The sequence below is a fragment of the Patella vulgata genome, chromosome 7 (genome assembly GCF_932274485.2).
Source record: "Patella vulgata chromosome 7, xgPatVulg1.2, whole genome shotgun sequence".
Lineage (NCBI taxonomy): Eukaryota > Metazoa > Mollusca > Gastropoda > Patellidae > Patella > Patella vulgata.
Genome location: NC_065885.2, coordinates 50,499,154 through 50,633,534, shown reverse-complemented (window position 1 = coordinate 50,633,534; position 134,381 = coordinate 50,499,154). Strand labels below are relative to the sequence as shown.

Genomic DNA, 134,381 nt, shown 5'->3' with positions numbered 1-134,381 from the left:
AGAAGGCAGTTGTTGGGAAGACAAGCGCGAGAGCTGGTGTGTTTAGCGCGTGAGGCGAGAGTAAAATTGAAATGTCATCTAGGAAAGTGAAATGTAGAAGAAGCTTGGATGTTCAGACGCTGACTCCTGGCGCCATCCAATCTCAGATACCGGCACAAAATTAGACTTCCTGCGGACACGAATTCCAACGGTTATTTTCTCTGATTTATACCGACTAGCCGAACTACAGAGACCTAGTCACTCAACATAAACAATTCGGCAGGAAAGCGCCGTTTTTCTCCGCACGACCTCAGTCACCCACAAGGCTAATTTTTTTCCTACAATAAACGAAAGAATATTACTTAAGACAACAGAACTACTGATGTAGCCAGAAGTCGCGACAAGAGGAAATAGAATAACCATAGCTCACGATGAAACTGTAAGCATAAATCAATTTATACCGCACATCCTTTTTAAAGCCATTTCAGGTAAGCTCATTCAGACAAAACAAAGTTTGTAAATAAAGTAAGAAAGAAAAACGAACCCCCTTTAACACAAAGAATAACAAGGAGAGAAAAACACTGTTGTTTTCATTTTATTTTATCGTTAAAGCTGGAAGTTTTGATGATATGATAACTTTATGGGAAGGAATGTGGGTATGTTTTAAACTAATTCTAAAATAATATGTACGAAGGATTTATTTCAGTTACATAGATTAACAGTGGTTTAGCTTTGAATAGAAACTCTTTAAAATCGTTTATACCTATCGTGCATCTTTCGGACATTATCAGTTTTTTTACGGCTTAATTCACACTAAAATATACTGAAATAGATTATTTAACATTTGATTTTTTTTTTTTTTTAAAAAAAAGAACCAAAATGTCGGTTTCTTAAAAATTATAGTTCCATACTGTATAGGCGGCGTTTGCAGAGGATGTTCAATTCATGATATATTTGTAAATACTGAACTGAATGGAATTTAGAGATTTACCTTACACAATATTGTTATTTGCAAGAGATTAACCAAGCATCAAATGGCTATTAACGACTTCAATTGTTTGAATCATAAAATGAAGTTAACGAATATACACTTGATATTTACAACATCTGTAGATGAATTAACAATGTTAATCTGTCCCATTATTTTTCACAGTTCCGCCAATTATCGAAACCGCGTAATGAAACTAATGCGATACGTCACACATAACGCATTCATCTCTTGTTTGCATTGATTTATTTCCGCACTACTATACCAAGTCTATATACGTGTAGCTTGTAACAGAAAACGTTTCTTTATGGAATAATAATAAACGGTACGTACCTAAGGGACAATCGAGTACAACAATCAATTAGCAGAAACCGATTACTCTACGGTATATGATATAAATAATCTGAGTTCACTTTTTCAAAACAAAAAAACAGTCACGGATATGATTTTTAATCTGTATGATAAAACAATTGAGGAAAGGTGAGGAAATCGTTCCCTGGTTGCTAGTGATATCAGTCATACTGTATAGTGTATTGCCACCTAATAAGATGACAGTGATGAAAACAAAACATACAGGTATTTAATACAGAGAATATATTTATTTTCTGTTCATAAAACTATTTCCATATCCCGGGGCTCTAGAATATTTGAGATTTAAGCCCAGAACTTTCTTTTCTTTATTCTTGTGATAAAACTTTAAAATTTCTTTCATTTTGTTTTTCTTAATTATTCTTTTTTTAGATTCATTATACTTGGTGTTTGGTGGAGTTTCTTCAAAGAATAATAAGATCGAGTTTAGGGTATAGCCTGGCTATAGATTGTTATGTTTATGAATAAAATTTGCTAATTGAATAAAAAAAAAACAGTACGTATCTTTATAAAATATGCAATGCTAACAGCAATCAACTGTGCTGACATTATATATATATTTTGTAATGCATTTGGGTGATATGTCTTAAAATGTTGGGTGGTTTTTATCACAATAAAATACTATAACTATTCACGATAACTTTATATATTTATGAGAAAAATGTATCATGTAATAATAGCTGATCTTTTAATTTATGAAATATAGCGTAATAATTGATGTTCAATTAGGATTTATATCAGCTATTGTGATCGAACTTTTTACAGAAACAATACACCCGCTTAATGATGCTAGAAAGAGACTGGGGTAATTACGTCATTTGGAATCGTCAATTTTTCATGAAATTGCATAGGACTACAAGAATAGTAGATGGCTGAAAACACGGAAGCTAACCTCAAATTGCAGGTGTAGCCAACAAACACTATGAATTATTTAGTTAGCTATTCATCATGGGTGTTAGAAAATGTGTCTGTGAGAGACAGCTTGTAGCTTTCTTGCCATTGATCTATAATAAAGAAATATGGTTGCAGATTTCTACTGATTGAATACTCTAATTATTAATAAATATGTAATTATAACTATTTGTTATTACATTATATACGCAGATCTTTACTTACATAGCATGGACCAAACAATCAATTATATTGTGTCTTGTTCAGATTTTAATCATCATTGCAACACAAATCTGAAATTTACTCAATTTTGTTTGTCTGAAATTCATCATCTCTTGGACAATAACACCCCTCAAATTTTAGGCGGTACATAGGAAACTAATATAATTCATTAGCATATAAACAGTATATTTCAAAACTTTTTCATGAAAATGTATGGGAAATCTGAGAGAGAGAGAGAGAGAGAGGGAGAGGGAGAGTTTAACTTCCACAAACCAATAATTCTCTTGCGCGTAGGGGTTATTGGCAGTGGGAGGAAACCGAAGGACCCGAAGAAAACCCAGAGATTAAATATGTGACCGTACTCGTAATGGCAGCCCTTACGATTCAACGCGCATGCATTAACCATTGGGCCATCCAACCCTCTCAATGGTGAAAGAGTCTTGGGTCCCAATGGTTTCAGAACACCCCTATAAATATCAAAATACTGTATACTAATAAATATAATGGTGTTTTATAATGGACACTAGTCGCGTTTTCATGGTACAAGTACTCTTCAAATTGTTAGACTTTTACACCGCTTTGCCCCACTGTGTAATAGCATACAGTATGAAGAAAATATCCATATGTTTAGCAAAATATGAGACAATGACAAAAACTATTAATGTTTTGAAAGACTTTATATAAGATTATTGTCAATGAAAGAAAATCATCTAAATCTCTATTTATCCCCCCCCCCCTTCCAAAGTTTCATCAAATCACTTGAAAAGACAATATGCCATTATTTTAATCAAGGTGATAGCAAAGATGTCTGCTTAAAATGATTGTCAAGCATAGAAATACTACAGAACCATGTCGTTAAGTTAAGATACACCTTGTTATCAATATATTATTAGCAAAGTTAAACTGTAGAGCTATCAAAGTCTTGTATTGTGCCCACATTTTACTCCGTTACCGGTACAGATAAAATAAAAACATGTTACATTTCCAAAGTTTTAAAGTTACCCGTTGCATCTGCAGGGTGTATGTAGATATAATGAAATTTGCACCAGTATAGATATAGATAAAAATTTAATATCGCCATTATGCCCAGCACATATTTGTCTTTTTCAGAGTTTTTATTAATATCTTTCAGCACATGTCGTATTCAAAGTTTAAAATTCCAGGTACAAGGTCACTAGAGCCTAACAGTTTGGCAAGTAAAACCAAAATCATTATTTTCTGGTTTGCAATATAGGTAAAATGTAGACATGCACTTCTTACATGCGAACCTGTCTGGTCGGAAAGGCAGTTGTTTTGTTTCAAAATTATTATCTTAATCTTCTTATGTTGTAATCTTAAATGGTTTTGGTTGGGGCTAATTACTTTAGGATAGGGTTTTCCTGTAATCAAATGTATCCGTTAGGGAAAAGAGACTTGCTCAAGACCTGGCCCAATAATATAGGTCAATATCTTTACAAAAAAAACAAGGAAATGTTAAGTTGATTGCTTCTGTGACCTAGTCTTAGTATATACTAATGATATACCTAAGTACCGCACACAGATAGATGTCTTTAACAGTCTTAAACCAAACACGTCTATTTTTCTAACTACAAATAAATCGATTGTTTTGTTGTTTGAACAAGCAAATTTCTTTTTTCTTTTCGACTTCTGTCGCCAAATCAAATGACATGTTATGTCTCGGTGTGGGGCTTCTTCTTTTGCAACCATTGTTTGTGCAAATTATTATTATTATTATTGTTCTTTTGGTACCGGGTATTAAGTTCCCAAGTAGTTTGCCAGACCCACTTCAAATATCATTTTACGTGTGAAGAATGGGGCGAGAAAAAGACAAAATGTCAGCGACGCTTCATCGAGTTATTTTCAGTCATAAAATTCCAATTTAAAGGTGATACTACGTTTATTTGCTTATCCCTGTCACTTTTTATGGCAATAAAACCAGTCAAATCATCGTCTAGGGGGCGTTTAAATTCTTGCCGCGAGACTTGTGTACAACTCGCAAGGTAATTACAAAGGGTCCTCGTAAAAATACGACTAGAATTACAAAAGAAACTAAAAACCACCGAGTTTGAAATAAGGATTTTTTTTCTCCCTTATTTTCAAACTAGATCTTTGTCGCACATCCCTGGAATTAATTTTTATATCGCAAAGCTAAGTCGATAAACTCTACTAAATATTAAATGTCATGGGTACTGAAAAATACCCGCATATTTCGTATAACTGGTTACGATTTACTTTAATTCCTATTTGGCCGAGGTTGTCCAGCTGCATAAGAATTTGTATACTTCATGCTATAAACATTGATATATTTGAACGTGGGGGATGGGGGTAGAAAAGTATCTACGACTTGAACACAGACCTTTTCGTTAATTACAGGTTTAACTCTTTTTTTTATCAAAGATAGGTTGCCACAGCAACTAAATCGTCCGGCGGAACAAGGGTTGTTGCATATTTAATCTTTTGTAGGTAATGAGGGGGGGTGGGGCATTTGCAGGACAATTTCATACAGATCAGATTATAATTTTCGTCCTTTGAGGGTTCACAAGATGCTACAGACTTAAACAAGGACCTTAACTCTGGAAGTAATATTCAAAAATTGTTGAAATTCGACAGTATTTTTCGTTTTAGATAATGCATATAAATTCCATACAGATTAGACGATGACTTGTTGAAATTCGACAGTATTTTTCATTTTACTAATTTAAATAATGCATATAAATTTCATACAGATCAGACGATGACTTGTCGTTCGAGCATTCCACATTGTTCAAAAAAGTAAAACAAGGTCCATAACTCGAGAAATAATTATTGGAAATTGCTTGAATTCAAAAGACTTCTTTCACTAATTTAAATGATGCATATAAATTTCATACAGATCGTATGATACCTTTCATCATTCGAACGTTCACAAGGTTCAACAAAGTTGAACAAGGGCGATAACTCTACTGTTTTTGTGTAAGAATTTCATACAGATCGGATGACTGTTGTCGTTGTAATGTTCACGAAGTGCAACAGTATGAAACACGGGTCATAACTCTAGGCCTAATTAACGGAAATTGCTGAAATTCCACAGGATTCTTCATTTCACTTATCTAAATAATGCATATAAATATCATAAAGATCGGATAATAACTTTTTTTGTTAGAGCGTTCACAGTGTTGGACAAAATGAAACAAGGGCCATAACTCTAGAACTAATGGACGGAAATTGATGAAAATCAATAGGCTTCTTCGTTTCACTAATTTAAAGGATGCACATAAATTTCATATCATACAGATCGGATAATAATTTTTGTTGTTACAGCATTCACAAGGTGCAATAAAGTGAAACAATGGTCATAACTCCAGAAGAAATTAACGGAAATTATTGAAATCAATTGGGCTTCTTTATCTCACTGATGTAAACAACATATATCATTTTCAAAACAATCAGATGATCAATGTAGTCTGTAGAGTGTTCACAAGAAATTGTGGACGACAGACCGACGGACGGACGGGCGGACCGATGGGCCGAGCGACGACAATATACGACCACATTTCCATGTGGGCGTATAATAAAATCAAAGAACGGATTCCTGGAATTGTTGTGTGTAATTAAGCTATAACTAAACACCAAATAAATATTTCTACTGTATTATTCCATAAAGTAAAATTGACTAAGATTGTTACATTTCTAAATAATATAAAATAACATTTGTCCAAAAATGGAAGTATGTTTTTAGATTTTATAAATGTTTTCTTTTTCTTAATACTTATTGCTTCTAAATATATACATGTATTAACATAAGGGGTATTTCTTAATTTATTTTATGAATAATTCGATAATTTATAAAATGCTTCGAGGAAAATTTTGGATTTGCATTTTTCAATATTCAATAGATAATATGGTCTAGGAAAATTTCTTTTTATAACCCCAGGAAGGAAAGTTGATTTAAATAGAATGATTAATAAGTTTACCTATCGTACTATAATACGTAGGTAAAATTCTCTAGTGGGGACGCCATATATGATTATTAGATTAGCATATTATATATGTTCGCTGATCTCTTCAAACAATGAAAATTTATAATTCATAAATTGTCCCCTTCAGTAGAAATATGTAATTAATGATATGATTTTGTTTATATCTTGTCAATCTTAGTGCAAAATGTAAACGAAATATTTTTGGGGAATATTTTATAGGCCATAATTTAATTTGGTTTATTATTTCCCGCTAAAGGAATCTTGTGCTTTTTGTTTTTTTCTCTTAATCCATCATAAAATCGGAAATGTAAAAGAAAATATAAATATTTTGTCGAGAAGTAAAATCTAAAGTGTTTAAATTTGATGAGATCGAATGTTAAATTTAATGTGTATTCAAATCAACAAAAACGATCCTCATAAATAATTCTGAAGAGAAACAGTGAAACTTTTTGTTGGTCAATGTAATGAAATGAAATGAAATGGGGTTTAACGTCCTACTGTTCTGCTCCTAACCTGGGCTAATGAAGACGGGCTTGGTCAATGTAATAGATGTATATAAGTATACATGTATATTAAATTATCATGAAATTATGCATGTACTGAAAGCTAACATTTTGTTTCTATACTTGGTGCGTGTTTCTTAGTTTATGTAAATTGGGATTATAGTTGAAGCAGAGTTATAACTTAGATGTTTTTCCGGTTAGTGAAATCGCCACTTTCTTATCTATGTCATGAGAGGAAGCCTTCATATACATATCAGTAGCTAAGCGACACAAGAGTCAACAAATTTTGGCCTTTGATTTCCATATTCAGTCGATAAGAAGCCTGATCTGATACAGATTATGTGGAATCCGTTACAAATATGACAATATCAGGATACATACTGCACGTAGTCGCCGTTTTCAAAGAAATATCTCATCCGCCTTCCGAAATCATTTCTTGAATATTCCCGGTTGATAAAACTTTCTGATTCCTGTGAAAATCCGGATTTCTAACTCTAAATATTGCATATAATTCAAATGATGAACAAGAAACATCAAGATGCCATTCACTGTTTTATTGCCGATATGTTTAATATCTGTACATAAAATTTGAGCAGAAATAATAATACAATGTATAATATATACAAAATACATTTTATTTGACAGAAACGTCTAAGTGTTCGTCTTTCATCATCTCTAACGACTTTCACTAATGCCTTAAGATACTAGCAGCCTTGACAATCGAGAGATTAAAATCGACACACTTATAACGCTCGTCCTTCCATTTCTAAAAACAATAATGGATTGATTTATAATAAATATTTACAAAAGACGTCCGTAAAGTTAAATATCTATATATTCTATATTTATTCTCTTTGCACCAACCAAGCCATACCCAAGAGGGTAATGGTATCTAAAATTGTATCTTTGTACTTGAGTAAAGTAAACAGTTTCGCGTGATGTATTGCCAAAGTGTTCTCTGTCTGTTTACAAGTATTTGTAAAACAGAAAATATTCTTACAAACCCAAAAGCAATCCACTTTTTTCTGTGTTTTCTATGTGTGTGTTTTTTGTTGGGTTTTATTTTTTTGCTGACAGCTATGAAAAAAAGTTCACTACTTCATATTATATTCGTTTCGTGACCTTAATGAATCCGGTTTTTACATTTTACAAAGGCAGTTACAAAATTCACCTCCCGTTTGTTTTCCGAGACGAATGTAATTATTAATAATTATACAGTTTTATTTTATCATAGAACTAGTATAATGTTACATTTAAAATGTCAACATTTAATTTTAGTGATTATATTTCATTTCAAACATTATATGAAAAACATTTCATTTATTGCGTAGAGATTTCGACCCCATCGTATGGCCATTACAATTATCTCAATGTATGTTATAAGATTATTTATGTTATTAGATTAAATTGTTTAAATTTATTCCATTCAAATAAAAGGAAACGTCACATAAATATTATAGATAATTATAATAATGCTTTTTACGTCAATAGACTAGAATTATATTGAGGGAAAAAAGAAATATACATTTAAAATATACCCTTGTGTCATTTCATTTGAAAAAAAAAACAAAACAATGTACAACCGTATAAATAATGATAATATTAATATATAAACAAACTCCAGGAAGGAGAAAAATTTACAACAATCTGACAATGACCAGCGAGCGTATCTTGAAGGTGGGTATTCTTTAACAATGATATTTTCAATCTCATCAGGATTAATGAGGTACGTTAATATTTCATACCCTGTGGAGACAAGCCAAGTCCTGCAACACCTTTATATATATATGATTATAATGAGAATTTTATTATAATTCAAAGTCATTGCTTTATTTAGTCTTCTTTCCCAAAAATATTTTGGAAAATATAAACTGAAATCTTCAATGTACACATTAACAGTCTTTGACTGTATACTAGTATACATTATATATTAATAATATGATATTCAAGATGTGACATTCATAAAGGTGCACTATATCAACATTGTTCATCACATTTAAATACTTATAGGATCATTTCGAGTATTATTTTTATTTTATTTTACTTCAAAATACACAAGTGACATAGAATAGAAGAGAGGAAATAAACCTCAGCACATTCCAAGCCCCCAGTTCCTTTTACGCACTGTTTCAAAATCCCTCATATTTATATACACAAGTTTAGGTTTGTAATGCCCACAGTGTCTATGGTAGTTTATTAGAAATAGTGTCACTGATGTCATTCCATAATAAATATTTCATTTAGCACAAACATGTATGCCGTGCTACAATATTTTAGATCATAGAAAACATGTACAACTTTTTTTTATACGTATTAACAACAATCTGTAAACACACTCGTATTGTGCGTTCACTTGCACTTTGCGCTTCAAATGTAAATTGTACACATTTCCTTCTAACTGCTGTGTGACTGTCACACATTTACAGTCAGTGCTCACGTTGGCGAAATTTTTGGCGACAGGCGAAAATCAAAATTTTTAGCACGAAGCCCAGACCAATTCACTTGAGTGAAATGAAAACTTGTAGCACAGTCGGGTATACCGTGATCCCGAGTCTCCTTGAGTTTACTTGTCTTGAAGAGTTTCAAGTAGCTCACTTGCTTCCTGTAGTACGATGATAAGGTCTGATTGAAGAGCACTCACCAAGGATAGGACCTTGTGCATGTTTTTGTAGATACCAAAACAAAACATTCTAATCGCCACAGTTCAACACTGCGTTTCGTTTGAGGTTTTTGATTGTGTTTTTGACCTGGTTTGAATAATATGACGTCACTCATTATGCCATGGCGGCTCCCACCATATTAGTTGCTGTGGATAGGTTAAGACCTGACGATGGTATGCTCGGTATACTGCTGAAGGAGGAACTAAATGAGCCTGATGTAGGGAAATTGTTGAAACCTGAAGACAAGCTTCCCATCATCTGTCCAGGATGCCCGCCAGACGACATAAACCCTCCACCAAAAGAACCTCCGCCTGTCATGTAATTATATGCGGGCATGGGCGCATGCATCGCGTGGTTGAAGTTAGGTGATCCAAATCCACCGAATTGTTTGTCTAATGGTTTCAAGAAATCAGACATACAGTTCATTCCTTTCTTGCCTTTCTTTGATTTAGTCGACATCTTGCGATTTCTGGTTTGGATGCCATCTTTCTTCATGGTGAGGGGACGATTAATCTGAAATATACAAAAAATTAAAGATGTTTAATTAAAATTACATTTCTTTCCAAATAAAAAATATTCATATTATGTTTTACCAACATCTAGATTAAGTCATAAATTAGATAAATCTAAAGTGTGATATACGTTATGTGTGATGAAAGTAAATGCGCCCCCTGGTGGGTCAACAGCTGCTCGAATCTTCAACAGAGCATCCATAACATAAACTCGTTTTTAACGTGGTCATAATTTTTATTTAATGTTCGACAAATTGACTTCTCCGCAGTCAAATCAGTCAGCAAGAAAAGGGTTCGACCGAGATTAGTCTGTCTATCTAACGGTCTGCCTTCTATTGGGTTCTGATCAGATGGAAAACGCTCTTATCGAAGCATGAACTAATCTTTTGTAGTTTAAGAAGACAAACCAAAACTAAACAAAGGTTGGATTGACTCGCTACATTAACTATAATAGACAAAGAAGAGCACATGTTGCGGACTTTTTAAAAAAAAAATATTAAAATACGGCGAATACGAAAAATCAAGATTGCTAGGAAAAAACCGGTCGACGAGCAATGTGCTATTAACTGTTCATTTGACAGAAAAATCATTATATTAACCCAAATTAAAATTGAACAAATAAAAAATGTTTTTTGGTGAGCCGCCCTGGTTATTTTAATTTTTGTTTTTGTCTTCTTTAACGTTTGGACAAAATATCATTTTATACATTGATTGGACTTTGAGTAAAAGACAAAGAGTGGGTGGCTTTTAATAGACTATAATTTATGACAAGAATGAGTTTGAACGCCACCTGCTAATAAATTTCTCAAATTTGTCGATGATCAACCTGCCCTTACTGCTTTCAGCTAAACCATTTCTATGAACCTCTCTAGCTAAATTTTATATTTTCGCAGATGCTCCTAATTTTTAAAGACCTATTTTACCTTCTCAGAAGGTAATATTGAATTATTAATTAAATTATTTAAAATAGGTAATAAACAATTAGTTTCCTAACGCTTTTCCAAACGCGTTTTGCAAAGAGTGGAATTCCAAAGATGGATAATTTGAAATTTGTGTTTTCCACCACGAACGATAACAATTATAGCAGATCTCCGTGTCGCAAATATCCATCATATAAATGGAGCGATTTATTAGCAATATGCGTCTTAAATTATGAAATATGTCGTCAACTTGCACATTAAGCGGGGTGTAAATAAACTAACTCACGTGACAATCACTTATTGTAAAAGAGGGTGAAATTTCTTTAGTTTTATTTGAACAAATATTTGAAATCAATATAGCGTTACATTATTAATAATCGTTATAAAAAAACCGCTGACAAAGCACACTATATTATTTATATAACTAGTTTCCATGTAGGTAATAAATGAGAAACAAAGCATTGATTTACGAGACTTAAAGGTGTTATTTGAGAAGGTTGTTGTGGTCAAGGAAATGCGGGCAATTGAATGTCTGATCCGCTTAGCCATTTGTTTACACGGACCGTCCCCATACTTCCTACCCTTACAGACAGAGGTGGATATCTACTATAAGTATCTTATATAACCTTACACATTTAATACGATAATTACTAGTATTTATTTCGTAATTTTTCCGTGCAGGGATTTTACACTCCCTTGGTAATTGTTAATAATTTTACTGGGGTATCCACAGAAACATGCCATAGCGAGGAAAGTAACTCAACCGTTACGCCTATTTTCTTCGGTAAGAAGTTGAAACGAATACGTGCGTGACAAGAAGTAGGATCGCTTGTCCTACCTCGTGGGTTCTTTCTAGGGCCTTCGGTTTCCTCCCACTGCTAAAGATCCCTACGTGCAAGCGAATTATTGAAATAAAATTAAACACCATATTTGTGTTGAATGGCTCTATAAACGAATCGTTTTTAGGTCTATATATCTAAATATATTCACAAATATCAAAAAATTCCGACTACCAGGATCAGAAGGTTGTAAAAAATGTTAAAGAAAATAGGCTGTCGCTGTGATTTATAAGTAAATGTTTTGAAAGGCAATAATTACCAATGGCAGTATAAGGCTAATCACAAGTTATTGTTTGTGTCCCTTTACCCATGACAGTTACACAAATAATGTCTCGACTCTCTCCGTCATTAGCCGCACTTAGCAGACGGCTTGCTCGGTTTTAAAACATAGTTCGAATCTGAAAACAGTTTTCATTCATGCGATCAGATATAGTTTGTCACCAAGAGTCGTCCATTGTATATCTTCATTCGACTGGCGTGTCGCGACTCCCAAAATTACCCTCCTCCGAGCTACGGAAAAACTCTTGACAATGGTGATTACAACTCGTTTACGCCGTTTCATTGTGCATACCATTGTAAGTATTATTTGGCCCTATCCTTGTTTTCTCCTCCCCTAATTATGCCAAATGAACATCCCCCTGTTTAAAAATCCCCCACCACAGACGATGAGAGTAACAGTGGAGCTTCACACGCTGTGTTAATGACTCGTCTTGTCAAACGGTGTTTAGAAGGTGATTTCAACGTGGGAATTAACCTGACATTAGATGTTTAGCTAATGAGATATTTGGAGAGTGAAAAGAGCAACCGTCGTAAAAGTTTCGAATGTTGGATGCAGTAGGTGCTATCACCATCTTTATCAGGCGTGGAGTGGCGACAGCTGGAACGTGACATCCGCACAACAACAGCACAGTTCCTCATAAAAAAGAACCCTTTTCACGAGTCTTTCAAAATTCACCACAGAAATAAAATTGAGAAAATTAAGTAAAGCTACAGATACCGGACGCAACCTTCGCGAACTGAGAATCCGAATATTATGGTTGTCGGTATGTGGTGATTACATTGATGCTTAGGAGTGTCAAGTCTCAGATGTTTGGCAAATAAATTTCAAATTACCCATTTACTTCTACCCCAAAACTTTAACGAGAATTCTTTCTGGTCAGCAAGCTTTGTTTATGATCTTAGAATTCTTAGTTGATTTATGGTAGAAGAGAAGGTAAGCAACTCGATGCTACTAATGAATGAGTCCAATTACTGATCACATCCGACAACAAAAAATTAAATTACAAAACGAACCAGTGATCTCCTTGATATGACAACATTTCTTTTTTTTTTAAATTGACTTCTTCGTGTTAATTAGGACTTGCGTAGAAAGTAACGCATTATATAAGCCTATGATCTGTGCTGACGGGAGGCACTGGTGTAAATCCAGTCTCTTTACAAGCAGTTAATTATGTGACTTCAAGAAAATTGTTAAATTTAGCAAACTAGCACCGATCTTTCGCCCCGGATAATTACCCGAAACGAAATAATAAAGACACCCACTGACAGGCTATACAGAGTTGCATTCAATCAAACAAAAAGAGCATCGACCCCCGTTCAATTTGACCAATTATCCGACGCCAGAGGAGCTGGGATGCTCTTTTCGGTCGCAGATATTGTGTGTCCTTCAATAATGTGAATACTTCAGGGTGGTAAAGCCCCCGGGGTGAAGGTAATTAAGCATTCCGACTACCAGGTATTCTGAGAGGATTAGCATACGCCTTTGAAGTAAAACTAAAGTAATTTTCTCCTGCTTACAGTCTTAGAACGTTTTTCCGTATGAATTACCCTCCTCTAAAAAGACAATAAAGAAGTTTTCGTAACTTCCTTTCACTTTCATATTCAGGCGCAAACTATCCACAAGAGCTTTTAATGAGTGCAACAGTACTAAACTAGCTTTTTAAATAATGAATAATATTCCGGTAACATCTTTTGTTTTTACAATTTCTTGAAATATAAATGCATTCGAAGCAAATTATATTCAACCTTTATTTTGGCATGTTGGGGCTTTAAATGTCTCTAAAAACGTTAATGTCTTGTAGATATGTAGTGTCTATATCTATAAATGAAATAAATATATGTAGCAGATAATATAATTTCCCATTTACTTAAAAACAGCCAAACAACGCAGCATATTGTGATTCTTGAAATAATTCCAAGCAGCAAGAAGAAACTCGCTTTTCATACAAATTTCTTTTTTTTTTCTTTTGGTGTTCCAAAAAATATAATTTAACAGAATTTTACAACAAAAACATCTTGAACAACCCACTCTTTGTGAAAATGTGATGTAGGACAACACAACCATTATATTATATATATTTAAGTAATCATCTTTGGATTGTAAATAGGTTCTATATATATTAACAGTCTAATGCGAGCTTCGCAGAGACGTGAAGTATTTGTACCAGGAGCAAAGAGTTTCAAAATCTTTAATAACAACGCTCTGACCCTGTGCGAAATAATGAAAGTCAACCATGCGAGGCGACTGTTCTCAAGTCGACTCCATACTGTCTAGCTAGTGAGACTCGGCTCTCATCGAATAGCCCTGGCTTTGATCTTAACAATTTATATATTACTAGCTATGGAATCTGATACGCTAACGTCGGCGAAAATAAACCCGGCAATGGGTAGGCGCCTATATTATGGCGTTCTATTTCGTCACGCGAGCACCATGTCCGCAGCGCGCGAGCACACACCACGCTGTATGCTCTCAAATTTGACGATAACTTATGACAAGGTGGAAAAACTAGAGACAGGTGGATTGGTCTGATAACCAACTCCAGTTGGCTAAATAACCTTTGACATATAAATATATATAACTGTATACCAATCTACAACCAAAACAATCACCGCCATTCATTAATACCCAGAGTTTCAACTTCTTTAATTTCTGATTAGCATAAATGTTATTGTGTTTAACGTATGATAACTTGTGTCTTTTCTTTATCACGACCATCTCTTGAAATTAGAAAAAAAAAATTTATTCCGATGGAAAAAAATGTCGATACTTTCAATTGCAGCAGGTAACTTTGAGTCAAATTAATCAAAAAAAACCTTTTGTGGTTATCAATTATCCACTTTCAGACTTGCTGCATCGCGCTAACCTTCAAGTCCGGATCGAATTTATAGCAATTATAAGATGGTCTTTTTGATAACTTGTCGTCATTTCAATTTTTTAATCCAAAATAACAAGAGAAAAGAGAAACTTTCAGCCATGCTCATCACTCATTGGCTGGCGTTTTCCGTACAAAATATGTTTCTTTAATACGAAATTAAAGTCAATTTAATTTCCCCGGAGAGATGTCGAGTAAATGTCAATTATAAATCGTTTCTTTTACCTGGTCATTTTCACATTTTTTTCTTTCTAGATAAGAGTCAATATTTACACGTGTAATTTCATATCAGGAGAATTACATTCAGATAATTTCCAGGTAAAGTACATGAAAAACGAGCGATTTTACTTTGAACAATGGCTCATTAAACACAATATATTTCTAACTAGGTTTAGAATAAATAAACAACCGTCTAATCTCTTCCAAAAATCACATTTTCACTTAGAAATTAATTAATTACCAAATCAGAAAATTACAGCCAACAAATTAGTTATAAATTGTTTACATAAAAAAGTGAGCTTAACAACATGCCCTGTACTTAAAGCTGGTTGATAATCGAAATAATCGATTTATTAAGTCTAATAAACAAGGAATAATATTCAAGATAAGTTTCAAAGAATAAGGAGAACCTAATTTAGGAGAATGGGGACATTTCTGAAACGGAAATAATAGATATATTATACATTTGGAAATTATAATTCCTGAAACTATTATTATATATTGCTAGGACCAAATTTTTGAAACGCAAAACCGAGTCATAAATAAATCTGGAGGACTTATTTAAGAGATTGGGATCATTTCAAAAACGGCATTAATAGATAAATAAATTTGCAAATTAGCATTCCAAAATCTAGTGTATATATCGCCCGGACCAAATTCGTGAAACGCAAAAGTCGAGTCATAAATAAATTCAAGACCATTCGTTCTGATTCCATGGGTCAAAAACATTAAACTGCAAGCCATACTTTCCGTGGAGACAAAAGTCTACAAGATGAGAAGGCACTGTCGTCGTTTACGCCACGGCAGTGAATTCGATCACCATAAACTAAACAATGTATTTTGTTTTTCTAGCCAGAAGACAGAAAAATAATCGAGAAACTAAACTATGTCCCGGAGTTTATTTGTGTTGATAATTCTAGAAGTTGAAACGACTGAACCGGCTTCCACTTTCATTCACACGAACGATAGTGACGCCTTTCATTGGCTGGCATCTTTAACACGCAGAACAGGAACGTAACGAAACTTTCTCCCATTTATTAGAATGCGCTCTGTTGCTAAAGAATTTACATTCGCTGCTTTTCTTCAGGGCATTTCAACTCACATTAGTCAAGATGCCATTTTGAGATGTTTAAGGGCAGTGTGCTAGATTTCTTTTAACACCTCGATAACTAATATTGACAACAACATTTTGGGAAAGTGGCAATCGTTCTTGATTGACAACCGAAAGAGTTTAGAGAGTTCGTTATTTTCGACATGAGGCGTCGAGTTTTTTCAAGCCGAGATCTATTCGGACGCCTATTTAAATTCCTTTATAACAGAAACTATTTAAAAATGGCTCGAGAAGATAAAAAATATATATATATAAATTTACTTACATTATGTAGTTTGTAGTATAACCCACAAGCGTTACAAACGGGATCGCCATTATGATTACGTCTCCATAACGTAGTTGTTGATGTACCGCAGTTAGAACAGCTCGTACCTGCTCGTCTTGCCGCCGACTGAAAATAGATTGAATTTTGAGCATAAAACATCAGTTGATAACTTACTATAAGATATTTGTTTTGTATGCGATCTTTAATTGTCAGAGTTTGAGATAGAGGTTAACGTGATGCCATCAACATGTACACAATTATGTCTTTTAAAGAAGCATTAGAGCTTTAGGATCTTCTCCGGTTGGTAAAAAGTAAAAAAGAATATCTGCCTTGATTTAAATATGGTATATATATATTTGGATGATTTTCAAGTAATTTAATGACGCTCCCCCAAAGTAGGCCTACCTTACTCTAAGTAGGTCATTGATTGGATTGTCGATACCCAGGTGTGTCTCGAGTTATTTAAAATATAAATTACATGTATTGCCTTGTTAAAGTGTCTCTTTAAAGAAAAGGAAGGTTATATCAAATAACCCACATCAATAAATGGCGTCATTTTATTACTATTTTACCGCGCTTTACACATTTGAATCTCGCGCCTTATATTTTTAAAATTTTGAAGAGCAGCAAGACAGTTTTCTCTCATAAAAAATAAATAGATATCATTTCACACGCCTCCCTGTAGCCATAACTCAATCCGAGTAACTGATATAAACCATTAAAGAAAACTTGAACAATCTCTTTAAAAAAGAGCTACGTCAATTATGTGGTCGAATGCCGTAAAGGGAAGTTCTATTTGACAGAATGACGCGTACTCGGCATTGTCAATGGTGACCCTAAGAGCTTCTCATATATATACAGGGTATTTCTAGACTATATTATGACGGTCATATGATATGACTAAATGTTCAAATCTCCATACGTTTACTTAAAGCTTTATGAAGTGTTTAAGTCTACCAGAATCAACATAGTGATCTCCACGACAATATTAGGAGTGATCAATGAATAATTTGACTTTATTTACACATTATAAAGCTAAGACCCTTTCAGATCTGAAATAAGCTTTGCTCAGCATTCATGAGCTAACTTAATTATTTTTACAGGTACACACTAACCGCTTCTATATTATCAAAAAAAATAAATTAGAATCACCTTTTGTAGGTCTGCACAATCATAACATTGTTTGTTTAAAAATATAAATTGTTATATTTGTTTTGAATTTGTTAAATCATACATACACCGATTCAGCGCATGGATATATTAAGAACGACTTATTACCGTAGCTCATATAAGAACATATGATATAAATATGGCCTGTGTCATTATAATCGCATCTTTTAATGCGCCTTTCATAATATTCCATTTACTAATATCTTTAAATGACTGGTGTTTTGGTCAATATGTTACTACTCTATGGGGTTTCCGATCTGTAAATATATACACACTTTTATTTCAGAAGGTTTTTGTTCTCTTTTCATCATTGTTTTACACCATTGTTAGCTGCGGTGTCAAATCAACACCTATATATAATTATACATAGGTAACATATTGCGTTTATTCTATATACTATATTAACATATACGAGCAATAATTATCATAATTTAAAACAAGTAAGCCTGAGGATATAAATTCTGTCTGTGTAATGAATCTGAAGCGTTGAGTTTTTCTGTATTAACGAGAAAGTTTTTAGTCTTATTTGGCTATGAGTCCCAAAGCAATATCCATTATCTCAAAACATCATAAACAAAACCACAAGACCTGTATTCGTGTATGCCTTTTGCCTAAATGATAGGAATCGCTAGCATTTATTGGTGGCTATATGTCTTGCATTATCAAGACAAACGTTACACCAAGTTTCATTCGCTTTGTATTCATGATGGTGTTTCTATTTAAACGGAATTTATGCAAAATTTGAATACAATTAACCAACCAACTAATTAATCAAATCATACATTTAATAAATCGATTTTTTGATTTATTGATCCTAACAACGCGTGATCACTCTTTAAACAAGTGTAGCGGCAAACGCTGCATGTCTTTATTGGACTAGCATCTGTTGCAGTACTTCCCACGAAGATGTGAGGAAAATTCAACACAAAATTGACCGGAGTGCGACGAATGATTCCAGTTGACCGTGTTTACAAACTGTGAACAAACGAAGCGAAGGAAGAATACAGACTCTACAACTATAACGTATGTTTACGAGCTATTCACATCATATTCATGTCTACGCTTCGTTGAATAAATAAATGAGTAGAAAAGGAGCCAAATGTTACCCAGCCGAACGCAAGGTGATACATCCATTCGCATCCATTAAAGTTATAATTTAGAGAAACTTAACCCAATCTAATGAATACCTACATTAATTAATAGACCATTTTTTTAAAAACCTAAGCGGAAATCTAAATAAGCGTTGGTCATACTTTTATGAAATTTAAAGGAGCTAAATCGCTAACATCTGGGACCTAGAAATTCACAAAAGTGGGTCGCAACGCATATAATACTGTAATATGAATGTATATAAACTGATTTACATTTAATGGTTTCCGTTTTTACTCCAATTTCAAATCAGTTATGTTCAGCGAAATAAGTCAGCAATCTCAATCGAGTGCAAATTTCTAGCGTCTAGTTATTCTAGTCTATATAACTCCATTTGATTTGGTGCAATGTGTCTAGCCTCGTCCCTCGAGTCTCTCAATACAACTGGGGCTGAAGCGCATTATGGTACACGATTCGTGTACCAATGTTAAAAAAATTATTTTATCTTAAATATCGGATATCAGAAGCTCATCTTTTCCCGGTAAGTTTACATCATCAATGTTGATTTAAATTGACCAATAATTCGTGTTTTCGATGTCGAAGATTTTGGAGGATTTTGAGTTACGGACTTAGGTCCTTTAATAAGGTGTCAAAATAACAGATTGAAACACGAATATCATTTTGTGGGATTTTAACATAAAATTTTGTTCAATACTTAAATGCATTCTGGAGAACAGATATCGTTTATCTAAAGCGAGTCGATCAAACGCTTCCGTCTCTTTATTTATACGTATTTATACGTTGCCTTTAGCTAATTTAATTAAGACCTATTCATGCTCCTGTTAAAACACGAGTTCCAAGTTCACAGAAAAATTACTAACTTACATGAGAATAATCAGACATGCATTCGAGAACATAAAATTATTACTTAACACGCTGTTAAAGTTTTGACGCGAAAGTCAGTTTTAAGTAAAAAATATTTTTTACCAGTTAAAAAGATTTCAAACCTTGTGAGAACATAAATAAACAAGAGCGTATTGTATTGGTCACAGAAACATATACAAAGAATTTTAGTAAAATTATCCCATGCCCTCAACGCAATATTCAAAACAGTTTAAAAACATGTGACCTTCAATGCGAGTTATTTTGTTTATGAATTGAAATTGAAAAGCGCCAAAGAGACGATCACCATATTTAACCAAGGGTTCCAAATTTGTTTATAATTCTTGAACACAAATTACAAGTATTATGTAACAACTAACATATCTCGTTTATCTAATGACGGTCTGTCTAAGATTGTATTAAAGGCAACATAAGTTGAAATCCTTCCCTTCAAAAAGTTTAATAATGGTTGAGATATTTCTCATTTATAGCAATATCTGATGAATGAAGGGAGGTTATGGGAACAATTCTCATTTATAGCAATATCTGACGATTTAAAGGGTGCTGTGAAGACAAATCTCATTTATAGCAATATATCTGATTATTTAGCAGGTGTTTGGTTACAATTCAAGGTTAATAACATTATCTAAAATTGCTTCAACTGATTTCAGTCACATATTTACGTTGTACACGAACTGTCTCTTTAAAATGGCCACCCAAAATAGCTGATGATTTTTTAAGCAATCCCAAGCATGTAGCTGTCGTGTCGGATTCAGAGGGTGTTATCATACGAAACAACGGCGGAATACCAGGGAATTATTTTGATACCTTCAGCATTTCTGAGTATATAAAGTAAAAGGTTACAACAAGGGGGATTGAAATGGGCCATTAAAAATATGCCTCGGAGAGTATCATAGTTGGAATTATTACGCTTGTATCTAAATTTCCCCTTCTACTGGAGTTTGCCACTGAAGACACCAAAGGAAATAATGGCTGTTTACAGAGAAAACACGACGGTTATCGGAGAAACTTGACGATATACATCTGTCGTGTTTTCTGGTTTCGTGAAGAAATGGAACAATATAGTTTTTCTTGTTAGGTCTTGTCGACTGATTCTCCTTCCAACACTTCAAAGTCTTGAACTTTAGATTGTTGGTGTTGTATCAAATTGTCCGTGTTCTGTTCATGCACTCTTGCCAATAAAAGAGTTCCGCGCGCCATATATTAAAACAAACGAATATCACAAGAACGAATTCATCAATCCTATATTGGGAATGTCGGAAATAGAACCTCTTTTCGACCTTTCGTTTCGTCTTTTTTAAAATCCAAGATTCGAAATTTATTAAAATCGTAATGCTACTTTCCCATATCTTGCAAAATTGATATCAGAGGCATTCAAGTGCTGTAGTAACACGAAATTTATGATAGTGTAATATAATAAATCAAGTTAACTGGCTATTTCTTTGTTTTCTTTCTTAAAAACTCCAAATTATATCCCGCCCTGGTCCGATAATAGTATACAAAGATCTATATGTTGACAGAAGTATGAGTATTTCAACCTGATTTAACCCCTATATGATAGGAACTAGGTAAACCAAACACTACAAAATCATCAAATCTTTCAACTATTAGTCGTAACCCGTTAAAATCGACCTCCACTAAAAACCTGCTGGATTTCATTTCTATTTCTACCGACTCTACTAGCCAACAGCCCTGGCTTTCTTTACATATTGTTTGAGTGTGGTCTGGGTTAACACTACTTCCTTTGCTTGCAAATGGTGTCAAATGCAGCCTAAGCGCCGCTTTTCCCGTCGCCGGCAATCTTCTATAAATGCTGTTTACATTAAGTGGAATTCAACACGAGATTCTGCAAACATAACCTGAAGACCCTCGCTACTTCAGCGCGATTTCGTGCGGCCCTACTAAATGATGTTTAAACATGACTCCCACAAAAGAAACGAGCCCGGCATGAGTTTACAATTTGAAAATCCAGCCCTGAGCAAACAAAAATGTTTTCACCTATTGGAAAAAGCTCGCCTAATGTCCCGCCCCTTCAATCAGCCATAAGCAGTGTTTAAAGGGTGGATTATAGATTTTCTCAACCTGAGTCTAATCCTTAAGTGTGGCGGAAGAGACGAGGAGAGTAAAGGGGATATGAATATGACGAGTCAATCAACAGCTGTCTTTAGTTCATGACTGCCATCACGACTCCTTTTTTTTACTATTTTGTACCAGCTAGTCACCTGCCCCATTCAACTTTTAACATTTGAAAGCTAAGTCGATCTTGGTTAGAATTAAAATGGCTAAACTTCTTTGATTTGAATCCAGAATGCTTTTTTGAATTTGAATGAATTTTATATGTAGATTTGTTATGACAATATGCCTTTGTTGATAACAGTACGTCTATAGATAATAACACATCCGATCACCCCACACAATTCATCAGATCTTTATTTTGACCTAAAATCAAAGAAATTTTATAACAGGGATCTTACGTCATTTAATACTCTAAGAAAATCGAATTTTTAAAACCTGGATCTAGACATTTCAATCAACAAAAGTCTAGATTCGGAATGTATTCAAGCGAATTTTCGTTTTCTTATTCAAATATGCCAAACCTTTTAAATTAAATACTCAATCTGTTTATTATTTTATATAAGTTCTATTCTAATTGTTGTTATGGTCTTCACTAGATTACTAAGTTGATATTTATCATAGTTAGCAAGTGGCCATCATCTAATAAAGCGCTTCATTAACTGGTTGGAACTTGTGGTCAAGTGGTGATTGACGGCTGGCAGGTCAGTTTCTATCTCAATTACCCACACTTTAATTACCAATTACCATCAACACCAGGCCAGTTAAAACAAGGAAACATTTCATAGATATCTCTAATTTAAAGAGACATTCTCTGATGGAATCTCAATAGTGCAATCATTTCAGATAAATTTGGAAAATGGACCTTAGTTTCGGTTTTAAGAATTATTTGAATACAATGGAATAAATTTATGAATACTTCATGTATACACACAACCATGTAATGATTTTATGCATTAAGGTTTCTTCTATAAACCAGTTACAATACTCGTACAGTATATTTGATTATGTGGTGACGTGACGTGACTCTCTTTAACTTTATGTATATTTAGGGTTTTAGAGATTGACGCGTCCATTTTTAATCTACATCATTATATTCAAATTTTATAAGCAACTCTAATATAACCGAACTAATTACAGATATTATCTTATTGTAATTAAGTCAATTTTTGCTTCAGGAAATACCAACTTTTAATATTCCTTAGTCTATAATTTAACATAATAAGAATTCCACAGATGGATTTGAAGCCTTGGTGGTTTAAATTACAATAAACTTTGTACCTATGTTTTAAATACAGTAAATGCAAACAATCAAATATTGTTATAACTATTCTCTTCCCTTTCAGCATCATTAATACGCTATATTAATTAATGGCGCTTATAAAAACGTATAAATTTGAAACGTGTATAAACATAAAAGGGAAATATACATATGTGCATAGCATAACTGTTATCTTTACAGATGATAAATTCTGAATATTTTTCATTATGGTTTTATTAATTGTGTGGCGTGTAATAATAGGTAAAGATAATATTGTCACGCCCTACGCCCGCAGTTAAAATATGGCTCTATTACTGCTTGGTATATGAAATTCTAAAACCGAACAATTAAAATAAATAGTCTTAGTTTAAAGGGCGTATACAATGACGTTCACGATTTGATGAACGTGTATTGTTTTCAGCTAAAATTCTCTGAAATTTCTACGAACAAATTAAAACCAAATTGTCCGAAGCCTTCCCGTTAGTTTCAAATTTGGACAAGGGACCTAATGAGGCAGTAATATCAATCCATCAATAGTTCAAGCTAATTTACAAATAACTATTAAATCTTCATGTTTGTTTGGTTTTTTTTTAACGTTTCTCGGGGGTCTTTAATAAAAAGAATCCGTGATTGCTATTCAGGTATACTATGACACCTTGAAATCTGTGGGTTTAAAAGAAAGATAAATAGGTGTATGTATGTCCAATGTAGATCTTAATAAAGAATTTATATATAAATCAGAGTACATAGTTAATAATACCTAGTGTGTGTACTGAACTTTATAAGTGTTCGGTTACATATCAAAAATCCAGTGGTCTATAACCACTTAGAGCCTGCCTTTAATTACAATATCACGTTCAAGTACGTTTTGTCGACTTGATAAATTTAGAATCTCTGTGTATCGTTGTTTGGTTTTGTCATTCATTGGTGTATGATGTACACGTAGAGAAGGGTTTGGATAAGAGATCTATTTAATTTGGACAATATTTCATTTGAAATAGTAAAACCAAAAGAGCAATATACAAGAATAAATGTTGAATACAAAGTGTATACAATCGGACACATATTTTATTTTTTTTTAAATGTTTTGCCCCCAAAAATCGTTCAATTGTAAAGTATGTCCATATAGGTTTCTAGATAAATCAATCAATAATAACTTGTACAGGCCATTATATTCTTTTATACTCTGGAGTGCTTAATTGCATTAGAATATATTTTTGACTTTTGAAATATTTGTGAATCTCTGTCTTCTTGTGATAGTAGTAGCTTACAAAGTCCAGGAAATATAATAATTATTTGCTCTTATTGTTCTGGTTAGTTATTGTGAAATATCTAATAATTTGGTTCATTGGGATTGGCTGGCATGTCTGTATTTCAGATAATATTGAAAGAGACAGACCAAAACATAATGTTGGGCCTCGGTGAAATCATGACGAACGATCATACCTTCGATAAACAGAAAACAAGTGGGTTGTGATTTTATGCAAGCGTGTGTAGAATATCCAAAAATATCTTTGATGGGAGTTGTCTTGAGTAAGGGAAATGATCTTGTCTGTGGTGACTATTTCATCCTTTCAGGCGATTATCTTCAGAAGCATGTATGACAATCTAGATCAAATTCTAACGAATAACTCGCTTGTTCGTGATGGTCTATTTCCCCCCAAAGAAGGATCTGATTTTAAGAGTTACCGAGAAAATCATGCACCAGGAAACATTGATCCGTTTCATAAGAAGTGATAGATATTAATCTTAGGGTTGTGCAATATTATCGTGATAATTTGTGCATGTATCTTAATAAGTCAAATTTTGAATACTTGGGCAGAAAATCGTCGCTTGATGTCAAATTATTGTCGCTAACGTCGGTAGACGCCATGATGGATCAGCTGGTACTTATAATGCTATTTTTACAAATGGATATAATTCTATCAATAGATTGTCATACAAGTTAGTCCAAGTAAAATATTAATAACGATAATATGTAAACATAAATAGAGGTGTGCTAAAATATACTTTTTTGATATTTATAAGCCAGTAAATACTGTCCAACCTTGACCTTGAAAAACAAGTATTCCTCGATTACATCAATCGTGACCTGCCATTTGGACTTCGTACCGTGCACTACGGCTGCACTTGTCTTAAGAAGGTGACAATATAGCTTATGTATTACCATCAGTATTGGGATACGATAATAATCATATCGCGATAAGTTTGGTTGTCACGATATACCGGTTTTTCGCTATTTTAAAATAAATCCCATGTGATCGCATAACCCTAGATATTATTAAATTATTACCGTATAGTTACTAATAGATTTCTCTACGGCCTGTAAATACACATCCATTGTTTCATTGAGAGGAATATTAAACGTCCCGAGGCATACTTTCTTTATTTGACTTTCAGATAATGGCGATAACCTTCATTTGTGATCATGGCGGCGGTGAGACAAACTACTGTTTAACTGGGATGACATCACAGTTAACCCACTGACCTTCTCTGACATAAGCAAAAACTCGCCATTACTAATTTGCTACCGGCAACAACATTAAATTTGGGGAGATAACAGTTCAGTAAGAGAGGCCACATCATCCTTCCGTGAGCGTATCACAACATTCGTCTCACCAAAATATCATGGGAAATTCAAGCAAAGAGACCAAGATTTACATTAATGGTTAAAACCGCAGAGTGATTCTTCAAAATTGTAGTTATATGATCTTTCTCGTTTTCAAGTTAAGGGATTTGTGGATATTGCCTGCTTCATAATGTAATGGTGAGAACTACAGTATTAATAACATAAAAGTGAACTTACCAGTCTTCGTTTGGGTTTGATAAGAGGTCTATTAGAGCCGTTCATTTTATGGTAAAGACCGCATGCATTACATAGATAATGACCAGTTCCATCCCGACGCCATAATGGCGTGGAAGTCGCCCCACAGTTTACACACTCTCTTCCTTCTAAAAATAAATACAGAGAAAAATCTTTATATTTTATATATTTAACCAAGTATAAACAATATCCAATTCTATAATCCGTATATACACACTTTTTCTTTGTCTAAGAGAACTCACTTTCGATAATAATATTAATATACACATAATGCAAAAGCACATTGCAAGTTTTTAAGTTATGTGAACGCCCCAAACGAGAATTATATATTGGAGCATCTGATGCACTGGTCGGGTTTTTAGTAAAGATATTTCAACGGTTCTTTATAATTTATTTCAAACACTCGATTCAGATTTTAATACAAACTACATACATTTATATCAAACATCAGATTGAGATTTTAGAATACACTCATTCCAAACACTCGATTCGGGTTTTATAGCGTATATATACTTCATTATTATTTCAAACACTCGACTTAAGTTTTAGTGTAGTCTTAACCACAATTTAGGTTTTTAGTCCATTCGCCATACATCTATTACAAAGACCCGAAAAGCTTAAACATTATCAAACCGGCTTGTGGTAAGGTATTGAATAACAAGTAAGACGGTGTTTTTATGGTGTCATGAAATGTTGATTGCCACCGGAGATGATACTCGAGCCATTCGATGACTTTTATGGCGTAAAAACAGTCATTTTGCCACAATAAGTCGCTATAGTGAGTCTGCTCACATTTCGCCTCACAGACACTAGGGGCCGCTACGGGAAATTGTGAAAGTGCTGCGCAAACTGTTGTTTGTATTTGAAATACGTTATTTCTTAATCCTAAGACTGACATAAAAGGTCTTGATAAGAGTGGAGACGTGGATAAGTCGACTGTTATGTTGGACAGACGTGGAGTGCCCCGTTCAACGTTGGACATCTAGCCCTTTTCATTAATACTCTCTAAGGGGGGTCGACCACTTACACCCGTATACATAATGCTCGTTTAAGTCACGTATAATGAGCGAGGTTGGGGATAAAACTAAACGAATAGCCTCAAAGAGATATGCCACCAGCTCATGCATTTTACATGGAGTTTCGATTTCTTCTGATTAGTTTAGGATTAAAAATCCAAAGTTAGCATAAGCAAATAATTGAGGCTAAGCGACCATTGTGTTAGAGGATAACAATTACGTGTTACGTATTCTCATTCTCTTTAGGGGATTCGCTAAGAAGAAGTAACAAAAAAGAGCAAAGAAAATTGGTATGTCTGACTGACTTCGATGGAAGTTAATATAACGATTGTGATGTCACACGATTTCATTCATTCATTCATAAAATCAGCGAACGAAAACCACGCAGCTAATCAAAGCATCAAATTGTTAAAACTAGAGGCAGAAAAATGGCACTTTGACTCATGTTAAGACTGGCGATCGATAAAAATAATAATAATTACCATAGAATTGGTATCGATATTACATAGATAAATATTGAAAACAAAATACGATAGAACAATATTATCTTATTCGTTCGTGTGTGACGATACAATAACGAAAGATTTTCATAATGCTAACGATTACAGTATAAAAACGTGCAAATAACCCGAGTTTGGCTTTAATTAATGTAAATAAATTTACGTGAAATCGATGGATGTTTATATGTAAATGTGGTAATTATAACGATGGCATTATTTGCTAGTTTTGTTTTTTCCTAGTCAAGTGTAACATTTATATTGCCTGGAGAAAGTTGTATATCAAATTTTCAATCAAATTAAAAAGCAAATAAATTTCTAGACCTGACAACCCTGAATTGAATTTTATAAATTTGAAAACATTTATACGTGACAAAAACATCATTTGAAATCGTAGCCGGGGTATTTTTGACACCCAATCAAACAACATGAATGCAACAACTGATAAATTATAGGACCGTGAAGTATAGAGAATGTATTTTCAATAATTGACTTGAAACGCACTTTAAGAGTGAATATGAAAATAATAGAACTGGCGTGCTAAGAGTTTGGAATATTAAAGGAAGTACTTTAAGAACATTTTACACCACGTGGAAGATTCCGGTGTTTTGGGGTTGGGACTTTTGTTTTCAAGACTATCTAAATAAGAATTCTTTATATATTCAGGTTTTCTAAACGACATGCACTTTTTGGTCGATTAACCAGATTCAAATTTTCTTAACATTTATTTTTGGTTTCTTGGCAATATACTATTGTTCCAGCTTTAAAGGGGAATTGCCGTTTTACGGTTTGTTGGGATTTTTTTCGATCGATGTTAAAAATAAAATTCGTTTAATGTGCTTTGACTACAAATATTGTATGCAGACTTGGAAACAGATTAAAAGCCACAGCTAAGATATACATTCAATTTACGGATTTACGTTCAATTTACGAGTCGCTTAAATTTTCAGCAGGATTTAAAGTAGTTTTAACGACCGCTCGTGACAAATACCTTACTCTGGTTATGCCAGTTCTTTGGATTTTGGATAATTGTAAATGTTGGGCTATTATTAAAATATTATTCACAGTTAATTACATTGTTTTGTCTTGGTGAAAAAGACAAACATCTTTAAGCCTTAGAATATGTCTTAAGGTTGGTTAAATATTTTGATGTACTAAATAAATAAAACGTAATATTATTGTGCTGTAATTGCTGTCTGAACAATAGAATGTTAAATTGATATTTCTATACTAAAGTGTTACGACTTCATCCAAATCGTCTGAAATCAATATATAATTGTCTTTAACTGATGTATGTAGCCTGAATTAGCGCTAGCTTAGTTCTGGTGATAGCCAAATTAAAACCATTTCTCCTCTGTTATAAAATATTCAAAAACATTATCCAGCATCTTAAAAAAAATTCAATTTTTCCTGAATAAACATGACTAATATCTGTTTTGTTCGCAGTTTGCATCAACGCATCCGTAATTATATATGTATATATAACAAAGAGAAATAATTCCATTAAAAACTTCTTGATTAAGGTGTCGAAACCTGAAGTGTAACATAGCCTATTCAAGTTCGATACCTTATTTTTGCCCAATTCAACAACTTTAGGTAGCACAATTGTTACACAATCTTTTAAAACTTTTTTAAAATAACAAATCAGCTCATTTTAAATGTTAATTATTATTTCTAATTATACAAATAAATTATTGCTATCCTAGTCGGAAACAAACTCGGCTCTCTTTAATAAAAAAATAATAATGAAAGTCGTAAAAACCCAAATGAATTATTACCCATCTACCATATAAATCATACTTTGGAAGACAGTGATAAATTTTAAAAGGAGAAATATTTCCGCTAAGAAAACTAGAAGGTATGCGCGTTAATTTGTATTGTTAGAAACTGAATCTTGAGTCAGTATGAGTTTACTTGTGAAGTTTGTTTCCGGACCAGACTTTAAGAGAGTTTCCTCTTCTTCACATCCTTCCTATATACTTAGTTTCAACTATTAGTGTATATTGTATAATTCAAGATAATATTGAATAGTAGCTACGTGATATGGCATATATAGATTACACTTGTGATTAAATATATAAGAAATGAAATCATATAAATATAGTAAAATTGACCTTCGATTGTAATATATTATTTAATCTATGTATGCGTATGGTTCGGGGTGGGGGCGTGCCTTTCAAGACCCCCCAAAAATGCGGTGAAAGTAAAAAAAATAAATGTAATTTATTCTAAACATTAAATATTCAGTTGTTTGTTCAATTGTACTAAAGATTTGCATGTGTGAAAACCAAGGAAGATAAAACTGTATTTGAGAATATTAAATGAAAATCAGAATTAGATGAAATGAATAAATAAACACACACTTTGTTTTAGTTTCCATTTTTTTCAAATTTTATTCAAACTGAAGATTGTGTGAGATAGGAAATGTGGTAGATTAGAAAATTAGAAATTATTGTTTTAATATTAACAAAAATAGAAAAAAAGAAAATCATTTCTAGACTCTACACGCAACTGAGCACGAAATTCAAACGTTATCTTGTAAATCCAACTCATACATGCAATTGGTACATTTAAATATTATAACCTTCGTGTATTTTTTCCATTACAAGAACTAATATTCATTTAGCTGCACCCAACATCTAAAACTTTTATGAAAATGTTATCGGTATTAAGTGCGTGACATGCTACAAAGTACCGAGCATTGAAAATTTACTAAAAGCTTGCGAAATGCTTTTTAAAAAATAACATCTAATCTAAACAATTTCAACTGAGGTTAAGAAGATAACAGAGTCGGACTGATAAAATAAAATTATTCAGAGAGATAACAAAAATACGAATTTCAAAGACAAAAATAGTTCAGGTAAAATCGGAAAAAAATAATTCTAAAACGTAATGTTGTTGATAACTGTAGCCACAATAGGAAAATGATTTAAAAGAAATGAGGGACGCCTTCTCTATTAGAAATTATCTAACATGTGTTTCGATTCACATGATTCTGTCTAAGATTCCATTTCTTGTTAGTAAATACGAATCACTTAATAATCAGGTTATAGATCCGTTGTTTGTTCGTTTTGTAATCGAATCAATATACTGGTAAAGGGTTTTATGTAACTAAAGTCCTTGTGCCACTTGCATACTTTAAGCTAAAGCCTTTTCTTTTATTTATATTTTAAGCAAACGGTGTAATTTGTGTTCAAATTTATGTAACTAAGGTTTTTAGCCCACTTTCACTGCTAAGGCATTTTCTATATTTTTAAATTTTAGGCTCACACAGTAATTTGTGTTTATTCTTTTTTTTTTAAATTTTAAGCTCACGGTTTTGAAAATTAAAAATAATTATTAAGAAGTAACTATTGTTAATCTTTTAATTTATTTATGACTAAGCTAAATCTTGAGTGTGAATAATTGTTGTAAAGATTAAAACCTCTAACATAAAACCATAATAAATGAAAACAGAAATTTAAATTACTGGACCCCGCTGTGTAGAATGTGATATCGACACATTTTAATTGACAATGTCAATATTGAAATCGAGATTGAGTTTCCTTTAAATTTTCCGTAAATCTGGTTATGATCAATCTAAACGGCTAACTGGTTTTATGCCGAGATGTCGTGATAACCAGGTTTCATGACAAGAAGAATTAAATATTTTGTAATAGTTAAATGTCTTACCTGTACTAGACCTTGTCTTTGTTCGTGCACGTGATGACAAAGATGATGATGCTCGATACACACCAGCTGGGTGGAACCCTAGTGCTCCTCCTGAATAGTCAGATCCGGTCATATACGGGGGGTAGGAAGAGAAGGGGTGTGATGATGGTGCACTGGGGTAGGAGGATAGAAGAGAGAGTCCATCTTCATTGGATTTAAACTGGGCTGATGATGAGATAGGATACGATGTTAATAATGTGTTGTCCTCGCTTGTTTTGGCCGGTTTGTTTTCGGGAGAGAATTCAGAGTTTGCCGTTGCTGCAGCTGTTGCATCAGGGGTACCATCTTTGGGAGGTGTTGGTGGGAAACTAAAACTGTTGGTAGTGCCGACTGAGGATGAAGGGTGAACTGTAAGAGGAGCTGTTGGACTAGGGTGACTGAGGGATTTGCTGTTAAAATGGTTTATCCAACTCGAGTGAGCATGGGGTACAACTGGCTTAGCTTCTGAGATCCACGGGTGAAGAGGAGAGGGGAAATGTGGTCGACAAACTTGTGAACTGCCTGAAAGTAAAAATAATTAAAAACGATAAGGCTATTGAGCTTTATGAGCCTGTTTTCCCACACAAAAAGTTTCCTTTAATTTTATTGTTTATTTAATATATAACAGTTATGCTTATAATACTTCTGTTTGTTTTTGGTTTTTATTAATTTCTGGTGTTTTGTTTTTAAAAAATTGGTAGGTTTCCCACAAAGATGAGTTCTCACGCAATTTGGCCAATTAAATCAATATTGTAATAATTGTAAGAAATTCTAAACTTTTTCTGATCCTGAAACCGATCTTCTAAACAGCGCTTTGAAATGCGAAAATATGTCTAATTTTCTACATGCCATATTTAATAATTTAGGCTGTTTGAAATACTATGTTTACAGTCAGTGGTTTAAATTCCCACAGAAAGCGAAGAAAAAATCCAGCCTTCAAGTTTTGGGTGTTAAGACAACGGCGATATTTGCTGGGTTCTAATAATTAACTGGTATAAGATAAAAGAAAGCCTGTTGCATGCAGCTACTCATCATGTAGAGAATTTATGTATATACCGTGGCCAGATCATATTTACAGATATTTAGGTGCTTGGTTACTGCCCTATCATCACTGTGCGCTCTTCAGTTTCAGACCCATGGGGTTGCTGGCAAGCCTAAATACCATTACGCATTGATCGCGCCCCGACTTTTAATAAGCTCTTTGGTGAAATACAACGCCGGGAACTAAGAGCACATTTCAATCTAAAGCTTTTACGATCGAGACGCTATTAAGAAAGTTTTGACTTCATAAGATGGATGGCTTCAAAGCAATAGCAGTCTAGTTTTCTAAGTGCCTTCCGTATAACTTCGACGGACTTGCTTTGCCGTGGTTAAATTGAGGCAAATTGCTTCAACAGTAAATTAATCAGCAGCTAATTGCTGTGACGATCTTGGTCCGAAATCTGTTTTCCATAAAACCAGAGACTGCAATGGTGCTTATGACGGGTTTACTAAACAAACTGTTATTGCCAGCGCCCAAAGGCTGCGAGGTTAGCGTAATTTTAAAACAGAAAATATACATTTGGTACATTTCTACCGTGATTATAGAAATAGTTGAGCTCTGTTTAGCCCTAACCCAACTCGTTTATACGGCTTTTCTCTCATCATTTTCATTGCGAATGGCGTCGGAGTTTGACATAAGTATTAAACTCTTTTGCCCCGTTCCCAGATGTTTTGTAAATTTCACATGATATATGGCATCGGTGAAAAGAAAAGAGAACGGGTAGCTAGAGAACTTTTGTAGCTCCCGTGTTTGTATAGTTTCGGTAGATTGTTGGTAAAAGCGGCAGTTAAAGCACGGCACCACACAAGTCATAAGGAGGGGAATCAGATGCGCCGTGTGGAATTTACAAAGCAAACAATATTCTTTGTAATGGATCAAATCTGTGTGTTCTTTGTTTGTTTATAAATAAATAATTTATGAAGCGAAAAACTTCAAGTGAGGTTAAATTACGCTGATGTATTTTACGGGTGTTGATATTATCAATTACAATATATTAAAAATATATTTATATCAAAATATACATTAAGTATTTCTAAATGTAACATCTTTATCTAGTATTTTGACAAATTTTCTAAATCAACCAGACCCCATTAATTTGCGACCTAAATGGCCAACCCCCGGTTTACATCGATTCGTTTTCCCTTTTATTTAACTGCCGCCGCAATTATTACTTGAATAAAGCAATCCATATTTTTAACAAGAGAAATTATTACCACCACATGTCCATAATGGTGGAATAAAATCTAAACGTCGGTTATAAACCCGTATAAGTCATTGATTTAAGTGGCAATATGTGTATATACCAAGAGAGCTCTTAAAATACCATAACTATTTCATCTGTTTACAAGTGCGAAACCTAATTATATAATGTTTTGTTATTTAACATTTAATTGTCAAAGAGGTGCATACACATACATTATTAAATCTACACCAGATTTTTTTTGTGTGTGAAGATTTCAAGGGAATATAATTCAGATGTATTTATTTACATTTAGCGTTTTCAATGCCTACATACCGACGTCAATTGTTGAATCCGGTCGGAAATAAATTGTTATAGTCTCCACAAGGGCGACATACATGAAATCCAAAACCGTGTTTATTAAGAAATGTTCGTCTCGTTAAATTGTTCATTATCTTCCAGAAATTAGGCCAACATGCCTGTTCTCAGAAACTGACTATATATATTTCCATTCACGGCGAATTGCACAATGTGGGTTATGATTTTATAAAAGCCGGGAATGTTAGAAGGATGTAATGTACTTCATGCACATATATATAATAACTGCTTCAAAAGTTCAAATGTGTATATAGTCAAACTAAATAAGATTTAAACGTTTAAACGAGCTCGTAAAATTAAGACGCGGATTTTATTTGAATTATACACAGTCGTAAAATTAAAAAGTGTAAATTATACACACACTAGCAATTAAAACACTTAGAGGTAGTGAGATCCAATTAACCATCTCGCGAAGAACGCGCGGTATAACAACGTTTCGGGTTAACATTTTAACAAGCGGCCTTTGTATATGCGAATTTCTGTGTACATCATTAACAATAAATAACCGGATTTTACACATTTCTTACTATTTAATAACCTAGGCCTATTATATTTCATTATAGATGACACAATTTATATAATGGTGTATCATCCGGATTTTATTCTGACCTATTTTCAAATAGAATAATATATCTCCCGATCTATTCATAGCTAGAAATATAATATTTATTATGATATAATTTCTCTACGGGTTAATATTACTTTAAATTCTATACAGCATCAATTGTTCGATAATTTCCTCCTGCCTATAACAGTGTAATAGATAAAAGAGAATATATAATAAGTCACAACAATTGCTTGTAGTTAACGTGAGCGATTTCTTGATATAGTCACTGACTGAACATGTATTAACAACTACATGTAATGTATGATAAAACGCTGCAATATTTTTTTTATACAAATATGGCAGAAAATGGGTGAAGATAAAATATGAAAAATTAAATTTTTGAAGCGATGTTAACGGAATCATAATTCAACATTTTGCTTACTTATATTTTTTTATTTTTGTTAATGTGCTATTTTGTAATGAATGCAGCTCTATAAATTTGTAATAACGTTGAAAATAATGAGGTAATCCCGTCGGATTGTTTGTGAAAGCAGAGTATTGATATTACATCATGCCGAGTCGATGATTTACTATAAAGTTAAAGCTCTTATCATTTATATTTTATAATAACTTTGTTGTCTCGTTTTGCAAAAGAAGCAGTATTAACTATGAGTATTACTATCATGGTCTTATATATATTAACTCATGCAATTTCTCACTTCCAAATGCGACGCGCTGATAATTTTATGATAATTACACATTCATTAAATGATTCAGGAACTGAATATTCAAAAAATATAATATTATGCATTGTATCTGTTATGTTATTATCTTAACTAATTGTTTAATAAAATATATATACATATATATATATAATGCAATTAAATGATAAGTAAAATATATATGAATACTGTTGATATATACATACCATGAGAACCTCTATAACTGTGCATAGCTCGACTCTGAGATGAATAATAACTGGCTGGATTCATATGACTTGTATTACTGTCCAAACTATGAGGAAAAAACATGTCACTAATGTCTTCAGAGGGCAGCATCCCCGGTGTAGCGGAGTCAAAGCCATTGCCCAATCTGGAAGGGTCGGGACGGAGCCATGCGCCGCCATGTTGTTGCTCCGCAGGTAATTCCATATTTAATTCTTGAAGATGCGAATGTCACAAGTTAAAATAATTTCTACTTCAGGAAACTCCGTTTGATCTGTCTCTCGACGAGAAGATCTTTACGCAAACACAGTAATTAATGTATCAATCTATTTTCATAAACAGAACAATCTTGATTCACTGTAAATATGAAAACATAAGTCTTATGTAAAAGGTCACTAACATCGGTTAGGTAAATAGTTAATGATTAATGACCATAATCATATCTGTAGTAGTAGTTGTAGTACACAGCATCACCAGTAATAGTAGTTGTTATTGCAGCATCCACTAAATAGAAGGATCAGTTGTTTCTGGTAGCACAACACCATCGAGTAAAAAGATAAACTGGATGGCACTAGCAAATCTTACATCAAGTAGCCCAAAAATTTCTTACGTCTGATAACAGTAGTTGAAATGTATTATCTGACTTAAGTAGATCGGTGTGTTGTGTGGTTTGCTGATGAAGATAATCTGGTCTATGGATGAGGATAGCTGGTTATCTGAAATATATCAGCACCACTCGTCAATTTCACTTGACTTGTCTAATATACGAAGCCCCTCCCCCAATCAATTTATCTCCCGCTAAGCCACATTGAATCAAATGATTGACTTGATAGGAGAAAACAACCTTATCAATCTAGTTTAATAAAAAGCTTTTCACCCATCTTATCTACAGAAACAAATGAGTGAAGAATACTTATTTGCAAATTGATAAAACTAAATATAATAGAGTGTTTTGATAATTTATCAGACATTAGAAGGTGTAGAAAACAGGATTAGTACCACGTGCCGTAAGTTTACATCAATAATCTAAGGTGATAAAATGAAATAAATAAAACAAACCTTCTTTAAAACAATGTAAGATCAACAACGTTCAAATTATTCCAAATGTACACAAAAGTCGATTGTAATGCTGAGTGTTAGGAGAGAACTGTTAACTGTTGAATACCAAGTGTACATACTAAACAAGCATGCGTTTGTTACGGTTGTCTTTTCGCCACATTCCTATTTTCCGTGGCGCCAGTGGGCTAGCTTTACCAGACACCTATGACGCGACAAAAGTATTAATGACCAATCATGGTGCAGATTACCAGGGTGCACATTACCCAGCGATCTGTCTCCTGATTGGTCTAATATTATACACCAGACGATTCAACAATAGCCCGGCTGTCAATCATATCGGTGGGGCTAAAATAACAATACGGAGCTGCTGCTATACTGACTTCGGTGCTTGGAATAATTGTTCTTCAGTCTGTAATGATTGGTTGATGGACTTCACACGGGCGGGATTTATTGGATGTCAAAATTGAATAAATGAACCAATCGTTTTAAAGTGTTTGGTAAATCCTTCCTACAGTTTATCGTTCTGCATGATTTGAAAAGCGGTATTATTTACGTGCAGTGAAGCGAGCGGGCTGTCTGCTCGCTTTTGTACTTATGACGAGAGGGGTCGTGCTCTCGCCGATAGGAACATAAAAAGAAAAAGCTATCGAGCACAAATATACCGTGGACCATGACAAAAGCATATTTACTTAGCGTTGTTAACTTGTCTTATGAACATCAAGAAAGGGAAAAATACCTACTTATCATAAACGATATACACCACACACTTTTCAAGTAGATATATCAAAAGAAAATCAAAACAGACTTTTGGCTGCCGCCATCAGTAAAATAGACTTGCAAGTTAGGCACCTAATTCGATTTGTTCTAGATAAAATAAGTTGTAGTAACAAATATTGGACTAATACTGCGAAAACACGGATATAATTTTAAGATGCTCTGATATAGCATATGATAGATAAATAAATTGTTGTTGATTTCTGATAAGTTTATTTGGTAATCAAAACTGAATATCAGATCTTTAACTCTAGGATTTAGGATTACCAAGTTTATCCGTTATCTAAAAGGTGGCTTTGATTTTGTTCCAGATATCTTCAAATCATTTAGAACAACTAAAGACCCAGTTCCAATTTCTAATTGCTGTTGCAAAAGTTTAAACAATATATTTTCGTTTTATTGAGTCGAATATGTCCAATGATAGCTTTTACATATATGAAATAAAATTTAATAGAGAGTCAGCTATCTCTTCATAATCTTCATTAAAACTTTGGAGCAACTTCTACGCTAGCTTGCAAAATTTAAACGTCTTACTTCAAGGTGGTTATCTTTCACATCTAGTATCTTTAGCTCAATTCTTTTTTAACACCCTCCCGTGAAGAAAATGATCTAGGTCTATAAAACTCTGCCCTACCTCTATTGATATTTATAATATGTAAATATTTCTGAACAAAAACATCAAAAGAAAAGACTTTCAGTACAAAACGTTACCACAATAAAAAAAAAGAAGAAGACATGGCGCCTCCCTGTAGGTTACACTTATTTTTTTTGTCAAGATTCCGATCAAATACGAAAATAATGAATTACACAAATATAATATATTTTATTTTTTTTGGGGGGGGGGGGGGGGGGGGGTCGAACCAAAATATGAGTTCTCTGCATATTATTTGTACGTATTTATTTCGTCTGCGAATCAAGAATATTGACATGATAAATATAGAACGCGGGGAATTACCTTTTGATTTAACAGAGACGAAGAAAATATGTCATCAAATATAATATTTAAATACTGGATCTTGAACTCCTCCAAATCAAACAACTTTTGTGAAATATATTGTTCTCACGGTGCTTATAACTTCTCGACTAGAACGTTTTCAAAGTCAACCTAAATGGTGACAGTCAACAGAGTATGATACGCCCAGCAGTTCCCTTTTTCGTAAACGAGGCGGAACATGCTTCTAACTTCCCTTTCTGGAACACTTTGTTAGCGTAACACATCCCTATTCCAGGGTTGGCCGCTTCAATATAGATAGTATTTCTATTTAGGAAATCGACCTAACCATAATTCTACTTCGAATTTACGTGTTTTGACCCACTCCCCCCTTTTAGATCCTCACGGCATATTTTTTTATTAAATTTCCTACTGCTCCCCAAGAATGTTATTATATACAGATTCAGTTGTGGTGGTCCTATCTGGTTTAAATGTTTACCCAATTCGAATTATTGAATAACTGCAGATTGTTTCATATTTTTTTGTCATTTTCACATTTAATTCATTATCGACATTTTAATAGAACATCTGATACCACTTTTCATTTGAGGATTTCACATAGCTAACAATATTCTAATAGAAGACCTAATATTTATCTTTTGTTGAACTTTTATATTATAGGCGTTATGTGCGAAACAGTTTTCCGTAAGAAATATTTTGATATCTGAAATTGACTTTTTTTTTTGATTGGGTGAATTGGAAATACATCGAAACGTTGAAAGAATATATTTCGGATGTAGGCATATGAAATATATCGAAAGTAGTAATTTGAATTCACCGCTTCAGTTCCTACTTTTCGGAATGTGTATTTTCACACCATTTAGATAACCATGTGTATTCGACTTGAAGAGAAATGAGTATAACCGCGTGAGTTTATGTAATTTGGGTCTAAACATGAATTTGATGGACACGTTTGGTGCCAGAAGTTCTGTGTATAAGATGGATATCAGTAAAGTGTTTATTTGATGAGTTTTGTAAATTACATAGTCGATGATTATTCACTAATTGTATAATCGATGTTGATGACTTGACGTTCTGGCATTCTTTTGAATAATGACTCGCGTTAAAATTTATTAACTGTATCCAAAGAAATTATTTTGAACTGTGTTTTTGGTGTTTTTATTACTGTTTTGGAGGCATTAAAATGTACTCTACCGCCTTTACCATTCATTTAGTTTGTATTATTACTTTGAATAAAGTTGAGGATACACGGCCCTAGCAGTTATGAAGAATATACTATGAGAGGTGTCCTAGGCAAATTACTAAAGGCAGATTTTATCAAATAAAGAACCCCGTATTTCACTTTCTTTTCTTCAGATTCCAGAAACTCTTCCTCAGCAACACAGAGCGTCACTGATCCTGTCAAATAGGGTTTTTTTTTTTGTTGGTGGCTTTAATTATGTCATAAAGTATAAAGACTTTTGTTTTTCTTAGATACTTACTTGTTTTTGTCTTTGTTTGAGAATTACTTAAACATACATTATGCAAGAGCTAAATCTGCCTATTGCAGGTCTTTCTTTAGGCCTGAAATGTTATCTAAATTATTAATTAGACATTAATTAACTTATCCAGACCATAATAAACTCTCGATACCATCGTTAGCCTGCGATATTTAGTGGATTTGAATATATTTTGTGATAATTTTACGTCGAAATGGATATACTAGACTTTGTTTATTATCTTGCCAACGTTAGTAATGATGATCGAGACTGGCCTAAAATTGAATAGTGGATATCTTGGTTCAGAATGAAGCAATTTAGCTGAAATTTTCAACATATTCTGTTTTCATTATCTATTTTTTAACTATTATAGCGAAAAGCGTCCGGGCCTTTATCTAATGTTACCCAATGCCCCATTAATATTATGTAATGCATTTGTTTCTACTAATAGATATATTTTATTTATTGACATAAAATAGAAAATTTGAAGGCATTTGTTTTTACTAATAGATATATTTTATTTATTGACATAGAATAGAAAATTTGAAGGCATTTGTTTTTCTGGATAAAACTGGGATGTTTATAGGATAGTTGGACTTTTTGTGAATTACATAATATTAAGTCATAGATGTCCGTTTAGAAATATGTTTATCAAAAAATATCTAAAAACAATTGTATTGTGTAATCATGAATATCAAAATGATACGTGGACTAACGATCACCCAAAAAGTTATCAACCGCGAATCAGTACTGAAAATGTTTCCGTCAAAGAACTTTACGGTAATTTCCGCCTAAAGCCGTGTTTATCCAGAGGCGTTAAGACAATAACTTAATCCAGACTCCTAATTAAACGAGCACTCCTCTAACAAGAGATTATCAAATCTCACCATGGCTGTAAAAAATAACCATTCGGCGTAATTAACCAACACCTTTTTCGCCTTTTTACTTCTTTTGATGTTCTACCGTCTCTAAAGAGGGGCAATAACGAGTTCATTCCCATGGGTGCATTTTCAAAAGAAATTAGAAAAATATACATGCATATTATCGTCATATATATTGGTGCACGGTACAAGATGGTGCAATAGTTTACGACAACAATAGGCATTTATAATTGGATTTTAAGAGATTTTTACCCATGATTTTTGATTTGATGTGGATAAAACTAATCTTGTTATAATATCGTACCTAAAAGGGGATTAAGGTGAACAAGTTCGTCCACTGTCAATACAGTAAGATAGATCTGAACCAAGTCATTTCGGGACTAATATATACGCACCATATTATTTCATTTTAATAATTCACTTGCGCACGTGGGACTTTAAAAGTGGGCTGGAAAAGTGATCAGACTCCTTATCACGAACAAACCCGGGATTGGACTGGACATTATAAAGTTAACAAAACAGAGATGGGTCGAAACGAATATCTAGACATTTATTTTTCCTAATTTCTATTAGTAAACATAATATAACAAATTACCATAGATAAATACATATTTATTATGCAGTATATTTATTTATTATGCAATATATGTTACCGGTATATATAAACATCTCGCTGTTTTTAACATTAGTTACAGATTCCAATATAAGTTAGCTATGATAAATAGCTGAGTTATCTCACCAATATTTATATTTAGACCCACTATGAGTCTTTGTTGACGAGAGTATATTTTGAATTCTGATATCACCGACAGAAGATGCGCCCTTGGAGATGCAAAGTCATTAAGATAATTACAAAATTTTGATTTGGTGCTAACGTGCAATAACTCCCAAAGTCTGATAAATGTTTTTGTTTTTTTTTCAATTTTGGATAAAACCAAGAGCTAAAACTTTTTTTTTAAAATTTAAATAAAAGAAAATAAGAGAAAAAGCCTTTTCACTCTTTAACAGTTTATATATTTTCGTTTGTTCAGCATGTAATTTAATATGTATGACTTGAGCGGCTAAATAGACAGTAGAGTCGATGTTTGACACGAACATCATGAGAAATTTGTTAAGAATGGTAAATATTTGTTATTTTTTCTCCGTTTGTTTAGTATAAACCAAAAGCTCGTACAAAATACACCACTGTTTAAGAGTTTGGAACATTTTATCTTAACTAACATTCAGTGATATGTTTATATATTTGGATTGTGTGGACAGAATCCGACTTCTAATTTATTCCTGTGATAAGAGAAATAAATATATAGAATAAAAAATGATGGTCGACCATGTGGGCGTCAACCCAGTGCTCCCTAGGAATCTATCTCATAATTTACTTTCAGACGTCAAATCATTTTAAACAAATAGAAATTCCTCTTAAAGTCTTATCGTCTATATATTTATCGTTGAAAAAAATTAGTAAAAGTTTTTTCCACCATCTTTGCGCCGAATATAATATGCAAGATAACAACAAAAGGCGGCAATTCCCCCCAACAGACGTCTTCGTTTATTTTTCTCCGCGAATACGTCGATCATTGAGTTTTAAAACAAAGACTTATTATGGAATATTAAATGGAGTTATCATAAATAAAGCCAGCTTATTTATATCTAGCCTCGCGCGGTTAAAGACATATACAGTATATATAAACACAACGAGATCAACGCCACCCTTAGTCACCCGAATATTATAAATCTGTTGCCAAAATTTCTCTATCATTTTCCAATTATAAAATACATCCAATAACCCACTGTCGGGATTCGACTCCGTCCGGTTTACTATTTTTACTTTATGCGACCCACGACATGGCATTTTTGGAAGTTAAAAGATAGCTAAACAACATATGGTACTCAATATAAGTAAAACCTATAATAACCAGTAAACAAGAAAAAACATGTAAATAAAGAGGAAATACACCAACAAAAAAATATACTAATAATACACGGGATGACAATGAAATACATAATGAAACAACGTGATAAATCAATTCTCAGCTGTTACATAAATAAGATTCCAAGAGAAAACTGACACGCAATAGATGTGTACATGATGCGCTTTCACTCGAACCGACCCAAACCGGGTACCGAGTCAAACCACCAGTATTAAATCTAAACGCAAACATCAAGACAATCCAAGAAAGACGAAAGGGGGAGGGGGGATAAAAAGAAGCTATAAGAGAAATCATGTAACGATGCCTGAGGTCGAATTCTCTTGAGAATCAAACAATTAGGGGAGGAGTAGCACCGCCTAACCCTTTAACCGCTTTCATTACCTAATTATCTTCATATACATGAAACCAGCAAACTATTCTGGTCAAAAACTAAAAACACGTAAAAGCACTACATTGTCTCCGGTGTGCATAAATTGGAAGCAGACGCTTGTATTAATTTTGCTAGAGGCGTAAATTGGGAACTTTATGATCAGTAACTTAGATAAATTTGTCTGAATAATAGTAATAATTATTGCCATTAACATAATTTCAACCAAAAAGTTTCACTGTTGAGATAAACTACAAATCATTAACAATTGTTTAATGTTAGATTATTTTGAGCTCCCACGAGGTTTTTCACTTTAAAATGGTTATATTGAGTGAGGATGGTTAACTTAGCGATAATTGTCACTAAATAATATACAAATTCAAAAGTCGAGAAAATCTCCGAATATCCATCTTTATTATTTCATCTGGTGACAATAATACCCAAGGCTATCAAATTATCAACAAACCTTCCGTTAAAATTCGAAGATAGTTAAGCACGAATATATTAATAAAACAATTCTAGGTAGGTAATCATAGATACCGATATTTAATACGCAAATCCTGGTGATTAATCTAATTGTTTGTTAATCCTCGGATCAGTATAAAACTTTTACGATCTGGGTTGATTTTTATCCTGCAGTCCCAGCACTTAATGTGTAATGTAGTCGACACCTCCTTGTAATGAAAGTAGCTTTTTATTTCAAGAACGGTTGTGATTTACCATGCTGAGAAAACAAATAACTACAAATATTAGCCTGGATGTTTTGATTATAAAAAAAACATTATCGTCACAAAAATATTATATTTAGCGATGTCTACCGAACTGTTATGTTAAAATTTAATTTTAACCGTTGAATATACAAACTCCTGAAATAATACCAAAGTTTGACAATTTTAGACAACGAGAGAAGGGGTTGGTGTCTGACTACTGGAAAATACTTTTGACAGATCGTACATAAATATTAAACATGTAAAAGACATATACATATAATATGTTCACGGCTAACAAGGTTTTTACTCTTATTAACAAGTATGTCATTATATATGTTTATTATTTAGTTAGTTAGTTACTCGTTGATTGAATGTTTAAATGCAAGTAAGGAAGAGTTATTTCCCTTATCTGTTTGTAAATCAATTCTTCACAAATGGTGATCTTTTTAATGTGTAGATCGGTATTGACTCGATTAACACAGAATGGATAATTTAAAATGTAAGGTACTAAAACTTTGTAAATGTCGTTGCTGTCCATTCCCAGAAACCGCAACAAGCGCAAAAGTACAGCTGTACACATTATTTTAAGGATTATATTGTATTTCTAGCAATACACCGTCTTTACTGAGAATATGACCTATTACCCCACAGCCTATGAAACGCCAGTCACCAATAGGTCGACAATCAAAACCACCACAATCATATTAGTCAATCCATGCAACTTCATCTATGTAATGTACATTACATTTGTTCATTTATGTGATGTACATTACACTGCATCTGCGTTCATTCACAATTAGTGGAGGGTTGTAAACATGAAAATCAAAATTTTCGAAAGACTCAATACTCTATCGTGTATGGAATTTGGACATTTTAGATGAAATGCGAATGGGAATACGAGGTGTTCGAATTTTCACATCCGAAGTTCTTTCTCGTTCGATATGGATATTGTTAGAAATCCATATAATATAACTAACCATGAGTCGTGCTTATAGACAATAGACTAGGAAACGTTCAATACTATTTTAACAAAATGTCTTGTCAACGTCTTTAAGTCACAACTCTTAAGATATTTTACGCCTTTAAGATTTATTTTAATCCTTGAACTATTGAAACAATAATGGATGGATTGGCGGCGAGTCAATACGGGTACTTACGTATCCTCGTGGTTTATGACGAGTAGTTGTGCCCGGGGTGAGATATAGAATGCGGGTACTGACTCACTAATTACACATTAACAAGCTGTAAAACCCCAAACTGTCTGCTTACCAACCAACTTTTTTATCAGCAGCCATGATTTATTTCGTGTTGATATCAAACTTGAATGTTTTGACGAAACGAAACAAAATCACAACTGTTCAAGTTTTATCCCATTGATTGTTAATTTATGTGTGTTCCTTTTTTTCTGTCGATATGATGGTATTCATATACATGTATCATTAGACAAGGGTGTACAACAGCATGGTCTTATGCGGAGTAATTGTAGGCTGCATGATATTGCTTCATTTGCAAAATCCCATTATATTTATCATGAGTTGCAAAATCTGTATTGTCCATAGTGGGTCACTGTATGCATTTCCACAATACTGATTGAAAGCCAAGTCGAGACGTCACAAGATTTCAAATTGCTGTACGTAATTAATTAATTAGAAGCCCCACCGCCCTTCCCCACCTCTCCCCAACCACGCAATATATTAATAGTTTGCCTCCATTCTAACGTTAAATTAAATTACGATTTTGAATAGAATAAATTAAGACCAAATCTACCACTGCAAGACAAGGGAAAGACAGATAGGGTTATAACGTCCATCAGAACAAACTAGGTTATATTTCAGGACTACTTTTCAGACGAAATATGACATAAACAAGTGGAAGCCATCGTGTAAGTAAAAACATTGGAAGAGTGGAAATCCCAAAGCGATAAATCATATCCAGCAATCTGTGTACCAGAATTTAAGACTTGCAGTTGTCGTACGTGGAGACTTCAAATTGGGGCGTGAAGCAGAAAATCTCCTTCTCAGTTTTCCAAGGTTGGTTTCCACCTATACTCTCAATGGTTGCCCCCTTGGGACTGGCAAGAATGGTCGTCTCGTCGTTCCCGATACACGTACATAAATCTTTAGATGGAATTCAGAAAATGGAATGAAGCGTTTTACACAGTCACCACAACCATGTCATGTATGATATTACCATTTTAAAAAAATTTAAGGCAAGGGTTGAGCCTTGGGGTTATGTTTTGGTTAACAATTATATCATTTAGATCTGATTTATATAAAAAAGGTCAAACTAGTAATAATATTTTAACAGGTCTTGTTATTTGTTTTAGAAGGTTAAATCATATCCAATATCAGCTGTCCGTCAAACAGCCAGCTAAATATCTTACATCTTATAAAATATATAAATATTTGTATTAATGCGATTTAATACTCAATTTCCTATACGATGATATCTTAAAAGACTTTCAAAATCTTTTCTTATAACATACGATTTAAGGTTGCCCTCCGAATAAAAACAATCTTTCGGCATTGAAGTCGGTCGGCAATTCACATTGAGACTACGGCACGGATTAGCTTAGAAAACTGCATCATAGGACCCATGAGTAACCCGATAACGTATACTGGAATAAACATTGGAGTGGGCTTATTAATTTCTACAACAGAACATGCTACTAAAAGTAATTCTCATACACAACATACGCGTCTTCAAATTTCTTGTAGCTGATCTTTGTCTGTTTTTTTTGCGTTATTTTCCTAGCACCACATTTGTACCAAATTTCCATTCCATAGTCTCAAAAGTGCAATACTAACAATCGAGATTGGGTGGTCAAGTGGTTAACGCGTGCTCGTTAGATCAAAAGGTCTGTAATTGTGTCAAATGGCGTGGTTTTCACTCCACCACGTGTTTCTCGGGGTACTCTGGTTTCCCTCTGTAAATTATTGAAATAATATAGCACATTGGAGTCCCCCAAAACCGTAGTTTCTCTCCTATAACAACCTATCATAATATGTGTGTTCAGCTATCTGTAGTGACAGGTGTCGTGCAACGGACAGCTTATGCTTACCCTTTGAACCTCACTGGTTCATTTATCTGAGAATTCACAGAATGTTGTAGAGGACTGCAGCTGGCTATTCGCCTACAGTCGGTGTTGGCTTCGATTATTAGGCTTCATCTACCTGTACGTAATGACCGATATCGTTCTCATTCTATGACGCATAATACTCCTTGACGACATTCCCTGCAATGCCGACCACAAGAACTATTCCAAACTTATATGGTGTTTTTCTTTCTAAATTAAAACGACTATTTGGGTAACAAATAAAACTGTCGATTTCACTGAACTTTATATTATGTTGACCCCTTCTGTGTGTTGACGATCTTTAGACAAAACCAGTTTTTAGTAAGCCAAAAAATATTAAAATAACATTAGTAAACAAGCCGTCTAGCGCCTTACCTTTTGAGAAAAAAAGAATCTAATCATATAGAGCTAATCGCATCAATAATCGAAATACCACATCATATCAAACTAATTTTGATCTGAAGCAAAGAGATTTAGATCCTTTACCTGTTAATTCTAACTTGAATTATCAAGGTTTCTTAGCTTCAGAATTGTGCCAGTGAATATGATAGTTTCGGTTGCTTATTTACGAAATAACAAGCTTAATATATTAGTTCTAATAGTAGGAAATAAATTTACTTATCCGATAAAAAAAGCGGATAATCGAAATTACCCTCTTAATTCTTCAATTACACATTCATAATTATATATGATTTGGTGTCGCTGGCTTCTTTAATATAAAATGAAACACTATAAAAGTTCAAAGCGGCTTAGTACGACCCGAATTATACCAAGTCTAACAGCAAGAAATAAAAAAATAGTAGCCCTACACGTGTAGCTCAGGGGGTACTTACCGTTCTCAATTGTAGTTATTTTGTAACTACGTAGTTTGAAGAAGCATTAGCAATCTCACCGAGAGGAAAAAAATATGATTATCTTTTTAAATAGTGTCAGATTCGAAATAATCCTAGACTCCCCTAATGGCAGAGAAAATAAGCAGTGACCCATTTGAGACTTAAACTCCACTCAAACCACTAAACACATTGTGCGACTCGTAAATTTAGTACAGTTTATTGGAATATTCCCGATATAACTGTTAAGACAAACCACCTCAAATCTAAAATTATTCTTTGCCAACGGGCAGACTTGCAAAGCGTTAATGCTGCTTTAAAAACGAATGCACATCTAAACTGGTATTTCTGTTGATGTATAATCTTATTTAATGTGATGTTCCTTAAACCCTTTTAAATACTAACACATTTAAGACAAATATTTTCTTCTTGGTGGATTTCGTAGTTGATTAATATCTAAGTTTAAGCCATTGCAGCCACTTCAGTCAGTCCTTCATAGTGTAAAAGCTGGAACCTGTGACGATTCATCGTCTTTATTATAGATTATCTGATGATACTTTCCATGGTAATATGAATTCCCAAAATTTAAAACTTCAACATTGTTCAGTATTACACTATTTTGGGTAAAGTACAGCATTAATTTGTTTATAAAAATTCTGGCAATGCACCTGATTCAGATTACTGTGAAATGGCAGTTCATACAAATTACATTAATAATGTCATTCTGTGAAATGTGGCATTTCCTCTTATTGTTGACTGTGTCACGTGAAGCAGCTATATTATGCCCACTAACAGGACATTCGGACGGACTATTATTATTCTTTGCATATGATTAGGACTATTAGATGAGTGTTATTCCTGTAGAGTTATACATATCAAAAAGTCTGTCATGATTAATGTAGAAATAAACGCCTAAATCTGACAGTGCTCCTCGTAGCTCAAACCCATAAGAATACAAACTCAATTCTTGCAGATTCGAGCAAATCAACACGATTTCCGCTTACTTCATGAAGATGATGGGATTTTGTATTGCGCGCGCTTCAGACAGATTTACCGAAGGAGAAGAGTCGCGTGCTCCGCCATTGTGATGCACGTGGCGGACAACAATGGAGGCGTGATGTTTGTTTATGTGCAAATGGTTGCACGCCTGGAAAAGATAAGGATTGTATCAAGAAAATTAAGTAGGGCTGCATAAATATCATCTCGTTTATTCTAATGAAGTCGTTCAGACGCTCGGCTTGCAATACTATTTTCCCCGTCTTAACCTTTTCTCTACCAGAAGAATTAATCTTGTCCATGTCTTAGTTGCCATGGTAATTATCTTCCCGTTTTCTGAAAATCGTTCAGTACGGATATTACAAGTCATAGAAAGTGTTAGTCGATCTCTTCGTTGACGGACACGCTATTTCTCATCAAATCGTTTCTAGCCCATTTCCAATTCTAGGTTCGCACACCCTTGATCTAACGATCGCTCTCTATTTCAGTCCGGTACGCCAACCAATAACCTTTCAATCGCTTTATCAGCCAGCAAAATTGGTTAATTTGGAAGATGCATGTATTCCCTGTCTATTGCCGCTAGTGGATTTATATTACTCCTACTGTAATAAGGAGATTGGGTCAAGATAGAAGGATAGAAAATTGTGAAAATCAAAATGTCATACTTCGGCATATGTACGATTGGTTTAGAGCAATAGACGCCATTGCTAGAACACATAATTCACATTTCACTTGACTTCAAATTATTTCTAATCACCATTTTTATTTGTTTCTTTCCGAGGCTAAATCAGCTTTATTCCATTGCCTCGACGTAATAACGGAAACCTAACTTTTGATAGATAATGAAAGATTGATTAATAATTATTGGTCGTTTCCAAATAAAGTGATATATAAAATAAATAGAATGAGGATACGGGTAATTTGTTTTCCTGTCATAATATTTCTTTTGTGAGTTCGGAATTACCCCCAACCAGGACTTATCTCACAAGGAAATAAAGAAAATTAGTTGGGGGTTAAGATCTTACTTTTCTGCACCAACCGGGGTAATGAAGAGGGGCATAGGTGTGAATTTTGTCACGGTCTACTCTCATTACGATTTCCAACTGGCAGGGATGTTGCTGCAATGGTATACAAGGGACGTCGGGTTTTCCTACCATCCGAACAACTAGACCCTCCGTCATGTATCGAAATGAAATAGGGTTTAAAGTCTTAATTTTCTGCACCAACCGGGACAGGAATAGTGTGTTATGTGGACAGTTTTGCCTGGATATGGCCTAGTCTTATTTCGATTTTCGAGCCTTCCTCCGCCATGTACCACTAACAAGGGGTAATCACGTTGAGCCAGAGACATAATCATCGAGCCACCATGGCTTCCCACAACGAAATACAAACAATTTCGAAACTTCTGATCAAGTAGGCCATCGAGTCCTGTTTTTTTCTCTTTCGGATTGTTGTGCATGTTTCATCTTACTGATAAAACACATCGAGGCTCCCTATTTCAATAGTTTTGAATCTTGTTATCACAGTAGGAGCTCTTTATAGATTATGTGAACTATGACCCGAAACCACGTCATGTTGTTTGCTCACTTGGTTCATATTCTGTTAAGGCAACGAACTGCAAACTATCAATTGTCCATCAAAATATCATGATATTGTCATTTAAAAGTTTGCCATGATCTCGTAGTTTAAGTTGATTTTGAGTAACAAAACGCGCTGTTGATTTATCGCTGATTAACCGTCTTTACCGTGTGTTAATCTAAGAGGGTTAGCTTTGTTCTTCGTAACGCCCGATAAACACTCCACGTGCATTCGTATTTCCGGATCAACACGTTCTTTATTTGCACGTGCAAATCTATCTCGTTTTCGCTTACACTGGCGACAAAAGCGCCCCTGTACTCTCAAAGCTATGCCGGTCGCTAGAAGCATGTCGGGACAAGAAACCGGATGGGACTTGATCAAGACTCTGGACAAAGTGCCCCCTATTTGGACCAAGTATTTACCGAGAAATAATGTCAAGATGAAAACTCATAATTAATACAAATATGTTTGAGCTGGAAATAAACATAGGCCTAAGGCATTTTATACGTCTATCAAACAATAAATGAGTCACTTTGTTAAAAGCCTGGTTATATTACTTTAAATGAAGCCAATTTAATTTAGATATGATTTTAATTACTCATATCGGGTAGTTATAAGATTTGGGTGGGTTGTCGATTGACATTCATAGAATACTGAACGAGATTTTTAAAGGTGGAGTTTTAAGTGAAGAATGTATTAAGCCTATTCTAAATAGCTCGATTCTTTACAGGTCTCCATCAAATGTCTAAAAAACCTCCGTGGTTTAGTTTTCTTATCGTAAATTTAACAGCCTATTCCTGGTTTCAGAACACCCGCTGTGATTATTATGTTATTTGAGTTTTTCTATTTTGATTTTTAAAGATTATTATGTCTATTCTGTTTTGTCGACTCCTGTGTCTTCTATGGTCTGCTGTGCTCGAAGTTTTATTTTCAATACCACTAATAATACAGGCTGTATACAATCAATTATTCAGAAATAATTAATTTTTGCATATATATTGATACTTCACAATATTTATTTTAAATTCCGTTTGTTTTTTTTAAATCGCGAATATTTGGGGGGGGTTTTATAATCCGAATATTTAACTTTTTCTGATTCGCATAAAACGGTATGTGACAACACTTCAAGTGGTTGGTTCATTGATGAATCGTTTCGTTCTATCATTTATCAAGGCAAAGGGTTTGAAGACAAGAAAAGAAAATTGAGCGAGCAGTGTGCCAAGTAGATAAGGGGAATAAAGACGACGGCTTCGCGTCTTATCTCGGCTCACTGCTAGCTTCTGGCCTACTACCGGTCTCTGCCCCGTTGCTTTGCGTCTCTTTATCTCCAAGATGGTCTTTACTGTTACAATATAGCCCGAGATACCCCTTACCCTTATCAAGGTTTTCTGTAATAAATTCTTATAATGAATAACTATCGCCTTATGAACAAAATTGAATTCACAAATGTAGCGTTAGTAGTAGTAGATAGAGGCTGTTCGAAGTCAGATGTTTCAAAACATAGCAGAAAACTCGGAAATATTCAAACTCATAGCTAAAGTGATGATTTTGTAATGTGGTGCTCTCAGATTTACTCTCGCAGAGGAATAATTTTGAGAATTTATTGTGGATAATTATTAGAGTATTAAAGAAGGTGATGTGGTGATATTTATTATTTTGCCTAACTTACACATATTTTATGAATTGCCGAACTTATGGCAACGTGTGGCGCTATCGCTATAATTTTTATAAAATCATAAACTTGTTTCAGATACCCTCGAACACCGATCTTGTGTAGACTTGTTCACCCCTGCAATCTTGTTTACAGTCGCCACTAAATCTGTGATTGTCTGATATTTTATTTCTTCATATTTTTTATTTTAAAAATGAATTAGTGTGTTGTCTGTCTAGCTTGATAGATATATAGACCTAGATGACAAGTTGTTTACGATAAATACGATATAATCTATAAAACCTTAAAATATGGCGAATATAAAATATTGACGCCCTCGTTGGACAATCTGTGCAAAACAAATAATTTTAATGTCTTTAGTTTAAGAGAATTAGCGCGAATAAAGGCTTTTTTTCTGAGCAGCTCGCCGTTTTTCTTCAGTCCAATAGCCCTTTCAATTATACTTATGCAATTGTTATGAAGTCGTAAATGAAGAAATCTAATCGTGGTTAATTAACAATTAATGTATTTTAATTTGAAAGGGTGGGTTGTGGATAAACAGAAGATGCATTGTAAGATTCATCTCCAAGTATAGCAGTATCTTCATTAGTTTCAAAACGAGCTTCAACTTGAAACTTTTCGCAATAGGGAACAGCCCGATTTATTAACAATTGTACCCTAAATTTGCTGGCATTTAAAATACTATTAACCATAGTAGTCGGTTAGCAAACCAATTTAAGCAAGAATCGTATCAAGAAGTGTCAAACCGTAGTATATAAACATTTAATGTAGAAGTTTTAGTTAAATAGATAACATTGACAATTCTGTGTGAGTGGCATTTAGATAATATCCAATGTTATCTTTGATGTGAAATGATATAATAAATATAGTCTAACTTATTTTCTACTGAAAGACTTAATGGGTTTTTTTTTTTTAAAAAAATAAAAGAAGAAACTCGTCAAATGAGTATTTTAAAAAAGAAGAAGAAGAATCATCTTTTTTTAAAAATTCGCAATTATCATGTATGAATTTGATATTTGCAGTGAGGTTTATATTTTCTGAAACATCTGTTATCACTTCTTGCATATTTAGTAACACTAGTTTACTTAACAACCTTTACGTACTTTTATGCACTGTTCCATGATTCTGTAGGACAATGAACAGAGAGAGAGAAATGGGGCTTAACGTCCACTCGACACAAACTATGTCATTTCGGGACTAAAATATTGTTTTTAATTTTTATTTCAATAATTCGCTTGCGCATAGGGGTCTTTTAGCAGTGGGGGGAAACCGGAGGACCCGGAGAAAACCCACGAAGTTGGACACGCGACCCTACTCCTTGTCACGTGCTATCGGGGATTCGAAACCACCCAGTTGACTCAATGACAGGCCTTATGCTAACCATTCGGCCATCCAACCCCCCAGGACAATGAAAAGCTAAAATGATAATAATACTGCATAAAAGTTGATGGTTTGTTTTGTTTGTTTAAATTAAATGCTTTGTATGTTTTTATTTTTACCGTTACAGTTCTAAATAAGATGCCGCTGTTTAATTTTTAGACTTATAAGATGCTTATTATGTTTTGTATTAGATGGTAAAATGCTTAATATGTTTTATGTTTTGTATTAGATGGTAAAATGTTTTGTATTAGACGATAAAAAGCTTTGTAAAAAAGATTGTAAAATGCTTTGTATTAGATATATAACATGTTTTGTATTAGATGCTAAAATGTTTTATATTAGATGGCAAAATGCTTTGTATTAGATACTAACATGTTTTGTATTAGATGCTAACATGTTTTGTATTGTATTTGTATTACTAAGACCCGCATGTATATATTTCATATTTATGTTATTTGTCTATAGATGTTTTATAATGGATGTTTAATATTTAACAGTTTATATCAAAAGCTGTACATGTTTCACATCGGCTTCTGTATGTATATTTTGATATTTTGATATTTTTATGAGACGGTAGACCTATATAAAACAGGTATGTTTCATATTTAACAAAGTACATGTACTTATTTAAGTTTGATCAGATATGTTTTTCGATTATTGATGGGATAAAATCTATACCTGTATAATTACATTTTCTTTTCCATATAATAAACGGAAGTATCTTTGTTTAATAAATTAAGTTTAGATTAGGCTTAAACACAAAGTAAGAAAACACAATGTAATTTGAATCTTACAATTTTCCATCTAGACAGACACTCAACAGACAAATCAACACATCATATTTAATAAAATCAACACTTTTATTATTTTATTTTTTCTATTTTATTTCCTTAAAATCTAATTTTGTTTTATCTCTTTTCGTTTGTTTTGGGAATTTCCTTTGGGTTTTTTTAAATGACTATTGATATATTTTCCGTATTATTTAATTCAGATCTTACTACAGAGATATTTATACATGTAGTTGTTTAGACCTCCATATTCATTCTTATGTTTGCCCAATTCTCAAAACCTTATCTTAGCCATTGCAACAGTGAGTGAGGTTTGTATTTCAGCGTTCGGCTTAAAAGTGTAGTTCCAGATATTTCAGTGAACCAAACTGGTTAATTTGGGACGAAAGACTCTTACAATCCTTCATTCCGGTCGTATGTAACTATCTGAAGCAACGTGTTATTTATTTAAAGAAATAAAATATTTTATTTTCCATGGAGCCCAAATTCCATGCTATGTAATTGTCTGGATAACCATGTTCATATTCTTACCGATTTTATAGTGGTAAGTGATCATCGCGATTATCAAGCCACTCATACCATTCTAGAAAGGGATTTCTGAAATGATTTACATAACCCCGTTGATGAAATCTGGCGATCATTTCCGAAATATTTAGGACCAGAGCAGGTTACATCATGATATTGTTGCGTTTATTTTACAAAGTTAAACATACCTTTATCCATTTTAATTAAATATTGGAACGATTTTAGAATCTGTTCGCCCATTTTATGTAACGCTTTAAACGGTCAAATTCTGAAGCTTAGTCAAATCCTCTTGTTCTGAAATAAAATTACTTTTATGCCGCGGACATAAACCACACTGTCAAGTGTGCTATGGAGACGGGTATAAATTTGCTATACGTTTGTAAATTTGCTAGAATTTCATGTGCCCATGGAGCACGACAATGTGTACACCGGACCTAGGCTTTGGTACCATCGGAACGGCTGGCTGCTTTTCTTGCCAGACCCCCCGTTCTACACCACTGACAAGTGGGAACGGGAAACCAGACTGGAACAATCGAAGGAACTTTATCGGCCAACGATGGGTTCAAACAGTGTAGTTTACCAGCGCCATACTCACGTGGCCCCGTAAGCAATTCATGTATCTTTTGTTTGAATAAACCATATTACACTATTTCGGCAGCAGAAATCATGAAGATACAGATCAGTCATGTTTTGATTTGTTATCTTAGAGTTAGAGGGGATGATGGGGACGGGGAACCGTGTACCATTTAATTTGAAGTACTCTTAATTTAAGTTTTGTATTCAAACACGTAGGTGTGCATAATAACGCTACAACCAATGCTTGTGTGTGTATGTATTCTTAAATGTAACTCTGATCGCTCTATTTATACATACGAGATAAGCATATCATTGGATTATCCCAGACAGTTTCTAATGTGTTTTCAAGCATTGCAATAATTGTCTAGAGACCCATCATCATTATACATTAATAGTCTGTTTTAATATACATTAGAGACGGTGAGCAGAATGCGCATAGTTTTTGTTCAAATGTAAAGAAGATAGAAATTTCGAGTTCTCTTCTTCATTGCTGGGTTTAATTTCTCGTCTTGTTGACGTTTCTAACTAGTTATTGATCTAGACTGCTATCTCTTCCCGCCACATGGACAGATAATCTAGCAGCGCTACTTGAAAACACCACCTTTTGATCCGACTATTTGAATTCTCATCTTAATTACTAGGCTCTCTGTGTCTTCAGTAGAGATGATATCAAAACTTGCCAAGATACACTGCTTGATCACAATAAACACCACGGAATTACAGTTTCCTTTCTATTCGCTAATAACCTACCTTATCTTTCTTCACACCATCAACTTAAAAGAACCATGAAAGAAATTAATCATAAAAAATAAATCCATTTCTGCTACGAGTTATAGTCCTCTATAACATTTTACCAGTCTAATGCAAAGAAAGTTAATTCGCAACTTTCCTTCCGTTGTACATGCAATTAATGCATGACTAATAGGCTAACATATATTACTGTGTGTTATTGAAATTATTCAAAGAATCCACTTTCACATTCTTTCTGATATTCCACAACACATTCAACGCTCTTCGGGGGTTTGTTTTTGTTTTGGGATTTATGTTCTGATTTGTATTTTGCAATGAATAAATTTTTGCTTTGTCTATCAGAAGTACCGATACCAATTGTAGAACAGTTTAGATTACATAATAATAGTTATCCACTGGTAGAGGATGGACGTGTATTTGTTTTATTTTCAGATACTCTTTTATATGCTTAGTAAAATTCGACACCTTTATCATGTATTTACGGAGATCATTGATTACATACATATAAATGGATAAAGTTTTGTTTCAATGTGTTTTGGGGGGGTTTTGTTTTTGTTCAGCTTCCATTTTTGTGTTTGTTTTAATTATTCTTATCTTGAGCCGTCCCTTATATATAATTTTTTCTGTAAAGCTAAGAGAGGGGGGATAATTAAATGAACAATAACTGTCATTAATTTGGATATTTTCTTAAATAATGCGAGTAAACAATATGGCTGTCATTACCGCACGTGGCAAGCACACGACAATTCTTGCTGACTACATTTATTTTAAGAAGCCGATTTACACAGTGAATTTTAGATCAGTTTTAACGGAATTCTTCAGTTAAAAATGTGAAGAGTAACGGATATTGGCAATGACATCATATGGCTGAATTCGTGATAGGAATATTTTATTTCAGGAATTCTTTCCTTTACAGGTGTACTCTCAACTATGCATTATGTATTTTGTATAATGGCCTTGCTTTTGTTTCTTTTGTTTATAATGTAGGCCTGTGTTATATTAATATATTAAAATAAACCATCTGGGAAATTAAAGAATTTATTTATAGATTTCAAAACCGGGATGCATAATATGTGTTAAGCTGCGTAAATTTATCAAACTTTGCGTTTGCTATATATGTTAACTTATATGTGATTTTTAAAAGCGGTTTCTAAATATATAACATCGGTTAATAACAGTTATGTTTTCTATTAATAAAACTTATAAAATTTGTCAAAATCTCGCCATAGAGGTCTTTCTAAATGCTTATTTTTGATTTTCGTGTGCAATATGATTCTGTACACCGTTGATTCAGAGTTAATTGCGATATATCACTTGTAATTATAAAGACATGTCCAGTTATCTAACAGATAAGAGTCAAGCTCCATTCTTTTCTATCCCGTACCCTTTTAACTTCTTTCTCTAGGGGGTTCGCCTTGTCCAAAGAGATTTGGTCGAGATTAGAAGATTTCTTATCAGTCGAAGGAAAACTAGTCGATAAAACAACAAACGATCCCGAGGGACCATTACAATATAGAAAATATTACTTCTTTATACGTTCAATAATAGTATTTGTCTCATTTGCGGTAAAATTGCCCAACGCAGGTCAACTTATAAAGCGCGCATGCCGAAAACTCTACTCAAAGAATGGATTTGGAAATGAAGAAGGCTGCGAAACGAATTTAAACTGAAAGTTATCTTGAAACGATCTGATTTGGAAGGCCTATGTCAATTTCCACGCTATCCCCGAGAGCACGATTTGATTTCCCTCCAATGTCAGTTTTAGACCCAGAAAAGATTAATGAGACGGATTCTAGTTCTTATCAGTCCAACAGGAATCGAGTGAGCTCATGAAAATTGTAGAATATTTTTATATGAAGCCGAGAAAAAAGAAATGTTTCATTTCTTGCTGTTTAATTAGTGCGATGGATTTATAGCGTGTTGAGAAAATGGAAAATATCGAGAGCATTTCATATTAATGTACCACGTGTGATTTTTCTATTTTTAATAAATATGACAATACTTATTAACCATAATATTTAGTATAAAAGTATCTATATTTGCAGATAACGTGTTGGTCTTATTTCTAATTTTAATTGTATTTCAGATATAGCTATATAACAATGTCAAATGTCATGGTATTTCGTAAATCATCAATACTATAATAATACAATATATTTTTAATTATTTCTGGTGTTATTTAAATTAAGAATTTTATGTCAGAATAGAATCGTTTGACGCATTAATAGATTATCGTATAGATATCTAAATGTCACAAAAGTTGCTTTTATTGCGTTATATTTTATATTTTTCGTTCCACTTTTTAATGTCAGTATATTTTTAGATTAAACAAAACAATTAATCTATGCTAGTGTGTGTATGGCGTGGGAGGTTGTTTATGACAAATTCACAAAATTTTATTTACAGATTCAGTCTCCCCATACTCTGTTTATCTGAATTATTAACAAGAAAACAATTGAACTTCTTGAACTTTTATTTAGAATTATTTTAAAGACCACGAAACTTCCTCGCCATAAGAAAAAGTAGATACACGTAAAACACACCGAGAAGTTATGTTTGAGATTACGTTAGATATATGGTACAAAAGGTACTGTTTCCAGAAAGTTGCAGTCGACGAACAATGTTTATACTGCTACATATTCTGGCTTCACATTAAACTCATTATGAGAGTACCATCACGGATTTTATAACTGTTTCCTTTTCAAAAAGGTTATTGCTATGAATTGTAAAATCCGACGTTGCTATTGTTAAAGTTAAAGTTGTGCCCGTAAGCATAATTATACTTTAAAACAACCATGTCTATCTAGTACGTTACAGAATTCAATAACACTCCAACAACACCCTCCAGACAGGAATAAAATAAAAACCCAAAACATTTTTTTAGCGTAAAGTGTCAGTTGTCTATATGGTGTATAGTTTTCGTAGCTGTCATCCTAAGTAATCTTCCAGATTCAACAACTGGTCAGTATAGCATTATTCCTGTTAATTCAGTCAACTGAAACGGTCCCATGTTGTTGTTCTGTGTGTGTTATCTAGTGAACCGTGCAAATACTGTGATTGTGGTACTGACAGATTTATACTCATGTGTGACTAAATTCAGTTGACATGTATGTATATAGTTGAACGTGGCTATCTACTGCATATTAAAATCAAGAGATATATTCTCTATTCGGCTTCAAGTTAAAACAAAAGCTAAGTCAAGTAAGTGGTAGCAAGCAAAATCATTTTACTTTTACTTAAATACTAAACACATAAGGACTGATTGTACCAGTCCTCTATTGACAAAATCAAGGCCGCGTTATTTTATTCTACACTATGGCTGAATCTTTGATGATCGTACGAAATGATCTTATTGTGTTCCATCAATTTATCTCCATACTAATGATTTGATGAACAATTTAAGTAACATTAGAAAGCAGATATTTAAATCTGTGTTTCGACTTTAAAGATATGTAACAGATAGACCATCATTGCACACAAATAGATATTCATCAAAACGCCTTGAATATGATAACTTTTACATCTGTACTCGTTATAACGCGTATTAACTTCCTCCGTAACGTGCAAACTCTCCGATTTTAAAGGTAGAAAATGAATATGTCGTGTGAAAATGTCAATAGGGCAGATTGATTAAATGGAGATAAGACGCGTAGAAAAAGGGTCTAAAGCATTGGTTTGTTGGTATTTATCTCAATGTACGTGGTATTTATCATCTTTTGATAAGCCAGTTTTTCCTCTGATTGATTTGCCTTATCTACTTCCAAATTATCACATGCATTTCTTCCTTTTGTGTAGGTTTTAATAACTGGTTGGTAACAGTTGGCGAAGCCATTTTTGTCATCAGCTATGCAGGCTAATGGCTTTGTAAATTAATAAAATGGCGACTGGCATTTGTTTATAATGACGTTTATATCACCACTACCATCTAGATTATTCATGTATATATATATATATATTTCACATTTTCAACATGCATTGTGGTTTTACCTACAATAATTTAACTTTTAAATCCATAATAATTACTGCCATTGACAGACTAATACCAAAACTCCCGGAACGCCCATTACTCTTTCCTTATCTGTATTATATCCTGAAATTTGAATGGAAAGGTTTTATAAAAGGTTAAGATAATAATTCGAATTTTTACCGTTATACCAATACAATCCCCTATATCAACAAAGCTTAATATACTGATTATGAAGGCGGTTGTGTTGTTTTTTGTGTTATGCTATTATTTGTCATGATATAACTTCAGATATATTTCTTGCAGCGAGATGTAAATATTGTTAAACATAAAATCAATGTTTTTGTTTCAAAATGGTCATCCTTTAAATGTTGTTGTTACATGTAGAATGAAGCGACCAGAAACTGCTTTATAACCATTCTATTCATTTACTTCCCGTTTTAAGTCACTAAATTCCCAGCCTTAAAACATCTTCTAGATTGTGTTTAGAACCACGAATTAATATATTTAGTATTTTTTTAAAATGGCAATAAAATTTAGATCAAAGTGAAATAAATATTAACCGACAACCCCAATTCGGTCGTATAGCAAATTGTACTATGTTCTTTTGATTTTTGGGTTGGTAATTTTTTTAAACAAGACCCAAAACATATACTGATTTGTATTCTTCAAATAATTCTTGTTTTACAATTAAAGCAAATCATCAAGATTTTGGTAACCACGATAATGAAGAAAGAGTTTGTTGTGGCTAAAAACCTCAATTGCTAACCAGTTTGACTAACAGTAAGAATTGAACTGACAAGTTAATTGCCACAGATATTTCCGTTTGAATTTTTATATTCGGGAAATTTTTTAACAGCTTAAGATTAATATCTTCTGTGGGAATATTCATGCATCGTTTGTTCTGTATATGTATTGTTGTGCAGATCATTTTATTTATAAAAGATTAGGTTATTTTTAGAACTACGAACCTAATCAGAAAACAATGATTAATTCAGCGACTCCGACAACTGGTCATTGATGGTTACTCCTACCAGAAACATCATTTTGTGACGTTTGACTCGTTAATGGCATAATGTGCCTTTCATAATAAGGGCTAGACCGACGATTAGAATTTAAATGGACAATAGATTGGTTTATGTTGGTAAATATCGGTGTACACAGGTTGAGAGCAAAGCCGTAAAACTTTATTGAACATTTGTGACATGTTGCTTACGGCCATGATAATTACAGTTTTTATCATTGGCGATATCACTGACCTTGGGGGAAGTGGCCTCTGCGCATGACTGAACATGGTACGAGGAGGCTCAACAGTGATTGGTATCTATGGACAAGGGCAGATTGAGAGCAGAAGACAACCCCATCTTTTCAGTCAAATATCCAATGTCTATCTGATCATCATGACATAGCGACATATTGATGAACTACGACTCATTTCATCCAATTTCCTTTAAAGTTTTTGACATGCTTTAGATGATAAGAATTTTGTGCACAGATGCGACATCTGTATGGACGACAATTCTACCTGGTATTAATGTTCTCTTGTGGACAGAGATTTTATTATTCAATCTAAGCTAGATGTTAATCTAAGTTAGTGTTTTTGGTTGACAATAGAATGTCGTAACCAAGTATATACCTTTGTCCTGAAATTCGTGCTTGAATGAGACGAACCATGTCTGTTCCCTTTAGAATCCCGATATTAGGAATTTGCGGCAAAACAATGCCGTGAATCCAGATTCATAATTTTCTTTAATTAAAAAATAAAGTTTTAGACTTCGTTTATTGTGCATATGCGCTCCAATTGTTTATATCGAATGATACATTACATATCATTTTGTGTAATTACTGAATTACACTCATCATTTTGTTTACTTACTACTTTATACACATCATTTTGTTTACTTACTGCTTTATACACATCATTTTGTTTACTTACTGCTTTATACACATCATTTTGTTTACTTACTGCTTTATACACATCATTTTGTTTACTTACTGCTTTATGCACATCATTTTGTTTACTTACTGCTTTATGCACATCATTTTGTTTACTTACTGCTTTATACACATCATTTTGTTTACTTTTAACTTTATACACATCTTTTTACGCACCTAGCTACGACTACATACCAACCATTTTCCGCGCGCACCTAGCTGCGGCCAGATACCTTTCGAAATGATGAGGGACGAATTTGAATTTATTTGACCATTCTGGTAACTTTATAATAGACAGTAGTATGATATAGACCTCTATTAACTGTGTGTTTTAACGGAATTAAATTTCAATGACAAATGTAATTAACGCTGAATGAACACCTGTATCATGACATTAATACCAAGTTTACGGCTTAGTTAATTGAACGGAAGTAGCTAATATTTAATTATTCCAACACATTAACGTGAGCTAAGTAAATAGACATTAACAAGTCGGGATGTATTGAAATGATTTGATATCCGTACAACAGCGAAAAACGTAAACATTCGCAAAAGACAGGAATACAAATAATTGACCAGTGGTATAAGGTGTTCGAGAACATTTCAAACATACAATATTTGTCATTTCTTATAAAGCCCTTAGTTTTACTTGGATGTTACGTTTAAGTGGATAGAAGAAAACTTCAGCGTATTGGCTAACTTATGTTTCAGTGAAGGGACACGGCAGAATCTAGTGTCCTTGAGATATTTCACCATTGATAGCCAACAGACGTACTGCAAAAACCGATGCGTACTCGTCGCAAAGATATATAAATATTATAGCTAGAACTATATTATAGATCTGGTAGAGAGAATAAAAGATAGTGTATACTCAACAAGACATTTAGTTATTTCGGAGTTAAAGCATGGCAATTTACCATCTGGTAGAAGTTTACCAAGGCCGTGACTGAATGAAACGTTTCTAGAAACTGGACCTGTAATGTCCTAAAGAGTTCCTCGACCCACGAAAGGATGAACTAAACGGAGAAACTAATAGTAGCATTTCTTGTTTAAAGTCATCCTTAATTAGAACAGTTATTCTCTTCTCAACGAATATCTCATACTTGATGGAAATGTATTATATTTAAAGGGACATTCATCTTTGGGGGGGAGGGGATTGGGGGGGGGATGCAAGTATGGTGTGTGTGTGTGCGCGGTTAACAAAATCCTTTCAATTTCTATGATGAAGGTTTAACTAAGGTCATTGTGGAATGTGCATTATATTCACTTCTTTAAATGCTCGTTCCTCGACAGAAAACGACTAGTTTTCTTCCAACAATAAGGATGTTAGAGCTTTAAAAAAATCAAAATAATTCCTTTTGTCAACGTGCATCTTTACGACTAGCCATTTAAGCTTTCATATTGGATGATTTATTAATTCAGTACATTGCTACACTTGTTTCTCATCCCCTTCCTATACAATTTAGCAGAATGGGTGGTATTAATACAAGAATGTGAGATTACGGGATTTTTGGGTTGAGAATGTTAGATTATCATTTGAAAATAGGCAAGGACTAAGTATCAAGCAATAACCATTATATATATGTGTATAGATACCTATCACTACTGGGGGTTATTATGATTTGATGCTATCGTATTCTATATACTCAGTACAGTGTATAACCCGTTTCTAAGTGCTCGTAAATTTCAACTAATTTACTCTACGAACCAAGGAGGTAGACATAAATGTGCGACTTCCTTAAAAATTGTCCACGGACGAATATCAAAGGGGTAATATCACTTGCAACACAGCCTAGAATTACCCAGTTATCAATAGGAAAGCATTTGGCATGAGTGTTCGTTTCAATCTGGAGCCACGCTGACTTACCAACCAGGAGGTGTGGGGTTATATCTTAGCTTTGGTGTTCCCTTGTCCATGGTGTTGGACGGGGGCCTGGTTCATTGATGTATACGTATAAAACCCATTGTAGATTACAGAAGGGTATGCGGAAGCACCGCTTCCTGCGCAAACATTCCTTTATAGCACACTGCATGACGCATGTCCGTTTTCTTTAGCCCCGTCAGTGCAGAAAAAAAGGACCTGAAACTCCATTTAAATTCTTGAAATCTTTCAACACCACATAGGCATAGCCTGTTCCCCAATCCGAATTCAGATATTTACTGAATAAAAATATTGTTTATGAAAACGAAACACCACTTATTATAAACTACTCCTAGTGAATCTTAAAACATCTAAATGGCAGGAATGACAGATCCCTATCAAATTTTATCTGAATTTCATCCCACCCCATCCCTATGTAACTTTACACTTAAATCAAGATCAATACAAAAATTAATTTTGTTTGGACCGACAGAAACCTTCAAAGGATAATGCTCCTTTAACGTAGATAAACTATTTGGCACTGTTGGATTATATTTGAATTGGCATATCAATGGTTCATATTAATGTTGTTGGCGTATCTTCACAACAAACAAAAAATACAAACGAAGAACCGTCAAAATACCAACAAACAGAAGAGACTTTATTTGCTATAAGTAAAGCTGACGTTGAGACTTATGGGCTTTGAAATGACCAACACCTCACAAATTATCCAACAAAAATAAACTATCTACCGTGTGTAGAATAACATCTGTCTCTTTCTGTATTTACTGGGCTAATTCTATTCTCTCTTTGCTGGCGGGCGCCAAATCTCGAGACTCGAGACGAGGCACTAAAAAGCGCCTGCTACTATATATTTCAAGAGAACTGAAGACAAATAGAGAATCTCATGTTACCCAAGAAAATTTACTCGGTGCATTTGGCATAACGGGTGGTCTGTGGAATTCTAGGATGTATCTGTAGTTACTGACAAGAGGCTATTTAGTCAGTCAACCGTGAATAACCACCTATTCTAACTCATAAACTTTGCTCTGGATCGCATCATTTGTTACCTTCTGTAGCATCGGTTAAATTAGTTTACGTTAAAAAGAAAACTCTCTTAATTGATTCCAGATTGGCACATTTAATGTTTGTAATATATTAATCTGTCACCTTCCTCTACTCGTCTCAATCGTCTTCTTGGAACGCCATATTATATCGTTCTGGAAAGGCAATGTTTAATGTGGTTCATAAGAATATCAACCATAGTGCATAAATCTTAAGATATTGGAATGAACTGTATCTATTTCAGTAGTGCATGATTATTTAAGGCGCAACGGTGACTCAGTGAGTATATCGCTGGATCATTAATCCAGGAGGTCCCGGTTTCGATCTAAGAAAGTCACCGAGAATTGCCAGTGGTGTAGGGCCGGTGGTCTGGCAATGTAAACTTTCCCTCATAGGCCACTGAATGGCGTATGCCTGTTTTTATTAACCCAGTTGGGACATAACAGTAGGACGTTAAACCCCATTTTATTTTATTTCCATGTATTTTAATGTCAGATCAATCAACACGTTTTTACATTGAAAACCTTCGATGATCAACTTTTGTAAGCAACACCATACTGTGTCGAAACGAACATTAAATCCAATCTCAACAGCAGCTCCATGAACATGAGTACACACGGTTCAAATTAGCAACGTGAACTCTCTGTTCTAAAAGTGTTGATAAATGAATTCTATGATGGACGTGGTCTTCCTGTAGCACAGGTGACAATGCGTCGCATTGATATATTGTTAGGTTTCGAAGTTGATTTTAAATGAACTACATTAGTATAATAATGATTGATGCGAAACAACATGGTTGGGCAGCCATGCCGCAAATTAAACTTTTAGTTAATGAATTGTTGGCAGTGATGTGGTCACATATTGTCATTTAATGGTTTGTTGTTAAAAGCTGTTAACTATTTGCATAATATACGCACTGATGGGAGATGAACGTAATATCTTTTCCCGGCGAAGCTTTAAGGCTGTGAATGTTATTTTTTAAATATTCTGACCTATCTTATATATTATTAATTAAATAGAAATCTAGAGTGTTAATAAAATACTTCTATTCACTGATTCAAGTCAATAGTTGTTGTTTTTTTCTCTCTTGAACAATAATGTCGTGATTCACCCGAGCTGTATGTTTGACATTTAGTTTTTATCGATCTTTGCTTTTAGAAATTATGATTTATGAATAAAATGTTAACCATGATTGGTTGTTTATCATTGGTACTAATAGATTTTTTACTGACAGCTTTATAGTTTTTATAGTGTTTAAAGAGAGACTGCGTGTGCTTTATTACGCTTTGTCGGTGGAAACTCGTTTTTAAGTGTAGGTAAAATGATATGCTTGTAATCCGTGCTCTTAAAGACTGGGGTCTGCGACAAGGTTCGCCACTTTCACAAAGATTCTTTTGACTACATTAAGATATAATAAAATAGGAATAAAATATGAATAAGATAGTTCTCTAATTACAAACCCGGTATTAAAAAGGACTCACAAATAATATGGCCAGCATCTGATAACTGCATTAATGCTATTTTATCTATGAACAGAATTAACTCGGTTTTATAAAAGCATTCTTTTATGTATAACATTTATTGTCAGAAAGAACTGTAAATATAGGTACAATTAAATTTGAATTTCACTACTTTTATGTTGTTGAATTCAGTAGGTACAAAAATTGTATGTATCTTGATCCGTTTTGACTCTACATTTACTTTGTCGATAAATTAGGTTATTTCCCAAGATATCCCTTATTAGTGTTCTAGGTTCTAATTAACTAATTAATGTATGTATCATTACACATCTGTTATACTGTGGTGTCAGTAATAAAGACCCATGATGTAAAATAAAACAAATGAGTGTGTTAGTCCCTTGTGTTAGTCCTAGTCCTACTGTGAAGTCGCAGTTGTCGGGTAAGTAAGAAGCTGGCTCACTAACCAGGGGGTCCTCGGTTCGCTCCCCGTATTGACCGAGAAAGTTCCTCTGAGTTCCGCCATGTGATTGGTGCAAGGCGGAGGGCCTGGCAACGAATAGTGTCTAGTCATTTAGACGGAACGAAAAACAGACGTCACGTGTACAAATTGGCATGGGTATAAAATAACCCTTAACACTTTGGAGTTCGGAATAAGAGTAGCACGTAGCGCCAATGTCCGGGCAAAATTTCCATCATAGCACACTGCATATGCCCGTTTTCATTATCCCAGTTGGTGTAGAAAAGTAAGAGGTTAAACCAAATGTAATCCTTGATTACTCTCAGTGATTATCAATAACTTTGAATTTACTATTTAATTCTAATATCACCATTTCTTTTCTTTATGACACCGTCCGTCTTTTATTAGAACAGTCGGGGCAGAACCGTAGGACGTTAAACCCCATTTCATTTTATATGGCACTGATAGCTAAATGCTCTTTTAAGAAACTGTATTAAGCATTATCCCCATGAAAAGAAGCCACAGCACGTCTGATACTGCCAAAGGGGCCGAACAACTGTCATAAATTGTTTCTAATGAAATCGGATCTATAGCCTGTACACCATGGATTACAATTTTGCCTAATAAATACTTCAAAAGCAATGATTGTACGGTCTTAGGCTGAAAACTAGCCGCACGTTACAGATCCCCTGATTTCCCCGTACCCCGTAGCTCGATTGGTGCAGAGATTTGGAACGTTAAACATTATTTGGTTTCATTTCATTTAAAAGGTTTTTTTGGTTATGAATGTGATGTTCCTATGCATTGTCCTTTATCGGTTCTGACTTTTATGGTAAAGTCAATGACCAGGTTTGACTTGGTACCCAGTTTGATTTGGCTCCTATTATTAGATTTATTTAAGGAATATGAAAATATTTTGGATTGTAGTGCCGAATACCACTCTGTGTCTCTATCTAAAGAATTATTTGTATTCCTTGTGTTCAGTAATAGGTCTGATTTCCATCAATAAATATAAATATAGAGGACAATGATAGAAGACGGGAACGTTAAATCTTTCCACATCTGCCATGTATCGATTTTATACAAATATGTCGTCTGGTATTGTCAAGTACTGAAAATCACTTCCAAAACCTTAGTTGACTTTCAGAACGTTTCAAATTGCTAGAAATCTATGCTTTGATCCGATTCTTTTCTGAATACAAATTTCTGGACATGTTAAAAGAAGTATATTCGTTAAGCGCAAATATCGATGTAAAATGCTTCCAGTAGAGTCTGGCCAACTGCTGCCATCGTCGCCATTCTGTTACCCAGTCTGTAAGTTTATTAGATGAACATTAGAACAAAACAAATATAAAAACATGATTGTCAGTGAAAACTAACAGGATGATAGTTCTGCATACATATAGTGATATGAAGATCGGAACTGTGTAAGATGCTGTAATTGCATAGCACTAAGAAGATTAGACAAAAAAAGTCATTATGTTACCCAATCACAACTGAGACAGCAGTTGGTCAGACTCTGTGTATATATATATATATATATATATATATATATATATATATATATATATATATATATATATGACCATGGTGTTCGTTTCGTAGCATATTAGCCGTTTTATATTTCTTTGTGATTCAGCCAGAGCAATTTAATTCCGAATCTCCAGTCTCTTTCCATTGCTAGTACCATGGATGCAGTTAAATCGAATTATCAACAAATAAAAGTGATACTATGTGGATACTTCTTATATTGCTATATTTTTAATTTTAAAAATTGAGTATGCACATACTTACTTCGTCGCCATACCTTGTCGTTGGTTTGGTTATGTGGTATGTTTTAATATCGTCTGTAAGATTAATTTTCTCAGCTCTAGTCGTGTTTAATCAGTTTGTGATGAGATCAATCTGAAGTCTATGAAGTGTTTAAGAGTCTTAGCAGGGAGGCTTATAGACGACAACTTTAAGCTCACTAATTTTTTGTTAATGTTCTTGCTTTATTTAGAACCGTGTAAAATGTGTAATTCACCTTTCAGACGAGCACAGTCATTTGATTGTTTCTTTATTTCTGTCTCAAATTTTACAAGATTTATTCAGATTTTATCCTAATTTGCATAGATAAGATTAAAAGAGGGATTTATTCGTTATGTTACATAGAAAAACATCGTTAATATTGGCCACTTTGATTTACAGAGCGAGATTTAAAACTTATAAACAATATGAAGAAAAAGACAAGCAATTTATTGATAACATCTCAAGCGTGTTAATCGCCAATAATACGACTTCTTTCTTCGGCAAAATGGCTACAGAAATATCAAAAAGTGAAAGCATGTTTCTCAAAAATTTCACGAATCGCCAAACACAAATAGAGCGAAAAATCCCGAAGGAGTTAAACGAAGCGGTTTGCTCAAATCACTCTCCCCTCTGGATTTGTACAAAATGTTGAATAAACTCCGTGTGTCGATTTGGCATTAAATAACCATTATAATTTTCATTTCTAAGCCATCTGTGCCCCCAATAAGAAGACTGCGTGGGTTACTCTAGTCGACAGGCGACTACAACCAAGACTTGAACCTTACGGTGTCATACTCCGTGACATAACGGACGGTTAATTTCACTGTTAACGTAACTTGTGATGAGTTTTACACAAATTATACTCGACTCGCTCATTTTCACCTTCAGTACTGTTACTTTTATATAAATACTACATTACTTTTTTGCTTTCACGGAACATTTAATTAACATATCTACCTATGACCTTGCAGATTGAATTAACTATTTTGAGCTTGGTCATTATTTTTTTTTTTTTGGGGGGGGGGGGTATTAAAAGTTGTATTTCTATCAGAAATGACGGGGTTACACATGTGAGTGCTGTGATATTTCTTAATGCACTAATACAATTATAAAAAATATATATTTTAACTTTTACTTACAGTTACGTGTACAGTTTATTAATTATATATGTGTTTGTTTTTGTTTCTATGTACATTTATTTTAGAATCTTTTAAAAAAAACTAATAGGCTCGAATTTTGTTCGCCAAATGTTTATCTCAACATTTTGTTTGGCAATAAATGACATCTGTTAATATTCCACTGTCTCCTTATACAATAGGGATAATGGCAGTGGTCATATTAACTTATTATTCCATCTGAATACCCCTACCAGTGATGTATACCGCACTATACCGTTATATTATATGGTAAATGTCCTGACTAAGAAGAATTGTAAAGTCTTGTTGCTTGAACAATAGAAGATATTGTATTGTAGTACCCTTAACCAGAAACTGTCACACTAACTGAACAGATTGTTTACATTATTTTGATTAAGAGGTTTTTAATTAATCCCACCATGTCCAATACTCTTCGCTTTCCTTCATCCTAATTACCCCACACTTAAAGATTTATGCGTTTTGTTGTCTGTTGGATACGGTATTCAAATAATGGAGATTTCAGAATAAAATGTGACAAACATTACATTACTCTATAAGGACATTTAGTACACGAATTAGATTTTAAAGACCTCTAGAAGAACAATTATTTAGTACATAGCATGAATCGGGATAAATTTTAATAAAAAAGATATTATACGCGAAGATTTAAATTTGCCGTTTTCTTACATTTCGAAGAGGTTTTTCATATTCAATATTAATAATTTTTCATTTTACGAAATAAATATATTTTCCTATTAATTTATCCCAGCTGTTGATAAAGTATTTGAATTATGTATTTAGTGTCATAATTAATTAATTGTTGAAGACTTGTTATTGAATGGATTTTATACTTGTATAAATTAACCAAAACAGTGAGTGTATCTTGTTCTAAAACGAAAAAGGTTTCTATAGAAAGTGAATTAAGATGAAAGCAATGTATTTAAATCAAAAAAGAGACGTTTGGATAAATCAAATTAAAAAATGAATTTCTAAAAAGGGAATAATTTAACGTGAGAATTTATCAGAAGTTACGCATGAATCCGTGATTTTAAAAAGTGTATGAAGTAGAAAAAGAAACGGTAGCGCGGAAATAATGTTAAATAGTCTTTTGTCGAATCGATCTTAAATTTCTATAGTATGTTATTCAGGCCATAACATTATTTTTTACAGTGACGCCGTTAATGCACTACATCGCCTGTACCTTTCTTTTCTTTCACACAATTATATGTTCTTTGTTTTGTTCTTTTTGACTTTGTAAGTTATTGAAGAATACCTTTTCAGATAATTATCTTATTTGATACTTATAAATTAATGATTAAATGTTTAACTGTAGATATTGTCAAATCTATTGTTTTAATAATAATTTTTTTATATGATACGTGATGAAAACAATTGTATGAAGTGTTTGTGTTTTTGTTTTTTGTTTTATGTGTTTCGCTGTCTGGAGACAGATTCATTTCTATCCATGCTTCACACAATACATCACTTTTATTTTCTATCGGTGGTTTGATTTTTAAGGTCTTGATAAATAATCGAGTAATCCTAATAAAAAACAAAAGTTAAGAATTTGTATGTATAGTATCTATGTTATTGTTTTTTTGTATTTGTTTCGCTGTCTGAAGATAGATTCATATCTATGTATATTTCACAATTTGCAGTGTTTTTATATTTCTTCGGTGTTATGATTTTCAATACTTGAATACACTGATAAATGAGGATTTTTTTTCTAACCAAGAACAAAATTGCTGAAAGAACATTTGTGTGCGGGCTGCTTTTTTTTCTTTTTTTTTATGGACAGGGGGAATTAAATTCATACCAATAGAGAAAGTATCTTTGTTCGTTCTAGAACATCTGATACCACATCTGAATTATGGGAGTTAACATAGCTAAGGCATATTTATGTGGTATTTTATTTTAAACCTGATTTTGAACGTGACTTACACGGCTGGTTTAAACATTTTCTGAAGACGATCATCATTTATAGGTCAATTGAATTCACTGTAACGTATAGCCTATAATATTTAGCTGAATCCAGGTTTTCTGTATCCAGTTTGCCTGAAAAGTTCATAAACAACCCGTTCATTGACCCCTATTGGAAATAGTGTTCCGCATATTGTTCTCTTACATTATACAGTCCCTCCATACATTATACTTTAGTAGTAGTAACATGAGTAGTTTTCTATCATTTTCAACATAGATTCTAATGACGTGTGGCGGGGGGGGGGGGGGTACTCTTTCTGGAACATCTGACAATGAAACCTTTCAGATAACTTTTTCAGTCTAGTTCAAGTAATAATACCAATGTTGAATTTAATTTAGTGGATTATTTCGACTCGAATTATTGGACTTTCTACCCGGTTCTGTGATGACATTTACAGGAAACATTTAACATTCATAGTTTGAGCACATATTAGTAGTAGAAACATTAGCAGTTTTCTATCAATTTCAACATAGATTCTAATGACGTGTGTGTGGGGGGGGGGGAGGGGGTACACTTTCTGGAATATATGACAATGAAACCTTTCAGAGAACTTTTTCAATCGAGTTCAAGTAATTATCAATGATGAATTTGATTTAGTGGAATATTTCGACTCGAATTATTGTACTTTCTACCCGGTTCTCTGTTCTCAAATCTTGTGATGACATTTACAGGAAACATTTAACATTCATAGTTTGAGCACATTTTATTCTTATAACGTGTATATTTGTATGTATTTATCTCCCAGTCACCCAACAAATTAACATTATATATAGTGGAATTCACATTTGTAACTGTGTGTTTAATTATCTAATGGAAATGCAACATTTAATATAAAACATTTAGAATCTGTTATCAGTTATCTGCGCATTTAGTTATCACTAGTGATAATTGTTATGGGACGAATCGGTTGAGGGTGATATAGTAAAATAATGAAAATAAATCTCTTCACGCCTGTTCAACAATTGAAATTGTAAGAGAAATTATATTGATAGGACTTCCGCGTCACTAAAAGTTTTGGTTTATGAGTTACATTGTTCTACCAGATTCTTCTGATTAATGTCCAATATTAATCTTTCAATAATTATTTGTAAATTTATAGTTTTGCCTATTTTCAAAGTTGTTCATAATAAAATCATTGTAAAGTAAACGATGATAAATTCTGAGCTTTTAAGAACCTTCTAACTAACTCAACCGTGGCAAAAAATTAGAAGAAAAATGTACTCGACTTACAAAAAAAACAACTTTTCTAAAATTATTGTCAACAACGGTGTCTTCCCTTCTTCATTTTCCCAGTCGGTGTAGAATAGTAGGACGTTAAATCCCATTTCATTTCATTTCTCAAACAGAGAGAGCGAGAGAAATGGGATTTAACGTCCACTCGACACAAACTAGGTCATTTCGGGACTAACATATGGTTTTTCAATTTTATTTCAATAATTCGCTTGCGCGTAGGGGTCTTTAGCAGTGGGAGGAAACCGGAGAACCCGGAGAAAACCCACGAGGTTGGACAGGCGACCCTACTCCTTGTCACGTACAACCGGGGATTCGAAACCACGCCAGTCGACTCAATGACAGACTCTATGATACAGCCATCAAACCCCCCTCATTTCTCAAACAATTCAGGTAATTATATGTTACTAGACGTGAATACATGTCTGTTATGTTTCATTTGTATTTCTATGTCCCGTTACAAAATGCTAGCACAATTCTAGATGTTTAGTTATCATGAATTATCGGGTATGTAAATCTTAAGATAAATTATTTAGTATTTGGTATTAGTATGATTAACCCCAGCCATCACCACACCCAAAACCGCCCGAAATCGTTATAATTTGAAAATAATTAAAAGACAGCCCTAACCTGTTTACAAAATAAATTTTCAGTATTGTTACAAAACTAACACAGTTATATGGGAAATGAAAATGAAATGGGGTTTAACGTAATACTGATCTGCTCCGACTGGGCTATTAAACGAAGACGGGCATACGCCATACAGTGTTCTATGGGGGAAATTTTGCCCGAGCAGCGGCGCTACGCCCTACTCTTATATCGAATTTCAACTGCCACTAGATCTTTTAAGTGCACGCCAATGTGTACACGGGACCCCGGTTTTTCGTCACATCTGGACGATTAGACATATGTCCTTGTCAGGTCCTCCGTCCTGCACCACTGACAAGGGGAAACTCAGTTATATGGGACTATAATCGTTGGTTTATTATACACAAGCACAACGTTTCGATAAGTATCCTCTTACCGTTATCAAGTACTGGTTTGTTATGCGTTCATCATCAGAAAACCAGTGATTTGTTTTATGTTCCTATCTTTTTTGCAGATATATGTTAACCCTGGGTTTATGAAGATATAACCCTTTAAAATAATCTTTATTTATTCGTACGTTGCATATGGCATACAATGCTGCGGTTTAAGCATAAACAAATTATGGAAAGCTACTGTAGATTCTAATTGTTGGTGTGGTTTCAGATTTGCTGAAGACATTCTGCCCGAAAGAACTAGAAGACTATAAGTCCATGTAAAAATATTATGACGCGAGTTCTCTTTATATTTATATAAAATTTTGATTTCTTGATATATTTCATTAATGGCTTATTACTTTTAGATAACATAGCGTTATTTATAATTATATAGAGCGTGAAGAGACAAGATGTTTTTCCTTTGAATATCGATTCAATATAACTCTCTTTTTTTTTTACTACGAGCACCCTTCATTTTTCCCTTTTAGTGACGCGTACACGTGTAGATATTGATTAGAGTTACTACAACACTTTTCAGTTGCTAAAGTTAAATCATTTCCTGGTGGCTAATGAAATTGTGTGTTTTATGGTTTTAGTCTCACCCCACATTATGAATGTTACTAGTTTTTATTCATAGAGAGAAGCTGTGGGGGTAATGGATTATGCAGACTATTAATTGGAGAACAACAGCTTATGTCTTCGTGTCTGGTTAAAGTCCGTTCCACGTCAAAATATGAACAAACCTTTATAAACTAATGATTTTATTTAACAATAATATTTAATAAAATTAAGATATTAATATACGATATGAACATACTTTTATATGATCGGTGGTATTGATAAAAACAAAACCAATTAACGATGTTTGAGAAGGATAGGCTATTTACATAACTCTTACATCCCCTATCTCCTTGTGTTATTACTATTTTAAAGTAGCTACGTCTCTAACTCAATATCATCCAAAGTCTTCGCCATTCAAAAAACACGAATTTTTTGTCAATTTAAATTAACATTGATGTTGTGATCTCACTGGGAAAAGATGGACTTCTGATATCCAATATTTAAGACAAAATAAACATTTTACCATTGGTACACGAATCGTGTACCATAATGCGTTTTAGCGCCATTTGTAACATTCATATTACATTATTATATGCGCTGCGACCCATTTGTGTCAATTTCTAGGTCCCAAATATTAGCGATTTAGCCCTTTAAACAAAAATTAATGATCATTTTTAGTCCGTCAAGTTTTTAACCACAAATATTCCACAAGATACGGTACTTTACAAAAGAATGCCTCTAGAAACTCTTATAGATGTATCTCTCTGCATAGTACTGTACGTACACTCCACAAGATATTCAGCTCAACATTATTTTCGAGTTTTCTGCTGCAGGATTTCCACAAATTATCGGACTTCGAAGAAAAAAATATATAGAAAATTTAAAAAATTCTTTTTTGGGACACAGTCATTATTTCTAAGACTGTCGAATGAAAATTATCTTTAATGATAATAATACACTTTGTCATGTGGAGTTTTCTATAATTATAGTTATACAAGATATGAGACTTCGAAACAGAAAGTTGAATTTACATTTGAAAAGATAAGCTAAAATTACAATCAAATGCATCTAATAATTAAGTCATTATGTAGAAATCTGTCGTAAAAAAAACTATTGTTGTAAAATCATTCTGGTATATAAAATGTAGGGTAGACAACATCTTTAGCACTAAATTAAAATTAAATTTCAACAGTTTCCTATTATTCGCTGTTTAATCACCTTGGAGACATCAGAGGAAAAGTTCAACGACATTTAATTATTGTCAACAAATCTTTAATCTGGTTTATTAAAAATATAAGATAAACATCCTGACTGGGCTGATTTAATCAAGCCCGACACCATTTTATAAAATATATTTTAAATAGGAACAAAAACATTGTGGAATCCTATAAATAATCATAACTTAACACAAATTCGTGTTGCTTTTTAATGGGAACAAACACAATTTTTTTTATAGTTTAATGTTATAGTGGGAATATTGAGTCATATTATCATTATCCAAATTAATTAGGTTTAGAACAATCCCTGTTAAATCTGTCTTATATTATTAGATGAGTGCACTGGGAGGTATTGAGGACCGGCAACAGGGAGATATCGGGTTGTCAGATAAATGTGTGAGTTAATAATATAGTAAATGACACGAGCAGCTTGTTTAACAAATTTGACATGTTTCAAACCAACTCGAAAACTTACAACCACATTGCCTGGCCATATGGGAGAAAGTATAAACCCCTCATTTAGAGAAACCCGAGTCGCTTATGTGGATAATTAATGTGGATTTGTGTCGCTTAATGTTCCCATTCAGTAATCCCAGCAATGAAGGAAATTCTGCATATGAAATTCATCATGTAATTCAAAGGTCAAAGTTGTATGCCCTGCGCATTTGTTAAAAGGTCTATTATAGCGGTGGTAACTTCGCCATTTTGGTATGACCACGCTTTTCTAAAGAAGAGGTCGCATGACCTGATGTCATTAGTCGGTAGGAGAAGTGATAAAATGGGTGCTTGTCCATTTGGGGTCGGCGACATGTTGTACGAGAACAAATCAAAGTAGGGAACGGCGATGGCGACGCAGACCCATTAATCATAATGTTGATTTTAAGATAAAAATAAAGACCAGTCCGGGTAAAGTCTCCAATTCCCTGAATAAATTTCAACATAGGAAACCTAATTGTGTCTGGCCATCTAAATTATTCTTTAATAAACCTAATTATCTCCATGGTGTCAACAAAAAGCTAAATTCGTTTCTTCTTTACTTTTTTTTTAAAGGTGTGACATAAATGAAAGTTCGAAATAATCAAAGTGCGGTGTAATATATGGATTTATTTAAAGGTTGTTGGGTGAATGAAGGGTATATAATGTCATAATTATATACGTATAATACACTACTCTTTTGTAATATTCAACATCCAGAATCAGCAGTATCTAAAGAGCATAATTATAGAATTTTAAAGTGCTTTTATATATCGTTGATGAACCAAACACTGTAGTCATAGAAAAACGCCACAAATAGCTTGAGTAAAACAAAATGCGTGTCTGTGTATGAAAGACTTTTTATTTTAAAATATTTCAGAGCTGTTTCAAAAATGCATACTGACGTGAATAGAATTTTTTTTTTTTAAATTGAAAAAGATAAATCCTTATTTTATTAATGGATTTTATCTTTTAAAAAAAAAACATGTTTAATGCTTTACACTATTTTTAAGAGCTAAACCCCTTTGATTTAGGTCAAAATAAAGTATTGAAACGGGTTGATTTGATCAGAGATGAGTCAATCTCTATGCATAAATTTTTGTTTCGATTGATTAATTGGAAGTCGGTTGTTTACTAATTTTAGTTTAATTCCTGGCTTACTGATATTTCTTTATATACGTAAACAAAACCAATAAAATCGGACGGATTCGACAATTATTGTATTCTCGACCTAAGAAGCCCGGCCATTTTAAGTCGAGTCACGATTCGAAGCGTCTACATTTCCTCTACATTTTAATTCATGTTATGCCGATCTTAAGGAAATTTGCATTTTTTCGGTAAAATGTCTGATTTCTACGGGTTAAACCACGCTAAAACAACTCATATGGATTACTTAACATTTAATGTACAAAGCAAAATCAAAATATCGATGGTTGATAATCTTCCGGTTTGGATTCAATTGGATTAAACATTTTTGCAAAGATTATAGGTGACGCTGGCTTGTTTTGACCATTTCCCGTTTATATAGTCGACAGTGGATGCCGAATGTTCACAAATTTTTAATTTTTCATATCTTTGTAAATACTGAAGGACTTGAGCCATTTTTGGACGGATATTTAGTGTAGTTTGCAAGAGATTTAACATCCACCAAATGCCAACCGCAGAGACATTAATAAATAAGTTGTAAAAAGTAAATATAAAATCAACTATTTTTACCTATTAGTATAATACAGGTACTCATTTTGTTTTTAAGGTATATTTTACCAGACCTTAAGTGCAAATGTATCCGGGTATATAACCGCTCGGTGATTGGGTGAAAATACATTTATTTTTTCTTAAGAAAGGAGCTTTTGTATACCAATTGCCTATATCTTTGTGTTCGCATAGCTATGTTTGTTTCATGTACAGTCTATATAACCTTGTAAGGTTTATAATAAAGTTTCTTCGTCTTTAGTATCATAAATATACACAAGATTCAAGTAAAAGATAAGAAATTATGAAGAGGCGATATTTGAGAATTTTGGCAGGCTATTGTCTTAACTTTATTGTCTGTCATAAATGATTCCAAACTGGGAGAATTCTCAACTGAGGGAGAAAAAGTCAGTATTTACCCCAGGGTCAGAAATACAGAAATAATTGATGTATATTTAGAACACATTATAATTAGAATGACTACAGTCTTATAATGAAATAAGTATGATCAAAGAGTATACAGAGTAAGTATTGATAGGTATTTTTAAGTAGCTTATTATAAAGTTGTCAAATGTCAATATTAGTATATACTATTGTTTTTCCTAGTGTAGGTTACAGGGGACTAACAATAGCCTCAAACAACAAATGTAATCCGACATCGTGCCCCAGGTACTTTACAACCAGGGTACGACACGATAGTATTGCTTTTATCCAGTGACCGCCGTGCGAGAAAAATTGTTAGACACCTCTGATAGTGTCACTTATTGCTTCGGGGCAAAATATACCGGAGAGTAAAAGCCAAATCACCGGTAGAACAATAACCTGCTTTGAGATGACGTCGACTAGTTAGCAAGAGATAAGATGAACGTGACATAATCAAAGTAGTGTTTAACATGGTGTTTTTAGTGTCATGTCTACATCAGATGAGATGTTTAGTACTACAGCGACAAATAAAAACAAAATGAAAAATAAATCTTCGGGCGTTTATTAATTGCGTGTCAATATCAATTTTATAATTCAAATAGGCCAAACTCCTGCAAAATTCGCAACTTTTGCCTCATTAATAAATACGCTAATTTCAATACCAGCGTGTGTGTTTCCTATCCAGGAGCCACGGTGGCTAAGTGGGTAAGACGCTGGCTCACGGGCATGGAGGTCGCGTGTTCGATCCCTGCATTGGCCGAGAAAGTTCATCAGGATTTTCCGACGTGGGTTCCCCTTGTCAGTGGTGCAGGACGGAGGACCTGACAATGACAGCTGCCGTGTCGTTCGGATGGGACGAATAACCGAGGTCCCGTATACATTAGGGTACACGTAAAAGATCCCTTGGCAGTTGGAATTCGAAATAAGTGTAGGCCATAGTGCTGCTGACATCATAGCACACTGTATGGCGTATGCCCGTCTTCATTATCCCAGTCGGAGCAGAACAGTAGGACGTTAAACCCCATTTCATTCCATTTCGTTTCGTTCCATATCCAGTAAATGGAGATTTGCAATAATTTTGCATTGATCTGCGCAGGTATAAAAACAGATTTAAAATAGACTTATTTTTTTTTATTTATTAAAATTCAAACATTTAATACAGTCACTGTGCGGTAGTTCATAAAATTTTATTAGTTCTGGTATAAGGGAGGTAATCCCAAATTTACGAGTCATCGTTAATGTTATGGGGAGAGACCACCAACAATGAAATTAGAAGGGTGTTAACGTCCTACTTTTCTGCACAAGCCGGTTTTTCGAAGACTGGTATATGCCATGTAGTATATAATATATATATATGAGGTAAAATTTGCCAAGATAGTGGCTCTCTTTTACGTGCATGTCAACGTGTAAACCGGACCTCCGCTTTTTAGCCCTTTCTGAACGACTAGAATCTGTTCCTTGCTAAGAGGAAACCATGCTGCAAACACCCACGAAACTTTCTCGGCTAGTGCCGCGATTCTGGGTAGTGAGCCACGACCCTACTCAATGAGCCAGAGTTGCCCCGCCAGCCAAAATTGTCCCTTGTTGATTCTTCTTGTCTCGTTGACCATGTCTTACTTTCACCTGTATAGATCCACAACTTCTATATCATATATGCACATCAAATATTTTCACAATTGTTATTAAATTTGTACCCGTGTCTTCGATTCTAGACTTAAAGATCAACAAAAAAGGACAAGCAAAAGGGGTTGGGTATAGGTTACGTATATATTTCACGTTGTATTCTATTACTCTCGATTTACAGTTTTGAATGAATGAGAATTAGGAGATATATTAATAACGGAAATGAAATGAAATAAGATTTAACGCCAAGCTTTCATTGCTAACCGCGGTGATGTGGACGAACATAATCCCTATGCCCTGGAGTGTGATATAGGGGGGAGTTTGTAGCTGTGCTATGGTCTACTCTTATTTGGATTTCCAACTATCAGCGAATCTTTAACGTGATGCCAACGATATACCATGGTTGTTTGTCCGTCCCGAACGACTAGACAATTTTCCTTAACAGACACCTAGTCCTGCACATTTGACATAACGAAACCAGACTGGAAAATCCGGGAACTTTCTCGGTCAACAACGGGATCGAACCTAGGATCTAGCAAGCGCCAAATTCACCAAGCTGCAGCTGAAAGACTCTACGGAATATCCTGTTCTAAAATATTCTTCATATCGAGTTCAAATAAGTTTTAAAATTCATTAAAAAATTATACAACGCAACGAAATGTAACAGTTTATTTTTCCATTAATTTAGTGTTGGATTATTCTGTCACGCAAAAGTCTATGATCCGATTTTTGATGGTCATTCTAGAAATCTACTATTAAATCAAAATAACTTTAGAGGTAAAAAGAGGTGACCCTATTATGCCAAAAAGGTTATATCGTTAAACGAACCAGCGTAAAGACATCCTTCTATATCTATTTGGTAATGTTGACTACGGATGCTATGTTTCTTTGTTTTGTGATCAAGGGGAGACAACTACGAAAACCAACACGGAGGCAGACCACCATTAATTTCCCTAATGGCTTCAATGTTAATTCTGGGCTGAATGCTTTTCGCTACAGACAGATAAACAAATGGTCATGTTTTTGCACCAGATTTTGTATAAACAACTTTGAAGTAGCATACTAAAACATGTAACTATTCGCCGTACATATCACCGTAACCAACCTGTTAACTCTGTTATGCGTCCGCCTCTAAATCATGGATATTTACCCAAAACTAGCAGAAAATGTTAATTCAAACCCTCTCCGTCCATTCTAGACCAAAAAATCAACAAAAATGGGCGTTCTAAAAGGGGGGAAAAGAGACAACCTGCAATTTTTGGGTACCGAGAGTTATCCACTCCCATGGGTGTTGACAATCTCGATTTTTTGCTACGACCGGTCAAAGGAATATGTATAGGCGCCATTTTTCCCCCAATCAATGTCTGTTTATTTTCCTGATGCTTCCGCCTAAAAATTACGATTATAGTAGTCAGCGAAGTCTGACAGAACATGTACATTCAAACACTCTTCATGAATTCTAGATCAAGAAGTCAAGAAAAATACAAAAGGGAGGAAAAGAGAGAATTTCTATATATAGGCACACTACATCATGAGATCAGGAGACGCAAATTATAGTAGTCTTCATCCATACACGGGTAACCAAATGCAAGATATCAATTTACGCAATTTTAGCATACAAAATACTGTTCAATTGTCAATCGAAGCTTAATAAATACAAATGAAAGCTTATTATTTAACAAATGATGGGTGGGGGGGGGCTCTCAAATTGTATCTTTTCTACTAGTATCCATCGACAAGTAGCAGTACTGGAATACACACAGGATTAATTCATTCCAGTTATTAAATTTTCCGTATAGAGTAGACCTCGAAAATTTACACCGAATGTGTCGGTTATTTACTTACATGTCTCTTTCAAGTTAGAAGATCAAAGAAAACAGCAACACCTCTTGAGGGAATAAACACGCCTATGGGTTTTTGTTGCAGTAATTAACCACCCTACTGAGTGAACACAATTAAAGATCATAATGGTCATCGTTATTTTTCGCTTGGTGGCTCACACCTCAGTAATATCATTTTAAACTTGTGGGCAATAAGAAAGAAGTCGTAGATTAAGATAAGTATCGTTGTAAGTATTGAAGTAGGTACAATAAAATAAAAGTATATCACAGTCTACCAAACAATCAGAGGAGATACGTAATCCAGATAAGATGTCGAGATCAAGGCACTTATCTACCATCACGCTTCCAAGTACCCGACTTCGTTTCAATTTGCTACGACCCACTTGTCTAACCATTCAATATATTCTATATTCTAATAAAAATAAGACACCTTTCAATGAAGACTTGAATAGTGTCGCTGTGTATTTATTTTTTGCTTATAAAATCAAAATTTCAAGATGAATTTCATTTACAGATCACCGTGGCCATCTTTATTTTTCGGTTGGTATGTCAAACCTTGGTAACATTATTTTCTCTTGTGAGCAATAACAACGCACCTATTTTGATCTGATGTTAATTGACCACACAAAGGTTGTCTTTGGAATAAGCATTTCGTTTTTAATTCTTCTACTTTTTTCTACATGGGCGTATAGCTCTATACACATATTAATGTAAAAAGAGTATATATAAAGTGATTTATATTCAATTTTAAAATTTTAATGTAATATCTAATCGATAAGGTTCGGTGAATTACGTCAACAAAACCAATTGAACGGCAGTCAATTTCACAAACTTTGTCCTTTCTACACGTGGTATTTTATTATTATTTTGTGAAACAGCCATTTTTAATTACATTTGAAATGTCTTGTGGGATATCATTTTTCTTTATTCATTACAAATGGCGCTCGAAACCATAAAATACACGAGTCGTGTACTGATTCTAAAATGTTCATTGTTAGGCTTGCAGCCAGAATTTCTAGCGTGAAATTAACCTACATGGTTCTCGTAGCTAAACAAACTAAACAAGCTTTAGAAATCTTACAACATCAGGAACACAAATCCGAGAGTTCCAAGAAAAATGTTTGCAATAACTCGATTTACGGCCTGAAGTTATGGCATAAAATTAAATATTGGCGAAAACACCCGATGGTTTCATCCTTGGCAAATAGTATGATACTGGTTCAATTTTGATTTAAACAAAAATGGTGAAAACATAAAGGGCATGGGAATATTTTGGAAACCCATTTTGTTTATTAATAGGATTTAACAACAGACATGGGCCTATATAAGTTCTTCCCAAACAATTTCTTCTACTATAATATCTGTAAACCCTTTTTCAGATAGGATTTGAAGCTAAATCACCTACAGTTTTCGACATTTTAAACACGTTGTTGTTGTTGCTTATTGTAGATGTAACGTCCAATACAGTAAACACACGATTTTTTTGATCAATATCTAATATTTAAGACAAAATGAACATTTTGCAACCTATTTGTGTCCATTTCTAGTTGCCAACGAATAAAGATTTAGCTCCTTTAAACTGTAACAAACCATCTATAAATATTTAATTTTCCCACTAAAATAGATATATGGCGAAAACTAAATAATACTGTAAGGGAGTGAGACTATTGTAATGAAGAGAAAATAAATCAAATAGGATTTATTGTCTTACTGTTCTGCACCGTCCCGTACAATGAAGATGAGCATACGCCATGCATTGTAATTGGGGGGTGGGGGATTTTGCAATATACATGTACAGCTAGTATTTCCCTTTCCATGCAAGTGTCATCAGTGCAAGGGAGCCGCGGTGACTCAGTAAGAGGTTGGCTCACTTACCGGGAGATCCGGGGTTTGATTCTGTTCCGGCATGGTTTCCACTTGTCAGTGGTGCAGGACGTAGGGCTCAGTGAGTATGACGCTAGCTCTCACTAATCAGGAGGTCTGGGGTTTGATCCCCATGTTGGCCTGGAAAGTTCCCCCGAATTTTCCAGCGCTGTTTCCCCTTGTCAGTGGTACAGGTCTGGACGAGGGGCTGTCATTGGGCAGCGGCTAGTTATTCGGATGAGATATAAAACTGAGGTCCCGTTTACGCGTTGGCGTGCACGTAAAAGACCTCTTGACAGTTCGAATTTGAAATATAGAGTAGACCTTACCGTCGCTGTATCGGCCAAATTCCCATTATAGCATAATGCATGGCGTATGCATATCTTCATTATACCGGTTGATACTGAACAGTAAGTTATTAAACGCCATTTGATTTTTTTTCTCTTCATTACAACTGACACTCCCTTACAGTATTATTTAGTTTTTGCCATATATATTTTTTAGTGTGAAAATTACATATTAATAGATGTTTTGTTTCAAATATATGTGGAATTAATTTAGCCTTAAATCCTATTTGAAGTAAATGTTTACAGATATACTAGTAGAAATACTATCTTGGGAAAACTTATACAGCCCCTTGCCTGTTGTTTAATCCGATTCAGTTTGTTGAATCATATTGTTTAAACTATTGTTTTCCGTCCTGTCCTTTCCATGAAGTCCATCCCTCCCGTACCACTGGCAAGGGGAAACCGCACTGAAACAGATCTCTGTAAGTGTAATCAATGTCAAAATCCGTGACACAAGACTTTGGTGCCATGATCAAGATTTTGACCTTGGAGAAGAAGGTTCCCGAAAGCTCCGGTCACCCAGAAACCCCCAGTCTTCAACGTACGTGGGCAATCTGTTTCACAGAGAATTACGAAAGTTTTCTGATATCCCTGTAAAAGATGACTACATTCAACACGTGACATCTCGTCACGCGGCGTCAATCATTGGCTCAATGGCGCGTGCCTTGTTTACATAAGACTTTACTGGTTCGGGCGGAATGGAGTCTTTTACCCATTTTAAATTTTAATACCCATTTACATAGGAAATAAGTTTTACCTACAAATACGTCAAACGTCTATATTTATTTTTCTAATACATAAAAAAAATGTTTTAGAATTTAATTTGTCTGATGAAAAAAGTTAATATTTGTGGCTCATTCAGTCGCATCGATGTCATCCTTATCAGTGATTATCGCATACTGCACGCAGCGACCCATCTACGTCATACTTCCCAGAATGTGACACTGCCCCGATTAGCCGCCATTTAAAACGCCCACGTGACCATTTTGGGGCGGGACTTATCGACTAAACACCGATTTGTTTAGACAACAGAGTAAAAATAACACACGCACGTGTGTTTTATGTCAACACGCCATGTCGCTGACACTCTCGTAAAAGCGATATATAATATGTGCTATGGGTAATATTGCAATAAATTTTTTACCATTGTAAACTGTTTTTAGAGTTTCAATCTGTTTATCTTTCAAAACAAGGTTAGATACTCCTAAATTTGTTTTCGCAAACAAAACCGCCTCTGTGAAATTATGTTTCATGGGCACCGCCATATTGAATAATTAGAGGACTATTTTGTGATTCGGCTTTGATTAGTTTGACATCTTTCATACACACAGCGGCTAAATAAACATATTTAATTTCATTCAATATGACAATAGAAGAGAAATAAATACTTTTAAAAATTTCTAAAAGCATACTCAGTGTTTTCGACTAAAATCGTCGATGTAGGAATTAAAATGTCGGTTAATTAGCTTAGGGCCTATTCTCAGCCGGAGCTAGCTGTAGATAGGCAGCCTAAGTTTGGGATGTGATTATCGCGGCCTCGCGAATATTTACTGCTGATCAGTGTGGTACGTAGGGTCTGGGATATTTGTTAATATTGGCGAAAAATCCATTGCCCATGCGTAACCGGGAAATTGGTCTTTAATGTGGTTGAATATCCAGTATCTTCTAGCCAAGTCAAATAAGAGTTGTGACTCTTCCCGCAATAAATGCTGTAATTCTTGCATTAATATAAACAAACAAGAACCGTGACTACGAATTAGGAATAATTTTAAAAAACATAGATATGGCCCGAAAGAGAAATTTTACAACAAAAAAGGGTGTTGGATATTGAACTGGCATGCAAACATATAGATCTTTTGAAATGGCATTCTTAAATTAATTTTACGGGCGTCAACATCTTGTTTTAGGACTAGTTACCTCCCTTAGACTTTGTTTATAAAATGTAAAAGATCGGATAATTTAGCCAATGACCTATTATTCTCAAATGTTGACAACGCATCCAGACTAATATTCGTATAATTATTTTTCTGGATGATAGAGACTAGGTTCCCGAGGGAAAATCCTTGGGAATTTTCGTGAAGGGTTAAGTGCCGTAGAAGTTACTAGAAGAATGGCAGAGAATGGTTCAGTCATTCGTTTAGAGAATCTCAGTCAATCCTTTAGTGGGACTCTTGTCAGCCTTCTATTCTGACACTGTCATTATCTGTCAATTGTCTAATGAACCTATGCATTCTCGTTATCTTTCGTCTAGTGAACCCCTGTTATTATATTTGGCATTCATCTAGTGCGACTGTCATTCTATTCGTCATTTTCCTTCTGAACCTCTGGTTTTCCTTTTGTCATTCATTTCTTTGCCATTCGAGTCTAGTGAATTCTCGTTGACCTAATAAACCCGTCTTTATTTCTATCATTCTCCTAGTCGCACACCTAGTGAGCCCCTGTCATATTTTTCATTCCTATTAGGAGTATGCCATTCCTCTATTGAGACTCATCGAAATGCATTTGAAGCGCTGTCACTTTTTTGTCATTCCTACTATGAGTGTCATTTTCTCTGGCATTCCCCAACCGATGTTCTATGATTTTATAGGTCATTTATCTAATGACACTAGACATTCTCTTTGTCATTAATCTAATGAACCTGTCATTGGTTGTCATTTCTTAGTTGTATCATAAGGTCTGTCATTGAGTCAACTGGCGTGGTTTCGATACCCCGGTTGTACGTGACAAGGAGTAGGTTCGCCTGTCCAACCTTGTGGGATTTCTCCGGGTCCTCCGGTTTCTCCCACTGCTAAAGACTTCTACGCGCAATCGGATTATTGAAATAAAATTAAACCATGTCCCCGAAATGACCTAGTTTGTCTCGAGTGGACGTTAAACCCCAACCCTCTCTCTCTCTCTCTCTCTTATAGCTTAAATATATGTCAGTCTTGTTATTACTCAAGAGAGGAATTACAGCGATCAGATTCCGATGGCGGAAGAAATAAAGCGGGGACCAACTCCATATTAAACAAATCTGTGTATGTTTGACATTTTTTTTATACTAGAAAGAAAACAAACGACATGAGCATTACAAAAACAGATATCTAGACAAATAGCGTTTATCGTTTCAGTTTCTCGATCAATGGGCCCTCAGTGGCATTTTCGTTGGGGGAAGGTGGGAGCCATTGAGTCGCCACTGATAAACAAGTAGAGTTAGAGCTAAGTCTAAACGACCTTGGCCTGCACACTTCACATTAATATGACTAGCGACTGGAGTCAGCACGCGGACTGCAGACGGACAGGTTTTAACTGCTGTTTCTCTGCGGTGTTATTGATTTGTTAATAATATTAATATTACAGAAGTTTAAACATGGCAGGACGAGTGATCGGTGTTGCAGTTGATGGAAGCAAGGAAAGTCAAAATGCGTTTAATTGTAAGTAACGCTAGACTTATTTTCTGTGTAATGTATTCCTACGATCGATTTTGGCTAGTAGAATCTACACTGTTGTGATCTACAGACTAGCTAGTTAATAAGACATACTTTCTTTTAAGAGCTCATCCTAAAGAACACTATCTATGACTTGTTCAAACTCGTTTTATTATGCGGAACTTGTTACAGATATACGGTTCAGGTGAGAACCGCAGGTCCTTTTACTTAGACCCTATCTGATGGGCTTGTAATTGATATTTGGTCGCAGCTTGAACAAAAGGTTTTTCACGACATTGTAGAACCAAAATTACAAAAATAACGTTATGTATTCATGTCCCCGTTTATACAAAACAAACAAGTACGAATTGGATAACAATTTTTATTTTGCTTTCTTGTGCATATTGTCAACACCAAAGTTACACATATAACAAGGTGACCTTTATTATTGTGACATCATGGAGATATGAACAAGTAGGACAGCTTATGAATGGATTCAAAAGTCATTAACAGCCGAAAAGCGTTTATGTTGACAACATAGCAACCTGCTATACACTCACTGTTTGTAGATGTTATTTACGGTATTTTATTTATAGATTAGGGCTAGAATCTTTACAAATCATACCAAATTTACTGACTGGAAGAGTTAGGGGCTGATCGGGTCCCATTGACTGTGTCCCGGAGGAGAGTTTTAGTGGGAGCCAAGGAGTGCGGCGTTTTAAGAATAAGTCCAATAGAAGGATGGGAAAATAAAGAAATGAAATGGCGTTTAACGTCCTACTATTCTGCACCGACTGGGCTAATGAAAACAGGCATACGCCATACAGTGTGCTATGAGCGAAATTTTGCCCGGACAGCGGCACTCGCGGCCTATTCTTATATCGGATTCCAACTGTCAATGTGGTTTTTACGTGCATGTCAATGTGTACACGGGACATCGGGTTTTCGTCCCATCTGAACGACGGGGCTTAAAATATGTTCTTGCGGCATGTGCTAATTTTCTTCAGATTAAAATGTTCGAGGGGGATTTGAATGAATATGTTTCCAGTCTAAATATATCACCAAATAAATCACACAGTGTGTACGCGGGAAGCCATCTTTAAAAAGTATAAGAACTGTATTTTTGTAATAGAAATGAAATCCACCACTGCTGTATGAAATATTGGTGATTACCAATAAAGAGTACGCCGTTAAAAATTGTTTTTGTATGGTTGAAGAATGTTACTAATGCACGGGCACCAGCAGTTCATTGTGAATTTGCCAAGACCGCGTCATGAATATTTTATGAGTTATTTACCTCTCTCGCTATACTTCCGGTAGCCACGACCTTTGCTATCAGCAACCACTATTAGATATGGCGAACGTTATGAATTAATTAATTCCCAGAGGTTTTAATTCCCAATTGTATTTAGATTTCAAAAACTATTGTAATTGCTTAAATGATTTGGCATGATTCATGGTTTTCCTCTGTTTCCGACGATTTCAAAGTTTCTAAGCATTTTTCGGTGTGAATTCCAACCACACTGGAATCTGTGGGTCTGTATAAGGTATTTAGGGTGTCGCCAGACCAGTTACGGAGTCAGAAGGGGAAGGACAAGAGTTTTTTTTTTTTCAAGATAATATTACTAATAAGGGCCAAATTTAGTCAGAGTTATGTTAGATTTATTTTAGAGTATGAATGAATAATGGGTTCTACCCAGGTTTTTTTTTACAAATGTGATAAATTAACGGGCTATCATAGGGGAAAGCAACTCATTTAGCATTTGGTCAAAGCTAATTATAGTAATTTAATATAAAACAGTTTTCTTATAAATTGTTATGTATACATTGGATGTATAAATTAAAGACTTGCTTTGTTTAAACAGTAGTTTCTTCTTAAATGGTTTGATTGTTTAACCGTGTAAATTACACAGGTAAGGCACTCTCATCTCACATAGTGAACAGAAGGAGTATCTCCGTCCAAACAGTTATCATTGGTTGTTGTGTGATTCAACGAGGCCGTTCGTGACCGTCATCGATCGGGATCGTCCCATAGCATCAGCTGTAATGCCTAAATAAATAAAATTGTGGTGGCCCCTAAAAACAAATAACACATTTGAAAACCAGAGTAGAGATTCTTAAAAAGGAGGTAGAGCTTGTGGGGAAATTTAAACTTGTCGGTCAGCATTATAGGTAATTATTGTCATGCCATACAAAAATTCAACACCCTGGTTTGGCGAATGATAAGAAACAGGGTTAAAATTTAATATAATTTTAACAGGGCAGCAGGACTTGGATTGTCCCCGATTCTTGTTGTATTGTGACTACAGTCACGCTAAAGATTTGTCATGCTTAAATCTGACCAGAAATATCGTTAAGGACTTTATCTAAAACATAACGTTTGATTTTAAGGGTTTATGGATAATCAGTATCGTACTTGTGATAATACTGTAATAATCCAGGTAACAGAATCCATGAGTTATTCTTCTTGATCAGTTTTTAATATTACCTATCAAAGAATAATATTTTAATTTCAGGGTGTATTGATAATCTATATCGTGTCGGTGATAGTGTTATAATTATTCACGTAGCCGAATTTAACCTGAGTGTCGGCGTAAGTAAGTATATATTTAAGCATAATAAAATCCGGCGATATTGTCATGAGAACAACCCGTTACAATGTCATTTGTCAATCATGTCCATTACCGTTTGACAGTATGTGACAAGGGTACACTGTACACAGTATGTCCTACAACAGTATAACGCCCATGTGAAGATTGTTTAATTATATTAACAGTATAAAGATGAATAGTTTTTCGTTATTTTTTATTCACCAATAACGAGTAACATTTTACCTCGTTTTTCATCTCAACCGAAAATATGTAAAACTGCAGGTATACAACATTGCCATGCTGGATTGTTATTCAAGTGGCAAACAACGAAAAACGAGATATGTCGCCTCGTTATTCTTTATCCAACTTGTTATTCGGGATTCAAGTTTTTAAGCTAAAGACACATTACTATATAGAATCACCCTGCACGTTTCAAGTCAGTAGCTTGAAGCGTATATATGGTATTAGTGTCAGTGGCTTGTGGCACGAAGTAACAGTATATTGTCGCATACATAATATATTATGTCAACGCTTGGGCGACATAATATATTGTGTTGACGCGCCAAGCGTGTTAGCATATTAGACCTGTAGACTCAGTGGAATGTACGCGTCATCAGAGCCATAGAAAGTGTCCCTGTAAATAAAAGAGGGCATCCTTATCAGAAAAAGGGCACCTGTGATGTCAGAATTTCAAAAAAGGGCACTTTTCTTTCGGATTAGGGTTAGGGTTAGGGTTAGGACACAGAAAAGAGAGAAAAAACAGAAAAGAAAAAAACAAGCATTCATTGGTTATCAAAGCGCCAATTAAATCTATCGTTGCAAGTTCATGCCTAGTCACCTCCATCCTAGTTCCAAGCGTTGACATAATATATTATATCGCCCAAGCGTTGACATAATATATTATGTATGCGACAATATACTGTTACTTCGTGCCACAGGCCACTGACACTAATACCATATATACGCTTCAAGCTACTGACTTGAAACGTATCGCCTGCTAGAATGATAGATGTTAAGCATCACACAGCAGCAGTTTCATATACACATCTATCTGCTATACTAATATTTGTGACTGTCGTTTGTCTGTCTGTTCGGGGTTGGCGGCTACACTAGGTCTGCCCCGAGTCTGAAATTTGGGGTATAGGGGTAGCTCGGACAGGGGAGTAACATAGGCCAGGTGGCGTTAGTCTACCACTTCCGGTTTCGGGGTTATGACCCCCCGAGCGAAGCCGGGCATTCTTCTAGTGTATAATAAAATGGGATATTTTATCACTTAAGTAAAAACTATAGCTATATAATAATAGATGGCAACTAAGCCCCAGCAGCATAACACAGAGTAAAATGACTTATAGTTGAAAAAACAATGCAGGTTGCCATTGAAGCGCTAACAAATCCAAAATAAAGATCATGAAGATTTCAGTTTATTGTACAGTGGTTTGTATCTCGCACAGTGAACAGAAGTTATTTTGCTTGCCTACTGATTAAGAATTAGAGTTTTCAAACATTGTTTTTATACGCCCATATGGAAATGTGGTCGTATATAGCCGTTGTCCCCGTCCGTCCGCCTGTTCTACAGACTACATTTACCATCTGATTGTTTTGAAATTGAGGTATGTTGTTTACATTAGTGAGATGGAAAAGCCTATTTATATACATCATGTAAAATAATGAAACGAAGAAGCCTATTAAATTTCAGCAATTTCCATTAATTACTTTGTTTCACAAAAGTTATCATCCTTTGTGTATGCAATTTATATAGTCATTTAAATTAGTGAAAAGAAGAATCCTATTGAATTTCAGAAGTTTCCGTTAATTACGTCTAGAGTTGTGACCCCTGTTTCATTTTCTTGAACCTTGTGAATGCTCTAACGACAAAAGTTATCACCCCATCTGTATGAAATTTAAATTAGTGAAACGGGGAAGTCTATTGAATTTCTATTAGACCCTGTGAACGTTCGAACGACAATAAATTAATAAAACGAAGAAACTTTGTGAACGCTTGAAAGACAAAAGTTATCATCCAATCTGTATGAAATTTATATGCATTATTTAAACTAGTAAAACCTAGTAAATTACTTCCAGAGTTAAAGCCCTTGTTACAGTTTGTAGAACCTTGTGAACCCTCAAACAACGAATATACCATGCAGTGTGCTATGAGAGAAATTCCGCCCGGACAGCAGCACTACACGACCCACTTTTATATCACATTCCAAATGTTATGGGTACTTTTACGTGCATGTCACGGGTTTTCGTACTATCCGAACGACTATACGTTGTCCCTGGCTAGACCCCCCGTCCTGTCGCACTGACAAGGGGTAGCCACGCTAAAAATCCAAATGAACTTTCTCGGTCAACAGAGGGATAGAACACTATGGACCTCCAGGTTAGCGAGCCAATGTCTTACTCAGTAAACCCCCGTGCCCCCCCCCCCCACACACACACACCAACAACAAGTGCAGCAGTCTTTGTGAACTAATCGGCTAATCTTTCGTTGCCGAACAACCTATCTTTTTGTAACTAATCATTTTTGTCGTATTTGTAGTGCCAGACGTAGATGCTATAAGTAAACAAGTAAAAGAACAAGAAGAGAAAGTATCAACACTCACTGGACTTTTAACAGAAACATTAAAGAACAAACAAGTAATTATTATTATTTACTATTATCTGATATGTTTTGAGAATGGAAAAGAGAAGATTTAACTTGAGATGGTTCAATCTAATCTGTCGCATCCTATTGTTCAATGATTCATCTACTGTATTTGACTAGAATGGAATGGGGGCAATCCTATCTATGATATATATGAACAGTAATTCATATAGAGACCATATTGATTAATCGATGACCAAACGTGTGGTAGCTAGCAGGCCCAACAATCCACGTAACACAGCCAACCACACAATCCTAGACCTAATCAATATGTCTATCTAACTGTGGAGGTAGATCCAGAAATGCCAGATTCAAGGTTACACGTAAAATGTGGTAAAAATAGTAGCAAACTCGATTTAAATAGAACTTAAAATATATAATAAGGATAAAAAAGATATAGGATGTGTTTTGATTTTCGGGGTTTTGGCCACTGCCATTTATACAAATTGAGAAACAAAGTTTGTGGACTCTCTCGTGGCGTGAAATGAGAGCATGAAACCTATCGATGCTCATCGTTCTCGGCTGGTCCCTCCGTCATAAATGAACCCTATAGATAATCAGCATTCCACAACCTTCCGTTCCGAGGTTATCCCAACTCAAGTCCCGCGTCAATGATCCGACTTGCGACTCGACTTGAAATATTTATTGCGATTCGAGACTCGACATGGACTTGGCAGGCGTGACGACTCGCGACTTAAAAGAGCTTAGGACTCGAATCGGGGCGAGGGACATAACTCTAACTTACCTTATTCGCCATGTATTGCTGACTCATTTGATGAACTGGCGACTTGAACGGGACCCGGGCTTTGTGAAAATATACAGTCAGCGATTTACTTGAGACTCGACTCGGACTCGAGGTCCCGCGATTTGTTCCCGCCTCTGTTATCCCCGCCCCCTTCCCCAATTTGACGACAGCCTTGTTATTGTGAAAGCGATACAGATAACAGTTTCTAACATATTATTATCAAATTTGGTGTAAAACATTGGAATCATTAGAGGACGAATCCTGTTTATATTCAGCGTTCTGCGACCTACCGTTCGGGAGTTGATTTACCGTAAAAAGACCAAGACATTGACTATTATTAGTTTTTACACAATCTGATTAAAACACAGAAACTATTTCGTTTCGCTTTTTATAGTTCAAAATTTCGTTTACTTGTCTTTATTACACTAGGATCTGGGAGAGTTGTTACCTAACCCGCGTTCTGGACAAATCGGCCCCGTTTGTCGCGACGCAGGAGCGCCATCAGGTAGTGATCTCTAAAACTATTATGGCCACTTCCGCCTTCATTTCTATCGGGTTTGGAGCTCAAAGGACGGCAATAAACTCGCTCTAACTTGACTGAATGAAAAATCTAACATACCTTTCGACTTTGTGGAATAACAATTTATAATTCTAGTGATCTTTTTTTTGAATCTTATCGGATTCCTGAGAACAGATGTATTTTCTTCATGATCACCATCAAAACATTGAAGAATCGATTATGTCGTAAATTTTATGTTAATTAGATTGCCATTACTTAGATTTTCCCTTTTCTCACTGTTTTATTGTCGATTTGGGATGATACGAATATTTAGTATATATTAAAGACGTCTCTATTCATTTGACCTCATTTGACGTTTAAACCTATATAATGTACATGAATTTTAGGTACTATTTTTTTGCGGATGAATACAGCTGTTCTGTATTGTATTCTGTTGTAGACTGTGAAAATTTTGGATCCATGTGTCGACGCTTTAAATCACATGGATCCATTAAACCTTCTAACTGTTTAATTCTATTTTTTTCATTGAAGATTCTTATATTACAAATCTTTCCTTACACTAGAAACGTAATGACTTGATGATGTGAGGGATTAGCCAATGAAACGGTCTGTTACGGTGAGTTTTTGGCTTGAGGTGCACGGAACTGTGGGTAACCCACTAGAAAAATCAACGCTGATTGACGTCACCGGGTCAAAAGCCGCGCGTATGATCCTGATCTTCATGTAGTTTAGACCATCGAAAGTACAAAAAAAACGAAACGAAATATAGATCTTATTTCAATCAGATTGGTTTTCACACTACTATTATTATTACAGTTAGTTGCTTTATTGATAATTTAAAGAAGTTACTCGACTACACTTGCCCTACGACAGTTATAACCGACAGACTACGCAGTTTTAAAAAAACATAGTTTCTTTATTTTAACAAGGATACAAGACTCCAATGGGGATTAAATGTAGTAATTTAACACGTTACATTACAGAATTCCTTTTTTATCGTTTCTCTTTCAGATTCCAGGTAAAGTTGTTCGTGAAACTGGCAAACCAGGAGAAGCTATCATTGATGTGGCACAAAGGGAAAATATTTCGTCGTTGGTAATGGGAACACGGGGATTAGGATCATTCAAACGCACTATATTAGGTAGCGTTAGTGATTTTGTTCTACACAATGCTAATGTTCCAGTCACTGTTGTGCCTAGTTAACTACATTACATCGATACATTTGAAGTGTCTTTTGTCCTACACACATGCACTCACCGTAGAATACCAATTAATCTCTTAATTCTCAGCTGTAATGAGAAAATATAAGTACTTTCACTCAGAACAATTATTATTATTACTTTTAATTGGCTGTTTTTGCTGTCATATATAGGATACTAGACAAAATAGTTATTGGATAATTTTGTACCTGTACTACTAAATAACAACTATATAGAATAACTGTAATATATTGGTTGAAACTTTTGTTATCTTTATTAATGAATGTTGCAAGTCATCAGTTGCCAATTTCTGCTGTCTATTATAATTAAATAGCTTTGTAACCAGAATATTTATATGGCACATTTATTTAACAGAACACAACGAATAGTTCACCAGACTCGCGATTAGCATGTTACTCGCTGGGGCACGAGATGAGATGAATTTCCAGTTATATATTCGCCTAAGGATGTCATTTGGAAGCAATGTCGCTGATCGGAAGATTATCTTTCCTTTGCATAGGATGCATATAGCCCCATATAGCAAATAAAATTTTCTGTGCTTTTAGTCAGAATGATAACAAATCGGGTACGGGGCCCCTTTCCCGAAGTTGGCCGAGAAACATCCTCAACCTTTTCGAATGGTCATTAGTAGAAATCTGTGACGTGCTCATAAATGCAAAACCAGAAATGGTTGATAACGCTCGAATTCAACGAGATTTCCTACCAGGAAATAGGAATGTGTGTGATAATGTGCCCTCATTTCGTTCAGTTCTTGGTTGTTGCTAACTATGTTCATGTTCAGATCTTTAGGACTTAATCATAATCCCTCAACCAAGTATCAATGTATGGTATGTCATGGCTCAGATACGTCAAATCGATCGATTTTAGCTTTGGTACAGAACCCAAAATCTCCCCCCCCACCCTTAAAGTGCCCTAACTTTTATCTACCTATCCTCTTTCGGAGGCCCCAGCACGCCTCGGTTAGAAATACACTTTTAAAGTAGTTTCGAGGTTGCAATAGATGACCCTATTATGCTGGAGAAATTATAACATTGAATGAACAAGCTTAACACCCTTCTTATCTATTTGGTAATCGTCTAGAAATTGAATACGCATAATTGAACTAAATGTCGCCCATTTTCTTAGTGTTGTGATTAAGGGAGACAACTATGAAAACGAATGGGGGCAGACCACCATTGATTTCCCCATTGGCTTCAATGTTAATTCTGACCTCTTTGCCCACCTCCAACTTTTCCCCAAATTTTCGTTGCGCTGAATGCTTTTCACTAGAAGCAGAGGAACAAATTGTCATGTCTTTGCACTAAAATTTGTATGAGGTTGACCACCAAAATTATGAGATACACACAGTCTTGAAGAAGCATGCTTAAAACATGCAACTATTCGCTGTAGATATCACCGTAACCAACCTGATAACACTGTTATCCGCCTCAAAATTATGAATATTTACCAACACCTGGCAGAAAATTCAAACCCTGTTCGTCCATTCAAGACCCCAAAAATCAACAAAATGGACATGCAAAGGGGGAGAAAAGAGACAGACGAACTACAATTTGTGGGTACCGAGATGGTCTAATTTAATGGTGGTCTGCCTCGGAAAAGCTGGTAATTCTTTTACCTTTGACTTCAATGTTAAATCCATGTTTTTAAAAATTCCGACCACCTTAATCTTTATAATCACAAACCGTGTCACACACATCAAAGCTGGTCAAAGCAATCTTTTTATCACTATGTAATTTCCCTAATTCATGTCTATTTACTTTCCGACCCTTCAGCCTTAATATCAGGACTATTCACCAAAACCGGACAGAAAATGTAAATTCAAACAACCTTCTTCAATGCTTAGACAGGATATACAAGATAGGCAACATCAAATGCCATGCACCCGAAGACAGGGAGAAGTAATTAGGCCTACTTGCTATAATCCATACACGGGTAACGAAATCCTTGATATCATTTTATGCAATTTTGGCACACAAAAAGTCATTACTGAATGGAGATAATTGCTATATAAACTATCGAGAGCGGGAGAAGAAAGTAGTAGTCTTAATCCTTATGCAAGATATTAATTTATGCAATTTCAGCATAGAAAATGCTGCTAAATGGTCCTCTGAAGCTCAATAAATACAGATGAAACCTTATTATTCAATAAAGTGTTTTGGGCTTTTTGTTTTCTTTGTGTGGTGGTAGCCATTTACCGCCATTAATCTATAGCTGTATTAGAATTTACACAGAATTTATTCATTACAGTTATTTATATTTTGCATACTGAATGTGCCCATTACTTTCTTGCTGTCTCCTTCAAGATAAAACATCAAAGAAAGCCGCAAAATCTCTTGCGGGAAGAAACTCCCTCGCCGGCTTTTGTTGCAGAAATTAACCACCCTACTGAGTGATTAATGGTCATCGTTATTTTTCGCTTGGTGGCTCACACCTCAGTAATATCATTTTGCACTTGTGGGCAATAAGAAAGAAGTCGTAGATTAAGATAAGTATCGTTGTAAGTATTGAAGTAGGTACAATAAAATAAAAGTATATCACCGTGTACCAAACAATCAGAGGAGATACGTAATCCAGATAAGATGTCGAGATGAAGCCAATTATCTACCACCACACCTCCAAGTGCCCAACTTGATTACAATTTACACCGACTTACTTGTCTAACCATTCAATATATTATATTCTGTATTCTAACAAAAACAAGACACTTTTCACAGAAAACCTGAATAGTGTCGTCTTTATTTTTTGCTTGGCATGACAAACCTCAGTTACATTTTGCACTTGTAGGCAATTAGAAATGGTTCCACTACTGATGGCTTCCGTCTTGAGCACGCTTTGAGCAAGTTTCGTAGTCATTTGACTACAAACAAGTTACTGGCCTATAACTCCCTTAATTTCCAATTACACTGACCCAAAACTGTACTGTACATAGCTTAACATGACGTAATAAACCGATTCCCATTGAAATAAAGATGAAACCTTACCATATAATTATATGATTTGATTAAACCCAACTGCTTTGCGAAATTTCTGTTCATTTTAAAATGGCCGCCGAAAAACTCTTCGGTAAGATATGATTAATATTTCAGTGTTCTACTCTTCACTATTTGTAACATAATTACTAATTTCCGTGCAAACTGTGATGATATGTGTTAAACATTTTGCAATTGAACCTTATTTTACTTGCTCAAAACCTCGAATAGTGTATCAATAATTCTTATTCACAGCTACAACTCCAGTTTTCGATTTGATGCCTAATAATGTTAATTTAATTGACCCTAGAATAAACAAGCCGTAATCATGAACTTATTCATAATGCTGATGTCGTTGACAAGCTAATGTCTGATCATTTTGTTATATCCTTTAATGTCAATTTCTCAAACACTTCACGTAACAGCAGGAAAATACGCTATAGGAACATCAAATCCATCAATATTGAAGAATTTAATATCGATCTCATGAGGAGCACTCTATTCACACAATGTTCTAATGATGTTGACTACATGGTAGCTTTACTCGATAAAACATTACTTGACCTCCTTGACAAACATGCACCCATCCAAACCAAAACCATTAACCATTTAAAGAAAACACCATGGTATGATGCTTCTGTAAACGATGCTAAGCGAATACGCCGGGCAGCTGAAAGGAAGTGGCGTAAATCAGGGTTAGTGGTACATAAACGTTTTATGAAATGTGTTAAAAATGCCAAATCACAGTATTTGAACAAGGAAATGTCATCATGCTCAAGAAATCCGAAATTTTCTCAACCCTAAACTATTTACTGGGGGAAAAAAAGTGTCATCCTGTAATACTTTTAGTAGAATTTTTGCTCGAGAAATAACATATTCGCATACTTAAATCAACTTAGTCTGTAATTGATAGTTGACACATAAAAAAGAGCGATTTATCGAAAACATATGTCACTCATTTACCACCGAATTACACGTGAGTGGAATTATTCTAATTGCATCATTTGATTTAAAGTAACCAATCATTTTGTTAATTACACAAGTTCAGGGCCATGATCACGCGTTATTGTGCATGATATTCACTTACCTTTAAAAGAAACCGTAAGTCAGACTTGCATTAGATTCCAGAGATCGAGGGTACATCTGAGTTCCTAGACAGCCGAGAGGCTGGATAGGGTGGAGAAGTGGTTTTAGCTATATAGTATTGTAATTTGTGCTATGCTTGTATACCTGTATTCAGTTATATGCTATATAAAATGTAGAAGCGAACTATGCATTATTATTCCTGGTAAGACAGACGTCTTAAGAAACTGTGAGAAGTAAATACACAACGTGAAGCAGAAGTGAAGACTGCTAGAGACAAATCCTAGACGATCACAAGGCTACAGAAATATGTAGTAAGAAAAGATGCATGGGTCGTACGTAGGATGTGGCGAACGGTTTTCCATAGACGCTCTCCACGTCAGACAAAAGACCTATGGTGCTACATATTCTATCTGGTGCACGTGACTACGAGATCGAGTAACCTGGAAGAAGAATACATATTTTATTTGGTTGCCGTGACAGTTTCGACCTTTAGGGTAAGCAGAAAATTTGGAAGAAGATTAGAAGAAAAGAGAGTATGCATCACACGTTGGATGTGGGGAGTTCTCTCGTAATATTTTCCACATCTAACCAGTGACTGCATAGCACTGCATAGTCTTACATATTCTATTTGGTGTCGTAATGAAATATCAACCTTTGGGGTAAGAAGTCACTTTAGAAGAAGAATACATATTTGAAGACGTTAAGAAGAAAACCTGTACAATCCAGCAACAGAAAAAGTCTGGTGGGAAAAAAAATCTGGTGGAGATATTCGAAAAATTGGGTAAATACATTTTGTTTGGAAAATTAAATGTGTTAAATTTGTTTAAAGACCAAATAATATTAATTTTAAGTTAAAATCTGTTTAGAAACTAAGTATTTAAAATTTAACTGTAGGAAATACATTATAGCCATTCATAAGTTTTGATTGATATGTATATTATCGGGTTAATATGACCTGTAGTAAATTTGAGTAAAATTAAAGTTAAAGAGAAAGTTTAGGGAGTAGGTTTTAAAAAAAATGTTTTGATATAACTAAGGAATAGTAATGATAAGGAAACGGAATAGGGAATAAAGTAAGGAACTAATGTTGTCTCCGGATCGCAGTGAGAACGACGGCAGAGCTAAGGATGAAGTTTGTGAGTGATTAACTCTAGTTTCCTAGTTGGCCGTGGTTTCTACTGTGATTCGTTAATTTGTGTTTTTTGTTGTTTCGTATACTATATAATTTTAAGGCCCTTAGTCCAGGCCTTAGAGTTGTTGTAATTTAACTTTTGATTAAAAAGTTAGGTTATGTTGAAAATCCCATATGGTTCATCTAGGGATGTTGGTTATAGTTTTCCTGGGAAAAACTAAAATTATTGGCACGTTAAATTGTGAGATTATCGCAAAGTCATTAATACGAGTTTTATAGGAGGTTAAAGTTAAGAATACGACACTTTTTTTTAGAAAAGTGGAGATATACGGTAAATTTTGTCCGTATATAATTTTATGTAATTAAATTTTTGCTTAGAAACGTAATATTAACGTTTAATATATACTGCTAATTGCTTTAAGCTGTCGACATGGACGCAAGGATTAGAATGTGTAATTTGACATGAGGTCGAATTATTATAAACAATAGTATTCATACTGTGTTAAATTTGACGTGTTTAAAAGTCACGTTATGCGTTAATATATAGGATATAGTTAGGTATGTTCTAATTGTTTTGTTTATAGAATATAGACTGGTGTTCCGAGGGAGTGAAGTGCACGTCACTTGCTTTGAACATGATTCTAAATAATGTTTATATACATGTAATACTAATAATGGAATAGGAACTGTAGGATGAAATGGAATGTCATTCATATACTGGCAATATTTGATTGACAGTTCTATTCTAAATAACGTGTTAGGTGATACTAATGTGGAATAAGTAACCATGGGCTTGTTTCATGTATTGGTTTTTGACTAACATACAAAATGGTGGATTATAATGATTAGGTCAAAAAGGTCACATTACTGACGGTGAAATATAAAATAACAATGTAGGAATTCTAAAACAGAAACGGAAATTAAAAAACATAAACGTAATTCTAAAATTGTCCATTACTCAGTTCAGGTCAAGAGGTCAAACTTAGTTTGAAAATTTCTAATTAAAGGGACACATCAACGTTTATTAATACTTAAATAAAGTTTAATTTTCATTACAGTAAGATTTGCTAATACGTTTTCGAAATAATATATTAATAATAATGTTAGACTAATAGCAACATAAAGTTTTTAAAAAAAATAGTAATAGTTAGTTCTTGGTCTGATGGCAATGACATGTTTGATTGACGGATAAAATTGTATAAACCAATCATACTTAGAAGAAAAAAAGAAAGTTTCAACTTGATACTATGGTAGCTGGAACAGACCAATACAAATCCAAGAAGAAGAAATGGTTTATCAGTTTACTAAATTGAGATTTCCTGAGACAGAATTTGAAGTGAAACCTGAACTTTATAAACATTACGTGATGTGTTATAGTGTTTTGAAATTAGGACACTTGAAGATTTAAAAAAGACAATTTGTGTTTTCTGTGTTTTGGCTTAGTGAATTTTCATAGGATTTTACAGAGATGAACTTTTTGGAGAACTTTTGCATGCAACTTTTGATTTTTGATTTTTGATTATGTGTGTTTGTGTTTTCAGTTTTGTTATATAGTATAGTATCATTGATATTTGCCTGTTGCATGAATAATTATAGGGTTTAGCACATAGACGTTTTAAGAGTCTCCTACCTGTTCATTTAGCATAAATCTTAGAAGGCGGGGAGGTGATAATTATATATGTTGATTTTCTAGATTTCTGCTACATTTATGAATAGTTATATAATTCTACAGATGTTGGTATGGTTATTGTAAAGGATTCAAGGGATCTTTTACCCAATACCGAGCAAAAAGTCTTAAAGAAAGGGACGAATGTAATACTTTTAGTAGAATTTTTGCTCGAGAAATAACATATTCGCATAATATGTGATATGTACTTAAAATACTTAAATCAACTTAGTCTGTAATTGATAGTTGACACATAAAAAAGAGCGATTTATCGAAAACATATGTCACTCATTTACCACCGAATTACACGTGAGTGGAATTATTCTAATTGCATCATTTGATTTAAAGTAACCAATCATTTTGTTAATTACACAAGTTCAGGGCCATGATCACGCGTTATTGTGCATGATATTCACTTACCTTTAAAAGAAACCGGGGAACCCTGTAAGTCAGACTTGCATTAGATTCCAGAGATCGAGGGTACATCTGAGTTCCTAGACAGCCGAGAGGCTGGATAGGGTGGAGAAGTGGTTTTAGCTATATAGTATTGTAATTTGTGCTATGCTTGTATACCTGTATTCAGTTATATGCTATATAAAATGTAGAAGCGAACTATGCATTATTATTCCTGGTAAGACAGACGTCTTAAGAAACTGTGAGAAGTAAATACACAACGTGAAGCAGAAGTAAAGACAGCTAGAGACAAATCCTAGACGATCACAAGGCTACAGAAATATGTAGTAAGAAAAGATGCATGGGTCGTACGTAGGATGTGGCGAACGGTTTTCCATAGACGCTCTCCACGTCAGACAAAAGACCTATGGTGCTACATATTCTATCTGGTGCACGTGACTACGAGATCGAGTAACCTGGAAGAAGAATACATATTTTATTTGGTTGCCGTGACAGTTTCGACCTTTAGGGTAAGCAGAAAATTTGGAAGAAGATTAGAAGAAAAGAGAGTATGCATCACACGTTGGATGTGTGGAGTTCTCTCGTAATATTTTCCACATCTAACCAGTGACTGCATAGCACTGCATAGTCTTACATATTCTATTTGGTGTCGTAATGAAATATCAACCTTTGGGGTAAGAAGTCACTTTAGAAGAAGAATACATATTTGAAGACGTTAAGAAGAAAACCTGTACAATCCAGCAACAGAAAAAGTCTGGTGGGAAAAAAAATCTGGTGGAGATATTCGAAAAATTGGGTAAATACATTTTGTTTGGAAAATTAAATGTGTTAAATTTGTTTAAAGACCAAATAATATTAATTTTAAGTTAAAATATGTTTAGAAACTAAGTATTTAAAATTTAACTGTAGGAAATACATTATAGCCATTCATAAGTTTTGATTGATAGGTATATTAAACAATATAATTTCATGAGTTAGGTATGTATATTATCGGGTTAATATGACCTGTAGTAAATTTGAGTAAAATTAAAGTTAAAGAGAAAGTTTAGGGAGTAGGTTTTAAAAAAAATGTTTTGATATAACTAAGGAATAGTAATGATAAGGAAACGGAATAGGGAATAAAGTAAGGAACTAATGTTGTCTCCGGATCGCAGTGAGAACGACGGCAGAGCTAAGGATGAAGTTTGTGAGTGATTAACTCTAGTTTCCTAGTTGGCCGTGGTTTCTACTGTGATTCGTTAATTTGTGTTTTTTGTTGTTTCGTATACTATATAATTTTAAGGCCCTTAGTCCAGGCCTTAGAGTGGTTCGAGACTACCACTGAAGCCTGCACATTCGCCGTGCCGAGACCAACTTTCTGACAGTATGATACTATAAATAGCCATGGCACGTGCAATTCTCTACAAATCTATCAACTATTACAGCCGTAAAAAATTTATTGTTGACGATTTTGAATAGCAGTAAAATTAAGCTTCTTGGTTATTACAGCAGATTTAGAAATTACGTTCGTTTCATTTTTTTAAATCGCTTTATCATTAACTGTGCCGTTAAGAGCGGCATCTTTTGGTTTAGTACAAATAATATCTCTGAATCACTCGGGTTAGACAGGAACATGATACTAGCAGTAGTTTCATTTTACTTTTATAAGCTTCTTAAAACGATTGTTGAGCTACCTAACGTGCTTATTTCTAAATTCAATTTCTTGTTCTAGCTTTCTGTTATGTTTCGTAAAAAAGTAGTCTTGATTATCCCGACCTGTCAATCAGACGTAGACTGGTCGATAGACTGGTTAAGCGAGACTAATTTCAAAACAAGGTCATAGCTTATTAAGTACAACATGATCGTTTATTTAGTGACTATAATTGTGTGAAACTGATTTGAGGCTTGGCATATATATAAATATTGTGGCGTAATTGTCGAGATATATGGAGATATTTATTTATGGTGGGTCACCCTAAATTGGCGATCGCCGAAGGGTAACAAAAACACAGGCAGGCTACGCCCACATCCTGTTTATATGCCGTGTCAAGCAAAGTGTGCACATCCGGTTAGCTAGTCATGGGGGGGGGGGGGGGTCTTATCAAGGGATTCTAAATTATCGAGTTTCGTAACTTATTTTGAATTGGAATTATCGAGCAATGTTATCGTAACAAGAAGACAAGTATGTAATTTATTTGTTTAAAAAACAATGCATAGTTGCTCCCCATGAGACAAACATTTTATTTTGGACGCTTGCTCTTGCTGCTGGCATCTATAGTTGTTAAAACAATTTCCAGGTACACGTTGACACCATTTCCAATTATCGCACATGACATGAAAGACCTGCCAGTGAGAGTCATTTTGGCAAAGATCGACAGTTTAACATATCATATTAAAGTATAATTATGCAATTTGTTATCGAATGAAATCATACAAAAGGAACATCAATTCTGCCTTATTGTAAGTCGATAATTTGTTTATTACGAAAAATTTGATGGCTTATTTGAAATCAAAAGAATAAGGCAATTCGAGAATTTAAATGTGTGCACATCCGGTTAGCTAGTCATGGGGGGGGGGGGGGGTCTTATCAAGGGATTCTAAATTATCGAGTTTCGTAACTTATTTTGAATTGGAATTATCGAGCAATGTTATCGTAACAAGAAGACAAGTATGTAATTTATTTGTTTAAAAAACAATGCATAGTTGCTCCCCATGAGACAAACATTTTATTTTGGACGCTTGCTCTTGCTGCTGGCATCTATAGTTGTTAAAACAATTTCCAGGTACACGTTGACACCATTTCCAATTATCGCACATGACATGAAAGACCTGCCAGTGAGAGTCATTTTGGCAAAGATCGACAGTTTAACATATCATATTAAAGTATAATTATGCAATTTGAAATCATACAAAAGGAACTTTAATTCTGCCTTATTGTAAGTCGATAATTTGTTTATTACGAAAAATTTGATGGCTTATTTGAAATCAAAAGAATAAGGCAATTCGAGAATTTAAATGAATCCCTTGGTAATTAAGCTAGAGTTTCATGATTGTTGATTTTGGTTTCTGTTATTATTGTTGAATGTACCTCTACCTCTATATAACGCTTTCGCATGTTTCCTTATTTGTAAATTTGTATGCTTAATAAGGGCCAGTGAAATCTTGTCGAAACGTCGTGTGTTATATAACATAGTGATTGTATCCATAGAACTGTGTTGTGTTATAATATTATGCCATTCAAAGATTATATCAATACAATCATGTTTAAGGAAGGATTCTGAAAGATACAAGCAGTTTCGATGCAAGTGACATCTTATACTTATCTAAAATTGTTCAGTGCTATACATTTTATGATATCATAAGATGGGCATCATGCATTTCATCATTATCACATTTCCCATTCATATTAGGAATTGTCCTTAACCGACAAGACTGTACAGTTGTCCAAAGGGTAAACTCCCCTCTTTAGATATGTACAGTGCTAGAAAGCAATGTTTTACAAATATACAGGGTGATCATCATTGATATCAACATTATCATATTTCCAGCACCCCCCCCCCCACGCCCTCCCCCCCTGCCACCACGGCACCATGCAAAGCATCTCAGTTGTCCAAGGGGCATCCTATATATTATGTTACAGATTCACAGTGCTAGAAATTAATGTTTTATAGGGTGTTTCTCAAGACCAATTTCAAACCACGTTGTTATGGTCAGCAAAAATTTATTTTTGACCCCTCCACCTCCAACCCAATATTAAATATCCGGCAGTGTACCCTGCGCACAAAGCGAAAAAGATGCCCATTTTATACGGGCATTTTATACGCTTATTTATCGCAAGAAATTAATGTTTTACTACTGATCATCTGTGGTATCAACATTATCAACTTAACCGCTAATTTTAGGTATTCCCCACTCCCTAAACTCTTCCCCCTCTCCCAACTCTTCACAAAGCAAAAATGTTGCCCATGGACATTATATACACTTCTTTAGTGATGTACAGTGTTGCTAATCTTAAGATGATCATCCTTATATCAACGTTATCACATTTCCCACAGTTTTAGACTACAACCTCCTCCCTCTACGGACTCCCACACAAAACGAAACAGTTGTCTAAGAGGGTCCTGTTTCCACAATGAGAGCCGGTACAAAACTACAGTATTTAAAAGTTAAAAGTTTTGGGGTTTTTTTAAGACGGCTACTGGCTTCCATACATTGCAAATCAATGACCTACAATCTCTTACATTTTGTTTACAATTATTTAATTCAAATCGAACCACTCACTTTACAGACAATCTATATTGTATGGAGAACGGTTCGTATAAAGACGAACGTCCGTCTAAAAAGTCGTTATTGTTGCTGAAGTTTAATACAATTTCCGACTTAATTTATAGTCTCGGTCACCCAGAACCTCCGAGACTTCAACATACTGAGGGATATTCGTAGAATATTTGTCTGAATGATCGAGACTACCTATTTAAAAAAGAGGAGACGACACGACCTTGACACTCTTACGTTTTGCATTAGCATAAATAGCGGTGAGAGTCAGCACGCGAACTGACAGTTGATAATAGACTGGGCTTGTGGGTTTTAACAGTTATTTCTCTACGAAACGTTGACTATTTCCGGTGTTATTTATTTGTTAAGAATATTGTTAATACAGAAGTTTTAATCATGTCAGGACGAGTTATCGGTGTTGCAGTTGATGGAAGTGAGCAAAGTAAAAATGCATTGAATTGTGAGTACCGTTATTATTACACTTATTATATATAGCAGTATATATATATATATGTACAATAGCCGCATAGACATCACCCGGACCATATCGCCGAGTACTTCGTATATTCTACTACATTGCTGCGGTCGACATACTACCTAGTTTATAAGACATGTACAGTCGTAGCCCTATTATTCTTGGGGCTCATCCTAAAAAAAATCCCATATCTATTACTTGGGTCAAACTAGTTTTCTATAGAGAATGGTCCACAGCTTTACGGATTAGACGAAAACCCCATGCCCTTTTACACACTGTTAGGTAGGCCAGCTATAGCCTATTATTATTATAGGCAGTAACAGTTGGCTATTTAATTAATGGCTGTCCGAACAAAGTTTCTCTACAACATAACGGAATCAAAACTACAGAAGTAAGAACACATCTTCATGTTCCCACTAAGTTATACAATGGAGGTAATGGTTAAATTTTCAGTTTGCACTTGTCAACACCAAAGTCGCACATGGACATAAAACAAGGTGACCTTTATTATTGTGAAATCATGGAGATATGAATAACTTCGTAAAGGAAATAGATGTTATAACAGTCTTTGTTCATTGTTGTTCATATTAGAATATCGATTATATTGACAGCATATCAACTTGGCCGTCCCATACACTTACTAAGTTACTGTTTGTATAGTTAGTTATTATTATCCTACGGTATTGAATTTTAAGTTTAGGGCTAGAAGCTTACAAATCGTACCAAAATGACTAGTGCAGTCTAGGGGGTGGATTGGGCCTCTTCGAAAGCGGAAGGGAAAAGAAGTGTAGGCTACCATGGTAACGGTATCGAGCAATCGTTGGCTGGGTCCTGGAGCCCAAGGGGAGATTTTGGTGTGAGCCAAGGGGGCGACGTTTTAAAAAGCATAAAATCTGTATTTCTGTAATAAAAATAAAATCTACCACCGCTGCTTTTGATTAGCAGTAAATGGCACTCCGTGGAGGTTATTTGCTATGGTTGTACTAGTTGTAGAATATTACTGATCACAGGCATTATCAGTTCATTGTGAGATGTTCTGAATAAATTTGCCAGGGCAGCGTCATATGAATATTTCATGAGGTTTTTACTCCCCTGTGATATATAGGCCTACCTTTGAATCCTTTAAATTCGTTCAACTTAGAGCACTTGATACTAAGGGATATTTGGTGTATTGTATGCAACATTCATAATAAATTAAGTTTGAGGTGAGGAAAGGCTGGACGGGTGGTACATGTTACATGTATCTATAATTACATATGTGAAGGTGACTTTGTTGAAAAACAGATCCTTCTTAAGATTAGCTTACGTAGAGTTTGAAACTGTCATCCGCTTGATTGATATCTTGCCGGTAGCAAGTAAAGTTCAGCAATTGTCAACGTCTAGAATATTTATTATGTAAAATATAAATTGAGCTGATGAATGAGCATTTAAAAAAAAGTTTTGAACACATGAAGAGTTAGCTCTAAGCGCAATCCACAGACTGAAACACTGCCCTGAGATAGCTGAATGTACATTGATTGGTCCCTCGTTTGTTCAAACAATTTTATTTGTCCAGGGTCAATATTGAACAGTTGAGTATTTTGTAGAAAGTTTATTAATAGGCATGTAACTCTTTGTGTGTATGGAGGGTGGGGGGACTTGTCTAGAATGAATCGGGTTCCAGTCCTGGCGTGGATCAAGAACGCTGGCCTAGAATGATCCGGGTTTCAGTCCTGTCGTTTGCCGAGAATATTTTACTTAGAATGTTCCAGGTTCGAATTCAGTACTCTGGGTACGCTGTGTGAGGTTCCCACCCTGGCGTGGGCCGAGAACAACCGCTGGATATTTCTATCCCTATTCACTGGTCAGGTGTAGCGCCCGTAATGTGTTACCTACTAGTTCCCAATTTAGTATTTAAAATAAAGTTGACAAACAAAAACAGTTAAAATGTCTTTTCCCACCATCCAAATTACGGCTATTAAACTTTAAACATGCCAATCTCTCTCCAGTACAAATATGCATGGCGAATATTCGTGATGTTTAGTTATGCATCAGTCTATTCTATACAAGTAGCCCTTTTCAGTATTAAGCCCCTAAAAATATTCTATTTATATGTTTGACCTCCAAATGTCCTGTAGAGAGTAGAAGATTAGCTTTGTGTGGAGTGTTTTATGGCTTAGACTACACATGTGACAGTCGTGACACATAGTTTTAAGATATCATTTACATAGAATAACTACACTTTATACAGTTTTGACCTATAATATAATATAACCCTTTCACCCCTATCAAAATAGTCTAATCCATGTTAATTTGTTGATTAAAATGATGATGGCTGAATATTGACAACTCAGATATAAGATACGGTATTTGTTTTGATTGCATAGAATTAGGGTATAACATGAGAGTTACAAATTTGAAAACCAGAATATTGAGTTGGGTAAAATTCAAACTTATCATGGGATGAAGGGAGGGTATTTGTAGGTCAATTAATATGCTATATAATGTATAGAAAAGCTGGGTTAAAGTTTAATATAAATTTGACCGAGCTTAAGGACTTGGATTGGCCCCCACTCTTGTTATGTTGTTGTGGTAACAGTCACATCAAAGAGGTATCATCTATCTATATATATATTTGTGACTGTCGTTTGTCTGTCTGTCTGTCTGTCTGTTCGGGGTTGCCGGCTACACTAGGTCTGCCCCGAGTCTGAAATTTGGGGTATAGGGGTAGCTCGGACCGGGGAGTAACATAGGCCAGGAAGCCTTAGTCTACCACTTCCGGTTTTGTAGTTATGACCCCTCGATCGAAGCCGGTCTGTTCGGGGTTGGCGGCTACACTAGGTCTGCCCCGTGTCTGAAATTTGGGGTATAGGGGTAGCTCGGACCGAGGAGTAACATAGGCCAGGTGGCGTTAGTCTACCACTTCCGGTTTCGGAGTTATGACCCCCCGAGCGAAGTCTGTCTGTTCGGGATTGGCGGCTACATCTGCCCCGAGTCTGAAATTTGGGGTATAGGGGTAGCTAGGACCGGGGAATAACATAGGCCAGGTGGCGTTAGTCTACCACTTCCGGTTTCGGAGTTATGACCCCCGAGCGAAGCCGGTCTGTTCGGGGTTGGCGGCTACACTAGGTCTGCCCCGAGTCCGAAATTTGGGGTATAGGGGTAGCACGGACCGGGGAGTAACATAGGCTAGGTGGCGTTAGTCTACCACTTCCGGTTTCGGAGTTATGACCCCCGAGCGAAGTCTGTCTGTTCGGGGTTGGCGGCTATACTAGGTCTGTCCCGAGTCTGAAATTTGAGGTATAGGGGTAGCTCGGACCGGGGAGTAACATAGGCCAGGTGGCGTTAGTCTACCATTTCCGGTTTCGGAGTAATGACCCCCGAGCGAAGCCGGTCTGTTCGGGGTTGGCGGCTACACTAAGTCTGCCCCGAGTCTGAAATTTGGGGTATAGGGGTAGCTCGGACCGGGGAGTAACATAGGCCAGGTGGCGTTAGTCTACCACTTCCAGTTTCGGAGCTATGATCCCCGAGCGAAGCCGGGTATCCTGCTAGTGTACTAATATTTGTGACTGTCGTTTGTCTGTCTGTTCGGGGTTGGCGGCTACACTAGGTCTGCCCCGAGTCTGAAATTTGGGGTATAGGGGTAGCTCGGACCGGGGAGTAACATAGGCCAGGAAGCCTTAGTCTACCACTTCCGGTTTTGTAGTTATGACCCCCGAGCGAAGCCGGGCATTCTTCTAGCGGTTAATAAATCTGACCAGAGCAATTCTGATGACTTAGCTGTTGTGAGCGTATGTTTTATTAAAACTGTCAACAACTTTTATTATCTAAAACATAACGTTGCCCGCCTATATAAGCCCGGATAGAGCAGAAAAATAAGACGTTAAACCCCTTTTCTTTTCAGTGTTGATCAATAATCTGTATTGTACAGATAAGCTTTAATTATCCACCTAGCCGAATTTATGGGTTGTTCCTTTTGACCAGTTTTTATTTTTTGTCTCATTACATATTAAAGAATAATATTTTAATTTCAGGGTGTATTGATAATCTGTATCGTGCAGGTGATAGTATTGTACTTATTCACGTAGCCGAATTCAACCTGAGTGTTGGTGTATGTAAGTATAATAAAACCCGGAGAAATTGACACCAGAACAACCTGTTACAATGTCATCTGTCAATCAAATCCATTACCATTTAAAGTAGCATTATGTAAGATTCAGATAAAGAGCTGGTCGTTCTTGCTATAATAGTTCAAAAATAGATAATGCAAAATGAATATATTGAAGATTTCATCTAAATTACTTTATTCTGATCGAAGATGTTAGCCTTTGAAGGTTTGACAACATGCGTGCACTAACCACGGTACTGGTTGTTCGAAGTGTAGCCTCGCTTCACCATTTATGAATTAAATTATTATTATTATTATTGTTCGATTTATATAGCGCTTCATTACACGTGAAGTGTTTCTAAGCGCATATCACAAACATATACTTCAAACACACAGAAACAATCAAAATCAGGAGAACATAATTAAACACAGCTGCCTGTTAGGCGCTATTATTCAAAGGTTTATATCCAACAAATCAACCGGCTAATCTCTATATTGAACTCAGTCGAGGTATTACCTGATGAACACCTACACCAAGTAGAGTTCAAAAATAAAAAACGAAGTTTAAAAGAATCAGCTTCATTAACAAAAATTAAACAATCAAAAAATAAACAGATAAATCAAATTCAAACGAAACAAATAAAACAAAGAAAATGAAAAGAGCAGTTCATTACCATTCTACATTAACAAAATAAAGGAAAACAACTTGTGAAATTTTTTTCAAAAAATAAGAGCAACTGATGTCAAGCCATATCTACTGTAGAATGTATTATTGGGTTATAAAAACGTATATTTTAAGTTTCATCAAAAGCAGATAAAATCTATCTACACAACAATGTGGACATATATAACAATGAATGAGTAATATTTGCCTTGAAAACAAATTAATTGGCAATTTTGCTGATGTTTTTCAATCTAAATCAGAATATAAATTGGAATAAATTACCGTTCCTCCAACAATTCTACCCAATGGATACCATGCTCTATCATCAAACCAATTAAGAAAGTTATAGAAGCCATGATAGAAAGTATGTCTTAATATCAATGGAATGAAGACAACCCAACCATCAAGTATATTGAATATAGTGATATAAAAAGATCCACTCTGCAGAGGATTGCACAGGGGGTTGATGTAGTAAAATATTCAGCTTTATTTTTAAACATAATGAATTGAATGACAAGAATGATTATTAAAAGGCCGAACCGTTAAAATCGAACCCATCCGATGGCATGAAGAGTTGAATATGGTCATGTCATATCTAATTAATAGTATATATAACATCTAAGGCCTAAAGAAAGACCCGCAATAGGCAGATTAGCTCTTGCATATACAGCATAATGCCTGTTTAACAGTATGAGTCAAGAGGGTACATTGTACACAATATTTTCTACAACTGTATAACGTATTATTATTATGTACTATTTAAAGGATGGGTGTTAACACTGACGTCAATAGGTATAAAATATAACAACATGTATTTAACAATCCTTTAAGACGTGATGGTGACGCTACGGTGCGTGCATACATCAGAGTGTTTAATTAAGTGTATCTAAGATAGTCATACAAAATTAGTCATTGCCATGATATAAAAGGTTTTAATGTATATACGTCCATATTAAAATGTAGTCGTTACTCGTTTATTGTCGGCAACCATGTCCGTCTTGTAAACAGTCTACTGCCTGCATTTATCATCCTGTCTGTTGATATATTCCCCAGAGTTATTATCCTTGACCACCCTGTACTAGAATATTGTGAACGCCCTTATGCATTGTTTAGCTTATAATTCTGTTCAACAATAAATTAGTTATCGTTCTTGCTTCTTTGTAGAATCATACCTATCAAAATTTTTGATAAAAGTATACAGATTTTCCTTCTCTTTTTTTTCTTTTTTTTTTACAAAGTGACAGACGTCGTGGACTGTGGGCGACTTAGCTGCTGTAGGCGTATCTTTATAATATTGCTTTAAAACTTGTTGACATTTACATAAATAATTATAATAAGGAATCATATATAACATTTAAATATTGTAAGCTAACATGACACTTGCAGTATCGCACCAATTAACGAGTAAAATACTCTTATCTCTAATAACTTATCTCTCATTAGCATTCAGCACCATGGGTCATTAAATTCACTCCACTGTAGGAGAACATGAAGATTAATTAGTATACATATTGACCAAAAGTAAGAATACTGAATGATCAATATAAACGCCAAATTCCTCAGAATTTCAGCCATTTCGACTTAGTTTATTAGAGATCCTTATCTATAATCGGAATTCTCAAAGCTCAGTTATTCAGACTGGTATTCAAATTCAGGTTTTATTCAAAATTTTTAGGTAGATTGTTTATGTTCATGATGCAAAGAAATTTGCCGATTATTAATCATGATTTTTGATATCAAAATTATAGCCCTTGATCACATAAAAAAAAATATTTTTGACTCTTTATAGGCTAAAGTTATCATCCCATCTACTTGATATTTATACCCAGTGTTTATGTTCATGAGATGATAATTACTGTCCGAGTTATTGTTCTTGATCTTGTATACAATCTTAAAAGGCCACCGTTTTCATCTGATTGACATTTATACACAGTACATCTATAATTACTCCCAAAGTAATTCCGGCATTTGTAGCATTCTGGAATAAAGTCCAATGTGTTTTCGGGTAACGACCGGAAGGGATTTAATATGTGGGTTGAGTAGATTTGATTGAGGTTCGTAAGAAAATATGGAGGGCCATGCCCCCTCAAATCTGTCATATTATTGTGGGGACTGTGTCGCATATTGGCTTAACAACTAAAAGAAATTTGGACATACTGAACAATCCGACAACGTACGAACAATCACTGTGTTTGAGAAATTTGGAAGTTTGTAAGATTCAATAACTTTGTATATGCTCATAATATAATTTTTTTATACTAGGAAATAAAAGTGCGATAGTCTTTATGGACTTATCGGAAGTCTTAGCTAGTATGGGATGTTACTTTGCCTAACAACCTAACGTTTTATTTGTAGTGCCAAATGTAGATGCTATAAGTAAAGTAGTAAAAGAACAAGAAGACAAAGTATCAACACTCACTGGAGGACTAACAGAAATGTTAAAGAAAAAGGGGGTAAATATTATTAATAATATTATATTTATTGGATATAGTTTTGAGAAGGTTCAATTCAAACTAATCCAAAACAGAAGAGTAGCTTTTCGGACCAGTGCACTTGCCCTACTACTTAAAACAGTGCCCTGTTTGAGACCATGGTGTAGTCGCAATTTTGAGATACGGAATCCACACCAATGATGCGATTCGTTTCTGACCCCATATACCACACTCGACCAACTGATATATAATCAATAAATCTATCTAACTATCGAGGCACATCCAGAAATGTCATTCAGATTTCCAATAATTGCTGCTAGTGTTATTGCCCATGATGACTTTGAAAGATCTCTAGATGTTTTATTAACGAGAATTCAGGGGTCGGCGGAGCAAATGACCGACTATGGTTGGTAATCCTACAATAGACTGTTTAATAGGCAGTGGTAAACAAGTAAAAATTAATGATTTATTCATAAATTAAAAAGGGTACTCGAATAACCTTGCCCTGGAGAAAGTTATAACCGACAGACTACGCAGTTTTAAGAAATCTATTTTCTTTTCTTTGGCAAAGATACAAAGTGTGTTACTTTACAGAGTTCATTTTTTTGTCGTTTCTCTTTCAGATTCCAGGTAAAGTTGTTCGTGAAACTGGCAAACCTGGAGAAGCTATCATTTCCGTGGCGCAAAAGGAAAATGTCACGTCGTTGGTGATGGGAACACGGGGCTTAGGAACATTCAAACGTACGCTTTTAGGTAGCGTTAGTGATTTTGTTCTACACAATTCTAATATTCCAGTTACTATTGTGCCTACTTCTTAACTACATTACATCGATAAATAACAAATTTATTTTATCGCCGCCACACACTCACCGTAGAATATCAGTCTCTTAATAATTCTCAGATGTAATGACAAAAATATACTTTCAATCAAAACAAAACCTATGTTCAAAATTCTCCAATTTCATTGTCTTAGAAAATATATTTGAATAAAATTAGAATGAATACTTAAATTCATTCATTAACTAACTGTCAGTACTATAACCTGTGAGATTTTGCATTCTCTCAATTATTATTACTTTTAACGTAACTGTCATATATAGGATACTAGACAAAATAAATTGTAATGATAAAGGCATAATTTGTTAAAAGCTATTACTTTATTCCGCATTTGTATGTTATAATGCATTTATTTGATTTATGTTTATAAAAAATTTCAAGAATATTTATTGAATACGCCTGTAATTTGACATAGCCTTAACAATACTCTTTTATTCGTTTTGGTATATTGTATTTGCTTGATATCTAATTTATTAATTTGCTGAAGCATTCCATACTCAAATTCAAAAGTGTTGTGTGTTAAACTAGTATTAAATTTACATTGGTGACAGTTATTGGATCATTTTTTGATACTCCGCATGTATTTGTTTTCTAATATAGTTTATACTTGCCTGTTTCTGCCGTTAAATTATAATTAAATTAGGTCTTTTATTTCGTTCCTTTTTCTGTCATTTTCGCTACCATTTTTCAAATACAATAGTAAGCGTATGAAATTAATAAAAAAAAACGAAACGAAATAAAGATCTAATTTTATTAACTGTAACATAACAGCTGGGTGTCATCGGTCTTTTTCGCAATTTTGAGATACGGAATCCACACCAATGATGCGATTCGTTTCTGACCCCAAGGGCAGGTAATTGACAGATTCTCTTAATTTTGTTTGAGATTTTAAATGTTATTATCTACCATTAAATGTATTTCAGCGACATTGTTTCTATATTATCAGGTTTTTTATTTTGGTGGCGTATAAATAATAAGGTTAATAGTTTTATATAAATATCCTGTTAATAATTATTATTATCGATTTTTAGTGCAAATAAAATCATTTTCGAATAACAAGTCTGTTTAGTTTGTGGGATTATATTTGGATAGCTGGAACACTGAATGCGGTCTTTGAGATCTTTAATACAACCGACGAGGGAGAATTTTATAAATAAACAGCTTTGACTCCAGAATATTTATAAGGGCACATTTAACAGGAAACAACGGGTAATGTCACCAGACTCGCGATTAGCATTTTCTAGTTAAATGCCAAAGAGTTCTAGTTATTGGTAACAACATGACTGTCCTGACCAATTATCATATCTGTTCTAAGCTGAGACCTTAAAGATGGGTTCCCGCGTACAAACTGGGTGACTTAATGGTATATATGGACCAGAAACATATTCAAACAAATTAATTTGTCTTAATTATGCTTCAAATCCTTCTCAAACATTGTAATTGCGAAGGAATGCCCTGCTATTAAAATTCGATCAAACCAGGTCATGTTTACGTCACGTCTTGGGAGTCAGAGGAGAATTCATTGCATATATAAGACGATGTTGTCTTTAATCGCTTATTATTTATTACAAATATCGAATCCTAATTAAATTCTCCGATTACCCACTACCCGCTTCTTTTTCCGTCATTTTTATCTCAGAAAGTATTGTACTACTAACTCTTCATAAAGTTTATCAACTTGTACATCAAGCGCTCAATGTTCGCTTGTGACCTTTGACATCACGCGTGCAGAAGTTCCTAATCGTCGGGCTGTTGATTAGGGGAACCCTTACATTTTTGTCATGTATACGCTCCATGAGTGTTTTTCGGGGAATCCAGTATTTTTCTAGTAAGATTGGATATATCTACTTTCCATATATACCAAAATTGCCATACTTTTATTGGAAATAACCACCCGATAAATACTTTTCAGGGAACCCATCTTTAAGCTCCATTCTATTCACCCAAAACAAAGGCGGATTTAGGGGGGGGGGGTCCCAACAGGCGCCGCCCCCTCACCCCTGCCGGGATCCAAAGGGCGCAGATCGTAATGTACAATGGCAGCTTCGATTTCAACCAGTGCTTCTTGTTGGGTTTGGATAACACAAATATGCTTAAAAACGACTTGTGAAATCTTGTTGAAACGTCGCAGTGAAATAAACCATAGTGATTGTTATCCATAAATAGTGTGTTATTCGATGAGCTTAGTTAGCATGGAGCCCACTTACTAATCAGGAGGTCCCTGGTTCGATAGAGATGGCCCAAATAAGGATCCATGCGTATAACATTGGTAGCAATTTAAAGATCCACTGACAGTCTTAAATCAAAGTAAGAGTAGGTCGTGTAGCCAAGTTGGTACAGACAAGTAGGACTAAACCCCATTTCATAGGAGCTCCTACTGGTTACCATGCGATACGCTATTACGCAAATAATCTTATAAACATTTTAAAGACACTGAAATGGTTTGATGAATATTTAAACATATTACCACTGATAGGATACAGTTTAGACTTTTATTACACTAATCGTTTTTAACAGCCAATCACCATTTTAAGACATTGATGTTTATTGGAATGGATTAATAAACTTGTTAAACTTGTGTATCATTGCCCTTGTTTATAAAGACGTTGCGTGTTGTCCAACAATTTAAGCAAGCTAGAAAAACAATAAAACAAATAGGCATGTATAAATTATATAGTTCCTGATAAAAGTATATAGAAATTTAATAGAAAGATAGATGAAATGAAATGGGGTTTAAAGTCCTAGTGTTCTGCACCAACCGGGATAATGAAGACAAGCGTATACCATGCCGTGTGCTATAAATGAGGAACATCTTGCCCGAACAGTGGCGTTATGGCCTACTCTTATTTCGAATTCCAACTGTTAAGGGTTCTTTTACGTGCACATCGGGTTTCCGTCCCATCCGAAAGACTAGACGCTGGACCACGCCCCGTCCTGCACCACTGGCACGGGGGTGGGGGGGGCTTAATGGATCCGAATTGAATTCGAAGGGTGTCAATCGAGTAAACCAAGATTAGACGTTTGTCCATGCCAACCCCTTCATCCTGCTCCCGAGGTGCTTTCTCGCCCAACACCGCGATCGAATGCGGTTGCCAGCACCGTGGGTAGGGAATGTGTAATTTATGTTGCTGTTCTGGCACAATTACTGTTTTTGTTCTTGCGACACAAAACTGATTACAATAAGTAAAATAAAATGTATAACATTTTGTCACGACTAAAATTTATTCCAGTTGATCTATGTGCTTTATATACAGTAGCATCTCGCTATCACACGGATGTTTATGTATCATAACTCTTTTGAAACACTTGGTATTTCCCTATACACAGCCCGCGTTATGTTTCTCTTGGTCTTTTGAATTTGAACAATGTTTAGGAGACTTTGTACTATATCTTATTTCCGCAGATTTGTATCACTTACCCACCCATCAATTCAGTTACAAAAAGGCCCAAAACAGTTTATAAGTATGACCTAACAAATGAAGAGTTATGATAAACGAGACGGCAAAATGTAGCAGGGGACAATGAAAGATAGTTTAATAAATACTGGGGGGGGGGGGGTCTCACTATACTAAAATCATACCAGATGTTGGCTATATTATATGTTTTGAAGCGGGAAATTTTTGCGGGAGATATAATAAAGCGGGGTTTCAAAAACGACTTTTTGTTATCTACAGCGACATTTAAGATTTGACTTTAGTAGTGAAAATAAGCCAGCTACCTGTCTTGTCTGTTTCAAACAATTATTTCTACTTATTATGGCTCCTGTCACATTTTGTCCCGCTGCAATGTTTGTTATTGATCCTACTTAGAAGCTGTTTAGTGCCGTGTATTAACTGTTTGGTAGTAATTAAATACCATCAGCGGTATTAGTCTATTCAGTAAATTTATTCAGTTTTTGTCCAAAAAAATCCGCGGTCTGAATCCTGATGTTACCTCCATTGAGATCAGTTGGAAACACAAAGAAAATTATGTTGCTGAATAATATGTACAATATGTAAATTTGCATTAAAAAAAATAAGCCAATAGAAATGTACAATGCAAGCACATAAGTAAAAAAAAGTGTAAATTATTTACAAAATATATTCATATAAATAATCAAATTATTAAAAAAAATATTTAATTAAGTAGTTTAAATAAGCGTGTGCGTTAAAGATAATAGTGACGTGAACAGTAGACTTAGTGAATAAATCAAACTAACAGATTTGGATGCTGGGTTGCCTTCATATGTGGCCAAAGATACTACTCGACTGGTTCTATCACCGTTAGCCGATCTGAAAAAGAAATCAGAAGATTACATAATTCATTCAATTTAACTAGCAACAATATTTAGTACGTACATCATCAATCAATTAAATTAAAAACAAACGACCCTAACCTTGACAATTTGCAAGTAAAAAAGAAAAATATGTAAATAAATAATAAATACAACACCAAATCAAAGATTTATACTAATAGTAAACAGTTGGTTGAAGAACATTCAAAATGGCGACACTTCCTTAAAGGACAACATACATATTATTGTCCTCTAAAAGCAAACAATTGATGACAACTGAGGAGACCTGGGACGGATTTGTTTTATATTAAGTATATATATATTTGTTTTACAGAACTAAACACTGAGAACATTTTAAAAAAAACTAAAACATACACCCGATCTAAATGCATTGTAATAGCCTACGTGCCATCTGAAACATAAGATTGGCTTACGAACTTGTTTCTGGAAGTTATATCCCCTATTATAATCACTAATGGTCCAGCAGGAAGTTAGCATTAATACCTACCTAGTTCTGAGGAAAACTGTGGTCGGATGAACAAGATCTACTTCTCCACTGTGTTGACACCATGTATCACCATTATCTACACTATATTCTACCGTTAATCCGGGATAAGCAACATTAGTTCGTAGTTTGTTATTGACAATTCTAGACATAAAAACAAATAGATGAATTGTTTCAGATTAAACACTTCAAATGTATCAGGTAGGAAGTCAAGGTCACGGCAATATTGATATCAACTTCGCTAAACAAGAAAATATAATTATAATTGCCCGGGAATACATACATGCTAAAAACTGCTGTAGGCCCTAGGTCTATTATAATTACATGAAGACATTTATAGCAGACAAAGACAAATTAAGTATAAAGACACCATGATTGTACATTGAAGTTAGATCTATTACACACGGTCAACGTAGATAATTAATTCTCGTCTCTTTGACCGGCGGTAACTTCCCAAATTTCCATTGGGTTGAACGCTTTCTGTCACAACTGGGGCAGTGTGGCAACGTTTTGCTCAATTGCATAACTGAGGTTCACCATGGAAATCTTGAGATACACAAACTGAAAGAAGCATACTAATAACTATCCGCGCTGCATTTCAATGCAACCAACCCCTTTACTCGGCCTCAGAATCATGAATGTGCATCAAAGCCTGGAAGAAAGCTGGATTTGGATTTTCCCTTGCCCAGACAGGGAGACAACTCTTGGGACACAATAAATTGCCGGAATGGTGAAACGAATATTGAGTGATTAATACTTTACATGTAGGTCTATTGTAAAATGCAAGTAACAGAAATTCATTTTAATAATTATTTTATGTCTACTTACATTGCACCTGCTGGTGGAACAGAATATTTCAGACCCTTTTCGTCAAGTCTACGTAATTCACGGTGCCCCAAAGTATTGGCGAAATCTACCCAGTCTGCGTCCCTTTGTTCATTCCTTGATGTGTTGTCCTTCACTCTTTCCCATGCAGCTTCGTGCCAAGCTCTTTCTGATAGAGCTAGGAATCTGGGAAACAACATGTAGTCGGCTAAATCACGATTTCTAATTAATTCACTCCATAGATGACCCTGCATACCTGAAACAGATTTGACTTGGTCATAAAATCTAGAGAAGAAAGTTAACTAACCATTGTCAGAGACACTGGCGTTGAAATCCTCGGATATAAGCATATGTGTAAATTTCTGCATTATTTTTTATAATAACATAATTATATATCTCTGGTAAGTCAAGTAGTCGTATTAACCCATGGTAGGTCCCTAGGCTTCGAGCGTTTTTGGATTCCTCGACATCCCCTATGATTATATCATTTTTTAGCAACTGAAACATTATAATTACGGCGCTTGGGGTGGGGGTTGTGCCTGTGCGTCAATATTTCACATAAAATAAACAATAATTTTCTTCATTTATATAGTTTAACGCACCCCTGGCGTATATCAAAAATGATTCATATAAATTAATTTCAGTGACGTGCACGGTACTTTCGCCGTATTTATAGTGTTAACATTTTTTGCACCGGCAGCTGCTTTTGGTCGTCACTTGCTTTTGGTGGACGCCGAGTCTTACAAAACAAAGGGTAAGTAAAAGCCTACACACTACACAGTTGTAAGATTCTAAAGGTAACAGCGAATAAGTACAAATTTGGTGAACTAGATAAAAAAGAGTCAAACGTAATGATCTGAGAAAAGGGATGATACAAATCACATTCAAATCAAAGCTTGTTCAAGACCTCATTCAACTCCATATTTCAGGTTTCATCAAAATCGTACTAAACCTGTAGAAACATTTTTGTACGGGTTAATAACTCGTTTATAACCTGCGGAGAGCTAAAGTCAACTTGACAAACTCGAATGAGATGCTTCCAAAGAAGGAGTAGACAGTTTTTCGTACCCACAATATTTTTCGGCTTTTTTAATGGTGGACAAAATTCGCCTTTTAAACCACACATAGCTTTGTGAGTAAGGGGCTCTCCAGATCTAGCAACATCAGCATTCATATAGAGATTTTCTGCCATGAAGCTGAACGTTTTACGTGCATCAGTGTATCTTGGAGCCCAATAAAGTCCACGTTCTAATGGATCAGGTTCATAAGGGTGGTCAAAATAAAGATGTGTAGCCTGTGCCATAACCACCTGTAATAGAGAAGTAAATAATTTGACCATGATGATGAATAATGATGATATAAATTTGATGTTATATAACTCATCTGAAATTGTACAGGTGATATTATGTACATGGGTGTAAAAGGTTGGTCACCTCTGGCTTATATGGTAAATAATGCACGTGTTCTTGATGTTTGTAGTTGACTAATCTGTCCTGAGTTCAAACGCCCATTGTACACTATAATGTGTAAAGACTGTCGTTAGCGCTATTTCACCTAAGTCTGCATTGGGCAGTTATGCCATAAAAGAGTACTCCGTCTTGATGTATAAACCTATAAACATAATAAAAAAACCCCAAACAATTACCTTGTAACCAGCATTAGCTAAAGTATATGCTCTACCAGCTTGACCCCATTCCCAAATATTATCCCAGGCGTATGCATACACGTTTCGATTCTGTAGAATGTTCCTAGGATAAGGCTTACTGCCTGCTTCCATTACACCATCTTCCCAGGCAGCCAAATCTAATCCCATATCCGCTGTCAAGTTGGACATATGACGCACAAACAGTTGTTTGATATCTTTTTTGTCTTTTGTGAAACTGCATGCAGTGGAATTCTCCCATGCACCTTTTGCAACCTCGTCACCTCCAAAATGATAAATGTTGAGGGGCATTATGTTTTTGTGTAGGTCGTGAACGGTTTGTACCACTTTGGTAATAAAGGTATACGTGGACTGTAAACATGGATTGATAGCATTATCTGTATACAATTGAATAGATTTATAAACGGACGGATCGTTTTCTTCAACTAAGATATATCTCTCAGCTTCAGCTACTTTGTTTTCTGACAACAGTTTCTTTTTTCGGGCCTCCATAGCTTTAATAGTAGCATGACCATGTCCAGGCATATCCAGTTCTGGAATGACTTCAATGTGTAAACTTTTGGCGTGTCTGAGAATGTCCTGGTAATCTTCGGTCGTGTAATAACCGGAACCTGGTCGGCTTGGCACTGGACCTGATCCCAAGAAAGGTAGGAGGCACTCGGTTTCTTCTGGATCGTGACAACGTTGAGAACCTACCTGCAAAATAAGACAAAACTTTATGACATTTTTGAATTTGAAAGTATTCAAGGAAAAGGAATGCTTCGAAGACATATAGGTAGAATGCCCCTTATGACCCTTATGTTCCTGATTATCCTTTATTTGCCAGTGGGTCCGCTATAATTTATTTTAGGTCAGGATTGTCCAGATCATGCTTATGGATTCCAGGGTTGACTATTGGACGCACGACAACCAACTAGTACCTACCTCGGTTAGTTCTTCTAGACCAGGGATTTCAAGTCTCCAACCTTCATCATCTGATAAATGTAGATGTAACTTGTTTAATTTATAATCAGCCATAGTATCCAATAGTCGTATTACACGATCTTTAGGGTGAAAATTTCTACCCACGTCCAACATCACACCTCTATATGGATATCGTGGTCCATCAACTATACTTGCACGAGGTACCAGTTTACGGTCATCCATTAGACTCAATAGAGTCTTAACCGCGTACAGAGCCCCTGGTCCAGCTCGTGCCTTGATTTCAATTACACTCTTGACTGGATCTATTTCTAAAGAATAAACTTCATCATTGGAGACGTCTTCACCTTTCATACGAACTTTAACATCGGCCTGATGAAACCAAATGAATCGACTGTATGGCTTTTGATCGGTGACATCAAATCCAAGTTTATCTGTCAAGAAATGAATGATTATGTTCATAATTAATCAAAAATTTGCATAAGTAGCTCAACTAGATGATGGCCGTCTAAATATCGTAGCTAAGATGGGGCTTTTGTTTTAATCCGATTGAATCCAAGCCGGGATTTTGCATAATCAATTTGAGTATATTTTAGCCTGGATTAAATAGTGAAAAATTATAATGTAAAGCTTTATTCTTGTATGTAGGAACTTTAAACAATTTAAATATATAAAAGGAAGGGACGAGGGTGTGGGCAATACAGAACGAACACCCCACCCCAACCCCTGGAACCTCCCTTGAAGTGAGTCACAATGACCCTATACGTATTTGCTAGGATAACAATAAGATACCGTCTGTGGTTATCAATTCAATTCCGTACGTTTCGGTATATGTACATTGTCATGACGTATGGTGTAAATATGAAATTCTATTTTTTGTTTAGATAAAATCCTTTGAATAAATTTTACTTTAAGCTCAGTGTAAATATTGTATCATTCACATAAACATGTTATTTGTCAAAAGCTTCCGTGTTTTAGTGTCATTTTAAACATCAGCTTATCATGTGAGTCAGAAACTATCCATTCAACTAATAATCTAAGCCTTTACCTTACACTACTAGGACTAGCTCAGATAATAATTAGGTTACAATTTATTGTCTGTGACAAGTTGGTGACACGATTCTCTTCAACAAATCTGTATTAAATGTGAGGTCACATTCCTAAACTTGAAGAAATCTGGCTTATTTCGACCCAGTCCTATAAAGAGTGTTTACGTCAGTTAGATGGTTATCGTATACGGCGCAGGTTACCTTTTGTATCGAGATTCGAATTAATTTAGTTTTTTTTTAATTTGGGGGATTGTATAATTTTGTACATCACTATTTAAATACAGAATAATGAAAATAATTTCTGTTTACCAAAACCATGGTCTGTATATGTCTACACGTATTTGTGTTATTCCCAAGCATCATAAGTTCATTAAACTTATTATGGTTATGTTATGTTTCTTATTGGCTATCCCCGCCTAGGTATAATCACTTATAACATTTTAAGTGCAATTTCTCTACTAATGCGGCTCACAATGAAATTGAATTTACATTTCGGAAAAGTTTACTATATATTAAGTACGAATTCCAGCAATCTTGGTTAACTAATCGGCCTATATCTATTGCACACTGATATTGTTCTTTACCATTGTATTAGGAATATACTGATACCCCTAGCAATCTAATTAAAATTAGATTACAATTTCGATTCGTTTATTATGGCTGATTTCTACTCTACATTGCAATCTAACCAACTTTAGATTATCACTAAGAACAGCTTTATATTGTATTTTAAATGGCTAAAAATCATAAACCACTTCAAACATTCCTATCATTTATCGCAATATTGATGTAGACAATTTGATTAGTCAAAAAGTTCACGGAATTGACATTTGTACCCCTAGTAGATTATAAGCTATATTAGTGAAACATGATGGTTATAATACCTGCCAGAAATTCTGCTTCATTTAAGAAAACTGGAGGAGCAACCACTTGCCAGTCCCTAGTTTCCAAATTTAATGTCATAGATGTGTCGACAGCTATTTGTACTGGGGTAGGAATGACCAGTTTTCCAGGTCGACCTTTGTCTTCTACATCAGCGTTCATGGCATATCGCGTACGGGGCGTGAATGGGTCATAAAGATCATGTCCTTCACTCTTCTCGTCCTTCCAGTCGTAACGTTTCCATTTATTAGGAGTGTCAAACTCTCCAACAAAATCTAAACTTTCTCCAGTTGTGCTAACCAACACACGACTCTCTAAACCGTTTGACGATAGATACCAATTAGGAATTACATCAGATTTAGCCACTGAAAAATTTTCGGAAACGAATCTAATTTTGCGCGTTTCGCCCGGTCGAATTACTCTAAAACCCCGAACAGGTTCTAATTTAAACATGCATCCTTGCAGATGTGACAATTTCACTTTATATTTGTCAAGCACAACCCCTTCGTCACGTGGCAAGAATTCAGGCTCTACAAGGTTCATCTGACACCAATACAATTCCCATTCTGAAGCAGGGATGGGGTCCTCCCCTTGATTTGTAAAACTTAATTCCGCTTCAAAAAGTTTCAAAGAATCTCTAATATTGTCTATAACTTCATATCTAATATTCATAAAGGTTGCCATATAATCTAGTGTCTCTTGTCGCATGCCTGAAAAATAAAAAAAGCCATAGAAAATAGATTAATTATACATGTAAGTTATTTTATTTTTCGTTGAGTACGTTGTTGCTGCCTGTTCTGAATCGGTATTTTTTTTTTAAAGCCTGTTCACGTTCTTTCTCAGTGTAAGGCTTGTGACGACGACAGGAAATGTATGCCTAATTAGTCGTTCGGTGACACAGTGGTGTGCGTAATATAAAAGAACCTCTGCCATGAAATTCGAAAAAGACCATTTAAAGGTGGAAACATCGCTGTTCGAACAAAATTCAATTCCGCTGCATCGCATTCGTAATCAAACCAGCGGCTACCAGGCAGGATACGCCCACATTGTCGAGAGATGGATAGAGAACAAGCTAAAAAAGAAAGTGATTTTTCCTATAATCAAGGGCCATAATTCAGGAAATTAAAATTCGATATGCGCAAATATCGAAAGGAGCCGAGATCTTTGGGTTATAAACTTAAATTTCAAGTTTCAACAAAATCGGATAAAAATTGTGACCTCTATAGGGTCCACAACCTTGATATATCATATTTTTTACGCTATTTGAGAACGAAGGGCGGCCATTTTGTCAGTTAGTTTTGGACCTATTTTCACGAAATTCGAACTCAGTCGTCTTAGGGTGTAACGGTGATATAATAATACGATTTTTTAAATCGGATAAAAATTATGACCTCTATAGGGTCAACAAGCTAAAAACGCGATTTTTCGTAAAATCAGGGGCCATAATTCAGGAAGTTACCGTCCGATATGCGCAAATATCGAAAGGAACCGAGATCTGTGGGTTATAAACTTACATTTCAAGTTTCAACAAAATCGGATAAAAATTGTGACCTCTATAGGGTCCACAACCTTGATATACCATATTTTTACGCTATTTGAGAACGAAGGGAGGCCATTTTGTCAGTTAGTTTTGGGCCTATTTTCACGAAATTCGAACTCAGTCGCCCTTAGGGTGTAACGGTGATATAATAATACGATTTTTTAAATCGGATAAAAATTATGACCTCTATAGGGTCAACAAGCTAAAAACGCGATTTTTCGTAAAATCACACACAGGGGCCATAATTCAGGAAGTTACCGTCCGATATGCGCGAATATCGAAAGGAACCGAAATCTGTGGGTTATAAACTTACATTTCAAGTTTCAACAAAATCGGATAAAAATTGTGACCTCTATAGGGTCCACAACCTTGATAATATACTATATTTTTACGCTATTTGAGAACGAAGGGCTGCCATTTTGTCTGTCAGTTTTGGGCCGATTTTCACGAAATTCGAACTCAGCCGTCCTTAGGGCGTAATGGTGATATAATAATACGGTTTTTTAAATCAGATAAAAAAAAATGTGACCTCTATAGGGTTCACAAGCTAAAAACGCGATTTTTCGTACAACCAGGGGTCATAATTCAGGAAATTACTGTCCGATAAGCGCGAATATCGAAAGAAACCGAGATCTTTGGGGTATAAGCATATATTTCAAGTTTCAACAAAATCGGATAAAAATTGTGACCTCTATAGGGTCCACAAGCTAAAAGGGTGATTTTTCGTACAAACAGGGGCCATAATCCATGAAGTTTCGATCCGATACATGCCAATATCGAAAGCAACCGAGATCTTTTTGGAGATAAACCTATATTTCAAGTTTCGTCAAAATCGGATAAGAATTGTGACCTGTAGAGTGTCCACAAACAAATCGTGGACGGACGGACGTCCGGACGGACAGGGGCGACGACAATATACGTCCACATGAAAATGTGGGCGTGTAAAAATATAATCTAGCAGTCCTCTTAAATGAAAGTGTCCAATATACATTTACCACTGCCCGACTGAAATGGTCCACTGCTACAGATATTATTCAACTTTTATTTTAAGTAGTTGTACAACAAGTTTCATAATTTATAATAGTTAATTTGGGGTGCTATATTGTAAACTTGAAAATTCAGGATAGACAATTTTCCTATACCCTTATCACTAACAACGGAATAATTTTGTTCGGTGAAATTTCAACCCGGCTATATATTACTGGTATTACAGCAATGTGGTTTAAAACATACTATTTCGTTATTTCGAAACGAAATTTAGATATATTTTAGGGAGATTGGCACATGATTTGGGTGGGATTTATTTAAGGCATGGTTAGAGAAAAAATCATGGCGCTCTATCTGTGTTTATGTATGTCATTATTAAGTGAGACCTGTCCTGAAAGACGAACGTATTATTAGAATGGAGATGAAACTACACTTATCGTCACCAGACAACGTAAAATCACGTTTTGTGGTAAATATGGTCACGTGGTAACCCATGGCCATTGAGATTTAGTTGAAGTGGTTTTAGTTATACCGGACAACAAACAAAAGTTTATATCCTGAATTATTTTTATGTGTTGTTTCGTAATAATCATGTAACATGAACAACAATCCAGAATAAAATATAACAGAAACAATTTCATGTGACTACTGTTTGTGCCACCTAACATCCTAAACACGGGTTCCGAAACATTGCATCACAAACTAGTTGTATCATTGAATGTTTCAAGAACATCGAACCATTAACAAATACATTAAAGATAAAATACAGCAAAACAAATACCAAATACTTCTTATCCCAGTGTCCAATCGAAACAGCGATTTGAAAAATGTAGTGACTCGGAAGTATTTATTTAGGATCTAAAAGCGTCTTCACCTGTTCATCAATTTGAACAGAACCGAAGAAAAAATCGACCGGTGATCTATAAGAACTAGTGATACGAAGCCAAAACAAAGTGTGCATTGGGAAAATAAACGAGAATGGATGACTTTTAAAAAAATATTTGTATTGACAGAAAAACGTTGATTTGAAAGAAATATAGCTTGGCAGTAGTATTTGTATTTAAAATAATTTACACTTATGACCCCCTTTACAAGAATCTGTTATTGACAAATGCAGTTTTTAACGCTACTTCAGATTTATTTATGTCTTGAATTCAAGCAAAACGACACCGTTAAACACACTCAATATTTTTACTGTCGGATGATTTGTGTTATAACTGGGTCACCATGTCTAGTGATGTGCTCTTTTTTTCTGCTCGTCTTTTTTTATTATTCCTTTGTCTAACTACAAAAGAATCAATGCATTCTTGGAAAGGGTTGATAAAGGGAAAAGACTGTTTTGAAATTGCATGTTTTACATCGAGCTCTGACAACAAGCAATTGAAGTTCGAGCACAAATTCAGTTAAAGGAGGCATGTCTTTAACTCAATATCATCCACAGTCTTTAACAATGCAAAAATGACTTATTGGTCAATTTAAATCAACATTGATGTTTTTATCTTACCGTGAAAATATGGCCTTCTGATATTTTATATTTAAGACAGGATGAAAATCTTAAAATTGGCAAACGCGCGCCAGAATGCTTTCGGGCGCCATTTGTAATGTAGCGACACGATGAACGAGGCTAAACATATCCCACGGGAGAATCCTAAAAATGTAGACTGGAATAACCAGATGCCAAAGACTGCCGTTCAATTTGGATTCTCCCGTATTTTGCCGAACATAACTGATTAGAAATTGCAATAAAAACAGAAACGATTGAATGTAAATCAGTTTATACATGCATTTTACAATAATCCATTTGTGTCAATTTTTATGTGCCAAAGAATAGCGATTAGCTCTTTTAAATAACGATGTGTGCTAATTTCCGGCAGAAATTGTATCTTCGACTATTATCGTTAACAGTAATAATATGGTTGCCCTGGCAAAGAATACATAAATATTAATATTTCATTTTCATGATCTTTTTTTGAAATATAATATTTATTATTCCATATGCTTTTCTCCATTAGATTGGTTTGTGCAGAAAAGTTGGACGTTAAACTCGATTTCAATTCATTTCTTGCTATAGTCTCGCTTTCTCGGCAATTAATCGAAATCGGCCAATACCAGAGCGATCTATAAACGAATACCAGCAAACAGACAAATCTAGTTAACCTTAAGCTACCGAGAAAACATACACACGATAGATAAGATGTGACATGACACAAGACGTGTAAAACAATTGATTTTATTACAATGTGTTCGGGATGTAGAGTACATATGTTTACTGTTGAATTAATTCTGATTTGTTAGACTTGTACATGTCAATAAAGTGGGTGGTGAGACACATATACATGTTATTTGACATTATGTTCACTGTGACATATAACCCATGTTGTAAAAGACTACTAAACTTAAAGCGCCGATAAAAAAAAATTCAACAAAGCAATTTTCTGAAAAGTTTTTATAATACCATAAGGGTTTATGACATTAACCATGATGGACCTTATATTCTTCCCACCCGGATGACTAGGCTATCCCCGACAAATGGGAACCGGGTTTGAAAAGTCCCGAGGTTCCGGTACATTCTAATCGTGAGTCCAAATCCCTTATCGTTCAACTGCTTTGGGAAATAGATAAGGTTATCCAGTCACTTATACAGTTGGTCAACACCCAAATAAACTAAAAGTCTCTTAGAAAAGAAATCACAGAGATTCACATGACTAGTGTAAATGTTTCTGAGACTAACACACAGAACTAATCAGTTGTATTCCGTAAAACATATTTAAGACTTCCCCTTTTAATGAAGATATAAATTAATTTGGCCATAAAATGTTTCCAACAAAACCGGGACAATATGTATGTGACCGAAACAGTTTCAATAGTTTGTTAGTTTGTACCGTATAATCTTTTTTCTGTGACACGGTAAATCGTCGTCTGACATATTTCTACCATTTTACAAACATTCTTTTTCGAAATGAGTGGCGGTTTTGGTGAATTGTGGGGAAAGCCCTGTTGGGTACGATGACGGTTGAACTCAGTATTAATCTTTCCACAAGTAGTCGTATCTTTAAGCCGTCACTAATTGTTTGAGAACGAGTTTATGTTAGCTTTACTTTTGATGACACTTTTAGAAAGAGTTAGCGTGTAGCTTCACTCTGCTAAATACCAATCGTGGCTTGCTTAATTTTAACGATAAGGCGACGCATAGCGTAAATAAAAGAGACAAGTCACCAATTAGTTTAAACTGATTTCCCCATGAATCAAATAAAAAGTTGGTTACTCTTTGAGTATTGTATCAGTTCTGTGAAATAATATCGAATGATCTATTTGAATAACCGGTGAGAATAAAGTACGGACCCCTCAAATTATACGTCCTGGCATGAAATGAAATGAAATGAAATGGAGTTAAACGTCCTACTGTTCTGCTCCTAACCTGGGCTAATGAAGACGGGCATACGCTATACAGTGTGCTATGAGGGAAATTTTGCCCGGACAGCGGCACTACGGCCTACTCTTATATCGAATTCCAACTGCCAAGGGATCTTTTACGTGCACGCCAATGTGTACACGGGACCTCGGTTTTTCGTCCCATCCGAACGACTAGACAGCTGTTCCTTGTCATCCCCTCCGTCCTGCATCACTGACAAGGGAGAACCACGCCGGAAAATCTGGATGAACTTTCTCGGCCAATGCAGGGATCGAACACCCGACCTCCAGGCTAGCAAGACTTGGTAGGACATCAATGACATTGGAAGCAGTGGAGTCAGTGACGTTTTAGACCGTTCTCTTATATCTCATTGATGAATTTTCTTCAGGTAAAGAGATTAGGGGGGGGGGGGGGGTCAACGTCCACTCGACACAAACCAGACCAACGCGGGACTAGTAGACTGCAATTGTATTTCTGTAATTAGCAGTGGGAGGAAGAAACCGGGGGACCCGGAGAAAACCAACGTGGTTGGGCAGACGGCCCTTATCCTTGTCACGTACATGCTTGTTATCGAAACCACGCCACTTGACTCAATGACAGGCGCCCCCCCCCCCCCACACACACACACAAATCCACACACCTCTCCCCATTCAGACCGTTATTCTGAATGATATTGTAGATATTGGAACCCATCAGCCCATAAGCTACACTTGCCCACGTGATCTACCACAACCGTCACTTTCAATCAAATCCGATCAATAGAATGTATGACATAAACAGTCCAAGCATATTTCAAAATGTTAGGTCAAATAGAGGAGTTTGAAATAGGCCATGTACAGTATATCGAGCGTACGTGCACTAATAATATAAATAGACAAACTGTACAACAAAACATGACAAATGATACAACTTTGAAAACAGAAACACACATTAAAATGCACCTGTTATTTTGACTGCCAACAGTTTGTAAATATTTCAAGAACATGTTTATCAGTCCACGGTGACATGTTTAATTTATATAGATGTGCAGCTTGCATGTGGTATACATAATCCATTCGTTTCCAATATTTGACTAGAAAAACGAGATTATTCTGTATCTCATTAAAAGTGGAATAATGAATAAAAAAAATACATTTTGTGACGTCAACTAAAAATAAAATTTGTTTTTCATTAAGTTTGTTATTTTAAGTCTCGGGTATGATTATCGGATGTTAAATAATTTCTCAGTATAGGGTTGAGATTCAGTATAAAATTGGCGTAATACCCCCGTCAGTCCGGGTGGCGTCCGTTTATCGCGTTCTCACGGCGCACCCGTCACGATCTCTCTGCGATATGGCGTTTCTATTGAGATCTATTGGGTTGGCAACGGCGATCATCAGCGAACCCGCGGCGCTCTAACCACGCTCAGGGGGTTCTTACCATACGCCTTCTACGTGTGTCGCGACTGCATGTGCAAGCTGGTTAGATTTTTGGAAATTTCAAGATGAACTTTGAATCGCCTGTTTTTATAGCAAGTGGAACATGAAAAAGCCTGGTCGCCATAACCGCGATATTAAGAACTCCATAAACGCAGTGGGAACCCCGTAAGATCGCCATGGGCGCACTGGGAGCCCAATGAGAACGTGGTGCAATCGTGCAACAGTGGTGAAATCATCGTAACATCGCCATGACAACGCCAGAAGAACCCCTAACGCTTGGTAGGGTCGTTGCAGATTCTCGAGGGTCGTAGTGAAGACGCCATGAAGTCGTCGTTGCAGATGTTACAATTTTCAAAGCGTCTTTCCACGTGAGCTTTCCATGTCAGATCGCAGAACCTTCCCGTTTGTTTTGAACAGCGACCATGGAGACCACAGCACGATATCTGGCGTTTCCACCACGCTTTTACCACGCTTATGGCGATCTTGACGCGCTCTGAGACAATTTTCCCTCGCCGTAGCAGCCCAGTAAGGACGCCACCCCTGTCTAACAGGGGTATAAAATTGAACTCAGATGAAAAAAGTGGAAGCGGACGTAAAATACAACTAACTCACATCAAAAAAGTAGGCATTTTAGTCCTTTGTGGCCGCCTTTATTCCCAACATATTTTTTTCATATTTTTCAGCGCCCGTTTGAAAAGGGTACAATTTTTAGCCCTTTTCAAAAACACTATGGTTTAACTTGATAGATATTTTTTGAAATTATGGAAGTAATATAAATCCTTGCTCGCCAAATCATCAAAAAATCATGCTAAATTAAAAAGAACATAAAGGAATATATGGCAAAAGTTTTGTACAACCTGTACATCTTTAATATGGACCCCAAAAAAGCAGTTCTTTCCCCACTATCTACAAAAAAGTTTCGCATGGTACCAAACTAACTAGAAACATACAAAACGAACACGCGTAGGTCATAGATTTTAATGAGTTGTCTATGCAATAAAGTTCAATATTATTTTATATTTATTTAGATCACATTTGTGAACGGTGTAATTTTGCCTTTCAAGTATATAATATACAATATTTATATTATATTACAATTCTAAAATAAATAAATTCCGGATAAAAGGGGAAGATTAAAATTTATATTTGTATATTTACATTTCTTCAACTGAAAAATACTCACCAATAACTGTTGACGTCATAAGAGCACCAACCAAATAAATCAATATATAGTTTAAAGTCTTCATTTTGAGGCGTGAATACAAACTATATATTGCCACAGTATATAAAGGTGAATTTTTAAACTGAAAGTCAGTGTACCCGATACTTCAAAAGATATCGAAACTGTTAAAGTTTAGTCCACGCTAGAAAATAAAGTTTGCCATGTGTGTCTAGGCTCTGATCGCGTAGACTAAATAAATTTTGAACTCGACAAAGTTTTAGAAACTATTTCAATTTTTTAAACCAGCGACAAGACAACAATCAATAGATAAACTTAGACTTAAAAGCGCTGACTTGTGTTTTAACAACAGTAATCTATATCCGCGCTCAAATACACCTTGTCATCGGTTCAAAATCTACCTTGTCTTGAAACAAAACCAACAAAGCACAAAAAACGTGAAAATAACCACAAAAATAACAATAAATGGAAAATCACGTGACTACAGACTCCGCCCCCAGTTGGTGTCCATGTACTATGTAAATAGTAATGTAAATAAAGGGATCAAACATCAATCCTAAATACAAGCAATGGATACGTGACTCTTTCCATTACAGTTTACAGTAGCTGTTTTACTCATTCAAAATTATTCGTAATTAGTATGTACAGCAAATTAAATCTACATCAAATTGCCAGAAAAAATAAAACGGTCAAAGCAATCGGTATATGAATCTACCTTGTAATAAATAGACAAAGTTCCAGTCCCAGGATCTCAGAGCGATTCAGAGTGTTAAGTATCTGAACAGGTGTGTGAACGCCATTGGGGGTATCTAGTGTTCAAGAAACTAAATTAAAACGGAGCTTAAACTTCACCAAAAGAAAAACACGTATCTTTCGGTGAAAATCGTAGATAGTTTATCACTAAATGTGTAATCATAAATACCCTAGCAAGTTAAGGACCCTTAAGGGGTTGGGTTAAAGTCGTGACACTAGACGACGAACAACGTTGATCTATAAAAGACAAACCGTCGTGGTATGAAATGGTTCACGAAATATCAGAGTCTGATAATCAGACCATCATTATGTGCCAAGATGAAAGGTGCAATATTCAAGAGCCAAATCTGACTAATGAAGA

At 34.8% G+C, this 134,381-nt stretch overlaps 2 protein-coding genes and 3 long non-coding RNA genes across 7 annotated transcripts; 3 read left to right on the top strand and 2 right to left on the bottom strand.

Annotated features, from left to right (window-relative positions):
• Positions 1 to 7,450: 7,450 nt before the first annotated feature.
• LOC126826655 (transcription factor GATA-3) lies at positions 7,451 to 36,468 on the bottom strand. The gene is made up of 6 exons (XM_050555634.2): positions 36,263 to 36,468; positions 35,188 to 35,919; positions 31,095 to 31,634; positions 25,892 to 26,037; positions 16,590 to 16,715; positions 7,451 to 10,084 (listed from the first exon to the last, which is right to left on the bottom strand). Exons 2-6 carry the CDS (start codon positions 35,408 to 35,410, stop codon positions 9,686 to 9,688), a joined length of 1,434 nt encoding a protein of 477 aa, XP_050411591.1. The 5' UTR covers positions 35,411 to 35,919; positions 36,263 to 36,468; the 3' UTR covers positions 7,451 to 9,685.
• A 50,226-nt stretch (positions 36,469 to 86,694) lies between these two features.
• LOC130010409 (uncharacterized) lies at positions 86,695 to 94,840 on the top strand. The gene is made up of 4 exons (XR_008788820.1): positions 86,695 to 86,879; positions 89,390 to 89,470; positions 92,007 to 92,104; positions 94,388 to 94,840. It is a non-coding gene; the product is annotated as an uncharacterized LOC130010409 (long non-coding RNA).
• A 4,177-nt stretch (positions 94,841 to 99,017) lies between these two features.
• LOC126826670 (uncharacterized) lies at positions 99,018 to 102,061 on the top strand. The gene is made up of 2 exons (XR_007682357.2): positions 99,018 to 100,445; positions 100,545 to 102,061. It is a non-coding gene; the product is annotated as an uncharacterized LOC126826670 (long non-coding RNA).
• A 4,292-nt stretch (positions 102,062 to 106,353) lies between these two features.
• LOC126826666 (uncharacterized) lies at positions 106,354 to 115,671 on the top strand. Its single transcript, XR_008788819.1, has 4 exons — positions 106,354 to 106,577; positions 110,606 to 110,686; positions 113,699 to 113,796; positions 114,399 to 115,671. It is a non-coding gene; the product is annotated as an uncharacterized LOC126826666 (long non-coding RNA).
• Positions 115,672 to 117,090: 1,419 nt separating this feature from the next.
• LOC126826648 (beta-hexosaminidase) lies at positions 117,091 to 133,662 on the bottom strand. 3 transcript variants are annotated; one of them, XR_008788818.1, is made up of 9 exons: positions 133,271 to 133,660; positions 124,733 to 125,440; positions 122,803 to 123,233; positions 121,861 to 122,574; positions 121,284 to 121,524; positions 120,219 to 120,471; positions 119,394 to 119,534; positions 118,331 to 118,883; positions 117,091 to 117,246 (listed from the first exon to the last, which is right to left on the bottom strand). XR_008788818.1 is itself a non-coding variant. In XM_056102434.1 (9 exons), exons 1-9 carry the CDS (start codon positions 133,332 to 133,334, stop codon positions 117,238 to 117,240), a joined length of 2,634 nt encoding a protein of 877 aa, XP_055958409.1. In that variant the 5' UTR covers positions 133,335 to 133,662; the 3' UTR covers positions 117,091 to 117,237. The 3 variants fall into 3 exon arrangements, 2 of the variants coding, with proteins under 2 accessions (XP_055958409.1, XP_055958408.1); XM_056102434.1 differs by having other exon boundaries at positions 118,811 to 118,883; positions 133,271 to 133,662; XM_056102433.1 differs by lacking the exon at positions 117,091 to 117,246 and having other exon boundaries at positions 118,171 to 118,883.
• Between the last annotated feature and the right edge of the window lie 719 nt (positions 133,663 to 134,381).

What these genes read in the sequence shown, in the direction of transcription:
- LOC126826655 (XM_050555634.2), bottom strand. Translation starts at nt 35,410, where the DNA reads ATGGAATTACCTGCGGAGCAACAACATGGCGGCGCATGGCTCCGTCCC. An exon ending in AAAGACAAGGTCTAGTACAG is followed by an intron (nt 26,038 to 31,094) that starts GTAAGACATTTA and finishes ATTTATTTTTAG; the next exon opens with AAGGAAGAGAGTGTGTAAAC. An exon ending in TATACTACAAACTACATAAT is followed by an intron (nt 10,085 to 16,589) that starts GTAAGTAAATTT and finishes TGTATATTTCAG; the next exon opens with ATTAATCGTCCCCTCACCAT.
- LOC126826648 (XM_056102433.1), bottom strand. Translation starts at nt 133,334, where the DNA reads ATGAAGACTTTAAACTATATATTGATTTATTTGGTTGGTGCTCTTATG. An exon ending in TAGCTAATGCTGGTTACAAG is followed by an intron (nt 121,525 to 121,860) that starts GTAATTGTTTGG and finishes TCTCTATTACAG; the next exon opens with GTGGTTATGGCACAGGCTAC. An exon ending in AAAGCCGAAAAATATTGTGG is followed by an intron (nt 120,472 to 121,283) that starts GTACGAAAAACT and finishes AATCTGTTTCAG; the next exon opens with GTATGCAGGGTCATCTATGG.